Genomic DNA, 144,179 nt, shown 5'->3' with positions numbered 1-144,179 from the left:
GTCGGCAACCCGCGGCTCGTATGAATAACCACTGAAAGACAAGCTGCCATGTTGGAGGAAGTTTTTAAATGACTCGCATGTTGCAAAATCAAGTTTTATTTGTATATTAGCACAGTCTACGGTGTAAACCACATTTAAGATGCCATGTCACATGGGAAAGACATTTGCCCTTAACATTCCTGATTCACTCTTTGGCCTTTGGGCTTTAAAACAAGGCCAGTAATCCATGACACACACACACACTCACACACACACACACTGGCCCTGCTTTTCATTTGTCCACTACAGTGCCATCTAATGACGCCAAAGAAAAGAAATTAGCCGACCATTGCACGCTCCCTTTGACAGAGTCATTAAGGTGGCCAGTGCAGGGGCTGAAGCGGAGCCCTGTGAAGCTCACTGTGACACACAGGCTTGCATTCCTCTGTTTGTTATTTAGATCCTTATTTACACTTGTTGTCAGAGACAGGCTGGAAGCACAGCAGTGGCTTCCTCCATGGCCTGGGTAACAATGAGCTGTAGGGAGCAGCCCAGCGAGGCATTTAGCCCAGCCCTGCCCCGTCTCGAGAAGAAGTGTAAGTTTACTGCCTACGAATGGGAGACTTTCACTCCCCGCACACCAAGCCTTCCTCTCCTGTTGATCTCTGTCCGACAGCTTGGAGATCACACTTGTCAAGTGGAGAGAGACTGAAGTTAGATTTGGAGTCTGGTCCCTTCGAGTTTTTCCCCTTGAAATTATTCTCTAATCCAAAAATATGGTGACACAAAGCAAAGCTGCACGGTCAACTTTAAGAATAAATGACTCAAAGTAAGTCTTTCTCCTCCTCTGCTCTACTTTGCGGTTCACAGAAAAGAAAGATGGATGCAGCAATAGCAAGTGGTGCTCATTTTTTGGTTCTTAAAGTGCTGCCCTGGCTCTTTCACCGCGTTTCATCATTCTGTGCTTTTGCTAATGAATTTAATGACCCCAAAAAAAGTGGAAAACCAGAGGAACGCCACTTTTTCAATGCATCATCACAAAAACTGCCACACACACACACACACACACACACACACACTGGGGCTCTTCTTCACACAGTTTTGGGGAAACTCAACTCTATATAGAGATGATATCAACTATTTGGGAAACCAAGACCCTGCCAAGTTAAATCTGTGTTTGCAAAATGGCAAGATTCTGAGGCAGATTATGTTTTTTTTTTACTTTAATTTCCAGAAAAAACTAATCAACGAGAGATAAAAATAATTATAGCTAGAGGAACCACAGAACCTTGAAAGCTTTTTTAATGACAGCACATTACATCATTCATAAAAAACCCCATTTCCCAAGTGTATTGGTGACTCTTATCATCATTACAATTTGGATTAATGAAGTGTGCAAGTTATGATAGGAGTGCACAAAAAAAAAAGAAATCACAGTTTAAAAGTGGTGTTATCTGAGCCTTGTGTGGGTGTGTGCGCCCATTGTAACCTTTTTGTTTGGCGACTTCCTGAGAAGACAAGCAGTGTGTTCGGAGGTATCAGCAGCTGTGTGCTACGTGCCTCTGATCCAGGCAGCTATTGACTTCCTGAGATTTGAATTAATTACTTGCTTCACAAGAGAAACTGGATTGCAGTGGAACCCCCTAAGAAGTCCACTCATTCTTAGGAAACTGCCCCATGGACTTGCAGATGGTTTCACTGAGATGTGCTTTCCCATAGAGAACAATTACACAGGGGATTGTGGCGCTGGTATAAACCTGGAGCACATAGTCTCCATTCTGAACATTTCAAAACAGCCATAGGGGAGGTTTGTGACTTAACATAAATTAGACCACCAGGGAATGGGGAGATCTGAAGTGGCGGAAGGGCAATATTGCAGATAAATGCGCTTGTGCTGAGAGCTTCTGCGCCACAGAAGAAACAGAAAATGAAAACTGTGACACCTTGGAATCAGATAATAACCACATTAAAGCCTTTTTATGTCTGACAAACTTGATCACGGCGACCTTTTCTGTAAATGTATCCTGACGCTATGCTGGTTTTGCCAGTGCCCTGTGTGTTTTGTCAGTCCAAGAAAGGAAACAGTGTTGAGAGCAATTAATGACGTGAAGAAAAAACAATTACAGTTGATACTTTTGGGGGCCCGTGTGTTTGTCTGAAAGGGATTAAGTTGCTGCTGCGTTTGTATTCTGCTTACTTTCAATTGGCTCAAGGCCTTGTGTTTGGTCTTGTTAGTGCCAGCGGCCCCCGTTTCCCAGTGAAGAGTACACTTCAGCTGTGATGAAGTATCCAAGAACGCAGAGGTTACCAGTGGCTGCTAATTAACCTCACATTGTGTTCACTAACAAAGAAACAAAGGAACAAAGTGGAATTTCAATGCAGGAGATTATCACAATCACAATGAGCGTAGTGCTGGATCATGCACTTAATAGGGATTTTCACACTGGCCATGACAACATGAGATTACATCAAAGACAGATGAAGTTACATTAACAAAACAATGCAGCCTTGTTATGCAATAACAAGCAGCCATCTGGGCCTTCTCTGGGAATAGGAAAAGGCTCCAAGTGCACAGCTACGCCAGAATGATACGTGCTCCTCAGCAACTTCTGCAAGATTGTATTTGATTGTGGGAACTTTATTGCGTCTTTGTTGTGTCAGAGAGGAGGTAGCATCCTTCCTCAAACACATCAAGACAAAGAGGAAACGGGCTGTGTGTTTCTTCGCTGGTTATTGTTGCCTCTGTTTTCTGTCCCACCGGCTGAATGGCAATTACTGCTGACTTCCTATCCAGCACGGAGCCCGGGCCCGCTGAGGGTGCCCTGACCCTGCAGTATCCAGAGGGGAGAGACGGGAGCTGTCAAAACTCACACCTCTTCCCCTGCTCCCGTGGGGAGTGCTCCTCCAGCTGCTGCCCCACGGGGCTCACTGCACACTCCTGCTAATCAGCTCCATCTCGTCTCTGGGAGGAACTGGCCTCAAGTGGATGTAGGCCCTTTTTCTCACCTCTGCTACCTAGTGCACCTTTGAAGTCCTGTGTAAGTGTTAGTTTATGGCTGGAGAGGGTACGATAAGATCCCATGGAAAGGTGATAAATTAGCTTTTCGTCCCACATTTAAAAGGGGAAATAGCAGGCTGCTAAAATCCACAGAATCTGTTACAGTTCTAACACCTAACAGCTAAAGCACTTGAGAACCAAAAACATCGTAGCGTCAAATCTGTTAAGTACCTTCATTAAAGGAACGTGTTTGTATGGCTTCCCACACTGAGGACCTGTGTGAAAAAGCATTTGTTCAAACTGTGGAACTTCTTTTAATTAAAAATAAATGTAATTATCCAATACCCTGCAAGTGCAACAGATTCATTAGACTAGATAAGACAAGCTGGGACAGAGCAGACACTTTTTTGCTCTCATGCAGAACACACCCTTCACAGGCATGCCAAGTTAAACACTGGAGAATAAAAATAGATTATTTGTCTGGAATTTACACAATAGATAGACATCTTCATTATCTGTCCACACAAGTAAAAAAGTCAAAATCTTACTGATTTTAGCCATTTGCTGAACCAAATTTAAGAGTGAAAGAAGGAGCAGTCTTGGCAGAGTCAGATGTCAGGTGTAATGGCTGGAGGTTGAGGTTGACAGGGCTGGAGCCTGAAGTTTGAGGAATGGTTTTCTGTTGGTTGTAAGTCTCACCTTGCCTCAACCTGCCCAACACTCGCACACGCTCAGGAGTGAATAACAAGCTATCCATCTGTGTAGGGAGACGGTGTTGTGTTGCATCACATGTTGTGAACTGAAAATGGAAAATATGTCAGTGACTGTCACTGAACCGTAAAAAGAAAAAGATATTTCCTCCACTGTTTATGTATTAATAGTGTAAAGTCAAGTCAGTTTTATTTATATGGCTGGAAGCCACAAATTACAACTTTGCCTCAAAGGGTACATGTGGTACTCTCTGTTCAGACACTGTTCGGATTGGGACAAATTCCACAAAAACAGTTAATAGAAGAAGGGGGGGAAAGGAAGAACACTGGAGGGATTACTATTTGAAAAAAAATAAGATTTTTCTACTTAGAATTGCATTTAAAAAAATGTCAGTGCTTCCTGGACATGAAAATCTCAAGTATAAAAACCTTGTTTTGCTGCTGACAGTGTCAGTGTAGGAACTCTCTCATTTGCACCTCACACCCTGTCAGAGACAATATGCATCCTGATGTTGAATAACAATTATCACCCCATTTCCTAGAACCATTAGATCTTCTTTTACGACACCCACTTCCATTAGGGAGCTTAAAATTTCCCCTGTCTGCAGCTCAACAATACCTTGAAAACACAATTGTTAAAAAAATATATTTTCCCTAATTTATTTTGGAATATGAGCTGAGAAATTTATCATATTAAAAAAAAAAAAAACTTTCATCACAGTTTATAAAACAGAATCTATGGCCTGCTATAACTTTCACGTAGCCACTGTCTGCTGCAGCTCAGTGGAATTTTGCTGCCGCCACCCGCTGACATAATTTGTTTCACAGTCACCACCCAGCAGCATGAATCAGATGTTGACACTCTAATTTCATGCACACATGGGTGTTTGGCTGAGCCAGCCTTGAATGCTGCTGCATTCCCCTGCCTCTGCCTCCAGCTGCCCACTATACCTGCCCTTTGCCCCCCGACACATCCATGTAATGTATTTAGCCTGGGACTCACACATTATGACTGACGGTTTAACCACACAGACTTATAATGATGATGTGCACTGACAGGACGGGTATGTGAGTTTCACTTGTGGATTATCATTCACACATCTTATCATCTTTTATAAAACTAAAAGATGATCTTTGGTAAAATCTTAAGTGATTAAGATTCACGTAGAGCAAATTTTATAATATTTGTACACTTGAATTATTGATTAATAGTCTTAAATTGACAAATAATAATGACTGATAAATTCACAATTTTAAAAGAATGATTTTAACTCAGTCATAAGTGTCTGAAAATAGGGATTTTCAATCAGTAGCCCCTTCTCCACCCATCGAGCCCCACGCTGCTTTATTTACCACTAAAATAAATCTGTTTACCGTGGTCCACAGCTCCATCTCAAAATATTTGTTTTACTTTGTTGTTTTTATAAAAAACTACATGCACTTGCAAGAAATAATAAAATATAGCCACTAGCCATGTTTCAAAATGTCAAAGGCTTGTCAAGGATTGACACATTTGCAGAGCATAATTAATGCAAGTTTTGTCTATCACTGATTATTTTGCCTCCTCTAAAAGTCAGTGCTGACAGCCTGCTGCCCGAGAGAGGACGAGCTACCTTGCGTCCATGTCCTCATTCTGTCAGCTCAAAGAGCCAGCATAAACTATTTTCAACACTAGTGACCAGCAGGATAACTTCAAAAAAAGGAAAAAAAAAAAAACGACAAAGGGGCAATTCCCAATATCTTTTCCTCCCAACAAATCTGTCAGCTTCTCTTATGAGTGAGCATAAATCCACAAGATAAACACATAAACAAATAAGTTGTTTGTGTGCAGTGGAAGCCAGATAACGGCCAGGGTTTTATGAAACACTTGCTTCCTCTTGACAAATATCCAAACAATAAACACACAGTAAATAACAGCACCCTGTCCGTATCAGTTCCCTACTTGAGGTTAAGTTGAGTTTATTGCGGAGGCCACTGCCTGCATGCATTAAGCAAATCATAAATTATACATGCTAATTACCTTAGGCCTCCACTTTAATGAATTATTTTAATTAAACTACAACATTGGGGTTTTGCATGTGGTCTATATTTCATCCCCTGCCTGAGATGACCTTCTTCTTTGTCTCACTGGAACATAGTTGAGAGAACAAGGACAATGCAGACTTGGATTATACAACTGAGTTCATACAGATGCTACTGAACAGTGAAAAATGGTTTCTGAAATAGCAAAGAGCAGATTTCATTTGTATTACGGAAGAAAAGCGAGGGCTGAAGGATGGACAAGGAAGAAAAACTCTGGGACCATGTTTGCGGATGAAAACATTTGTAGTGTCAGAAACAGTTGTTGTTTTATTCAGAGAAAATTAAGTTTTCCAAGACACTTTATTTCAATTTCATGACTGTCAGGTGTCAGAGTTTTCTATGTAGCTTTCCAGCGCTGTCCTTTCCTCCCACCTGTAACATTATGTTTCAACGCAAGTGGCTTTTATTGGCTCTCTGAAGGGCTCTATTCATTTGCTGTATTTGTTTATTTATCTGTAATGGAACTTAATGTAAGCCAAACAAAGCCCTCTTTTTTTTTTTTTTTTTTTTTTAATTTTAAATGTTTTTTACTCCTGACTGACTTCAAACCACTGATGTGCAACATTTCACTAATTTGCTGTAATTTCCTCTGTCTTAAAACATAATTATAAGATGACTGGATGTTGCTTTTTAAATGATGCCGACTGAATATTGCACTAGCACATCATGCATCAAATGAAAACTTTTGGTTATTTTTTTTACATTTCACATTCTGAGATGATGAATTTACATAGAATGACTTCTTATTCACAAAAGTTCTTTTCATACATTTATCTGTATATAACACAAACCACTTACTTCTAACAGTGCAATACAGATCAAATAAGACAAAGTTAAGTACATTGAATTCCAAATAAACAGAAAAAAATGCACAAGTATAAATGTGTAGTTAATATATATTGTCAATATATGTTGTTACAGGTTTTTTTTGTGACACAGGTGTTAATAGATTTAATTGTGTTAATATGCTGAGTTACGTTTGTAAATGTGGTTTTAATATAATTGTCATGGCCAGCCAGAAAAAATAAAATCTACCTCAAAATTAAAGCTTGTAATCTGGCGTTGCTGTTTCAATACATTTAATCATCCAGAGTCAGAATTAATGTTACACACACAAATGCACCAAATAGGGAGGAGAAAAAGAAAAAAAAAAAAAACTAACACTGTTGTACAAACAGTCCATGGGGGAGGGGTGGATTTAAATTCCAAAAGGGTCTCGCAGCTCGTTTCCTAGTTCCCCAGTCAGCAATGTGTTTGTGAAAAATCAGTCTTTTTGTCTTGCTGAAAAAAAGGCTAAATCTACATTGGTGGCCCAGTCTAAGTTTGCCATTCTTTGCACTTTCAATTCAAGTGAATGAGGGAGAATGAAGTGGCCCGAGACCCTTTATTTGATCTACTCGATTGCATAAAGTGACGGAATTCTAATGTATTTGTTTAATACCCCGAGATAGGTTGTTGCTTTCTATAGTGGAGGCAGATACAGCGAGTTATTTTTATTTCAGCCTCTGAAAACCAATTTAAAAAAAAATAAATAAAAAACGCTTTAATGCATTTTGAACTTTACTGCAAATACTCCGTTTGTATTTATAAACCTGTTGCATTAAGTCCCCCCCAAATAGGAAAAAAAAAATCAATAGGTCGAAACAGCCAGTTGCTCTCATTACTGCACGCAAAAATAAAATCAACGTGGCACTTATTTAACTGCCATCTGTGACATTTGAAATATGTAACAATATTGATTCGGACACTCTGTGCAGCTTTTCTAAATGTTTATTGTTGGGCTTAATTGTGTTTAGCCTACAGCTTGATGAATGAGCCCAGTTGTCTGCGCTGTGGCCATGGCATCGCAACTCCATGCATCCTAATGGACTGCACGATTCATTTCTCTCCCCACAGCCTCTCTGCGACTCTCACACTCTGAAATCATACAGGTCTGGTTATTACTATTATTATTATTATTATTATTGTTAGTGCTATTATTATTATTGTTATTATTATTATTATTATTATTGTCACTGTTAAATTTAAATGAAATTGAAGAATGATATCCAATTTAAAAAAAAGTCTGATTTATACTGGCTAATAGGCTAATAGGATCACAATAGGATAATAATATTCATAATAATAATATTCATAATAATAATCATAATGATAATCAAAATAATAATCATAATAATAATGTGACATCGTATTAGATTAAATCTTCAGAAACATTTTTGATTGTTTACTTCACTTTTAATGAGAAAATATTTCGATGACCAGTTTTTTTTTCCAATTCATTGCAGACTGTTTGCACACTTTTCGAAAGCACGCATGCTTGCAAAAAATAAACAAACAAATAAACAAAACAACAACAATAACAACAACAGGAACAACACAAATTTGTAGAATGCATGCTTTACCTAAAAAAAAAAATAGTACAAATTTACAGCATCTGATACACATGGTCACCACAGCCTTTTAAATTAAATGCTTCACAGAACATTTTCTGGAAAATAGATATCTAAAACATAAAACTAAAAAGTGCATTTTACAACATTTCAGAATCAGTTATTTGCAATATTCACATCTTGCATTTTGAGGACGTCTCACAATACTACTTTTCAATTTTGAAAAGATTTCATAACTCAGTTTGCTTTCTTTCTTTCTTTTTTCTTTTTTCTTTTTTTTTTACAGGGATGGTAAGAACAAATCTAAATCCTACTCCTATTTGGTATACCCTTACCCATCATTCCAGTATTCAAAGCAAACATAAACACAGAGCCATTGCCTCGCAATTTCATTGACATTACAGTGGTCACACAGAAACGGTGCAAAAGTTTTGCTGTTCGATAAAAACTGAAGGAAAAAAAAGAAAATTGCCACGGGAATTACAAGCATTCAAAAATCAGAATCGATGGTGTCCGAAACAAAATTCCTCCTGAAACCCCCCTCAGCGGCCCCACTGTCAACACTCAACATTTCACAATAAACTGAAAAATAGAACTATCAAATAATTTATATTTTCAAGAGCAAGAGGCCCTGTACTTCGCTGTGCGATTCTGTGCTGGACTGCTATGACACAATTTAAAGCGACACATTCAACACATACACAAATAAATCGATATGCAACTGCAACTCGCCTTGATAGTTTTTCCGACGACAGAAAATAGAAACTTTGGGTTTGGTAACGGGGCCTGGGAGCCAGCCAGCCGGCAGTTCGTGCGCTGCAGGGGAAAAAGTTCAGCTGGTCAGTGCACAGCCACAGACTGCAGTGTGGAGGGGCTCGTCAGAGTCTCGCTCGGGGTTGCGGGGCTGCTTTGGCTCGTCGCTGTCTGTGGGGACGTCGGGCTCAGAGACTGTGGAGAGTTTGATAGAAACGCGGGGATGTGTGGAGGTAGCGCCGAGAAACCGGGCATGGAGGTCGGGGTGGGCTTGATTGGCACAGGAATAGCCGGTAAAGACTGTCCCCCGTGACACAGGGACTTGATGGGCACGCCATAGGCACTGTAGTCGCTGCTTGCCATGGAGATCGGGGCCGCCGTGTCAATCACGCTGGTGTTGTACATGTGGGGCCAGGCTGTCGTCAGCTGGTTGTGGAGCGGGTACCCGGCAGACATGGACTGCATGGTGGAGAACGCCAGACTTCCCGGGACCTTGTACTCTCTGGCGATGATGTTCTCGATGGCGAACGGATGTTTAAAAGTTGACGTCTGAGACACTCCGAGGTTGTAAGTTGACATTTGGGGAAGATGTGTGCCGGTGGCTGCCAGGGCGCTCAGTCTCAGTTTGGCTTGCTGCTGGAGGTAATGGGCAGCATCTGACTGTTTACTGGGGGCCAAGTGATCAGACGCTGGCATCACTTTGAATCTTTTGCGGCGTCTCAAGAAACTTCCATTCTCAAACATGTCCCCGCAGTTGGGGTGTAGTGCCCAGAAACTGCCCTTACCTGGCTGATCTGGGCGCCGGGGGATTTTGATAAAACAGTCGTTGAAGGATAGGTTGTGTCGCAGAGAGTTCTGCCACCGCTGAGTGTTTTCTCTGTAGTAAGGGAATCTATCCATGATGAACTTGTAAATTTCACTGAGAGGCAGCATTTTCTCTGGGCAGCTCTGGATCGCCATGGCAGTGAGGGAGATGTAGGAGTAAGGTGGCTTCTGGTCGCTGTACGTGTTTCTCCCCGGACGAGGCATCCTGGATATATATATATTTCTTTGAGAAAAGCAATCAAAAGTATGTCTCCTTTAATTCCTTGGCGAAAGCTTGCCGATCTTCATGAAAACAGCCACGGAGGAAAGTTTCAGCGCAGGCAAAGCTGGAGCTGCGTCGCGCGTGAAACAGCCAGGTCGGGCGCCTCTGCTGTGTGCAGGCGGGCGGACGGTGCACATTTATGGAGTGACGGCTGCTGTAAGTCTTTCTCGCAAAGTAAGTCAGCTTGTCCCGCTAGCAGAGTTGAATAGACTTCATTTGGCGTCCTTGATAAGACGAGCTAAGTGGATGCCTCCATGGCCTTCCTCTAACCATCTGATAGTTTTATGTAGTGACATGAGCAGAAAAGACCCCTGTAGGGGCGCTCCATTAATGTGCCACCTCTTTGCTATCACATGACAATTGCCATGGGAGGAGGGGGCTGGGAGGAAGGCATAATCTGGTTTCATTTACACCTATTTACATGGACACCTTGGGCCAATGGAAATCATTTCCATTTGAAGACAGAAAAAGGGGTGAAAAGGCTCGGCAACCGGAATTGAACTGCGATGGCACTCAGTGTGTGAAGGTATGCGCTAACTCTTCTTCAGCTGGACTTTACAGTTAAATCTATATATGGAATGAGGGTGAAGGTGGAAATGATTCGGCATATTGTAATTTATTGATATTCTTTTATTATAAGAAAAATACACTTTAAAGGGCCTGTGCTGCTGTTAGGTAGATGTTTATTGTATTTGATCGAAACATGGATTTATTAAAATACTCTTGTTTGTGCAGTGGTGTGTGTGATGAGTAGGAGTTTTCACCAAAAAAAATGTTTTATGGTGAATGTTTTTTTTTAATGATGTGGATTTGAATGAAAATGTCAGCTGATTCTTCGGATAGGCCAAAATTGCTGAGATTTTTTTTTTTCCTAGTTACACTCTAATAATGTTTACGAAATGCACACGCCTACAAAATAAATTGCCATGAGCGAGTTTGTTGATGAGCCGACTATTAGTTTTTCTCAGCTAATTTCGCCCAGAGCTGAGCAAAGGAAGTAGACGATATGAAAACATCAACACAATGCAAACAATGCTGTTCAAACTGAAACTTCATGAGGCAATCAGGTCCATTGTGTTTATGTAAAGAAGATTCAAAAGTACTTCAGAAATGCAAATAAACCCTTGAGGATGGTGTGGTGAAAACTGTATAAAATATCCATAAGTCAATTATATGAATGTGAAAACCAAATGGGAAGCCTATTTTGAGCTATTGCTATTCAAGCTTTTGGCCAGGGCCACCTTTCCGCTTGGAGGGTTTGCAATGCCAGGGACCACACACACGCACACGCAGATTTGCTCATAATTTATGCTAATTTCTCCCCATAAATCCACAATGCACCCCATCACCAGTCTGACGGATTACGAAAAGAATCGCATTGCGGGGGGACACTGAACTATTTTCACCCAGAAACCAGGAGGAGGATGAAGGAGAGCGTCCTCCCTGCTGTATAAGGACTGTTTAACAATCTAAAACCGAGTCAATACAAAAAAGAAAAAAAAAAGAAAAAGACTTTTCAATAAGAACTTTATAATTAACCTATAGGAAATGTGCAATATGCCAGAATTTAATACACTGCATATTATGGGAGGTTTATACATCATTCTAGAAAAAATAAAAAAATAGGGAAAAATGTCTCGTCTAAAACTTCCATTGCTGTTTTATTTTTTTTCCCTGCAGAGTGGCTTTTAACACCTGTCATTTCCCATTAATGTTCAGCTGAAAAGGTTTTGTCCAAAAGGAAGTGGCCCAGTCGACCCATCTCAAACACCGCGGATAATGACAACACACTGCCAAGTGCCAAACATCTTCTGACATCTAGCCCATTCATCCAGTCAATCATTAAAAAAAAAAAAAAAAAAAACTTTTTATATTTTTGGGTCCCACCCAGATTAATATGTCCGTGCACAAAGCAGTTAGACTTTTTTTTTATGTGCAAAAACGGTGATTGTGAAACGTAATTATTGAGGCATGCAGTGAGTCACACCGATTATTACGCACGATTCTTAATTTTACATTTCCCCCTCCTTGAAGTGACACTTTTTTTTTTAAATTCATGTTTGCACTGCAGACTTGCTGTCATGCCCGTTTGCAAGTTAACCTGCAACACTCGCGTTAACCAGTCGAGCCACCGAGGAGCAGCAAGTTTTTTTTTTTTTTCTTTTTCTTCTTCTTCTTCTCCTCTCACACACAGACGGTGTGGCTTTTTGAGCTTCAGGGTTATGGGATATTGGTAGGCCCCTTTGTCCCTGTCGAATGCACACACTGAAAATACCACCATGACTCTGAATCTGAATAGAGGTTTTTAGCTGCTCCCAAACTCCTGAGTTCAAGCAGCAGTAGATCAAGTCCGCACTATGTTTGGTCATTTGTAGAAACCCGAACAAAGGTTGGGATAAGCCAAATTGCATTGCACTTGTGAACCGTGCCTCAGTCTGAAGTATCCTTTATAGCAGGAGGGGACCAAGAACAATTTTGTGTGAGCTTTAAAAAAAAAAAAAAAAGAAAAAAAAAAAAAGAGGAGCGAAAACAAAGGGCACTTTCTGAAACATCTTAAAGTAGAGTAGTGAGGCGTGACATTCCCAGGGTGACGAGACACAAAAGCTGAGGTCATGGGGATGAAAAAGAGAATCAAACAGCCACTTTCACACGTCTGCCCTCCTCTGCTGCGGCCCCGGACACAATAGGAAACAAATGTTGTTAAAAGCGGATCGATGCCATTCATCCTAAAGCAGCGAATGATAGCCAAACAATATTGTCACACTGAATCGAGTTGAGATATGCTGCCACCCAGACCTACCGAGAGGGAGAGAGAGAGAGGGAGAGAGGGAGAGAGGGAGAGAGAGAGGAGGGGGGGGGGGTATTCAGGGAACGATTAAGAGAAATTTAAAGCTGAGGGAGATGCTTGTTACACATGGAAACATTTCTTCAAGGGCTGAACCCATGTTTGAAAAATGGAGATTAATTAATAAAAATAATAAATAGGCTCCGTGATCTCGATTAAAGCTTTCCACAGCTTCCCAGCTTTATTTTTGTGATGATTACAAATTGTCTTTCATTGTTGTTTTTTCTGAACTTTACCTCTCCACAGCGGCCCGGCTGCCGACATCACTACAATCAACCTACAAATAGACAGATCATTGCTAGAGGTGTGCAAATTCACATTTTTTAAGACAAATATTTCTAATCCCGGTGAATTATGAGTGTAAATTAAGCGCGGGTTTTCTCTTTGAGATGTTTCAGTTGTCTTCACGCTGATTATCATTAGTAGGCCTGTAGGTTTAAATGGATTTGTTATCTGCCTGGCCCCAGTGTTAAACACACGCTCACTGTTTGTGTGTGTGTATGTGTGTGTGTGTGTGTGTGTGTGTGTGTGTGTGTGTGTGTGTGTGTGTGTGTGTGTGTGTGTGTGTGAGAGAGAGAGAGGGAGAGAGAGAGAGAGAGAGAGAGAGAGAGAGAGAGAGAGAGAGAGAGAGAGAGATAGAGAGAGAGAGAGAGAGCAGGTTCAGTTTGTTGTCTGCTGCTGCTGCAAACTGTGACTCTCCAACCCAACCAATAGGCCTGTGCTTCTAATTAAGTCCGTGGTGATTTCAGCCCCTGGAGATGTTTTACGGTGCAATTAAGGACGCGCTGATGATAAGGTATGAATATTCAGCAGAATGACAATTAATTAGCAGACAGAGGGCTCTCACAAGAATCTCCTCAATGGCAAATTTAGCCTATACGGCGGGATATCCACACTACTTAAAGGCCATCTTCACACGCTGCCCCCCACCCTTTTAATACGATTTTTTTTTCCACCGGAAAAAGAAATGTGTACAGGCCTGTCTCTGGTGTTCTCCATTATTATGATTGGTGATATCATAATATATTTGTTGTTTATTCTGCTAAACAGCGGGACCAGAGTCCTCCTCGCAGCCCACTCCATTAGTTGTTTCTAGGGTGACATCAGAGGGAGTACCTGGAAGAAGACCTCAGGGCATTCACAACATATGCTCGGATTATGCTTAATGGTCTAATTACATAAATTAGGCATTCATTATACGGCACATCATCTGTAACAGATATCTCAATTGAACAGAGGCGGGAACGTCTAATTTAATTTGTCTGTGGACAATTTCATCCAATTAAACACTGAAAGACACGAAAAGGGAAAGAAATATTGACCACTATTGGCCAGATTTATAGATATGCTTTTTTCTATCTATCTATCTATCTATCTATCTATCTATCTATCTATCTATCTATCTATCTATCTATCTATCTATCTATCTATCTATCTATCTATCATTTTGATTTATATGAACATTTTTGATAATATGAAAAACATCAGAATATCTATCCATCCATCTATCTACTGTATTACTATGAAATTGTTTCTGCAGGCATATGAGAGTGAGTGCATGTGAAGTGAAGTGTGTGTGTGTGTGTGTGTGTGCGCGCGTGTGTGTAGGAGGGGTGTCCCAGTTCATTGCCTCCATATGGTGAGAAACAGCAGGACTGATGAGTGTACTACCTGAGGTCCGTGTTTGTGCTGTGGACTGTAACCAAAACAGAGGCCCCTGACCCCCCCGCCCTGCATAATTCATTACAGACAAGACAGTGCCGCTCACACTCTCATTTCATCATTTAGCTTTTGGTGACTGATGACTCCGTAACAACAAATCATCCCATTAAATGACATATGATACTTAGCCAGCTGACAGATATAAAAGGGAAGGAGCAAAAGAGCAAGAAGAAAAGTCGCTGCAAAGATAGTGAGACAGGAAAAAAAAATGTAAATGGGCGAAAGATGATAAGAGGAGAAAACAGAATAACAATATGACAGAATCCATTTCAATATTGAGAGAAAAATGCAGAAGCCCTCATTACTATACTGTGCATTACTGTATAATGAACTAGTTTCATATGAACAATAATCATGGAAATTCTCCGTTTCTGTATATATTGTTGAAAATGAGAGAATAATGCAATATTAAGCGATGTGAGATCATGATATATTAACAACAAACTTAACAGAAGAGTGAACTTTCACTGTGAAGAAGAAAGATTAAAGAGCTATTATGCAAAAAAAAGAAGTATAAATTAACATAGTTCAGTCACATACAAAGAGTTACCTTTCACAGAGGATAGATATGAGGTGGAAGGGCTTTGAGATGGATAACCACGAATCTGTGCAGCAAGATCATAGGATCGAGTCATGTTAATGGAGGTATGCCAAATTTAAGCAGCGGGGGGGGGGGGCTTACACTCCCTTGAAGTGTGTTGTGTCATATGTCATTAAACACTGATGTATAACACCCCCAGACGACAGGTGGCATATTAACTGGAGAGTACTAAATGGATCAATATATTGGGTCGCTTTAAGTGACATTAAAACCTCTTGAGGTCAAAGTTGTAAGTTTAACCTATAACCCTTAACCTTTCTGTTTGCTTGTAGAAAACAGTTACCATCCTTTAAGCTTTGACTGTTTGCTCCAAATTAATTAAGTTTGCAAGGTATGGAATAATGAAGGATGAAAAGCTTTGAACTGTGGGATCAATTCTGAGAACGCTGACATGTCCTCGGCAACACCACCAACAAGTCTCTTCTCCTTTGGGGGTTAGCGCGTGAGACGTCTAACTGAGGCAAATCCCTTTTTTATTGTGAGGCTGTGTGGTTGGAAGGCACAGTCCCTTTGTGTGGCATGTTCATGTTCATCCAGACCTTGGCAGTGATCAGAACACACTTAACCAACTGGGACCAAATGAGGGGCATTTTGCTCTGTCTTTCATCTTATTCATCAGGGAAACGCTTGGTCTCCAAGGATGGCTAAAAGAGCCAAAGACCAGAACAACACAATACACAATAACAATACAGGAGTGTTTACAACACAGATAAACAAAAACATAGGGCTGATGCTGGGGACACCCACGGGGAAGGTAACGGAATGAAAAAGATTTTCGCGGAAATCTTATTTATAAAGTTTGCGAACATATAATCCATCTGTGGACACCTGAGCAAAAGAGAGAGAAAATTAGAACAGCTAAACTTGGCGTTGCTCTCTCTGAGCTACATCTCCAAGGTGGCTCTTGTTTTAGAGACAAGGGGCCTCTCCTTTGTTTTAATGTCACTTGCTGTTTGTATTTTACAAGACAGGGCTGCAGCTACCAAGACGGTGTTCAGCCCTTTGCTTGTGGGTGACTAACACAATGACCAATCACTAAGTGCCACTTCTATTGATATATTTTAATTGGTGTGTGATATATGCTGCTGTAAGACTCACATTTGCATTGCTAAGCATAAACAAGCCTCACAGTAAATCACAGAGAGCTTTAAAGAGAAACGCAAACAAGCAATGTTGCATGGTGCGACGCTTTGCACTGCTCCTTTATGGGTGACCAGCTCAATGTGCCTCCTGCTGAAAGGTAATATGCATGACACATTTCCAGGCACTAATTCATTTGTTTAGTAATAGGGGAGCTAACCTGTGCTGAAAACATGGGTGCAGTGAGGAAAACATAAAGGTCCTGCTAATCCACGGCTAATCAAAAGGGCACAGGAAACAACCCCGCAGAAGGATTTTGTCATATTAATTAAGGTGAGGCTTGAATATTTGTGCGTCTATAAAAGCATGCTCATAAGGCAGGGCACAGTGCCGACTCGGCATCATTATTCCACCAGACTACTGTGACACTGACAGTGTGAGGATGCAACCCCAGGCTGGCAGCCAGGGACTTTGGAAAGCATAGCTAATATCTAGAGAAAAATATGTATTTATGTGTCTGAATTCCGGTTGATTAAGGGTTCTTGAAGCAGCATTGTAGCTGATATACGAGAAGATTTATTTTTGAAGGGTAGTAGTAATAGAGCTGATGAACTGTGATGTTGATTACTAGACCCTTAAGGGTTTACACTTGAAAATAATGTTGTTGACTCTGACCTGTTCAGGAGCAAAGTACTTCAGATGTGACAGAGCATTTGAATTATAGATGGGAAATACACACAGACAGCATGCACACAAAAGAATGCAATTACATTTCTATCAAACAAATTTAATCTAGAGTTGAGGCATTACAATGCACTGATGGAAGAGCACATGGAGGAATCCTATGAAATGTCAAGTACTGCTGCACATCAGGAACAATCTTTATCGGTCCCAGCCACTGTAGGCACAGACAGAGTATTAACAGCCTTATCAGCTGGGGAAATGCTCAGCTCCCCTGCCTAAACCAAAGCTATTACAATCCCAAATAATTAACTTTCAGCAGAATAGCCAGTTGTCGTGACAACTATGATCAGAAGATCTGCATGTGGAACAATTTTGATCAAAAATATCTGCTTTATAATAAAGAGAAAGCAACTCTGTTGCTTTGCTGAGTTCTTCCTCTCACTATCTGTGAAGTCTTTTCATAGACTTCAGGCAACAAACCAGTTTCCAGATGATATATCAGTGTTATTGTTTTTGATGCTAGCAAGTCCTCAATGGCAGATTCAGAGCTTTGATATTAAAATGTCCACCTTCTCTATGAAAGGTTATAAAGCTGACACACATTATCTCTCCGTCTTACCATTGTAAAAAAACTGATGAATATAATATAGTGCAGTCTTACTGTAACATTAAACTACAACCTCTGCATAGCTTAACTCTTTATCTTTTGATGATGATGATGAATTTGCATCCTGACTCCCCACCTGCCTCCTCTAAGAGGAAATACAAACTCTTCAGTTGATTGGAATGATATATATTTGGTCAGTTTAAAAAAAAAAAATCTGTATACTGAAGCTAAAAAATAAATGAATGTGCCAGTTAATGAGGAGATTAGTTTGTGTGATATGTTGAAATGTGATTGTAGCCAATCAACCATCCACAAAAATACTTTTCATCACCTGTTCCCTTGCTGGTTTTTGGAGCAGACCTCAGGCAGTAATGCTGCACGGCGGAGAAGAAGTACGCACATGTGCATTTATTCAAGGAAGTGTCCTGACGGGGAGGTGGGACAACAGGTGGGAGATAATGACTGTCAGTCAGAAAATACTTCCCCCAAAACTCACAAACCAAAACAAAATCTAACAGAAAACTCCAAAAAAGTTAAGTGGAAAGTTGACAGCCGGGATAAACTGTGTTTTTTAAAAGTATTTTCTTGGTTTAATCAAAGAGCTGAAAGTCAGCTCCAGTTCTGAACTGCCCGCAAATTAGCACTGTTATTTCATCATTACTCTGTTTATGTCCTCATCTCACTGACAGACTTCAACAGGCGTTAAACCAACTCAGGTAATATGGCCTAATAAATCGGGACCAATAAAAAGCATTTAATCGTGAGTGTCAACATGATTAATTGTGCACTAAAATCCATGTGAGACCTCCTAGTCATGGGGCAAGTGAAAAGGCATTTTGCATTTCAGCATAACTGGCACCAGGACAAGCAGTGAATCTATCCATGGGATGGTATGAATATCAAATTAATAATTAGCCATGTAATTTCTCCTCAGGAATTACTACGCCTCAAACTGGTTGGTGAATTTAATTATTAGCAGCCTTTTTGTTTCCATGTCCCTCTCATTACTGTCAGGATTGATGTAACGTAAACTTCATTAAAAATTAAAGCAAGAGTCTTAATTATGAGGCTACACTGACTGAAGTTAGAATTAGCCAACTCAGTGATGTGCAAATGAGAGCATTATTTAAGAAACATGCTGGAAGTAGTTATGCTAATTTCAAGAGTTCACAGTAGCAGACCTTTTCACTTGCAGTTGCATATTCATTAAACACACTATGCAAATTTAATGTAGCAGTCTTAGTAATGCCTTGTTAATTTATTCAGATTTATTGAGTACGACTTGTAAAAAGTACCAATTTAATTACCCTATCTCCTTGGAAGGTAAGGGATATGGCCAAGGTTTTAAACTGTGTAAATCAGGATTAGTGTGGTTTGATGGAGAAATAGGGAATGAAAGGACGCTGCTGTTAATAGCCATGCTTGAAAGGCATATTGATTTACTTAAGACATCATCCAAGTAAAATTCTCCAAAGTGCACTCAGCCAGCCAAAAAGAAAAAAAGTAAAGACGAGCAGCATACGTACTGTTATAGTTGAGGATGAGTTCACCATGCATATCTTCATGTCATATAATATAGCATCAGGTCCCTGTCTCCTGAGCGCGAGCTTGTTATCTTTGAATGGAATATAAAATGAAAGTTTGTACAATATACCTACAGTCCTGTACAACATCACAAAGTCTCGTGTTTAGTGCTGGTGAATGCATCATATTCTATCTGCTAATTGTATGTTTTGTCCTTAAAATCTGAATCTGAAGTAACTAAAGCAACGAAATAAACATAGTGAAGTGAAAGATTTCCCTCTAAAATGCAGTGGACTAATAAAAGTGGCATAAATCAAAATACTCAAGGAAAGTACAAGTACCTCAAAACTGAACTTAAGTGCAGTATTCGAGTAAATGCGCATAGTTACTTTTTAACACAGGACTGAGGACATGTGTATATAAAGGTCGTTTAGAGGCAGATGAGATCATTTACAATTTAAGTATCACAGGTGCACTATTTCCAGAGGCAAATAAAACTCTTGTTTTACCAAACAAGTTGTACAAGCCCTTATCTAGAGAGTAAGGAAAGGTAAAATAAAAGTATCTCACTCAACCAAAAGCATCATACTCGCAGCTTTTGAGCAAACATTTTTTTTGCACACTTGCATCACTGCCCTCAATACTTGCATCCACATTAATTAAGGAAACATTATGTTATTTCACAACCTGAGTCTCAGTGTCATAGTTATAGTGTATAGTATATGAGAATATACCCTCTGTGTAGGCTAGTATAACATAAACACTGTTGTAAAGGAAATAGCTACAGTACTACAGAGACCAATAAAATACAAACCTTGAAGCAGTTCTTTCAACAGCAACAACGACAAAAACCTCTGCGCTCTATTTGCACAGTACTTTTCAATATGTTTGAATCCTCAGATAACATAATGAAAACACAGATACACATCAGATAAACCTGCAGATTGAACTCGGAAGTATCTCCAATGCAAAACACATCCTTAATGTATCACGTATCAAGTAACATGTAACTTCATTTTCTTTATTAAGACCTTCTATGAATGCTTTTCCTACAGCTGAGTTAAGACTGAATGTATTTAAAAGCCATTTGTATGTTTTTGGTATTGTTGGAGCAGAGTGCTTGTTACTGCTATCTATACAATGACAGACGGTGAGTGCAGTGTTGTATTGTGGTCGAAACAATGACAATAAGATACAGGCTTGTGGAATAAAATGCATTTTCTTCACTGTGCCACAGGTTATAGGCAGCAGTTATCTAAACCTTTACTGGAAACTGGTCCACAACAGTTGCAATAGAAGTAAGAGCAGAAACAACTGTCACATCCATACTACATCAAGCTAGCCAACACTAGGGGGCAGACATAGACATAGACAAGACACAACTCAGTTTTACTCAACCTCTATATACTATATGACAGCATATCATTGATTTACTGATCAATTTTATTTATAGCAGAAAAAAAACTAGTGAACCGTGCTGCTGCTTCATCTTACTCCATGTTACTGAGGAGAACAGAAAATTGTGCCATCAAGACAGATGACTAAAACGTACCGTTTCAAACAGATATGTGGACAGCTTCCACTTTGGAGCTCATCAACAATACTCAAGTCCCAAGTGAGAAAACATTTCATGATAAATTCTCTACCAAAGCTGATATTAATCTAACATTTAGATAATAACACAGTAAGAGAAGAATATCAGATCAATGTAAATCGTGAATGTGAGTACAATGGTGTGGTCCTGCTGCAATAACAGCAACCACAAACATGAGCGACAAGTGCAGAGATTTCAATATCTATGTATTTAAGAGCAGAGTCAGGAAAAAACGAGGCGCTCCAGGTTAAAAGAGCTGTGTTTGACCTCTGTGACCTTTTCCCTGACTCTATTTTTGGGAGAAATACACATATCATTTTAAAAACCGTCATAGAGGTCTAACAATGAAAACAATGAGATTATTAATGACCACCTCTGATGAAAATCAACTTTTTAACCTTGTTAACATGTCCATATGGACAAACCTGAGACCCTGTCAGTACAGCGAGCGAGAGTTGGCATTAGCATAACCACTTACCACTGTGTCATCCAATACCAGTTACAAGCTAACAAACAACATAAACAAAAGATGATAACTGTGCTAACCGCTCTGCTAGTCGCCGATTTTGGTGCACAGCACAGTCCTCATCTGAGACTGGGTCTGACATGTAGCCGAGTCTCTCCGATGTTTCCTCAAAAGCCATGTCACTGATTTCTCTGCTAACCATGTTGATAGGCACTGATGTTTCACCTGTCAACTTAGCAGAAGCGGCAGTGGTGGGTGAGGCACAAGGCCTGGTCCACAATTTCTCAATGAGGAAGCAAGAGTAGATGTGCTTCCAGCCCCAGTTTTTCCATTTTTTTGTCACTTTTTATGTGGGAAAACCATGGTAAACAAAAATATCATAATATCATAGTGTAGTTTAAAACATGTCTGTATAGTTAATACTTACAAATAAGTTGTTTGGACAATATGGTAAAACTAGAGGTTTGTTTAGTGGTGAGTAATAATAAAAAATAACACAGATGCTTTATGAAAAGTTCAGTTTTCCTCTAAGTACCACCCTCTGTATTTAAAGCTAAAGTATTCCTAATTTGCAATCTTTAACTGTTGTGTCAGAGCATGTAAAATGCTGGTTCACTGAAAGGTGGCTATTACAAACAACATGGCAATAAACATTTGCATCAAAGAGCATGTTTACTGCGTTGGACCAAATCCAAATATAAAGAATTACTGCACAAAGAGAGGAGTGTTAATTAATATGCACTTTTAATTCAATATATAAGCCCTTAAAGAAGAAAATAAACATGTCTGCACTCGTCTGGGCATGGCATGTTTGATATAATAAACCTTGCAGCGAGCAATTCTTGCGGAGCGGATTCTGTATTCTAACAACAAACTAACAGAAAACAATGTCCTCTCAGGTGACTTCAAAAGCAAGAAAGACAGAAAAGGGAAGCGTGTACAATGTGCAACCAAATAATCTTGTTTAGTTTCAAGTGGTATGGTCAGTTGTCAGTGACTAGATGTTAGTCCTCAGGGACAGAGTTGAAAGACTGAACCGGAGAAAAACATCCTTGGGGCGCACTGGGAAGAAGCCCAATCATTGTGCTGGTAAAAACAACCTGCAGACGAGCACTGAGGGCCACACAGCTCTGACCGTGGCAGAGCAGAGCTCACTGACTACATAGACCACTCCAGGAGATAATTACAGTGGCTGGGTGTCTATTGCTAGTGTCTGTTCACTCCCTGTTGTCCCACTGGAGTCCCTTGGGGTGTGTGTGTGTGTGTGTGTGTGTGTGTGTGTGTGTGTGTGTGTGTGTGTGTGTGTGTGTGTGTGTGTGTGTGTGTGTGTGTGTGTGTGTGTGTGCGTGTGTGTGTGTGTACTGGGGGACCCTAGAAGCCGTCGGGCCAATCCTGAAATCACCTATTACTGCTTTGCTGAACAAAAATTAAACATCCATGTGTTTGACGCAGCCATCCAAACAAAAAATTAAATAAAGACATGAAACCAGTTAAAACAGACTCTGCACAATTAAGCCTCTCAGGGTTATATTTATTTTGAACTCAAGGAAAAGGCCTAACTTGTTTTTTTCCTTTACAATCCCCATAAATAAAAAAAAGGCACTCAGAAGATGCAAATATAAGTGCCTGAAAAGAGTGCACACAGTATAAACTACCGATGTGTGTAGGCGTTAGCGCTGCACCACAAACACCTCTGAGTTGATTACATAAATATTGCATTACTCAATTATTTATGTGTTATTAATTAAAAAACATTTTACTTGAAAAGGAAAATATTTGTAAGTAGAATCACAGGACTTTAGTGTAATATATTGAAGCATGCTTTAGCTGCATAAACATAGATATTATCATTCTGCATGCTTGGGGTGAAAAATGATACCAAATAAAAATTTTGAAATCCAATAAAACTAAATAAATTTTGTTGCTTTTTCAATAAAGTACTCAATTTTTATAAACTGTAAACTCAAGTAAAAGCGAAGTACTGGAATAAACACAAATATCTGTAATACACGCACGCACGCACGCACACACACACACACACACACACACACACACACACACACACACACACACACACACACACACACACACACACACACACACACACACACACACACACAGAGTATATTCAGGTTTAGTGTCACTTGTCGTTATCTTAGTTTTAGGAGACGGGGTTGTGAGTTTTCTGCTGCAATGGCTGTAAACATTGATTTTTTCACGTCTGCTGCGGCTGTTTTTCCACATTACTCTGACACTCACAGTGCTGCTGTCAAAATTAAAATGCTGATTGTATTCATCCCTATTGAACCTCCAACCAGAAGATGACTTAATATACATCCTTTATCATCTTGAGGGCAATCATTTCCATTTTTCTCACTAAGAGTGACAGATGTGAACCATCCCATTGACCATAATTAATCTGTGTTTAAAATGAACAGGCCGCATAGTAGTGGCGGCGTAGCCCAGGGTCTGAGGGCTCGTGTCACAGTGCTATCTGTCTGGCCCCATGCATCTCAGTGTAATTATCCCATTGCCATGAATAATGGGACAAGGGGGATCCGAGTGATGCTTTGATAGAGATGAGATTAGTTTAATCAAGTTCATTGCTTGGGCTAGGCCACCGAATCTCATCATCCTTCCTCTCAAATCACCAGACCCTCACCCCACCCGCCAAAACTCCCTTTACGCCTGCCACATTAGCAAGAAAAATTTATGACATCGTTAGTTTTAAGTGCTACCTCTGTTAGGACAATGCATACTTAAAGCAGAACCCTTTGTGACAAAAGGATTCATATTAAACGGGGCAAAAGCAGGAGTCCTGAATCTGTGGGAGGTACTGATATCATATGGTCTGAAGGCACATTTACAACACAGGGAAAAAAAAATGTCTACATATCACAGTAATTATATTATCCTGTATTATAGTTGTGCTGGGAGCCCACCTATAACAGTACAATTCCATGTTTGATGTCAAGTTAGATATATGCCATATCTGAGGTATGTCATACAATCAGCTATAACCTTGGTCAAATAAGTGAACAGTTTAGCATCACAGTTAGATTCATTACAAATAAAAACTGTTGGTTTTCAATAGTTTAGGCACCTCTCATTAGAAAGTCAAACACTGGATTCATCATTGTAATGTGTTGCACCCCTGAGGCAGATATTCATGTAAAACAGAAAGAACATCACAGGGCACTCTGTGTATTTACAGACAACAAATCATGTTTGTCAAAACTGACAAACCCAGCGTGAGACAAAGGCAGTGGACTCCTATAGTGATCCTAGCTGGGAGAAATCCATAAACACATGTTCCCTGCAGCGCACCATCAGTCTCCGCAACCGGCCTGACGTCAGAGGACAGGGCTTAAACTGTCCACAGAGGACAACAACTTTGCAAACAAAGCCCCAAGTCCAGCCTCTCGGAAGTCCCGACTTTGACTTTCCCCTAGCATCGTGTCAACACACAGCTCTGCAGCCCCCTCCACAAAAATTACCACTATTACAGCACAATTTGGGAGTCATTCATCAAATAAGACATAGGATTAATTAAGCCTGAGGACTGAATTAGCCTCCCCCTTCACTCATCAAGGTGTACCCTTGGCCTGGGGTTGGAGATGAGGGGGGTGGGGGCTCCATGCTAACGGTGTAGGTTGGACTGGGGGCAGGGATTTCATATCGCTAGCATGTGTTTAGTACACCGAACATTTATGCCTGGACAAAAAAAAAAAAAAAAAAGAAAGAAGAAAAAATATGAAAACCCCTTTATCCCCAATTTACATATGATGTATGACAATAAAAAAAAAGACTCCAGAGGGGAATGCTACCACAGAGCTGTTCATTACATATTAGCTTTATGGCAATATATTTATCAGGATGAAAGGCCTTGCAGGAAAAAAGTTGGCCTTGTAAAAGATTGACAAGCCAAAACTTCAAGTCCCGGCAGGTGCTCTTTCCACACTAAAACATAAACATCCATCACTTTCACGTGTATATTGGCTGCTGAGGGCATTCAGTATCCTCCTAATACATTACAATGACATTCAGCCTTTCAGTGTTGTTTTTGCCTGAATTATCTCCCATACAACACGAGGAGAATGGCAGTTCAATGTCTCTGTGATGAAATATGACGCAGGTATGTTTTATGTGTAATGATGTCCTGTAATAAGTAAAGACTCCCTCCCCTATGTACAGAGATATGACACACATACGTTCATACCGTGCACTGAGTTCATTAGTCCATAGCATCCAGTCCCTCACTGGAGAGGGTCATGCCTTTGATGAATGGACTGTGTAGCATGTAGCTTCAGGCTAAGATTCAGCACCTCAAGAGGCAGAGAGGAACCAACTCTGGTTAGAGCGAAGAAAGAAAGGAGGAAATGAGAGAGAGAGAGAGAGAGAGAGAGAGAGAGAGAAGAGAGAGAGAGAGAGAGAGAGAGAGAGAGAGACAGAGAGGCAGAGAGGCAGAGAAAGATGAATTTGGATTACCCAGGAGTTCTGTCTCCCCGGAGTCCAGCATCCGAGAGACATTAGGAATCTAATGTGCTATTATTCTCCATCACCCCCCTAAGCCTAAAACATCTGTCCTTGGGGTGTCTCCGGTAATAGACAAGGGCTTTCGGACCCTTCGCTAAGACAAGATAGCAGCTCCTACAAGGGCCCTTGACGTCCTGCCGACTTAATCTGCAAGTACTTCCACAAAATTGACATTGCCTAGAGAGTAAAGCAATCAGCGGTGTTACACAGCATTTATATTTCAGTGGTGCGCCCACAGACAGTGAAACCTGACCTTTAGGAGGCCTGACAAAGAATTACATGTCTTGTCATTGATTTTTCTTAACTTTTTTTTTTTCGCCATTTGAGATTCTCAAGGTTAGCAGTAGGTGGGTGAATGCTTGAGTATCACAGTATTGTGATGGCAGTATTTGTATCATAGCGCTTTTGGAAATATTCTTAGGATGCAAATCCAAATCATAACTCTCTTCTCTCACTGTTGTTATAATGGCTTTTTTATAAACACCAAAATTACTACATCCATCCATCCATTAACTATATCTGCTTATCCTGGAGGGTCGAGGGGGGCTGGAGTGTTTTGAGGAAAACCATTGCTGAATACTGCCATTTCTTCCCATCTCCCTTCCTCACACTTGACTTCATGTTTTGTGCCTCATTTCCTACCATCACTGTAAATCCAAGTCTTTACATAAACTCTAGATCTCTGTCTGAGATGGTGTGCTTAAAGGATAAATCTGGTGATGCTGCACATTTTTCTTATCATTAACAAATGCCACGAAAAGACCAAAACTAACTTAAATTCATTTATCCTACGAACAAGTATTGTTTGTATAACCTCATACGTTGGTTCTAAAAAAAACACATCCATGAAATGAATTGTTGCAATGGCTAAAATGCGTCTTTATTACGATGAGCATGGGGACTGTAGTTTATTCTGAGTCAATCCCACATACACATTCTGGTGCCGTAAATAAATCACTCGCTCAACAATTCTGCAGCTGAAAATAGACCACAACAAACACACTATTTACTTCTGTTTGATTAACATTTGCTACAGTGCCCAATTGTTTTAGTAAATTATTTGGCCCTTTAAATAAAAAAAATAAATAAATGAAAAAATGAAAGTAAATATTTGTGACCTGCTGTCAATATTGAACTCTACAGTAGAAATGAATGGAATTTGTATTATCAACAGGAATTTGTTGATATAACATATCAACAACATATCAATATTTTTGATAATATCCCTAACCTTATCCTTTAAACACACATACACAAAACAATTATGATGAGAGAGGAGACATAAAGCGTTTCCCAGCAAACATAAAGAGCCAAATTCTCTTTTCACTGCCACGTGATCCAGTGTTTAGTATCTGCCCTCTGATGATTTTGCTATATATTTAAATAGATTCTGTGAAGTTGCATATTTAAACAATGTCATGATGATGTGGACTTTACGATCTTCCTGATCTAAAACTCACCAATACCTGTGTAATCTTGGGAAATTACTCGTCCTTTTTTCCGCTTTTTTTTTTTTGTATCTTTAGAGCATCAGAAAGTAATTGTCTTCATATGGTCACAAATGCAATATTCATGATACTCATTTTTAACATGAAAGATCTGTTAATGGAGGCATAGTATTTGATGTTGTATTTCTACTAATTGAATTAAATCTAGTCAAAGAGCAGAAATATTTGTCTTAAAGGCTTTCAGAGCCCCAAGCCCTGATTATAAATGCGTCCCGTTAAATGAAAAGAATATATCTCGATTCATTCATTATTGATGAGAGGGAGGAAAAAAAAAATACTATGGGTACTCATTAATTTAAGAGAAATAATGTCTCATCGTTACGCAGGATGGCATTAGCAACTACTCTGCTATGAGAAATACCAAAGTCCCAATAGATCCATCACACAGGATGATGGAAACCACGCAACCTGTTTAAACAGGAAGTTTCTTTGCTAAAGAGATGGTGTGGGCTGAACAGATGGCCAAACCTGTGCCTTTCACTACTGTTTCTGTTGAGCAATTAAAAGTTTCTGGCTGTTTTTCTCCCTTCCCCCCAAAGTACAGATTGCAAACATGACAAGAGGTCAAATATCTGCAAGGGAAAAAGGAGTGGAACAACTGTTCCACCGAGCTGCTCTGGCCTCAGCTGGTGTGCAAGCGGACGTGTATTCACCTGAACGAGGACTGGTAATCACCCCACACCGAAGTGAATAATTAGTGTAATAATTACCAGGCTTAAAATGAATCTGCGAGCTACCCTCTCTCACAATGCCATCAAGAATAACAGGTGTTGAAAGTGCCTTGAAGGGACAGAGATTAAAGATTATTTCGTTATCCTGGGTCTCCTTCAGGCACAACTGTCTTGTGTTTTATCCTGTCATCCACAGTGAGGGTCATGTGGGGGCTCATTTTCCTCTGGCATGGCAGTTTTGGGAGCTAGGCATTTGACAGAGAGTGAATGTTGTTTAATCTGGGAGTCTGAGCCGTCCTTGAGCTTCCTAGACACTCCATGTCCACATAACCTCCAGCTACATGGAGTTAGGTTGTACTAATGGTTATTATTAGCTGCCGCACTGGCGATTCCATGAATAAAAAAAATAAATAAAAAAATCCTAGCAATAACATTTTTGGTGTTTATTCATATAATGTAAACTAAATTGAGAAAGAAATGGGAGGATTACAATCCCAGTGATAAATCTAAATAATTACACATCTATGCTTTTGTATATTGATGTCAATATTGCTAGATTTATATTGAGTTTACACCCTGTCCAACAGCACATTAGCCCGTATTTTCCTCTGCGATAATCAAAATTTTCTCATTAAAAGAGTGGGCACTACTTATCTGATTTCCTTGGCAGCATAGTGGCTGTATGTACTCTCTGTTTTGACTTAAGCAATGAAGCAAGTGAGCCTAGGGGTGTTTGTTCTTGTAAGAATTACTTAAAGACTTGTCAAGATGCCACAACTCGTGCTTCGGTTCCCAGGCTCTTTCAGTGTTTGTTATTCAGACTTCCTGTGTGTTTTTGAAATTGCTACAGCAGGTGTAACAGATCTTAGACACAGTGAATTAAATATTTGTTTCCAATGCTTAACAAAGTGTATTTTGTGTTTTAATTACAGTGGAACTGGAATAGTCCCAATAGTATTATAGGGCCATAAATGGTCATTACCATCACTATAATAATGTAGCCAGGAATCATAATGTCATGATATTCACGTGTCACACAAAAGAACCCAGCTACATAAATAGCTTTTTATGGGATTCCTCGGTATTTCCATCCAGCAGTGACTAGAATATGTGAATGTCTATGCAAAATCAAGACAAATGTGGGGTTGAAACAGACATTGGTTGATTACAGTATCAGTCTGACATTCTGCACTTTATCTTTTACCCTGCCCTGTTGTCTTCTAATGTTGTATCATTAGTTTCCCTGACAATGATTTAGCGTTCAGCCATCTACCCCACTGACCTGTGCTGTGTTTAAATGTAACCTTCTTTTAGCCCTAGCCATCATTTGTCACTTCTGAGCTGTCAGATACACACAAATTGGCCACAACCTGCCATGGCCAGTGACAGCGAGACACAGAGGGGCGGCAAAACAGAAGCAGGGCAATCAGCTGCATCCATTACATTTACATGGTCTGGGAAGGTTAGCAAGTTGTTCCTGAAAGATTACCACCTCTAATTTCTTTGGGGAGGATGGGACCTTGATTTTGCTGCCAAGCCTGCTTTTCAGGTCAGGGCCCCCTGAATGTTAACTAAGACCCAGGAGCAGGTCAGCAGGCAGGCCAAGGGACCAGAGGAGAGCCCGCGCCTTGCTCTTACACTGGCGGCCAGCAAGTCGTGCAGAAAGTTGCCATCCATCTTTGGCACAGTGCTAATGATCCATTCTGGGAGAGGTCGGTGGTTAGGAAAACTATCCAGGTAGTTCTCCACTGGTGACTCCCTGCTGCTAAGTGCAACACCAACTCTGAAATCTCTGCCAGCAAAAAGACAGCCTCACTTACCAAAGAATTCTCCAGTATTTCTTCAGTAAGAGACAGAACTGTTTGATGTCCTCACAAGTGCTCATCAACCCTCTGGTTGTCTTCTTTAAGCTACGCTGCAAGAACTTTTCATGGGGTGCCACAAAGGGTGCCTTCTGCTTTCAGTTCTTTAACTTTTACTTTGATCTGCATTATTAAACAGTTTCAAGTCCATCTCAAACTTGATGAGAAGAGGATTGCAGTGTTTCTGCAATTCTTGTAGCCATAGATCATGTTTTGAATGCTACTCAGTGTTACTACGGCATAGGCAGCTAGGCTGCATAAAATACACAGGTAGTGTATGACCAATATAGTTATCTCAAATATTACCAGACTGAAATCAAACTGTCACAGAAAAGCAAACAATACCAATAAGTGAAAACACTAATCGCAGTCTTGTCACCACTGTATGCAGACATTCACAGCTCCATCACACTCACACAATATATGTATCACTACAAACCTGAATAGATAAAAATAGACCTGCCATTAGAAAAGAAATTGCATAATACAAATCATAATAAACACCTACACACCAGAATAAGTCATCATGCCCACCTATAGCAAGCATGTCATAATAAATACTTACACTGTTGTGATGTATGCGATGTAATACAATAGAGTATATTTCAGATCATATCCTTTATGTTTGATGAGAAAAATATAATACTATATATCATGGCCATACGTCAAAGGTAGTGAAGACAATACACTTTCTAACGTGCCCCATGTCATTTTATCTAATTTGGTTTGCAATGAAATGGCCAATTAAAAATAACTGCATTACTTTGTTAATAAAGCAGAAGACAGACTCAAGGGAACATTTCATTGGCAGTTAATTATGCAGTCTGGTATTCTCAGACGTTCTCGGCAAATGTACAGTGAGACTATAAAGCTGTTATTGTGCTCTGGTTCCATTTCATATTTGCATAACAGAAAGAGCACCATGTGTTTTGTCGCTACCGCCACATGCAAAGCCTCAGCGTGTTTAGAAAAACGCTGTATGCATTAGCATGTACGTCATACCTCACTGGATTCAGTTCCTGTGACATAAGGTAGTAATCCCTGATGTTTGATTTTCAAAACGTGAGTATAATTATATATTTACGCTGTTGACGCGTTGCAATTCATAAGTACACATACACAAAACACTGAAGAATTAATGTCCAAGAGAGACTTCAACATCTAAATGGTCCATATATAACTAAATAAGTTAATAAGTAAAATAAATGAGTTCACCTAAATTGAAATTGTTACAGTCTATGAACTGAAATGAATTCTTTCAATTGTTTTTACCTGCCGTCATTGAGTTGTGTTGTAAAGCTCTCTGTTTTCATGCCTTTCTGTGGTAAATGATGCTTGAACAGCAGGGAGATCACTCACTGTTAACCATATGGTTTCGTGCAAAAGGTCACCAATGTTTCTAAGGGTTAATATCAAACGCCCAAACATAGACAAGAGGGACCCATGCATATTAATGACGGTCTATATTCCCTTGTGCAAAGAAGACCAGGTAGATGGCAAATCTGTACTTCTTTCTTAAGACAACAGTGTCCGGTGTTCACAGTAATGACAGACGATTAATGAATAAGTACTTTCAGTCTATTCTAATTACCTGACTAATAGATTTTTAGATTAATCTGCAGAAGTCATTCTCAACTAATGGCAATAATGGATTTTTGCTTTACTTCTCATGTTATTAATCAGACAACCATCATGTCACATTAGGCTGAGATACACTGAACTGACTCATAAAGTTTAAATATATTAACTTCACAAAGAGTTGCATTAATAAGTGATTTTTCTCCTAGGTATGAGTTTCCCACTTTCCTTTGTCGACATTTCTCTTTACATTGACAGTGAGTGGGATCAGTTTCCCCTCAGCCATAATAAGAAATATTGGCTTTTAAAAGTCACATTAAAGCATATGGATGCTCAGGGCATTACCAACATTGTGCAAAAGCCTAAAGGGATTTATACAGAGTGTAGTTCCCCCTCAAATCTGCAATTCACACCAAAACAACTATCACTTTATGTGAGAATTAGCAAACAGTTATCATTTCTATGACATAAAAAAGGTCCATGCCAACATGCACTGCAATAATAAAATATTGAAACGCCTATGAAACATAAATGTGAATTCTTGCTACATCTGTCTCTTGCTAATTGAGTTGCTACCAAGAATGTTAGTACTCTGGAGAATAATTTGTCAGTGCAAAACATCGAATGGACCAATTTATTGGTTGCTGCAGGCTGTAGAGTTCCAACAGTCTTTGATCAACCTTTTTAGGTCAGTATCTCTCGAAATACAGAGAGGAGAATTACACAGCAGAGAAAATATTTCATCTTTTCAAAAGACAAGGAAAAGTATTTTTGTAGTTACACTGTTTGGCTGTAATGGTGAATAAATTCTTTAGAAGGCTTGAAGCCAGAGTGGGAAAATAGCAGCTTTTGTGCACAATATTTATTGTTTTGTGTGGATGGTAACTTAAACATTTATCATAAAAAAGTGACAGAAAGAGTAATTATAAGTTTTGCTTTTACTCATCACTCATCACAGTGGATGTAAGATGCATGCGCTGACAGTTACCGGTAGGCTTCTCTTACACGCTAAATTAAAAGGGTGCTTCAAAGAGTTTCGTGTCGGCTGAGGGGTTGATCAATCTTTGATTTTGAAAGATTCTTCTCACTTTGACAATGGGTGTACTAAAGGTTGTTTGATAGCTCAGTCAGATGTCAAAACTATTTTGCTTAAATAACATGATAACACTTAACTGAGTTATAGGGAGTGTGCAAATCACTGAGTGTCCTCAGTGAACCTCATTTCATAGCAAAATCATTGTTATTGTATCAATAGTTCAGCACTTTGATGGATATGAAACTGTACTCATCCAACATATGCATTTCGCCAATAAACTAACTATAAAGAAATTTTGTCAGTACCTCCTTAAGTGACTCTAACCTAAACCTAATTAACATAACCTCACCTAATGATACTACGTATTCATACAGTAGTTATGTTGCAAAGCAGAATGTCTTCATTTTCGATATGACAATAAAAGTTGTGCTTATCATAAAATTTTACAAAAACTGCAATACTGAGAAATCACATAACAATATCCTCAGATGTGCAGTCCAGTGGTCTCATGGTACCAAGTAGGTTCTTAAATTACCTTCATTTTCTGGCAGCAGTAAAGTGCACTCTTCTTAAAACTACATATCTTTGTGGCCGGTTAAAATTAAAAAAATTTTAAATACTGTAAAAAGAAGTACATCCTCCAGTTTGTTTCTGTATTATCTGAAACTTAATAAAATGCTGATTTATTTGTCTTTTTTGGAAATGTATTCACACGCTGACCACCCAAGAACCTCAGCTGTTTGTCCCTAACAACGTTTGCTCTGGATGTGTATAAAGACTATGTTTACTATTTGTAAAGACTCTGCTTTACCACCAGGCACCCTGGGTCTAGTTACCATAGAATCAGACAACAAACCCTATAGTGACTTTTTTAAGCCTTTTTTTTCCTGTTTAGCTACATTGTGACATTTTACAGTAACAGGAGGCAGCTGGCTAAATGCTAACATACTTCTAATGCACATAATGGCAGGGTGCGATTTCTGAAAACATAACATCTTATAGATGATATGTGTCATATTGTATAGAAATAACTCACGAGTACAGCTGGCCTTTCTCTTATTAAGCAGATTTAGTTGCAAAAACGGCGCAAGCGTCTATGCTGATCACCACCTTATCCCATTCATTATACCTATGAATTGGTCCCTTGGTCACATGGCTGGAAACGGCAATTATGCTGGCAGTAGAAGGAAAAATTGAGTGGGATATTTAAAAATGCTGAATTGCATAAGTTAATTTGGAAATAGTAGACTTAGCTAGTAGAGGCCGAGTCTTCTGTGTCCCTCCAGAAATGCTGCCTCAACACCAGGCCACTGCTTTGTTGGCCCATGTGAATCTAAATGGTTTTTTTTTGTTTTTTTTGTTTTTTTGCTGGTATTCAGAAAAATGTAAAGAGGCAGTTGCAGTTAAAACATGTAACAGAGAGATTTGAGTGTCTTGGAACAACACTACCAATTATAATACAATAATAATACTATAATAATCGTAAAGAAAATCTCGCATTGATATTCTATTTCTAACACAGACACACCTGTATTAAAAAAAACTCTAATTCATGGGGTAATCAACTGAAAAATGTCAGAATTACCAGCCGAGAACAGACACACTAAACTAAAACATGTTTGCTTGGAATGTATCCACAGTCCATAATAGTGAGGTCATATAATTCATTTCTACTCAAAACATTTCAACAAGGGCCTCAAGATAAGATATCAGGTTGTACAGCACACTACATCATTAGCTCACACATGTGCAGCGTCTCAGAGGACCTTTAATTTGAGTAGGAATAGTCTCTTCCTTCACTGTGAGGTTAAAGAGTGGGTGACAAGTGAAGAAAATCACAGTGGAATGCATTAATTAGATAGACCTAAAAGCATATTTATCAAAGGCTAAGCCTTATGGGAATTATCTCAGAAATGATCTAATAAAGACAGGACAGGTTAATAGAATAAAAGGCCTTGAATAGAACGTGTGCTTATACATAAAATATAAACCTGATCTCACATGTAAACGAATCATTAGGATGTAACGATTAAATGTTATGGCAAGCAGATCCTTAACAACTGAAATGACCCTCATATGTGTCGACAGTGACAATTGCCTTCTTATGTTCACTCTGATTAAAATGTCAAAGCCTCTGACTTAATTCATCTCGGCATTTGTAAGATTCCACATGAAACGGCCCATTATTTGCTCAAAGAGGAAAGACAGATTACACAAACTTGACTAAGCTGATATCAAAAATAAATATTTCACGAACTCCCTTAATCAGAAAACAGTGCGCCGGTCCATAGAGGAAATAAACAGCCCACTGATTCTGTCTGATTCATCTAAATGGTGTCAATCACAAGTGAATATGGAGGGCCCCCGTCCCGGCTAGTGATGACTGATGGCCCTTCAGTGGCGGCTGAGACGCACGGAGCTGATTGAGAGAGCTTATCTTTATGGTGGAGCCATGGAATTGTTAACAGGATGTGATGGCTTGCATCCGCTGAGTTGAGCTGGGAAATAAAGCTGTTGGGCTCGGGCTGCCTTGCCATCATTCACAGAGGTAATGATCTCTGTCTGGCTCAGAAGTAAGTAACAGTCTGCCCACAGGTTAGTGAGGGCATGACACAGCGTCGCTGACAAAGTTGAACTTGGACAGATGAGCACAGGTCAGTACACTGCTATATTTTTTTGATACATTTAATAGGCAATTTAATAAAGATTAGAATATATTGTAAAACCTAGGGTTCATGAAGTTTTTAATTAAGAGGTGAGCAGCCATGGACATTTTTAGATTTTTCCTTATGATCCAGGAATAATGTGGAGTAGGTGCAGAGCAAGTTGACTGCAAAACTAATAAAGAAAAAGTCCTATATGTCATTACACCATGGCATTTTTTATGAACACACAGACAAGTGTTCACAATGAGCGCATATTGTAAATGATGGTGTAGATGATCAAAATGGAGGCAGCTGTTGAGAGGAAGCAGTCAAAGATCTAGCTCCACTCAATTCTCTTTAGCAGGATAATTAATCAATTCAGTATGCACATCCAAGTCTCAGAGGCGTCTTTGAGATAATTGTTCTCATTGACTTGAATAATTATTTGTTTGCTGATTTAATTATTTTCGCATTTGGAAAACAAATGAACGTGTGCTGGTACATACACCATTTTTTTTTTCTCTTTTGATTTTGGTAGGTGAAATTCATAAAATGTACTGTAGGTGTGAGCATCAGACTGAAACTATGATGTTACGATAAATCCTGATTCACAATGTCTCGTGATAAATTAACTGCAACCATATTCACAATTTATGAGTGTTTTTTCTTTTCTAGAACCCTAACCTCAACTTGAAGAAGGTCAATAAAACATGAATTGTTTCTGCCTCGTGGCATCAATACAAACTACACTGAATCAAAGGCTAATATTTCTCAGCTATGAGGTCAGCCCAGGGTTACAGACAAAGTGTCTTCACACAATGACTGGTGTGTTGAAAACAATCGTCGGAGTCCTCAGTTCACACCATTATGAGTATGAATGAGACCTTATGGCTACTGCAGCAAATAGCACAAATTATGAGGGCCATTTTAATGGCACTCACTTGTATTTATCATGCCGTTTTAAATGTTTTGCTCATTTGTTTCCATTAAATATTTCATCTTCCCTTAAATATTCATTTAACTTCCTCTTTAAATTTTTTACCAGTCTCTTTGCAGTTGCTATCTTCTTGCCTCCCTTTTAGGCTTTGCAATCATAAATAATTATTCATCTACACCCAGAAAGAGATTGCATAAAACATGCACATGAATCCTTTTTGTCTTTTCTCATTAGTGATATACTTCGAGTAGCCTAAATACTTCCCGCTACCCCACTTATGGAAATTGGTTGGAGAACCTTCCTAATGATTCTGCTTCACAAATAGGTTATGCCTCCATCTCTGATCCTAACGTTCATCCCTCCTTTCATCACGAAAGGAGGGGTCTGCGACAGCATCTGCGCTGAGATCTGGAGTTCCTGTATTACTTTTAAAAAGCAAGGAATCGGATGCATCCTGAATCAGACAATGCTACTTTAGATTTTAACTACTAGGCTACGGTGAAACTTATTCTGGTGCCAGTGTGCTAAAAATCTCCTTATTACCATATTTAATCATATTTTGCATTTTCAATTCATCACCAAAGATCTGGATGAATAACTTCAAACATAAAGATGAGATAAATTTCAAATCAAAAGTCTTGATCAAATTCCCATTTTTATGCTTAGCTTTTTTTCCCCCAAAATTTAGGATATCCAGCTGTTAACTTTCTAGAAATATTTAGGATAAATTCTTCTATCCCTGCTACATGTTATGCTACAGCCTGGCTCAACAGATTTTTCTTGGCTAAACAGGCAACATTTGTCTTAATTTGTTAGATAATTGCAACATGACTCATTAGCAAACAGCACCATGGTGGAAGGTAGAGGGGAAGCATAAACTCTCAATTTGACTGGATTATCCTTTTGTGATGAGGCCTAATGATCCAACAGAGTAAATAGCAATGTGTTAATTAGAAATCACACTGAATGATCTGCTGCACACTGAGGAGGTATTAACCAAGCAGCATCATTATATTAGATCTATGGGTGTATTTTCTTTTTTTACCATGAGGTCTGAGAATAAAATGGCAATTATAATTATCCCCAAAAGAGAAATTATAGTGCATTTGTTGCAGCTGACTCACTTCTGTCTGGAAGTGAGTGTTGCTGAAAGGTCTTAAAACTAAATAATCTAATATGCTCGCTTCTGTCTGGACGCATTCATCAATAAGGCCTGCAAGAATATCACTATTTAAAAAGAAAGTGTATTGAAAATGTATTTATTTCTCAATTACACAGAATTTGCTAAATTCAGATAAATAAGGTTTCCAACTGAAAATGTAGCCTAAGTTAAAACTGGTTCTCGTGATTATAATCGTTTTGCAAAAAAAAAATCTCCTAATTATGTCTCAGACAGTTTGCTTTTCACAAGGGTTTGAGCTATGGCAGATTTTTTTTTTTTAAATCAAGATAGATCCCCAGACTGCATCATTTAAGTAAGCATTTGCCTCCACCTAGTGGCAAAGATTACACACTGATAGTGTAGTGAATAGTGTAATCCTTTCAAAATCAGACTCAAATTATATTGGTAAAAACAAGCATAATTAACCACACATTACATTACGTGTAATCAAACAATTAAAAATCTGATATTTTTATGCTCTTAAATACAACCAATATATCTGTACATGTTTACCCACAGCCATCTCAGAGAAAAAAGCCCACACTCTTCAGAAACAGTTAATCACAGATTTATAACTCCAACCTATATGTGCACTGCCAAAATACACTGAGAGTACTACTAGCCCTGGTCTCACACATGCACTAGGCTACACTGTGGAGTTCTGCTCTCATTTTGATGCTTACACATTTGCAATCGTAATGGGCAATACTTATAGACCTCCATTGGCAGAAGTACTCAGATCTTTTACTTAATTACAAGTAGCAAATACTATAATGTAAAAACTCTGCTACAAGTAAAAGTCCTGCTTTTAAATTTTACTTCAGTAAAATTATAGAAGTATTAGCAACATTACTATTACTATTTGTTATGCAGAATGGACCCTATAATATATTTTATATAGTTGGATTATTATTACTGATTAGTCAAATGTAAGCAGCATGTTAATGTTGTTACTAGTCAAGGTAAGGTTAATTTTCACAACTTTATTTTGTTGGGTTGTTTAACTAATAACAGTTACAGTTAGCAAAGTAAAATGTGAAAGTATGAGTAAAATTCTGAAATGAAGTTAACAACAAGTACAAATTAGCACAAAATTATAATATTCAAATAAGTAGCCTTCATAAAAACTGAAAGCAATTTTTTGTGCTTTTTTGAGTATGGCTACATTACTTCAGGAAATGTACTTTCCACTGTGAACCCAACACAACATCCACCACAGGAACAGACCTATTACTACAACTCACAATAAGTATAATTAATACCATAGCTATCCCTGCTTATTATATGGAATCACAAAGCTGCAGTCACTATTTTGCAGATTAATAATGGAAATTTAACTTTTAGAGAGATGGAAAGCCAACCCAACACTTCAAAACATCAACAATTGAAATAAAGTAAAACGTGTTGTGAGTGTTTTGATAGTCTCAGTCTTTTAAAAATGATCACTTCCATTGTCAGCAGAGGGCAGTGAAACCTTGCTGAGGCAGTGATGCTTCCACAGTTCACGGTAGGACCAAGACTGGCAGGGGTGCCAGGTTTGCTCATAGAGCAGTCAGAACTATTAGCAGTGTTGAGGAAGCTACTTTGAAAGCATAACTTTGCAAGCTACCACTTACTTCACACTGGAATAAGTTGAAACACAGCAAACTACGCCAGGAAGAAATATAGTTTAGTTAACTAAAGCTACTTAGAAAAAGCACAATCATGGGTATCCTTCACAGTAGTCAAGACGAAAGAAAAATGAGGCAGGGATGGTCAAAGGGGATTCAATACAGTGGAGAAGCAATGGCAAAATAAAAAAAACAAATTATTCCTCTCTTTTCATGACCAAAAGCGCTTATAGTTTCAATAGTTAACATGCAAAAATGGCAACAAAAAAAAGTAATTAACTATTTGAATCACTATAGACATATGAACGTAGTTGAACTAACAACAAGCTACTGCAAAATGTTTAATTACATGTACTTCACTACTTCCCAACACTAAATATTAAACTCACATATTATCTGTTAATCTATAGCATAGCCTCTAAATGTAGTTATGTGACATATTTTGAAATACAGCTGGGGAAAATTTTACTTTATCAACTTTGTTTTGAACGTTTTAACTTGAGATACTGAAAATACGTGATATCTTTGGAATATTCTAACATTGTAAAATGATGCAGTGAAAAACGTTATTATTAAGAGTATTAGAGTAATTGTGTGTGCTTTCGTGGGCTTTGTGATTGAGAGTTTGCAGTAGAAAGTTCAGATACGAACCTGAGGGAGACACAACTGGCAACTCCATAGAAGGCTGGCTACCTCTAGCTGGAAACGTAATTACAGAATGCTTCAGTTAGCTAGCGTCGTTAGCAAACAACAGAGTTCTGTCTTTACATTGCGAAGATTGTTGCTGGAAGACCCTGGCTATTTCAATCAGCGGATACTCAATTAGTACTGTACATGGATCCATTGAACGGTTGTCCTAACCTTCTGTCGTAGGTGACAACTGCCTTGTCTTGATTTTATGGATAACAGCCGGCGTCAAGTGGACAACATTAGCCTCTTTTTCTGTGGCTAAATTAGCTAACTGTAGCCCATTAGCTACCGTGACCAGCGTGTGTTAACGTTCGCAGGAGACCAGTCTGACTTGGAGGAAGGAAGGAAGGAAACCGATAAGTCGGATCACCGCTGCTTATGCAAAGCTAGCGCAGTTTTGGGGCTCCCGAGTTCACACCGTGACGCATTTAGAAAAGGTGACTATCTGTGCACCCTGTGTGACATTTAACAGTATTTGGTTAATAAGGTATGCTGTTAGTTGGCGTAGCTAACTGTCAACAACAGTCCTCCCGGCTAGCTGTACAGCGGGAAAGAGCTAACACGCTAGCCACAAACTCTTAAAGGAGTTGAATAAGTTAGATTTAGCCATCTGACTAATTTAGATAACTTGCAAACGGCCTTTTCAGACGTTTCACAGAGCGGACTCTTCACTCTGATCCGCTTTGGCGACAAGACAAACATATGGCATCGGATGTGATTGAGAGTGAAGCGGTGTTGAAGGGTGTAAGTGATATGAATTTGAACAATAGCAGCCCAGATTTTGTCACACCCAGGAAGACTCATGAGGAGCTGGGGAACGGACAGACTTCCAGTCCCTCATCTTCTGGGGTGTCTGGAGAAGGTGACGAGGAAGAATTGGAGGAATTACAAAATAGCACAGCTCCTATGGTTGGAAATGGCGAAGAGGCACTTCGAGAAAGTCTAACCAAAACAAGAGGTACGCCACAGGAAAGGACAACTCCAGACAATGAGCAGAAACAGCCGGGAGCAAGGAGCTCTACCCCAGTGAACCTTCCCCAGCCACGCTCACCATCTGGACCCACTGGAAGGTCTGTATGTGTACATTTGAATGTTTAGCCTACGTGCTGGCGAGAATTTTAGCTAGCTTCTGGTTTCATCTCTTCATTACAAGAATGCTGTTCTCGCAAACTCCAGCACCTGATCCAAATGACTGGCTATACTACTGTACTTCATTTGAAAGTTCTTAGGCAGGCCAGCGATCCTCTAGCGTTATTGCTAATCCCAGTGCTAATTGTTAATATTTGCTTTATTTGACTAAAATTCGAGGACATGTCGTTTTGCAAACCCTGTGGCATTCCCCCATTTGTAGACTGGTTAGAAAAGCAAGTAAAGCAGCAAGCTAGACCTAGGCTGGTATGACATTTATTTCCTGAACATTATAGACAGGGTCGATACACTAATAGGAATAGGCTGAGTCTCATGTTATTTTGTCCATCTGTGGACACAAGCTAATAAGATTATGTTACATTATAATGCAATCTAATACAACAGAACTGTAGGTTTGTACATCAAAAATGACCACTGAGTAAAGTCAGACTTCTCTGGTACAATCTAAACAAATAAAAGGAAATTAAGCTTCAGAAATGTATTATGTTGTAGGTCTAGTTAATGGACTGCATGATATTGTACAAGTGTGACTGTCAATATCTCAAGTGTCTGTAGGTTATAGTAAGTAACATCTGTGCACAGCTCTGCAACCTCACATACACAGAGCAGCACCTGGTGGACCTTTGACAAACTTATAAAGAAGATGACTATGTGCCAAAAAGAGTGGATCCTATACATACAAGTATGTGCACATCCTTACAGGTGCAAAGTTAGAATTGAAGTAAGTATATGAGAAGGGTAACACCTGGACAGCAGTACAGACTGATCTTGTGATCTTGAGCTGTAATCAAAATCTATACACAGATTTGCAGTTGTCTTGACATCTCTTTAAAGAAGTTAGCATAAAATATTGTCACATGCGAACTGTGTTGATGGAAGCTTTAACCAAGAAGTGTCAACATAATCACAATCAATGTTTCCAAACCATCCACCATTGATGTGCTTCTTCATTCAGTTCATCATTAAGTGCATTGTCATTATAGTTTTAAAACTGTCATTTATTTTTTTCTATTCCATTGAACTCCCTAATGTGGCTGATTCCACTTACATGCAGCCTCGTCCCAAGTGCACTTTGACTGCAAGAATTCCTTTTCAGGAAACCACATTCCTGTGGCACTCATACCTCTCTCAGTTGGATTTGAAATGTAATGTGGGGATTAGTGCTATACATAAGCAAACAGCTAAACTGATACATTATGAAATGTTGAGTACCAAATGCCCAGAATGTTTGTGTGTCTGGGAGCACAAATACAGTCGTGCATGTGATTAATGCAGCAAAGGGAGCTCTGTACAGCAAAGATATAGATACCATGATCAGCATTAGTAAGTAGCCTTTTGGTTTATAAACTAAGCCCTTAACACAAGCTTGTAAGCTTTTCAAGAAGCCAGTGATCTGATTATGTGGCCAGCTGCAAGCCTAAAGTCTCGAGGACACACTCATGCAGCATGAAACATGCATCAGCTATGTATTGTTTGTGATTAGCACTGCAACACAAATCATCTGTCCAGTAGCTGGTGCAATGAAGGTTTCATGGTTGTTTTCTTCTCATGTTAAAGTATGTGGCTTGTTTAGAAAAGGTAATAAGCCCATATCACCTGTGAGGACTACTGTGATGGTAAAGAACAACATACTACTTAGTATATAGACAAACAAGGGTTTTCCCTCGCTTAATGAGGTGGTAAGTAAGAGTAGGACTGACCACAGCAAAATGAAAAGTGGTTACTTCCCTTTATTTTACAGAAAGTATTGGAAGTTTATAATATAACCAAAGACACTTTCTCCCAAATATTGGGTTTGTGTTCAGAATTACACTTCAGACAGAATTCAGATAGAATTATACTTCAGACAATATTTCTAGCTGTGAGACCAAAAAACTATTTTTCAAACATTTTTAAACCAAAGATTGTGCTTAAATGTTGCAAAATGTGCTTGACAGGGGACATGGTCATCTGTCATGTCGTGCTCATTGTGACCAAAATCTTATGTAAAGTGATGCAAATTGATTTTGGGTGTTACTGACAAAGTTGTCACTGAGCCAGTTTATATGAACAATTATAAATTTGTTTGCCTACCAGAGGAAAGGTATTATGAACCATAGACATCAGCAGAGCATATAATGATACATTGAGACACTGATAAACTGAGTTGTTTTGGAAAACTCACTAAAACCAAATTAACCCCTTCTTTAGAAAATCTCCTATGTATCTTTCTTCAGTATTGTTTAGCATTTTCTTAACAGAATCTACCATATTTACAACACAAAGACCCTTATTTGCAGAGTTTACTATCATGCTTTTATTGCTGCTTGATTCAATCGAGTAAAAATGTGTCTGTTATGTTTTAATATTCCATCACTGTTCATGTCCATATCCAAGAACTACATAAAGGTTTTAGTATCTGAGGTATTAACCTAAGAACAAAGATTGCCCTTGACTCTTGGTAGATCAATACAATTTGAACGTTTTCCCCATAATCCTTTGAGGATTGTACAAGTCACAAGCAAGTGTTGACAGATAACCAATTGTATGTGTTTGGATTTTGTTTGTCACGGATAATCTTTGCTCGCCCTGCTCTGGTTCCTTAATACATTTGTAGTACAAGAGAGTCTTTTAGCAATTACAGATCATTAAACATAAAAGATGGCATAACCTTTTTTGTGTTTTCTTTCCCAGCCTGGAGCGCCAAGAGTCAGTCGCCACAACAGAAGCCCGCCTAAGAATGGAAGGAGTTGAACTTAAGGAAGAGTGGCAGGATGAGGACTTTCCACGGTATTGTGTTTATACATGTAATGTTGTAAATTATCTATGGATCATGGTTAAAAGCATTCTATCACATGCTTGTGTTTTGAAAGTCACATAAACTATACACCTACTGAAGACTTGATCACCTCATGTTTGATCATTAGGCCCCTACCAGAGGAGGAGGAGCTTGAAGATGAGCTTTTTGCTGGGACCTCTGAAGACAGAGACCCCGGTAATGAAAACAGAATAGTATATGGTGCATTACTGCTGTGACACAGGGCAATATTAAAGGACATTTTTTCGAGTCTATCTACAAACTCACATGCCCCACATGTCCGTTGGGAGAGCAACTGGTTGCTGTAATCATTCCTGTCGATTCTTGTTTGATCTTGCTTGTGCAAAAAATGCATTTGAAAGTTCAGCCAAAACTAATCTTAGGCTTCAGCAGTCTGACCAGTTAGCCAGTTCAAAAGAGTATGTTCCAACACAGTATTTTAATACAAAATCTGCTTGGACAGTGTTTTCTTTGCTTAGCTCGAGTGCGGGGAGAGTAACACAAAAAGGGAATTACGAGGTAAAGACTAGCACTGGAAGATAGCACTTGGTTTGTGTAACCCAGACTATTGAAGCCTCGCAAGCACTCTGGATTTTGTCACCAGTCTCTTAAATTAGAGATGCAATGGGAAAAGATTTCTTCATTTGCATGTGTGTATTTTTTTATAATAGATTGAAAGAAACTGAACCTCTATAACAAACAGTATGACTACTAATGTCTTGGTATCTACCCTAGGCTATATAATGGACCATGGCAAGAAGGCAAAGAAAAAGCTTGCAGCTCCGGACATCAGTCTGACACTTGACCGCAGTGAAGGTTCTCTTCTCTCTGATGAGCTGGATGACAGTACAGAGCTGGACCTCGATGACATTGATACACCCTCAGACAACAGCAATGAGTTTGAATGGGAAGGTAAGGACCTTATATCATCCGGTGATGATGATAACAGTTTACATCCTAGAATATATTTAAACCCTATTTGTTCCAGATTTTTTTGTTGATACTGAAGTCCAAACAGTAAAGTTGACTTGATGAGGTGGGAGAAGGAAAGATACTTTCAAATACCAGTTTATGGTGATGTAATTTATTTCTGAAAAGATTTATCCTTCTTGAGTTTATTCATTGGCTTGCGACACAAAAGCAAGTGTGTTATCAAACCAGTCTTTTATGTCCTGGTTCCATTGGCATTTTCTATCCTTGATTTTACAAGTTAAGGCTGACTGCCTAAAGTGTAGTTAAAATATGCTTTGTTGTTTTTGTGTTTCCACACTGCTGCCTTCCTCTTTTTCACTTGGAAGAATTGTTTCCATTCTCTGCCTGGAAACAGGCTGCAGGCCAGCAACAGGTTTCTCTCTTCCCTGTGGTAAGGTTTCCTGGACAGCCCATGTTTTTTTTTTTTCTGCCAGCCATGAGTCAATCAACCTATTTTGTCCAGATTATTTCGTTCAGACAAATCATGGGATGTTTTATGTTTCATACCTTTTCATTTTCAGTCAACATTTTTGTGCATGATATTTTTCCTTTCCCTGACATTTTCCTGCATTTGAGAAAAAAATCAATATGAACTTGGTTAAGAAGTGGTTTAATAAGTACTCTAATGGTGCAGTTATCAAATAGGAGCCATTTTAACATTAGCTACATGTGTGCTGTTTTATGATTAGTCATTCATTGTGTAACATTTTACAGGATGTCACACATCACAAGAAATTGCACCATTGATAAATACATCATAGTGTGATAAAAATATATCCCTTATTAATTTAGCCCATAATTGCACATATTGCATTTATAATTTTAAATGATTCATTTGGTGCACAATTTCATAAACAATAAACATCTTGGTTATTTTCAACCTCAATGTCCAACAGTCTGAGACCACTTTCCCATTCACTTGAATGGGTTGCTTTAGATACATGACACATGAGTGTATGCTTTACATACATGATTCACTCGAATGGGAAAGTGGTCTCAGACTTTGGGACCCCACTGTATGTGGATCACACAGTGCTCCAAACAAGAAACGCAGATCAATGTGTTTGATTCAGTATATGTAGGAAATTGGCCACTCAGAGAACGATCCTCGTTGTTGTGATTTTGTTCCATAATTCCCTTTTCAGTTCTGCCTGCTGCATGCTTTACGTACATGATCATTTGAACACTGTGCTTCATGTCTTTATGATGAGCAGACCTTGTGCGCATCATGCAGCTGTACATCAAAAAACAACAGATGCTCAGAATTCCTCATTGTCTCACCAGTGGTGCATCACTGTGAATTGAAAGATTTATTTTTTATTATACCCTGACATGACAGGCTTATGCAGCACAGTATAATTGCAGGGTGTCTCCCATTAAATTTTAGATTTTTCCCAGGAAAATGCTGACCTAAGAGAACGGGACACATGGAAGTCGAGGTGTGATTGTTGGTGTTGATTGGAGAGAAGCATGCCATCCAAATACAGGAGATAAATGCACAAAATAAATAAATGTAATGTTACTGCCCACTGATTAAAATGCATGTGATTGAAAAGGTAAATAATGAATTATTGACTGATCTGAAAATTACAACAAGTATTTGATCAAAATGGAGCTAATTTGATACAACTAGGCAACCCTCAGAATCAATAGCTACAATATCCAAGCTGTGGGTTTAAAATGCCTCTTCTCCTTTAGACGACCTCCCTAAGCCGAAAACCACAGAACTACTACAGAAAGGTGTGGAGTCAGTTCAGGAGTACTCAGCCTTGGAGGAGAGGGAGGAGGGTCGACGCTGGAGGGTGTTTCGTATCGGAGACCAGGAACACAGAGTGGACATGAAGGCCATTGAACCTTACAAGAGGGTTATCAGCCATGGAGGTCGGTGGCATTACATGTATTATGGCACAGTCACATAAATCCAGTCATTTTAAGTAGTATTTATGTAGTATATTTAAGTGTATTACATTTGTGTTTTTGATAAGTGTGTGTATTCAAAATAAGAAGTAAAAAAGTGTTATGAACAGTTTTGAAACTGGAACATCAATTTTTGATGACTGATTTTTCACTGCAGGTTACTATGGAGATGGCTTGAATGCCATAATTGTGTTTGCTGTGTGCTTTATGCCTGAGAGCAATCAACCAAATTACAGATACATCATGGACAATTTATTCAAGTGAGTGTTTCTTTGAATTCTTTCGGCCTTGTGAGTGAACATTTTAGAGCCATCACTAATGGGGTTTTCCTTTCACAGGTATGTCATCGGCACACTGGAGCTTTTGGTTGCTGAGAACTATATGATAGTGTATTTGAATGGGGCAACGTCTAGGAAAAAAATGCCGACTGTCGGCTGGCTCAGAAAGTGCTATCAGCAGATCGATAGGAGGTGAGTTTCATGGTCACAACACTCAAAACAAGTAGAAACGGCATCATTATATTCATGGTTTGATTTAAATTTTTAACGGCTCATCTCACTCTTTTTTTTATAGGTTAAGGAAGAACTTGAAGTCTTTGATAATTGTTCATCCCTCTTGGTTTATTCGCACCCTGCTGGCACTCACAAAACCTTTCATAAGGTAACATAATGTTTCAGGTCACTATAATGATAAAATAAGGATTGTCTAGGGTAACCTTGAGAGTCTGACATTTTATTCTTTTCACAGCTCCAAATTTAGCCAGAAAATCAAGTATGTGTACAGCTTGGCAGACCTTGCAGAGCTCGTTCCAATGGAGTATGTGTCCATACCAGATTGTATCAAACAGTAAGTGTATTTAACTCAACCACATCTTCAGCACTTTTCAAGCTCAGTTTCACAAGACTTGATACATATGGCAGTTAAAATGTATTTATACTGTATGCCAGTTAAAATTATATGGGTGATAGACATATTGTTTTGAAAAATCGTGGTGGTTCCCAGATGAGGGGTCTCTGTCCCTGGTAGAACTGTAGCATGAGTTGTTTTTTTTTCTATATTTTACAACTATAAACCATCGGGCAGAGAAAGTATACATGGCTGCTTAAGTAAATTAGTAAATAAAGGAACCGTGACCACATAAGTATAGGCTGCCTTCTAACTTCCTCTTCAGCAGATTTCATCCTGTCCTCACAGGACTTGGTTCAATACATAGCTGAAACCAAAATTCGTTAGACCTGCCTTGCAGTTTTACCTTTAAGTGGGTCCCAGATTCTAGTAGGCGCGGCTGCCTATGTGGCCTTACACTATCAACTCTGACTGATCTTGCAAAATTGAATTGCCTTTTGCCAATAGGTGGTGCTACAGCAACACTCTGCTTTTCCTGTGTGGCCAGTCTGTCTTATGAGTCTGGCTCATTTGAGATTTTGCACAATTCGTCTTCGTTTGAATTAAGTATTTTCCAAAATCATGGATGCTGTCTGCCCAATGCCTATAAGCGTTATTGTCATACTCACACCATGATGATAGAGAAGAGATCCAGGTGCCAACTACAAATATCTAAACATTTCCTTTTGTAAAATAATACATTTGGAGCACAGTTTAGCCTTGGTGGGCGGTATGCACTTTCCAGGTTCTCTTTAAGTGTCACTATTACTGCATCGAGATGTATTTGTCCTCTAAACTGCTGTTAAAGAATACATTATTTTCAAGTGTTAACCTTTCCTGATGTGCATTAGTATTGAGCTCATGCTGAGAAATTACTCATGCTGTATTCTTCCTTGATGTGGCTTAACCCGAGGCGGATCTTGTATTCTTGTGGCAGTTGAAAAGACCTCGGCACAATACTCATCTTATAAAATGTTTTTGCTTCTTTGGTTGTTTGGTTGCTGTTGGCTGTGTATGTCTCCTTTCCTTAACTCAATTTCCCTACCCTCCTCTTAAGGTTTGACGACGAAAAAAATAGGAAAAACCGTAAAAGGTATATGCACTTTCACCTAGGATCAATCTCAGCATTTTTTTTTTCATTTGCATTTCACAAAACTAACAACAAAATTATCCGTTGGCTTTTAGAAATGCACCAATACACCTCATTCTGCTTGGTGTTTTTGTATTGGATGATACCTTCTGGCCAAAATCCACTTTCCTCCTCAATGCCCCACATTTTCCTCTTAGTAGATTTAGGACATTCCTAATAAGCAGACTGAGTAGCTGTTTGATTGATTTCCAAAAATAGGTGGCTTGGTCATTGTTTAACTAAATAAATCCCATTTCCAAGCCAGTTCTGTGAAGTTCAGCTCAAAGCCAACTCATTCAATTTCAGCTATCTGTATGTGGCTTAAAATACACCATGTACATTTATAAGGCTTAGTTTTTTTGGGTTTTTTTTGCAAGATGCTGTTTATTCACTGTCATGCCGACTCATAAAGATTTATGAATTCATGTGAAGATGTCAGTTTATTGCATTACTGCTTTCTGATGTAAAAGTAGGGGCATCAAGTAACACTTACTCGCATGTGTCTTTTTAAAAACCAGGTTTAGAATTTGATGTTTTTGATGGTGGGTAAGTTTGTTCATGTTTGTACAACTGAATGGGGTGGAATTACAAGGAAGTAGCTCGTCTTAGTCACTGTGGTGTGTGGTTGCACTGTAACCATGTCCTCAACGACATGGTTCCCCCTCAGTAACTTGCCCTCACTGAAAACTCAGCTTGTTCACTCTCACAGCTTTTTGCATGACTCACTGCATACCCACTCCCTGCTGATGTTTGGTAATTGCCACAAACCTTTGTCAGCCTTGCTCACGGACACAAGAATGTTTTGCTCATTACTGATAAGTAGTGAATGTTCAGTTGATGAGGTTGTTAATTTGCATATATGTCGTGGGATGTAAGAACATTAGAAAAGTGTAAACCATGCCATCTTAGAGGGCCCATGGTTTTGTAGAAGAGATGTGGTATTGTGTGTTTTTCTCAGTGTATAAAAAACGTCCAATTAATTAGTTGTTCTTAGTTTCTAGGTTGATTGACAAACTTGCAAGACAAATGCACTAAAAACTTACTCATTGCCATGGAGTTCAAGCAATGTCTGTCAGTATTAACAAAAACACAGAAAAGTTTAATGACAGAGAGCTTAAATCTATTACAGGCTAACAATTGCATTAGATTGTTAACAGGTTTGCTTACTTTACAGTATATTATCCCATTATTATTAGTATGAAATCTACCACTTTTGCAGTGTGTTGCAGATAATGAAAGCAGTCTGTACACTGACATGAAGTTTGGTTTTCTACAGTACATATTTAAGTTCACATTAGTGCATTTGTCTTACAAGGTTTCAAGGGAAGTAAGAACCTCATAATAATACAACTGATATTGATGGTTTATATTGCCTAGATCAGTGGTTCCCAACCTATGGGCCGCAAAGCTATTGCAAGTTGGCCGAAAAATCATTTTGCAAAACAATACAATTTTGGTTTAAAAAAAAAAAAAAAAAAAAAAGTATTATAAAAATTAAAAATAAGTAATGTTTATGAATGTTTTAAAATTAAATTAGCTTTAAAAATGTTTAAAAACCCCTTCATTGTTTTTTTAAGGCCTATCACTGTGATAAGACAATGACAGGAACTTCTATGTTGTCACCGTTCGACCAAATTTTATACTTTTGCTATTGTTACTTTGCGTTGTAAGATTACATCCATGGCGAATCAAAATTTATAGCTGGTTAGCAACAGGAACAGTTAAAAGCAAAGAGAGTCAAGAGACGGGTGGTGAACTGACAAATGATTTATCTTTTTGTTTATCTATTAAACAAAAAAGAAAGTCCTGAATGTTCAATGGCTATCACTAAAATAAGAAGTGCTCGGAGAACGTAGTATTTTTCCTCTGTATTGTCATGGGGTCGGATGTGGGCTACCAACATTTTTGAGATTTTCAAATGGAAAAGGTTGGAAACCACTGGCCTAGATATTGTATGTTCAATAAAAAAGAGCATGCATAATAAATTGGGGAAGTTGTTAGGGGTGGAAAATACAAATAGACTTATTTATTTAATTTGTATCAGGAAAATAATTCTGGTAAATCAAAAAAAATCATGCATTTTATTTATAGAAATATTCTCTCACAAAGAATTTCCTTTGTCATGGTGTAAAGCTCATAATCACATTTCAGGATGCGAATATATGAGAAGTGTGTTTATGGGCAGTGTAGTGGCCTGTTATTACATATCCCAGCCTTGTTAGATATGATGCCATCACATTGACGCAGACATCTGATGACTATTGAATCTGTCTGCAGGATCGACCAGGACATGCATGGCAAAGTGGAGATCGCAGCTGCCGCTGTTCCAGAGTGACCCTGCTCACACTTTAAGATGTGGAGGGGGAGAACGATGAAGAATGTTCAGAACTGCAGCCACTCTTATGTTTATGTTCTGGGTGACGCGACTGGAGACTTTAGATCTTTGCATCAGGAAAGTGCCTTTTTGAAACTATGCTGCCTGTTACATTGTGGAACTTTTTGCTGTATTTCTGTGTCAAGCAGCTTGATCTTCAGCATTTTTTCCACATGCTGTCTGAAATGTTTTTAATCCTTTTTATTTACTGCCAATATATCATGTCAAACTTAGTTTATTGATGTTCCCTAGTTACTGTTGTATCTATACTTTATTTAAGGCACTCTGTTACAAATGGTTGATGCATGCTCTGCTTTATTACATTTAAATATATATTTATATTCAAAAGGTGACAAAGGAGAGAAATTAATATATTTTTATGGTTGCTCTGATTTTAAACTACATTTTAGGTCTCTGACCCACCCGCTGAGTGGCATTTCATAGGACAAGATTTGACAGCACCTTTTTCACTGTTCACTGCTGACGTTCTCTGTTAAAATCCTGCCTGGGGAAAATAAAGTTTTATTTTTGCCCCTCACTTGAATGTGCCCTCTAACTTGTAGAGGGAGAACATTTGTGAGAGCAACAGTCTCAAGCAAAGATGTAGGTCATAACATAACACTATTTCCTCCAAATCATGTCACGGGCCCTGTTCTTCAAATGTGGCTTAACTAATTCAGGCTAACTGGCTGAAATAATCCTGTTTATTCTCATCCAGCTAATTTGGTTCTTTGAACACAATTTAAGAATTGATTTATTTATCCTGGATGAAGTTATCTTAAATCACAGTGCACTCTTATTTTGAAATAAAAGCAAAATGAGCACAGAAGTGAGACCATGATCTGCATTCGTATGATTGGCTGATCATGTGATTGCAGTTACATGAGGTAGGTGTGGGAGCGGGGACCCTCCCAGCATGCACTGGGGTCTTATTTTCTTGTTTGTTCCTCTGTTTTTATAGGTGTCATTTTGTTTCTACATTGTTCTCCACAATGTTTTCATCACTTCCACTCTTAAACATTACTGGTGAACATGGTTAGACCATGAGCAATGTTGGTAGCTGATTGCTGGCAGTTCACAGTGGACATGCAAGAGATAATCATAAGCCTTCTATTAAAATAAAACCTTCCTGAAATCTCAGTTTTCAGCAAAGTGAGAACTGCAGCTAGTAATAAGTTTTGTGCTTTTACCAGTGGGAATCTTTCAATTGAGTTTACTTCTGTTTGCTCACAGTATATCAAACTATGTTTTGTATATTTTATCATGTATACATATGTGTACCTATAATGTAGGTAAATATTATGAAAATTTAGTTGTAATTGCAGCAACAAATCATAAAGATTTCTCAATAGCCTGTGTGTTCTCTAAAATCACATTTGTATAAATATAAGAAAGCAAGACATGCATATCTGAAAATGAGTTTATGTTTTGGGTTCACCTGAAAACCTGGTCACGATCCAGCTCACTCTCAGTAACCTTCGCTCATGCAGATTTGGACTTGAGGACTGCAGATTTACTTTAAACCAGCTTGGAAGAACCAAAAAGATTCCAGATTCATGCCAAATCGTCGACATTCTTCTCTGGATAACTCAGTTAGCCTCGTATCAAGAACAGGCCCATTGATCCATATCTCTGTTTTTATTAAATTTAGTGCCTGTTTTGCAAGCAAGATGGAGATTATTATACAGCAGCACTAAAACTGAATAGCAACCAAAAGGCAAGTATGTTGACAGGATTCAAATAGTAATACAATTATTATAGGTAATTTTTTTTTTTTTTCTTATTGTTTTGAGCTCTTCCTCTTAGAATCCAGTAGATGGCATCACCAGTACAGACTTCATGGAAATCAAATAAATAATGGCATAGAATATAAGAAATATACATAACAAGATTTATATCTATACAGTAACAATACCATTAAAACACTGAGCATTATAAAAATTACATAATATTCTGACAATATTGATGGACACAGAACATAATATTTTGTCAATATGTCAAAACGGTTCAGTAGAAGGTTCTGTATGGATTGCCTTAACATATTTTACATTTCAAATGATTATAAGCATTACAAAGTGGTAGAAAAGTGATCTGTCATCAGTTGGCTGTGGCCTAAAGCTTTGAAACGCAGTGCTACCTCCACACATCTAATGGCAACATCATCGATCTCCGGATCAAACTTATTTGCAAAGAGTTGTTGTTGTCTCAGGAGCCACTGGATGTCACCAGCTCCGTACACACAAACAGCTCGTCTGTAAGTGCCAGTGCAAGGATCGTACGGGGCTCCTTTTTTAACATCTCCTGCTAAATAGCTCCACTTCACAACACGAGCGAGGGCTTGCATGTCTGACATATCATACTTGATGTTGGCAGGAACTGATCCGGGAACTGAGGGCATCCTCTGTAGAGTGGCCCACAGGTGCTCGTCTGGACTGTATGTGTCCTTCTCCCACTCCAGAAGTTTCTGGACCTCTCTGTCCCGCATCACGTGTTTCACAAAGGCTCTTGTGACCACAAAGTAGGCATTCCCTGAGAACATGGGGCTGTCAATGGGTGGAGGGCTTTTCCTCTCATTTGTCCGGTAAACAGTGTTGGTGACATTGTGATGATACTGCCAGCGGCCTTTCTTGTACTCACTGGTGGCCTCAGTCTCCATGCTGTTTCTTCCATTCAGGGCCTTCAGGGCTTTAACCATCTCTCTATTGGTTTTAATGGGGAAGTCTGTCCCACAGGTGTTGAGCAGGTACCTCCACTGGATGTCCGAGTTCAGCAGGTCTTTCATGCAGTTCAGATCTGCCTGCACTCGGGACCATGAGGCATATACCACGCTTTCTAATTTACTTGCTACAAACACATTGGGAAGACATGAAATGATAGCCTTCACAGCCTGCTGAAATTCTTTCGAGGATTTTTGGTCCACATGCACGCAGTAAATGTTCTGAGGAGCATAAATAGCTCGTAGAAGTCGCTCAAACGTCTCAATCTTCTCATGGATCACCATGGAGTAAGCAATGGGAAAATCCTTCTCCTCTTTACTGAGAGGCACTGTAATGAAACCTCTCTCTTCAGTGTAAGCTGGACAGTCCTTTGTCACATTCAGGTAGAAATCCTCAGATAAAAGCTTCCGCTTTTTCCTAGATGCCAGAAGTATTTCTAATTCACTTTTCTTGCCATGTATTTCTCCACTGATGATAGCTGAGCAGCCGGGAAGGTCAGTAGAGAACTGCTGTGGTATTTTGAGATCAGGCATTGACTGCCTGCTTAAGCTAGCTCCCCAAAGGACAAAAGAAAAGGACATACCCATGAGGATGGCACAGAGGGTCCTCCGCAACATCAGGCCCTTCAACAACCCTGCCATCCTTACAAAAGTCCTGTTTAGTGGTGCCGACAAAACAGGTAGCCTTTTCCTCAATGCAGGTTATAGATTGACCAAGTGGGCAAAGGCTGCAGTGCTTCATGTAATAAAGGACTGCAAACTGTATCAGCCCTAAATGGAGGTGTGTCAAACAAAGGTGTGGAAGGGATTTCTTGAGCATACCTGCCAATAGTTCCTGAATAGGATCTGATCTCTTGCATGTCCTGGTGGATATATCAACACTTCAAGGATCTTTTTGCTTTGAGTTGTGCCAGTGGACAACACCTTCATGATACACACATCACATTGGTACACTTGGATTGTTTTCTATGTAATTTTATGATACTCTACTGTGACATGACACCATCAGTCACTCTCAGGATAGCCATTGTACAGTAATGTAGCCAGTTTTCAAGATGTACTGGGGACATTAGGTAGAATTTATTTCATTTATTTTTCTATTTACAACAAATCATGCAGATTGCAGTTATTACACATGATACTGTTTCACAAATCTTACACAATTCTTTAATATCAAGTAAAAAAAAAAAGAAAAGGTCATATACATACATATACACAACTATATGTATTTATATCTTTTTTTTTTTCCAGTCACAAATGCCTCATCTAAGAATGTGAATTATAAAGATACAGGCACTTCGTAGAATAAAATAAACACCCAGACTCCAAAAGAAACTTACCACTACATTCTCTTCTAAACATTAACTGAACTAATTTGAATTCACCTGTCAGTCATGATATTGTGAGCATCCACAATATATTCCTCAGTTACAGTAAGCTCTGCTTTGGATGTATCTAAGATTGATTGAGACAAGTGCTCTCATCCACATCCTGGTCTGCGTCAGTGTCCTGCTCATGGATGAAGCTGTAACGTCGATAGACTGATCCACCTCTGCTGGTGTACACAACATCCACCTCGTCTCCGCTGTCTGGCTCGGGCACACCGTGCGGCATGTTGATACTGGCACTGCCACTCAGTCTTTCGTAGCTTTGACTCCAGCAAAGCCTTTTCCTGGCGTGAGCTTTGACCAAGGCAAATACAGCCAGAGCCAACCCCAGTGCTAGCAACAGGGTAATAGGCAAGGCGGCTGAGGTGTGATTCAGAGCTCTGGAGGACATGTTCAGGTCAGTCACCTGGTCGTCACCTGACTTGCGTTGGGGGGCTTCCACACACAGAGCTAGAACACAAAAAAAAATGACTTCAGAAGATTGTTGCGTCCAAAGAAACCTGTGTTTCTTACGATAGGCGAATCTCTACCTGAGCGGCTGTCGCAAACACAGCAACCAGTGTCATTCCCTCCAGCCTGACAGCAGCGGGCACAACGGTTCTCCACGGCGTGAAGAGCAGAATCACGGTGACAAGTCAGACACTGGTCAGCTCTGGGGCCGGTACAATGCCTACACGAGCTGTCACATGGCTCACAGGTTTCCTGCCATGGTACAATTGCACAAATTATTGTAAAACGCAAATAAAAGAAAAACATTGTCAGCAATGTGGACTGTTTGGACAGAGTGAAACAGGTGTGCCTTTCATTGACATCTTGTTGTAGACAGATGCTTTATTAGTAGTATGTCTTTATGGCATTAAATATTCATTATGAACTCAGTAACAACCAGAGGCAGCATTTGGAAAGAAAAAATCCTTACTTATTATTTTATTACGCATTTAACACTCATGTTATTCTAACAAAGTAATTTGCTTCATTAGAACTGTGAGTTGTGGTTTGATTAGATTTGACTTACAGGAGTCGGGCAACACACAACTTTCATCAATTATTGCTACATTCTGATTGGTGCATAAAGTATGTGATATCACATTTTTCCAGCTGAATCAGTATAAAGGTACAAAAATACAAATATGGAAACATCTGGAATAACCAAATATTTTCTAACCTTTGCAAACTTTTTCACACAGTAAGAAGCTGGATGAGGAAATACTGCATGTTGTCGAGGCCTTTAATCATTAACTTAAATATGACTTTGGAATGAGGAAGACATGAGATTAGGATCTCGTTTATAAATACATCAGCAATTCTCCACCCACTTTTATGATGTATAGTCACTGATTTAAGGAATAAATAGTGTGACCGGTTAGAAGTTAAGAAGGAAACACTTATCCTTTCCCTTTACGTAATAAGAGTTATAATAAGAAAAGCAATAGGGTTCATGAATTTGTAGCTCAGACCACACCTCTTCTGAGAAGTACCGCCCCTCCTCACAACGTGGATAGCAAACTTTTTCCTTCAGAGTGCTCCCCCAGTCGCATGTCAGGCAGCTCTGAGGTGAGGCATCTGCAAACACACGTACATACGCATATTCTCACATCTTGTGTAAAGTGAAAAACAAATGAACAGTGTTGACACATTACCAAGATATAGACAATAGGTGGCAGACGTTAAGCTAATCACTGATATCGGAATCAAACCACAATGACTGCTGTAGTGCAGAACTGTTGTTGCTTTATCTGTACCTGTGCAGGTCTGACAGCTGGTGTGGCACTGTTTGCAAACGTCACCGAGCCGATAGAAGCGGTGAGGGCAGCGCTCAACACACAGCTTGGTGCCTTGCAGCTCCAGAAGAGGAGGTGGACAGGCCCTGCAGGACTCGGGCCCTGGTCCCGTACACAGCTCACAGGACCTGTCACATTTCTCACAGCGGGAGCCGTCTTTGTAATACCTGAACAAATGTGTGAAATTAATCAATATCAACCAGTCAGAAAGGTACATAGGCTGTTGATTCTTACAGACATCATTTAAGATTTAATAAGATTCATAAGCATGTTTCCATCTATGGCAAGCTCAAAATCAAATATGATAATTATCAGTCAACATAAAAAAATTTAAAAAAATTCAATATCAGCAACAAAATCTTATTAAGGGACACATTAGGAATGGAGAACAAAATGGCAGGCAGATAAGCTGCTCATATTCAAACAGAAGTGCTCTGTGGTTTTACATCATCCGTTAGAGGGTGGGGAGAAAGTCAACAGACGATTAACAGGGTTGTGGTTCACCACAAAGTAAACATTTCTCATCCCATGATGTAGTACCCTGTGGGACAATGGGTCACACAAAGTTGAAGGAGGTGCAGGTATGCTGGGGAACAGGTGAGGCAATCTCTAGGCGATGCCCCAGTGCAGGTGGAACAGACGTGGTCACAAGGCAAACAGAATCCCAGCTCCTTTCCATCAGCTTCCTGCCTTGTGTCATATGTACCAGCCGGACACTCGCTCACACATGTGCCATCTGGAAAACAGCACACAGACAAATTAATGCTCACTTATGCACTCTTTTATATTTCTTTATTCTTCTTTCCTGTTCATCTAGACACTTTTTTTTGGCACCTAACTAGTTCCACGCATACTGTGTATAGCAAATGTTCTCATAATGTCATTCGTTGAAACTGAAGGCTGAGGACACTAATAGCACTAATAATAGTGATCACACAGGTAGTAAATATTCAACTCCTTTTAGTTCCTCCGCTTTGACTGGCACTTCAGCTCTTTTCAGCACTTACACTTCAATATCAGTGGCTATTTCTATAAAATACATTGCAAAGACTCCACAATTTGGAATTTTAAGTGGTACTATTTTTTTCAAAGCAGTTTTCCACATAAAGAAGCGTATTTAAATTTAGCCACACATGTCCATTATCATCAGCAATGTATCCAGCTGCTGTTATCTGTTGATCAGTTACCAGCAGCTGTTGAAGTGACACTGAAGCTGTTATATATTATCATGAAAGCCTTCATCATGTAGCCAGGTTACAAGCTGAACTGGGTCCATCAGCTGCAAACACTGATAGAGAAAATCTGTGACTCAGGCAAGAATTTCATGAGTCATCATTTTAAAGACAAAACTGTTATGAAGAGCTGATAGTTTGATGATATGTGGTCTTGATTGGTTTTGTTATGCGGCTGGTTTTTGTATATTTCACTTCTGTGCATGCAGCTGAACATTAGTAGAAATTGCTCACTGTGAAGGTATTTGGGGATGGCACATGTCTGGCATTCATCGTTGCCCGGCCCCTCGCAAGAGTAACAGTGCCGGTGGCAACCCATGCAGGTGAACTGGTCTTCGTGTAGGTAGGTCCCCGGTGGGCAGTCCGTGTCACCTGTCACGCCACACAACAGTGTGTTTGGATCCAACACGAGTCCCTTCTCACACTGAATGCACTGGTTTGCGCCTGAGCCGGAACAGCTCATGCAAGTCTGGTGGCACTCTGCACATAATCAAAGAAAGTCAGACTGCATCACTGAAATGTGATATCACTGCATTTACAAAAGAGGGTGTGATCACCACTGTTATTTTAGAGGTACCTGATTATCATTTTAAATAAAGACTTTATTATCACTAAGCTGGAATAGCTCTGACAGGTCAAACATGGTAGTGACGGTTGTTGCGGCTAATGTTGTGTTTAAAGGTTTCCAGTAAGTCCAGCTTGTTGTGGCAGATATCCAATTCACTCATCACTTCTTAAGATATTCAAGTTCCACAATTTATTGTGCTGAACACTCAGTAATAAAGGTATTACCAGGTATTGAGTGAGTCAAGTCACTTGGGCCTTTATTCTCATGGGATATACACCTCATAGAAATGGCTGTTAAATACTTAGCAAACAGTTTATATGTACACTGTCTGTTAGCACATGTAAAGCACTTGAAATAATAATCTAATATATGGAAAGTGCTGTACAAATAAAATGTGATTTGATTTGCTTTGACTCTATATTCTTTACGTTCTCATATTTTGCTTTCTGCTATTCTCTCATTTTATTAGAGTGTCTGTTCAACCATATGCACATTTACAACACATCCAGGGTCTTTATCAGGACCACAGTCTCCCATCCTGAGGGCTGTTTTTCAACTCCTAGCTATAACTAAAGCCAGTAAATCCTTCCCTCCTGAAGTTTACAATGTTCAGTTTTTGTTGAAGCTGTTTTAGAGAGGTACTGATTCGACTGTCTCATCATTTTGGAGGCTGCGTCACCACAAACTGCTTCCTCCAAAATGATCATAAAGTTGAAAGTTGATACCTCCCTGAAACAGCTTCAACAAAAACTGAAGAGTCATTGCTCCATTACTTTAGCTAGATGTATTTTAGTAGTAGTGTAGTTCTCTTCCTGTGTTGTGAACCATGCATATTCAACAGCGCTTCAGTATCTAACCAAGTCAAATCTATGAATTCAGTGGCTCACCTTGACATTCCATAGCTTCGGTTTCATAGTAAGTACCAGCGAGGCAGTCCTTGGAGCATGTACCCTTATAGAGTTTGGGGCTAATCGTCGAGCAGGTCTCACAGTCATCTGCCAAGGGCCCTGAACAGCTGGCGCAGGTAGGGTGGCACTGACCACAGCGGCCTTCCTCCATATCCTCATAATAGCCCATGGGACAGCTAGCTTTGCATGCACCATTCAGCATCAAGTAGAGGAAACTGCATTCTGAAATGATATGGAGGACGGGTAGTAAAGTTGTACAAAGAGATTTCAGGACGTGATGCAATGTTTTACAATTCATTTCAAAATGTCATCAGTTTGGAATCTCTTATAGCTAAGCTGCCCACAAAGCTAAAGATAACTCACTGAAACAGGTCCTGTCATCTGAGCAAACATCACAGTGGGGAGGACAGCGTCTGCAGGTACCATCATCTGCAGGGAATGTCCGCAGTGAGCAGTTGAGTCTACACATGCCACTCCCTAAGTAGTAGCCATCAGCACAGGACAGACACTGGGACTTGAACCCGTCACATGTCAGACAGGAGCTGTCACAGGCCTCACATGATCCCTCAGCTGTCTCAAAGAACCCTCTGAAAGTAAAGTCAGGAGACAGATGATGAGAGGGAAATACAGTAAACACGAATACACCATCATTCTAAAACTGCTTAGATCAGCCAGCTGCTTACTCTGGGCAATTCGACCAGCACTTCCCCTGGTGGAGAAAAAGTTTATAGCTGCCTTTGGAACAGCTGATGCAGTTATCACTGGTGCCCATGCAGGCCTCACAGTTTGGCGAGCAATCCTCACACAGCTGTGTGGCAGAGTTTGCGTACGAGCCAGATGGACACCGCAATACGCAAGAACTGTCCTGGTCCAGGAAATACCCTGTGGCGCGCGCATGCACACACACACACAGACACACACACACACACACACACACACACTGCACAATAACAACTGGGGTAATGATTACATTTACTGTCACCAGCGAAGACAATTAATATTTGTACCTGTGAAACAAGAAGAACAGTCCAGTGCTTGAGGGCCAAAGCAGGTCTTACAGGATGCGTCGCATGGATGACACTCACTGTATTTCCCTGAAATAAAAACAATAAAGATAGTATAGTAAAATGTCACATTTGATAGAACACAGAGAGAGGTATTAAAAACTTCACCACTAGAGGGAAGCACAATAATCTGTAGGCATACTGTTTCTCAGGCACAAATGAGGGCAAGTGATGAATGATAAGGTGCCTGCTGTCACCGATTGCTCAACACAGACACAATGCAGCACATGCCACAATGTGTTTTTTAGTGCACTGATGTGTATGAAACCTTCAACATATTATCGGCCATTATAGAAACGTGTACAGTGTCACACATCTCTTGGACCACTGTTATAACAACTTGAAAGTGGATGTTATTTTGTGAGTGTGTGTGTGAGAAAAAATGTACATCTTTTGATGGAGGTTTGCACAAAAATGATGATTGACTTGAAGTATAGTAGAGCACTAGAGTTATCAGCTACCCGCTAGTGGCATAAAAGGCACACTGCACTGAAAATGCAAAACGTTGGTGTTTTCACTCACAGTTTTCAGCTGTAGGTAGTTTAGAAAATTACCTAGCTAAATGACAATGTCAGACTAACTGATCCATATATGGATATAAACAATCACATTAGCGAGGCAGAAATGTAAAGGATTAGCCTGGAAACCCTGTATGGTTGATGACAATGGAATACTGTGCTCTGGTGCTGTTGACACAGACACCAAAGGGGAAGCAGATAAAGAGCCCTGTGCTTGAGTCAGAGGAGCCTTTTGAAATCGCTCAAATAAAACGGCTCTCGAATGACGCAGTAGATGTGTGGCAAGGGTGACACAATGGGCAGGAGATCGTCCTTCAACCTAGAGGTCCTTCAGCAGAGTTCAAGCCCCTGTCTCAGCGGCAAGCATCCGCCATGCTAAAATGTCCTTGAGCAAGACACTGAATCCCTTCAAATTCCCGGGACACTGTACTGACCTCTGGCCTGACCTCCCATAGGACAAAAACAATTATTTCCATCAGTGAATCAACCAGTTAAGTGTCTCGTTACTCAGTGTAATCGCTAAATCCACTGTCACCACGTTTGCCTTTCTGTACTTTGCTCATATTCTTTGACTCTATTTTACTCACAAGCCTATAAATTTACATCTCTAAATGGTTCCTCATACCATCAAAATACTGTCCCAGTGGGCAGTTAACCAGAGGGCACTGTCCATGCAGGGAGGGGCTCCCACCAAGACAAAGATCACAGTCTGTTGAACGAGGTCCGTGGCATGTCTCGCATGAGCTGTGGCAAGGCTGGCAGCGCCACCCACTGGAGTCACTGAAGGTTTGCTGTGGACACTGTTTAATACATTCACCTCCTGACAGGGCAGAGCAGCACACAGAGTAAAATTACATTATTTTCCAGGATAACATGTCATCTGTTTCACGAAATAGCTGTCTTGGATAACCTAGCAGACACAATATGGTAGATCACATCTATTTTTTTACTCTATTGTCTTTTTAAGTGGCTCTGATGTGGTCTTAGAAGAGATCTGCTCATCTCTCCATTTAGTTTAACTGTTTAAAATCATTCTCCTCTGTCTACCTATCCAGGATCTTTCCCTCCCCAAATTCCTTTCGACCGCCCGGGCTCAAAACAATCACCCAGATCTTGTTGGTAGAGCACGTATGTAGAGATGGACCCTGTCTGACACAATGTACAATCGCATGCCAATGAAAATTCCTGAACTTAATGAAATCATTTTTTTCACTTTCACTTTCTTTTCTTTTTTTTTTGTAAATAGCTACAGGCTTTATTTGCAGTCTCAGAGCTTTTACTCCGACGCCCATAGAGAACACAACCTAACAACATCATACTAATTCCTTGCTTGCATAAACCACACATTTACATATCTCATGTTACAGATTTGCTGACACGGACATGATTTGCAATCCAAATGAAGACTCAGAGTGCCATCATTTGTCTTTAACAAGAATGATTGATTACTCCCACATACACAGTGATTTATTAAAAACGCACTGTACTAACACTATATAGAACAAAATGGCCATCTATATCCTGCATTATGTTAGTAGCAAGTAAAATGTATTAAAAAAATGGTTATTCTTTGCCACTGGTACCGTTGAGGAAGTAACCAGGCTGACAGGCGAGGCAGCGTGTGTCACTCCTGCAGTCTGTGCATGGTGCTGGGCAGGACAGACACACACCCCTGCCCCAGTCCTCATAGGTGCTCTGGGGGCAATGCCTACGGCACTGGTGTCTGAAACTGTAGAGAGAAAGGTTAATTCAAAACTAAAATCAAATACCGTTCAAAATATCTATTGATAATCCATAACAATTTGCAAACCATCTGTTTGGTCTATGTGTGTGAAATCGGTCAATAACGTGTTGACTTAACCTGGCTGTCGCAGCTATTAAACACAATGAAGCTCTTTTTTGTTTTGTAAAGCAAACATGGAGAACAAAAGCTACTGAAATTTCAAAGAGCTGATGAAAACTATTGTGATTTAATAGCACTTTCAAAGCTTTACAGTGGAAGACAGATGATGTTGCTGCAGGCAGTTTCTGCCCGAATAGATGACTCTGAGGCTAGACAAACTGAAACCAGAGGAAAGACAAAACACGCCGCATGCAAGAGGCAATACTAACATGCACTGTCTCAGTCCACAGCACACCTGCAGCTGTATTGTTGACTTCAATGCACTCTTCGGCCAAAAGGTGCACTCAATCAAACATCAGTGAGGACAGCACACGGAGATGAAAAAAAATGATGTAGGCTGCTTTTCTTCAAGCTTATCATGCTTCTATTCTCTTCTTAAGGCAGAAAGTTAATTGGTGTTTTATTTGTAGCCCAGAGGCATGGGGAGATTTCTGTCATTAACCTGTCCTATCAGTCCTCCAGGGCTTAACTGAGCTATTAAACATGAGACGGCTGTCCTAAAAAAAAAAAAAAAAAAAAAAAAAAAAAAATCGAGCTGAAAGCAGCTGAGATATTGAGTTGCAGAGATGTCACACATAAACCATTGAAGCAAGAACGACTCCTACTTTGAACACTTCACTTTAAATGAAAAAGGCTAAAAAGCAATAAACCTCTAGCTTACGTAGTTCAACATTGTCTGTTGCCTCGTCTGCCATATTTCTACATGAGAGAATCTGACCACTGACAGCCCAAGCTGCACTTCCTACTGCGTTGCCGAGGATTTGGTGCTAAGATGTGGTGGTTGTTTGAGGAGGAACAGCTGGAGGCGCCACACTGCATCCATCAACTCACTCACAATAGCAGCTGGCCTGGAAACAGTGCACTACTTAAGAATGTGCGGGATGTTTAAGAATCCCTCTGTGCAAATATTAGACTATCCATTCCAGGCGAGCACATCAGCATTTCCAAAGCAACTTTTGTTTAGGACATATACTCCTTGAATTAGATTGTAAAAGTTATAAATATGCTCCAGGTAGTGGCTAAAGTTAAGAAACACTATATAAATGAATGGTATGAACCATATTGAGAATAAATCACAGCATTTTTTTTTTTTGGTTTAGCTGAACTTGGCTCCTCGGAGAGGGAGGTAAATGTCAATAAATACCAAGCATCCATCATGCAGGGACTCTTTTCAATAGGGGGTGTTTTATGTGAGAGAAACACTGACCCCACCGATTCACAGTTATGCCAAGGCTGTCTTACTTCAACATTTTTCATTATTACAAGTAAACCTTCAAATAATGGAATTTCTGTAAATGTTGGAAATCACAGTGCGACTCTTCCTGCAGTTCATTATCGCCCATGCTCTACTGGATTTCTTTTATTGGTGCTTGCCTCTCGAGGTAGATGTAATAAGTACGGCAGCCGCAGAAATTATTGAGATGACCTGTCGTTCTAAATCTCTAAAATCATAGCTATTAAAGTAAAAGTTACAAAAGTATATTCTCAATAAAAAGCAGTACCTCAGTGCACCTATGTAACAGCAGTAAAAGGAGGTGGGTGCAGTGAAGCGGCGGATTTTCCTTCAACCCTCTTCTGCTGTGATTCATACGAGCAGTCAGAGAAGTCAAGATGGTGCACCCTATATAATCACACCTTCTACTGGTTGCGCTTTTCACTTATACCTGCTCTGTTTCTCCCTTCTCCTCTCGTCCTCACGCATAACATAAAAACACACTCCGTTAAGTATCTCTGTGAGGCAGACCACTGTTCTGTGCTCACACCAAGGCTCAGGTAACAGCGTATGACTCAAAATGGAAGGTAACCTGACTCACACAATACCAGTGGGCCTAAACTCAAGGGAGAGGTACACAATTGGAGGTCTGTTCTCGCTCTGTAACCTGTGTTACGCTCTGGGTCCGAGTGATAAGCGGGTGTAAACAGAAATACAGGTGAACTGTAGTTTCTTGTTGCGTGAAGAACAACTAACCAAATTCTTCTAAACAATTAATGGAAAGGCACCGTATATTACCCAACTGTTTATCCAGCAAGACAAAAGCAGCGCAAATAAAAACAATAACAAGATCATTTTGAGGTTAATTATTTCTTGGCAGCATATTTAATGTCCATAATTTAAAACTGCTATAGCACCACACCTACTTCACATCAAAAAGACAATAATGAGATTTACTGCATTAAATAGAGCTGAAACAATTAGTCAATAAACAAACAATGAATCTACAACAATTTTCATCATTTTCTTAAAGCAAAATTGCCAAAAATGATCTGATTCCAGCCTCCCAGCGATGAATGTTTGCTTCTATGATTGTAAACTGAATGCCTTTGGGTTTGCAGTATTGGTCGGACAAAAGAAGTATTTTGTATATGTCAACTTGGGCTCTGGGAAACTGCAATGGGCATTTTGGGGAACATTTCATAAACCAACCAATTTGCCAGTTGAGAGGATATAACAGACTAATCAGAAAAACTGACACTGCTAGTTGCAGCCCTGGTATTAAATGTTAGGCATCTAAAATGAGAATGCATTTGATAATATACCAGACATGGGATATGGGAAGGTATGGGAAGACAGAATAATAAAGCAAGAAAAAGAAAACTCACAGAAAGTAACCTTCAACACAACTGTTGCAGATCTCGGGATCTTCTGCGTACAAATGAAAAAAGGTGATTCATTAGAATTGATGGCGAGAACCAAACTTGTGCACCATTATCACCAGGGTTTTAATATACGTTGTTGATCCTGTGTTAGTCTGAGACAGGAAGCGTGTGTAACTTACCTGTGGAACATGCTTTGCAGCCCATCTCACAGTCAATGCACTCTCCTGTATCAGGGTCCTGCACCTGCCCTGGAAACAGAGACACCCAGCATTATAAACCCGAGTGTCCTCCTCTTCAGCTACAGCCTACTCAGAAACTCTGCTTTACATTTACCTATGTCACAGGACGCTGTTTGGCAGACCCCATTCTGGAGTTTGTAGTGTTCCCGACATTTGGCACATATGTTGCCATCTGTGCAGAGTTCACAATTGGCTATGCAGGGCAGGCAGTCATAGTGACCCCTGTCAGGATAGAGTCCCCGGGGGCAGTGTGTCCGACAGCGACCTTGGTGGAGGAAGCGCTCCTGTCCATCTTCATCTGAGGAGAAGGAGGTGGTGGGCACGGAGGACTTGTTAACATACAACCTGCTCTATTTTCTCCTCTGATGAAGATGCCACTATCCATATGGAACTCCTGCCAGGATAGGCCTTTTCCAAAAAAAAAAAAAAAAATCTAGACCCTTCTGGAAGTGAAAATCAATGAGCTTCTCATAATAAATTCAGAGGTGGAGCCAAATGGGCCCGACAATTACATGGGATGAAGAAAAGATGAAAGGACTCGCTGCCAACTGTGTGAAAGTTCAGGGCTCAAAACAAATTACAGCACAGACACATATTGCAGAGATCAAATTTGTTTGTTTCAAAAGAGAGAGGTGTCACGTGGCTCAGCCAGTGCATCGGCGGCAGTTAATCAGGAAATGGAGGATTCATACAACATGTCATTGCTCATGCATCCTTGACAAAAAAAAGACAGAAAATGCATGTCCAAGTCCTGAACAACATCCTAAACTGATGGCTGCCGCCCAGCGTGCTGGCTGTAGGCCTGCAAATAACAGATCCCCATGTGAGATCACTGACTGATGATGCTCCAACTATTGTAAACAAGGGCAATCAGAGGCAGATGAGAGATCAGAGCTGAGTGCAGAGACAGAGTCTTGTGTTGGCCCTAATGATTAATATTCTGCCACCTGCCGCACTAGCCTAGCTGTGGCACCTGAGGCATCTCTGGAAGCCGATGAGTTACAGCATTGTCTCATCTGCTCAGCGCTGCACAGAAGATGTGTGAGACAGGGAGGAGAGGGGCCACAAGCTGCTGCTGCCTTTCTAAAACCTTCCACTTCCCAGAGACGTAACCACGGCACGCACAGAGAAATGTGGCTTCTACATGACTACAAACCACAGAGCACGAGGAATGGGGTTGAGACTTTCATTCCACAAAGAACATCACACAGATATACACGCCAGGATCCAGTGTATACTGATGTATACTGAAGTCTACACAACAAAAACATCTACAGCAGTGTGCACTGAGATTCGTCCAGCAGAAGAAGAAATGCGTGACTGTGGCACTGTCAGAAAGCATATAAGGGATGTGTGTGTGAGGGAAAGAGAGAGAGAGACTTGCAGGTTTAGCAGCTTAAGCCCAGTGAACTGCAACAGTAATACTTCTAGCCTGAGGGGATATTTTTTCCCTTTCCCTCTGATTAACAAAGGCCCCATTCTGACATGATCAGATTACACTGTGAAAACTGGGGAGAAAAACGATCACACCTTCATTTCTTACCTATTTCAAAGGTGCCCCTGCGAGAAAAAAAAAGTTCTACAGCCACTGTCTTGATTGTTTAAGAGTAAATGGTAAACCAGAACTGAATGCTCCTCCTCTAATGCAAAACCCTTTAAACAACTTTGCTCTCAGCACTCATTACACAGTGTTGCTTTTGAAAAAAAAGAGAAAAGAAAAAAAAGAAAAACTCCACCTAGCTTTCAGATGGGTTAATGAGTCTGTGACATGGCTTTGTTTTAATCTGGCATCTGTGGGGCCAAAATAAATAAATACACGAATGAATAAAAACAATAATAATTATCATATTTGCCAGTGGAAAGCAATTTAGAGGCAATAAATTAAAAAAACATAATTTTTTTTTTTTTTTAACTTAGATGAAACCTTAGTTTAGCTGGCGAATATTCATTTGCTGCCCATTCTAGAAACTATCCAAAAACATTACTTTTTAAACCTCCACCTGGGTCACATCGAGAGCATCGAATTATATAGTAGCCTATTATTATAACTGACATACACTTTGTCTTTTCCCGTACGAGATGCAGCCATTATTTCACGCTGTGTTATCTTACTCACCAACTCCACAGGTAGTGCATTCGAACAGCTCATGCCCGTCGCACTCAGAGCAGGTGGGATGACAGAGGACACACTGGCTCTTCAGCATGAACTGTCCACTCGGACAGGGCGACGAGGGTTTACACGCGATAAATCCGACACAGCAGAGAAAGATCAGGAAGGCGGCGACGGACCCCATGGCTGCGCCCGAGGACTTTCACTGGAAGACAGCAAGGCAGCGAACAGTCAGGGCTGTCTCCAAAGACGCAGTGTCCGTGCAGCAGGTACGCTGGCTGATCGATATGGGGCTCTGAGACACCAGCCCAGAAATAACTTGCTGGACCAGTTCGTCCAAGTGAAGCACTGGACAATGAGCGTGGACTGCGGTCAGCATATTACATGAAAATAAAGACTCGATAGATAGATAGATAGATAGATAGATAGATAGATAGATAGATAGATAGATAGATAGATAGATAGATAGATAGATAGATAGATATTTTACAGTACAACCTTAATAAACCAGAACACCTCACATAATTTCCCCCAAAACATTTTATAGGAATTGAGTGTCTGGCATCAAAAGCTTTTGATGCCAGTGTTTCGCCTAAAAAGAGGGAGGTTCCGGATCTGATAACACTTGACACACCAAAAAACCTGATAAACACTCACCTGTGGCTGCAGGTAAAATGTCGATGGTTATAACAAGCACCTTGAAATACTGCTGAGGAAGTCCACAACCCTGGATTAATGTTGAAAACTGAATATTTAAGTGGTTTGTATGATTAGAAAATAAATAGGTGTCTATACTACCCCCAATTTAAATTCACACGTCACCAGTTTCGTCAGTAACTCAACAGTAATGAGAGATTTAGATAGTTTAGTTAGTGCACCTAAAAGGAAGACTTCTAGTGTTTTTTTTAAGGTACCACTCACTGGTAAGACACTTGGGCTATGTATTATGTAGATTTTAAATGATTTATTAATGCTTAATAAATCTGATAAAATCGAATCGGATCGCCAGGTTGTGGAAAATCCTACTCCAGCATGACACTTTTGTCTTTTTAGTCAGCTGTTTTAATTCATTGGTGAGATCGCTCCAATTTTTGACCACTGAACTTCTGGAAAAGGCAGGTAGAGCATCTGGACCAAAATTTAGGCCTATATATACATTTATAACTACAGCCATGATCATTTATTGTAGAACCCTTTATTCTTATTAACAAAGGGGGGTGATTAACAGAGACACCCATTACTCTTTATCAATGGCTTACTAACATTTAGAACTGCAAACTTGATGGCTTAGAGGCGTCCTCCTAAATGAATTTAAGTGCTGCAAAATGTCAGGCTGGATGAGGATTTTTCACATCCTGGCAACCCAAATGTCGTTGTTAATGGCTTATGAGTGATCTGCAAAGCATTAGTCAGCAATTTATTGACCATTAATAAAGCCATTAATTTAAGCTCATAAAGCCTTTATAAATTCAAGATTCAAAGACTTTATTGTCATATGAACAAAGCAACAGTTACACTATAATGAAATTCATTTTTTTCTCTGCATTAACATCATATAAAAAGGGGAATGAAAAAAGAATAGTAGCCTGTATTAAAAAGGAGGGATAAAATAATAGTAGGCCTATGGAAAGGCATAAAATGTGAAAGAAAATAGTGAACCATGGTAAAAATTTTATGTTCATAGCAGAATAACAGGGTTGTATAGCGCTGTGTAGGCCTATAGAGGTATTGAGTACAAGTATCTTAACAAAACAAACAAACAATTCACAGCCTACTTTTGCTTGATTTATAGGCTACGTTTGAAGAAGTGCATTGTTTGGAAAGATATCGTGATTTATAGTTGCTACTACCTTCTCATGTTAGCTATAGCAATCTTACCGTTCATTGTTGTTGGAAACTCACTCACATCCCTCCAGTTTTGGCAAAAATCAAGTGATTTGAAGTGATTTGTTTTTGTTCAGACACAGCGGCCTCTCGCGGTTCCGGGTTGGACGTGTATCCGAGGGCGTGTGCCAACGCTGCTCACCGGCTGACGTCACGCGGCAGCGGCGGTCGGAGGAGGCGTGGCTTTGTTCTGCTGCAGCGGAGAAATATGACATGGGGATGAGCGAGAGAGGGGGAGAGAGTGAGACAGCCTGATAGGAATTAACGGTTCGTCAGAGGTCTGGACTGAAAACGTTACGATGGGGAGTAATGACTGAAAACAGAACGGTAAGAGACAGACCTGCTTTTATTTTTATCCTCCCACAAACAGCGCGACAGGCCGATTCATGGCTCATTTGATAGTGAACACAATAGGCTGCCACTGCAGACAGGTGCACCTGCCTTTATGCGAGTACGTGCCTCGACGCATTCAACTTCAGGTTCCGTGCGAATACCTTTATTTTTAGGTCGAAGGCAAACACATCGAGGCCACACATCTCATCGACGGTTTTAGGATGAGACGTTAGCCGGAGTCTGACAGTTAAATGCTGTAAACATGGATGTGGTCTTGAATCTGTATGCTTAGTCACAGACCTTTGTGATGTAGGAACCAACAGTAGCAATGTATATATGTATCTTGAGGCAGATGAGTATAATTTGTGATGATAGCTTATCCTAAAACAAATAGCACATTAGCTTATTGAGGCTATGAAGCCTTGAAGGCTATAGTTCATTTTACAGACATGGAATATTAATCATTACAGTGTATTTTGGCCCAGATGGCTTCACATGTAGATCATAAAGAAATGCATAACATCTATATGTTTCATAGAGTAAATCTCATATGGTCATCTTGAAATATAGGAAGCCTTACATTAATTGCAAACACCACTGTCTGGTTTAATTCTGGTGCCCATATACGTTTTTTTATTGTTGGCCTGGTTTCACAATATCTCTAACTATGCCTGTATGAAAAGATGGTGAGGGTACTAATTCATTGCTTTGGTACTTTTAAAACGATATTTATCCCCCACTGACAAAGACCTACATAATAAAACCTTTAATCTATCATTAATATCAGCTTATATTTGAGCTGGGTACAACTCTAGTGGAATAAAGTCTGCCACAGTTTCCTCTGGGTCATTTGTAAGCTGATGATTTACATCAAATCAGCTTGTTTGCTGTCTTACCATTACAACTGGACCAGCCACCTTTTACCCCATCTAAATTCTTGACTCAGGTTGTTGAGTCGGGCAGCTGACAGTAGTCAAGTCTGATTTGGAGACAGCTCGAATGGACGGGGCAAAGCTACAAAGCAGGGCCCGTGGCTGCCTGGCCAAGCCAGGCCATGCCAACTCCATAGAGGGCTTCAGTGCAGCAGGGCACTGGGGAGAGGGCGCTTGGCACCTGATCAGTTACCACAGTGAATTCTGTTCCTGTCACTGGCATTTAGCTACAGAAAAGCAGAGCAGAGATGACGGTTGTTGTTGAACTCAGTTGGGCTTTCATGTCACTGTAGCAGTGCCGCTTTATCAAACTGCTTTTCCACTGATACAAAATGACATTTCTTTGCAAACATCTGTGCCGATTGCACACAACCTACTTCAAAAACCTTAGCAGAGAAATTACCTTCATAAGCTTTCATTGTTAAAAAGAAAAAAAGATTGCTCAATCAAAACATACTTGCAGTTTATATTTCTTCACATTTTGCACCAGGGCACTCAGTAGTAATGTTGTGCTTTTCCACCGGTGTCATTGGACAGTTATCTAAAAGAGCGATCAAAATAAATCATCTGGACCCTGAACAGCACCTGCAAACTGGGGCTTAAATCTCTTGTTTCCTTTCAAAAGAATTCCATGTCTCCATGCCTGATTCCCCCAAAGTTTAGTCCTTCAGAGGAGATGAAATGAGTCAAGTGCCCCTGGTAATCACGGCCCAATCACTGCAGGGCTTTGAAGTGGGCCCTGTTCCTCAGACATCTCTACAGGTGGGGAAGCAATGTTAAGTGTTCTGTCTGCAGGCGGAGGGAGGTCAGCTAGAGGCCATGGAGGCAGGCAGAGGGGCTTCTCGCATGCATCAAATTAGGGGAGGGTGGAGGGGCTACTGGTCACCATCACCAGAGTCACTGTACTGTGGTCACATGTGCGTCTGTGCACAGGCCTCGATGTTGGAATTTTGTCTCCCGGTGAGCAAACCCGTTCTCAGACTTGTGTGTGAATGGAAGCACAAACTGTACGTCCAAAATCACAGACAAATGAAGTAGTAAGCCTTGTTCCATGAAGCTGTAATCATGCTATGGTGGAGGCTTCAACCACAGACGTATTATAATATGTTGACTGCAGAAACCATTTAACCATGATTTATGCTCTTTTTTTTAAATAGTGAAGCTTGATTAGACAGTGTGAATCTGCAAGTCAGATTGTGTTGTCTGAATTGCTGGAGGGGTACATAAGGGATCCCCCCCGTGGCGTGTAACTATAGTCTTTAGGGGAACCATAAAGGTGGAGATATTTGGAAGATTGGACATTAGCTAAGTCATCTTTGGGAGATACTGAAGCTAGAAAATCCTAATTTGAGCCACAGTGAAGAAATGAGCACCTCCTCGACAAGGATGAGGTGGGATGGGGAAGTGGCAACCACTGTGGCTGACTCTGACCGGCTATCAGTCAAGCAAACACCCCCAACAAACATGGTCCTCTTTCACACGTATTGTTGTTCTAATGGACATTGTTTTTTTTAATCAGCGACATTAAGGCGCAATCCTCCTTTGAATGAAATGAATTTCAAGAGAGAATCAGGGAGGCTTTCTCTTTAATATTGAATACAGACAGGATTCCTTAAGGTGGCATCTAACAGTCATTAGATGAAGTCTGTTGTAAGGTTACAGCATACAGTCACAATGGCTGCTGTCTGATTTCTAAAGAGCCCAGTCTAGTCCTTTTCATCTAACACTTGAAGATGAAGTTATTGAATCCAGATGCTGAAACTAAAACCTGCTGGTTTAACACACAACTGAAAGCCATTGGATTACATGATGTTTGATGGTTACTAACATTTACCCTTAACCTTAAGCTTAATGCGTTGCCACATTTGAGCTACATATACTTTAATAGCAAAGGTGTGGATTTATATATATCCATATTATATATATTTTTTTATATATTGTTTATTATATATATTTTTTTTTACTTCAATATAATTTCAAGGTTTTGGGGTTGAATTAATTCAGAAAGGATTATTTTTATAAAATGTATTATGAAGTTCTCCCCTGGGAGACCCTGAAATTTGACATCGTTGCACCACAGAGCACGTGTGATTATGGCTATTATAGTGTAACAATGGCAGTTGAATTTCCAGTTAACCCTTATGTTTTGCAATAGAAAATGTTTCTGTGGAACATGTTAGCTTGGTATTTTAAGTCGGTGCTTGTTAAAATATGACATATAGGTTTTATAGATTCACCCATGAGCTGGTGTTAGGATTGAGGCTGAGAGTGTGACACTGTCAGAAAGAAAGAGAGACCACAGGTTGTGTGTTTGTGTGTGACAGACAACGATTTTTTTGACACAACAAGCAGCAACAGGAGTTGGATGTTATATTTTGCCAAGACGATATCCTGTGTGACGGCCATATAGCCTGGATGTGTGTGTGTGTGTGTGTGTGTGTGTGTGTGTGTGTGTGTGTGTGTGTGTGTGTGTGTGTGTGTGTGTGTGTGTGTGTGTGTGAGTGTGAGTACACGTGTGTGTCTGCGCCTCCTGCACCTAATTGCATTTGCGTTGCTTCGCTTGTCTGGTGTTCAGTCTGGGATCAGGCTGGCTGCTAGAGACATCAGCCATTGTAACATTCTCCCCACTAGGCCCGATGGGCACAGCCATCCCCTGTCCTGCCTCGAATCAGCAAGGGAGCAGTTTCTAAATCAAACTGAACACTGTTGCACAGGATACCCTTGGTGACTCAATTTAGATTCACGCAGGCCCACAGTGTAGGTCATTTTCATTCATTCAGAAAAAGAGGTCAGGCCTCCTTTTCTCTGCAAGACACAGCTCTATGTATTGTCACTGAAGAAGACATTAAAAAGGAAATGCAGGTTAGACACTACCCGGAGAGAAGAAAAGCGGTAGCGCTGTTCCGCTTGCTTTCTACGTCATTCATTTTCTTAAGTAGAGAAAACAAATGCTCTGCCGTCTGTCACTGTCACTGCCCTTACTTTCATCTTTACTCCATAAGATGCAGCTGTAGCGTTAACACAGCACTTTCTCATAAAATGTCCAACAAAACGCATTCAGGGAGTAAATTTGCCCTTTCTTTCATCTATAGTAATAATTCTCCAATCTTCATTGTTTCCTTTCTGGGGAGATCTGAGTGACACAAGAGGTCCATGAAGTAGAATTGTTTTTGTGAACTATAATTATCTTATGAAGTTTTGCAGGAAAATAAATTAAAAGCTGTGTAAATTTCTAAAGAATATGTGGTGGAAGTCTGTTCAGATTCACCCAGCTGCTTCTTCCTCCCACTGCTTTTTTTATGCCCCTCCCACACACACTCTCTTTGACCTATCTGCCCACCCCCAACCTTCATACTTTCTCAACTGTAGGGTCTGAACCCCATATGTGGTTACTTGATATGCAGATGGGGTCGCTGGAGACTGATTGTAGGATATTTGTTTAAAAAAATAAATAAGGGGTTTGTTTTGAAATAAATTATCATTCATATTCACACAATTTATTTGCACCCCTCCGTACTTTTTGCAATAGAACGCACTGGTATGTCATGCTCAGCTTGACAACTCTGTTATTGCTGTGGTTAACATTTTAGCACCTTAAGGTTTCATTCCTTGTTGCTTTACTGATGCGTATAGTTAACAATTGTAACAGTAAGTAACAGTTTGCAAAATTCTGGGGGCAGCAAACACTCCTTCATTCATTCGAGTCATTACAGAATATAAATAGCTACACTGAAAATGTCAACCAGGAATAGTGTAAATAATGAGCTTTGATTTAATTAAAACTTTAAAATGAATCAAATGAAAGTTAAGAAGCTCTGCACGGATATAAGAAGCTGAAATTGAACCTGCACTCTTAACAGCTGCTTTGGGGTTTATTCTACAAGATTGGCTAATGCCACATCAGTGATTTAATGTTATTCCAAAAATATGCTTCACAAATCCACAAAGAGGTGGATGGAGTTTGAGGAGTGTATGTGTACTACTCCTGCTGTCACATCAGAAATGATGTTACATCTTTTTGACTATTTCATAAAAAAAAAAAAAGCATAAGAAACTTTTATCAGGAACTTAATTGGCCTAAACTAGCCAATTAATTTAATGGATAATAAAAACCCTCTTTGAACTTGATCAGACCATAGGCTGTACAGTGCCAGATCAGTGAATCACTTAAATTAACCATCTCTGTTGGATCTAAAACACTTGTTTTTGTGAAAGACCTTTGAACTATAAAGGGGAAACATTTTTGCATGCATGTGTCATAAGTCACTACAACATAATTACTTAAATGTCAGTTACTGATACTGGTCTGAGTATGACACATCTTTCCTCCACAATGTACCCACGCCCACTGAATGCCCTCTTTGCGGGTGCACTTGAGGCCAGTGTACACACATCAGTTAGTAAGTTACTTAGCCCAAGGTTTATTTTTTCATCCAAAAGGCCAGTGTAAAAGTTGATATCAAAGATCTTTGTCGAGCTCAGATCAAGTAACCATTGTTTGTTTCTGGTAAGGGCTTGAACTCCACCCTGGCCTTGTGTAATAGGAGTAAATAACACATGCATCAGATTTAAAGTATCTGCACCTTATTTTTTTTCTGCCTCCATTAACTGGTGACTTGTGCTCCGGGCCAAGTATCCTCGACAGCCACAGTTCGGGTGTTGGCTGCAGGAAGCACTTGTGGACCTGCGGTTCAGTTTACAATCATTTGTAGCTTCCTTCAATAGTTTTATAAATGTCAGACAACAAGAGTGAGCAGTGGATTCTGTCCTTTTTTATGCCTCCATACCGGCGACATTATGTTTTCGAGTTCTCCGTCCTCATTCTCGTGAATGTGATATCTCAGGAACACCTTGAGAGGAATTTCTTCAAATTTGGCACAAACCTACAAAGGTTAAAGGTCAATGTCACTGTGACCTCACAAAATACATTTTTGGCCATAACTCAAGAATTGATATGCTAATTATGACACAATTTCACAGAAATGGATAAATACCCAAAAGGTCAAAGGTCAACCTCAATGTGACATCATAATGACATGCAAAAACACCTCTGGCCATTACTCAACACCATAACTCAGGAACATATTTGGTCAGATACTGAATTGGTGGCACTAATCTTGGGTGCCCACCTTGAACCTGTGGTGACTGTACAGATCTTCTGTGCTGCTGTGTTGTGTGAATGTGTGTGAAGCATCCACAGTTTAGAATTTGTAGCTTCTTTGCAGCAACATCCATATTTGAAGCATCGTCGGTTGTCATGACTACAACGTTATTGACCAAGCATGTGAACACACACAAGGAATTTGACATAGTCAATTCAAATCAATTTTATTTATATATCCCTTCATCACAAATCACTTAATACCTCTAAAGTCTTCACTACGTGTATTATATGAGTCTAGACAGACATGGATGTAAACTTGACTGGTCAGCAGAGGCTTACGACCACGGGGCTGTAATTCTAGTTATTTACTGGCTTGTGTTTTTACTGTTATTAGCATCTGGAGAGTCGAGGGGCATTTATCTCTTACCTCTGATAAGAATACATTGGCCATGGTTATATTAGTATTATGTCTTGTAGGTCAGTTTCTTTTTCTTGTGTTTGCAAACTATTTTGCCATCAGAGGGAGATGAGTTCATTTCAAATCCAGACGTTGTTGCTGCCATCAAATGTTGCAACTCAAGCTTATTTTACACATATAATCTAGTTGGAAAGGTGACTAACTCTCTGTCTAAATGCATAACTATGAAGCTGTGCATGTCAAATAAACTTAGAGGCGAATGGTTTCCATGAACCAATTCAGTGAATTTTGAAAGTGTATCCTTAGGCAGTCCTTGTGAGAGAAAATGCAAATGGATTTTTTTCCCCTTTAGCCAGTAAACATGCGTGTCTCCTAAACCATGTGGATATAAAAGCAGTGCCTTTGTGCATGTACGTCTTTGAGTGTGCGTGTGTGTGGGTGGGGGTTTGGGTGTGGTTTGATTTGATTAATGCATATAACAGTCGAAAACAAAGGCAGTAATACCTGAATTGGAGCTTATGTTGCTTAGCTGATTTTTTTGGAAGGGGGTTGGCTGGTCAGTTGCTGACTGAGGGAAGAGCTGTACCCTCTCAATATTTGAAGTAATCAGTAACTAGTAAAGTGGTGAAAGATCACCACTGCATTCTTATGTTATAGCCAGAAAACTGTTTAAAACCCAAAAACCTACAGCTTTATGGGTTTTAATGTCTTTTTCCTCAGATACTAAGTTAAGAATGAGGTTATGTGATATTGCCCTTTCCACCTACTTGAATGTACATGCACAACCATGCAAGCACCCACGCACAGAATCAATCCAATACTGGTGCTAAACTGTGCAATACAGGTATTGTGAGATGTAGAGTGTGAGATATAACAGGTGTCAAAACAATCTCTTCTAGTATTTCCTTTTTTATTGGAGTTTCTGTGGAGATAATGAAATTCACATTTTCAGGAGTCATTGTAGGACATTTTGGCTGTTGTGTGATTTTTCAGCTAAAGACAGTTATTTTCTTGACATTTCTGTACATTTGTGATGCTTGTTTAGAAGGTACAACTGTAAGTGATCTAGCCAACATGGCATGATGCACTGCTTTGTAGTAAATGTTGTTTTCCTGTGTTTTAAAAAAAATAATTATAGCCTACTAAAATGAAATAATCAAGTTGACGAGGGAACATAAAGTACTGCATAGCTGCTTAGCTTACCGATATATGGCTGTGTGTGTGTGTGTGTGTGTGTGTGTGTGTGTGTGTGTGTGTGTGTTTGTGTGTGTGTTTCATTTCTGTGAATTCAGAGTACATCATCATCAGCCTACTTTATACATCCTCTGCAGGGCGTAGATGTAAAAATATAGTACACCCCCAATTATCACTGATCTGTAGGTGATGACAATAATCTTCACAGATGAAGCCAATCGTAGATCACATTTACTGTACAGCATAAATCTGTACATGTACGTGGTAAACCACATGTAGGTCTTTGAGCTGGCACACAAACTCAAAAAGGAAACACCAGCTGGCCGTCGCTACTGGGTCTGTGTATCTAATGTGGGATCAGACGATTCAGATTAAGATAACAAACAGTTCTTTATATCTCTTCTGTATATTACTTACATATTAGCCTTGTTGCTTGAAACAAACACTTGTCATCAATACACCTGACACAGGCTACTAAGTGTCTATTTATATCCACAGCATACTGTTGATGCCTTTTCCCTTTCTCTGGCATCTTCTTCAAATCAACAGAAAGTCATGAACCCTCTGCTTTGGTAAGGCCTCGGTCTGTAGTCACAGCTGTCTGCTTGTGGGCAAAAGAGGTATTGGCCGCTGTGGTAGTGGGGCTGGAGGGATTGACATTTTAAGGGGTTATGATCTTGTTCGGTGCCCCTCAGCAACCAGTTCTTTGTTTGGGTGCATGCTGCACACACAGCTGAGCTGTGACTGCAGCTCTGTTGGAACTGGAGGTCTACTCTAAGGTCAGACAGAAGAATTATCAGTTGCTTTGTTACATCAATTTGTTGCTTGTAATGTAAATACTGAATGTGTTTGTTTTGGGGAATATATGATGTGTAGCATGTCGTTTTGTTTTTGTGTCCATAAATAACGGAAACCACGGTTAAAGCGGTCAAATTTACAGCTGTGATGGTTAATTCAGATTCAGATGAACAAAAATCGAAAGTTTTGTAGAAACACTGGTGTCCCTCAGGTATAGACACAGCGCAGTGCTCATGCTGTCCACTGCAGCATTAATCAAAATGTACCTCAAATATTAATGTGATGATGCATTGAGTGTAAATTAACAACTCTCCCCTCCATACATATGCTGTGCTTGCAGTGTGCAGCGCAGCAATGAGATGTAAAGTGACATTATTGCTTCTGGCAGCATCTTTCTCACAGCATGTGAAATGCTGCTGCACAGAAGCTCTGCTTTTTTTAAGTTTAGAGAAGGATTAAGCGAGTGAAAGAGAAAGTATTTATACAAGTGTTTGTGCGTGGCTTCATTACTGACTGTGTCAAGGGGTCAAGACTTCAGAGTATTACACTTGCTGTCTGCTGTGCATTAAATGGGAGTGGTTAGTGTTTGACTGACATGCAACAGAGTCAGTCCCTCCACCTTCTTGGCTTTCTCACCATTGGTCTCTCCATCGTCTTGTCTCTGGAAGTGGGGCTCAGCAGTCGATTTCTCAGGGTGCGAGGGTGCTCTGAGGTCACAGCAAATAAACGCCTTTCTGCGGGACCTGAAGGCAGGGAAAATCCCACTAGTGAATAGAGTATAATGGAGGGGTGAGGAGGGACTCGGCACACTCCCAGGTGGTGACTGGAGAGAGAGAGAGAGAGACAGAAAGAGATGGAGATGGCGAGAGATGGCGCTCTCAAAAATCAAAATGGCTAAACTTGATGAGCCTGAAGAGCCCTCGCTTGAACATGTCCTCCCAGGCGCTGATTGAAACAACGTCATATGTTGCAAAGGCCGCCCATGATATTGTCTTGCATGTACACTCACATGCACACTTTTGCTTTCCCTATACATTTCTTACTGGTGATGCACATACACAATCACCACAAATACAAGCTTGCCATTGTGGCTGCAGGAGGAGAAGTAGGAGGAGGAGGAGGAGGAGGAGAAGTAGGAGGAGGAAGAAGAGGGACAGAGATTGAGGCTGACTGACTGATATGAAGGCTGAATAGCAAGTGGTGCTTCTACTCTGCATTGAAATTCACTGATTGAATCTTGTGCTCTCAAGCAAGGACTTTGAAGTTTGTAGTTTGGTGAGACATTATAATATCCCATTACATGAATTTCCCGTGCCACTTAAGTGTGCCGTGTTCTGAAGCAAGCTAATGGATTGTGTTGATTATTCACTACTGATGCAAGGTGGAAATGATCTGTTTGACTGGAATTGTGCTCATTTGTTTTTCCAACGCACAATTACCCCGAGTCTAACACAACACTAATTTCCATTGCTGTGTCTTTCCTTTTTCTGTTTTTATTCACTGAATCACATCAATAAGAGCTGTTTTGAAACTGACGTCTCGTTTTAGTGTTTCCATCTTGTTGTGTGTTAAAATAGAAAAGCCGCATCCATTGTTGTAGCAAAAGCAGTCTTTTTTTCTTTTTTTTTTCCCCCTCTGACCATAACTGAGAGGGTGGCTTGACATTTTGCTGTGCACAGGCATGTGAAGACGTACCGGGTAAGAATGAATGCCATCTTTTATTAGCTGTCTTCTGTGTTTTGGCAGCCATTCGTGGAAGCACTTGCTCTGTTAGCTTTGAGATGGGTAAACACACTGCGGGCACACTGGGTAGCGAACATGCATTGGTTAGTGTTTTTGCATACACACATATACACACATGCATGTTTTTGCCTTCTCACACACCCGTGCACTACAACACCAGGGATCATAGGATGTTTAGCACAGCGGTTTCAGCCTGGTGGTGCTTGGCCCAGCTAACTGCAGCTCAGCTCACACACCGCCGATGAAGCAACATTTGGCCCGCCAGAGCTGTTTGTCCAAGCCAGAGTCCAAGATTTTATTCTCTGCTTGGCCTGAAGAATCCAAAATATTCTGTCAAGTAGAGGAGGGATCAGACCCTTTGAGGTTTCAGTAACTTCATTTGCGTTTGACCAACAAGCCCACATCCTCTGCCCTGCCCTCGCAGTACAAGTCTTTTGCCACTATTTTGTAAACCATGCTCAGGTTTCAGGTTTCAGAGGTTCTGTTGGACACGTTGGACCACTGCCGTCTACTATACCGGGGAGCTGTGAAATAAGCGAGTCGTTTAAACGCAGCGTGCATGCTGAGATTAACTGTCTGATTCATAGATGTTGTCTAATATTGTATTTAGTTCCTTTTTAATTACAACAACAAGCTGACAAATCCACAGTTTGAACGTGAAACCTTTATGAGGACACACTGTATGTGGCACCGGTGAGCTATCTTTTTTCAGAGGGCACATCTTACAGCAGAGAAATTATAACACATGAAGATAAAAAAATGGATGTGTTGAAGAAAAAGAAATGGTCTAAATTAGATCATATAGACCGATCAAACCAAGATGTATAGCAACTATTTTCAATATAGATTGTTTTTTGATTATTCTTTTGGACTGTAAATGTCAAGAAATATTGGGGGGGTATTTTATTATAAGTTCCAGGTGATCATCCTCATCATTTGTTTTATCTATATAATAAAAACAAGAAAACCCTCCTCAGCTGCTAGGCATCCTCTCCTCTCCTCTCCTCTCCTCTCCCGGCTGGAGGTGGGTTGGAAACTGACACCAGATGTTCTGCCACTGGCAGGTTCAGCAGCAGCCTGTCACAGTGTCACATCCAGTCTTTCTAAAAAGGTACAATTCATCCACCACCATCAGACTAATCAATTTTACACTTTGTCAAGTCAAGATGGTCGTTTGCAGCAGGGGGAAGGGCATGATGAGACACAACACTTCCTCATGATAGGATTTTACTTTGCGTTCAGTTTGAGATCCTTTCCCAACTTTGACAGCCTTCTCACCTTTTACAGTGAGGGCTGAAAGATAGAACGACCTGACACTTAAACACTAATCAGCTAATATTGATGAAATATTTTGCCTTACTGGGCCTTTCTTTCTTCAGTGTAACTGGTCCACATAATGTGACGTTATTCATAGATACAATTTTGAGTAGGAATTTATTTTAAGTTTACTTAAAGCATCACTGGTAAGCTTCTCATCAGGAATTTCATTGTAAAAACAAAATATGGTGGCAGAAGTCTCAATCAACCAGAATAGTGTAGTAAATTGCATAATATTGTTTGGTGTTTGTGTTATTTTGCCCCTCCTCAGCACAGTACTGTGTGCTCTCCTTCTGAAGCAAAGGTTTTTCATGTTGTTGAAAGGGTTCTGTGAAATGGAGGAAGTCAGAGGTAGAAGTAGACAACGCAGCTTTATGGCAAATAGGGACAAAAAAAATTAATTATAAGACTCTTGTAATGTTATGAATATAAATTAAAGATACCTAACAGTGTATAAAGGATGGGCTTTCCCTAACAGCATCGGTATTTTATGCTGTAGCACACAGTCCACTCGGTGCACTCAAGAGTACTCTGACATCTACATAACCTCACATTTGCAAAATATAAAAATCTAAGTCAAAATAGAAGCAGGAGCTTTTAAAAGCTTATTTAAGAGCATAACTGCAAAACTGTTAACCTTGGTGTGCATGTATAGGATTTACTGCCTGACCATTTTTATAGTTCTGGAGGAGATGCCGTGTAAAGAGTAGAGTGTAAGTGTTTGTACGGTATGTTCACCTCCCACCTGCTGTGTATCTGCTGTGGATGTGGGCGATCACCACTCACTATGGAGACAATTATCTCAGCTATAACTCATCTTATTATGGTAAAATTGTTGTGTATATATAGATGTACATCATGGAAAAATAGCCTGTAGCACATTTGCTTGTTATGGTGGAAAAGAGAATCTGTATTAAATGACAAATAAGCTCCTGTCAAAGGGGAACCAGTTGTGCATCGGTCTTCCTGTGATTGTCTGTATTGCTCGAGTGAAGTATTCACCGACTAAATCCTGCCTTCATTGTTCAGTGTCATAGATCAACTCACAGTAAGTCATTTCACACCTTCTCATCAGCCAACTTGTTTACTGGCAGTTTAAAGAAGTGAAGCTTCAAATAGTGTTGAACATAAAAAAAGAAAAAAAAGGATGTAGTGGTTGAGGTGCTGCTGTACAGTATTAGCATGCATAGTTGCTTTGAGGTCGAGTTAAAACCAGCTGTGTTTCTTAGCTTTTCTTTTTTATTTATGCTGTATTTATCCTCTGAGAAAAGGTTAATTAGATTTAAACACCTATAAAGCCCCTCATCTTAAAACATCAGGTATGTTTATTGTCTTGTGGTGTAACATTTACTTATAAAACCTAATTGTCAGCTGATCATGATTGATTTTGTATGGTGGTGGTTATTGTTAAATATACACATGATTTAGCTATTTAAATGTCACTTTATAAAAAAGGGGGACTTTAATTATAAACATCAGCATTGTACCAATCACAGTGGGTTAGATCCAAGCTGTGGATCAATGGTAATGTGTTTTTGCTTACGTATATTAGGTAGGTGTTACATTTATATCAGATCTGATGCTACAGGCCACATCTGGTGGAAGTTGGGATTAGATTAACTAACAAGGTGAGACTCTTGGATTTCAAACTGTATAGCTGCAGTGTCTGTGAGGCGGTGCTGTTGTGTTTTGTGATGATGATGATGAAGATGATGATGACGACGATGAAGAATAATTAAGAGGACGGTCGTCCAGTTTTTTGTGCAGGCAGATGATTAAGAAACAAGTTCTATGTTCTATGTCTTTTCACTGTCAACAAATGGCGCCTTGTAAATACGGAGGGACTGGGGGCAGAGTGCTCACGGGTCAGTGGACCATGCAAAATATCTAAACAATGCAGTGTGTGTTTGCGTATGAGGAGAATACACAACTTGACTCTGTTCTGTTACTAATATGTTTGCTGTGCATAAATGTAATAGCAAGATTGTAAGAGATAAGACATCAGAGTGAAAATAGCTGGTTGCAAGGCCGCACATTTCCCCCGGTGGTCTCAGACTTTGAATTGACACCACAACATCAAACATACAACCTGTACTGAACATTGCCCGTTCATCTCTGCCCCAAATACAGTTCTAGCAAACACACATTCATTTCTGGGTGTATAGGTATGCAGTACGTACTCTCAATATTGTATTAACGGTTAAAGTCTTGTAGATCTTTGTAATATTAAGTATTTGCCGACAAATACTTTGAAATGAAAGAATTCTGTGAAGGAAGGAGTATTCTTACATAATGTTAGCACATAAATATGTGGTTACATTCCAGGTCTTGCATTAAGAACTTTATGTAAAGTAAAATTAATTTACAGACATATTGGCAACAAAATGTACTTAGAGTAGCAAAAATAGAAGTACTCATTTTTCTGCAATAGCCCCCGTCAGTGATATGTCATTAAATTATCCGATTATTATTAGTTTAATCTACATATTTTGAAAGCAGATCATACAATATTTTTGTAGAATTTGAATCTGAAAAAGTAAATAGAGCTGTGAAGAGAATGTAGTGGAGTAAAAAGTACAGTACAGTAAAGTTTTCCTTCTGAAATGTTGCTAATAAAAGTACAAAGTAGTATATAATGGAAACACTCCTTGAGTAAATGTACCTTGTTACTTTCCACTAATTAAAAGAATTAGAGCAAAGCCTACAGTATAGTTACTGTGAAACGATGTGAAGGATTTGACTTAATACATGGGGTGGCTGTAGCTCAGGTGACAGAGCATTATCTGTAAGGTTGTCGCTCCTTGTGCTCATGTGTCGAAGCGTCCTTGAGCAATAATGTGAAGCGTCTGCCAAATGTAATTGTATTTTTAAACTTGAATCACTCACAACAAAAACTTTTGGTCACCACTTTAGAGATGACTAAATTGGAGAAGTCAGTAGGGCGTACTTGTTTTGAAATGTTAGTCATGATCCAGCAGGTGCCTTTTTGTAATCAGTGTTAGCCGGATAAATGTTCTATTTGCAAACTTCTGCTTAATTATTTTTAACACACATAATCTCAGCATTAGTCACGTCACCTCCGCCTCTGGAGTTGAATATCCTTGTCCAGACCTGCTGATTATTAGTGGTTCTTCTGAAAATACATGTTTCTTACAAATGGCTGAAGTAGTGATAGTTGTTCCACGGTTGATTGTCATTGTTCAGGCCAAACTATATCAACAAACATACAACTAATGGGTAAGTCCACTGATTTCAAACTTAGACTTAGTATTTCTGATATTTTAAAGACGACATCTGGCTGATTTTAAAGGTGCTGTGGACAAAGTTGCTGTAAGAGATTGTACAAATAAACATAGGAAACTTACAGTATGTGAACCTTTTTACTGTTCATGTGAATTATGTATGACACCCAAAGGATATTTCAGTCCCACTTAGGATGGCTTTGACACTAACTCCTCAGCACTTGCCAGTATTCTGCTGAAAGGGTGGTGTGATCCACCGGGGAGGATGGCAGAATATCCACTGAGTTTCCACTGTGGCTGCTCTCACACTCTTCTCTCAATGTTTCCATGTGTGTTTTTCTACACACACACACACACACACACACACACACACACACACACACTACATAATCACATCTCTGCCCGCTGTGTCATGCAGGATCATCCTGGAACACAACAACCCACCAGTGACCTTCTCTGCCTTTACCGGCATCAGCGTGTTCGCATTTCATTACGTAAAAGCAGCGATCGTGAAGCTAGCACTGCACTTTCTTTACCACGTCGGTGGTGGTGTCACATAAACACCTGCATGTTAGTGTGAGAAGCTGAAAACGTGATTACGCCAATGTAAAAGAAGGTGGGGGCTGGGGAAAAAGGTGCTGCTATTAGCTAAAACTCCAGTTGTTTTTAGCTGTTGAAAGGAATGTTTGTGAGTATCCAAGAAGAAGTGACGCTGCTTCACTATGACTGGTGTCATTACAAACAACACCACCAAACCCTTTTGGTTTCTAAAAATAGAGCATAACACCAAGTGATGCAATTTCATAAAACACATTTTTATTAAAAAACATTTTTCAGTCAATAATGTAATAATAATGAAATGTTAACTATTCAACTGTAATCCTCAGTCAGTTGGATGAAAAGTCAGTAGACAGTAGTGGTTTCTAAATGACACATGATGAAAGTAAAGGCTTGAGGGTTAATTTTGGATTAGCGTATCAACACCGATGCAGTCATACACATATGTGTCAGTTGGGTGTTTTTACAGCAGCTTCAAACTCAACCCAGCCAATCAGAACTAAGAGGCATAACTTTCTGATTCAGGATGATAACGCTGAATATTTCTGTTTTTTCAGGGTTCTGTGCATCCCCAGCGTCTTCCTCTGCACTGCTGCCTCTGAAGCCATGGACTAGAGCTGCATCTGGTCCTGACAGTCCCGTGGTCATCAGATGGCGTCTCAACAACCCTCAGCGAAAATACAGAAAGTAAGTTTGATTTTAAAAATCAAAAAGTTGAATTGCTATTATCTACTGCACATTGTCACTGACAGTCACTAAATAACAATAAAGGAGGTATTCTGGAGGTATTCTCTATTTCTCTAATGTCAACAAATCCCATAGAAAGACAAAAACGAATGACAATCACAATTCTTTTTTTCTTTTTTTATTCCCTTTATTGATAAGATAACGGAACAAAAACAAGTGTGACATGAATTTATGGATACAAAATGGGCAGACATGTAGATATAATAATAATATTACAAGAATATGATGTGTATGGTATGAGTCTGTAGTGTGTGTGTGTGTGTGTGTGTGTGTGTGTGTGTTTGGATGGGGAGAGTGAAGAAGACAGTATAATGATGATAATCAATGTATAGTGATAATAAATGATGTCACCATTTATAGCATTTATATGATATCCTCATTGTCAATATAATGGTAATATATATTACAACAATGACAATTAATGCTGTTATCAAACATTACTTGTGACACCAAAGCCTGATTTTTAACCCTATTCCAGAGACCTCCATTGTTGAACAAAAAACTCTTAAAAACCCTGGGAACTTTCTTCATTCTGGTGTACACAGGCACTGTGTTATACAGATTTTATACTTGTGTCGAAGTGGCAATAAAACAGTGCAAAATTACATTCAGAACCTTATATACATGGAAGAGCAGCAGAGGTATTATTAGCAAAATGTACTCAGAGCAACAAAGGTAAACATATTTGTTAAGCAGGCAACATCATTTTATTATTGATACTGATGCTGTTTGGGGCTGAGACGTCGTAGGTGTAATAGATGGACTGACTCGTTGTTGCTTCTGTTCTTTTTCATGGAATAAGCTGAAAATAAGAAAAACACAGACAAATGTCAGCCCCGTCCTTATAAGTAGATACTCCTCTAGTTCACTGCACTGCCTGTCACTGTGTGTCATCAAGCCTTCATCTTCTGTGGAAGCCTGATACATCATGTGTGACAAATATGCTAATTGAGACTGTGAGTAACAGGAAGCTGGACCTTCCCCGCATCCACATGGTTTTATGTCAGATAGAAAAACATGCATTAGGGCGTTTCTGAGTCATAATTACCTCCCACAGGGACTGCGATCTGATCAGGGCTCTAAGGGAAAAGATTAGGTCATGACTTACAATATTCAGCTATTTCTGTGACTTGCTCCACACCACTAGACTCGAGGCTTTTTGCCCCGCAAGGCAATATTTTGATTTTCACTTGCAGCCTATTATTCTGTATTAGCGATATGGAGTTAAGTGTCCATCCCTAGAGAGTGTGATTGTGCACAAGTTTGTCTCTTCGGTCCGCAGAGAAGGCTAATAATTCACAGACTGGCTTTCAGGCCTTTTTAAATTTTAAAAAAGGTGTCCAATGCTTTTACATGTTAAAAGCAAACATGCAGAGGTCCAAATAAAGAAAGTAAACCTCTTCAGAGATACATTCGGGTCACCTTTAATCTAATCATTTATAATGTATTAACCATAATCTCGTGATCGGTAACAAATGTTAGTTGTAACTGCTGCAGTCGACCACCCTGTGTTTCCTGTAGTTTACATGTACTTAAATTCTCTCAGTACAATAACGCACATGCAACACAATACAAATGGCTGACAGTAAGTAGGTCAGCTAAACTACAGCTTAAGTGCGGCTTTGACTCATTAATAATGCATATGATAAAGACTAAAGTTGCCAGGTCTTGAACAAAGATATTTTTTTCTCTGATGCTAACAATCAAGCAGCTTTTTTTTTTTTTTTTTTTTTTTTTTTTTATGGTCATGAGCCTTTAATTTTAATGTGACGATAAATTCAAATCTGAGATTTTTCTGTCACGGTCAGTAAAAAAAGAAATATGCCATGATGTCCTGTTCATCCTGCTTTCAGTGTAATCCACTAATATTGCTCAGCCTCAGAAGCAGGAAACAACAGCATTTGTTGTGCGTCAGAGTGTCTGAAAGTTCATAACACTGAGCCACAACCTAATGGACAGTCATGTCATGTGGCACACACTGAGAGGTGGCGCCGCTCGCCTGCTTGCTGCTCAGAGACGTGGGCAGAGTGTCTCGATGTCTCCGGCATGCTCTCCCTCCTCTATAGGTCAAATCCACAAGCCTGAGCAGCCTGAGCATCCCTCAAACCTCCGGTCCGTACACAGAGGCCTGGTGTCAGAGCTGCGAAACCTGTGGGTGTTTGTTTCTTCACTGACAATGCTGTGAGCTCCGTTTCTGGAATGAAAGCTATGCATGGACTCATTCATTCCACCGGCAGAGGGACTGAACGCATGTGTATCATCGAAATGCTGTTTACGACCTAGCAAGGCGACGCTTGTTGATTAATTAGGGCTCTAGTGTTACATAGCCATGATGTAAACATGCTCTCCAGCTAGCGTCATACAAAATAACATCACACTGAATCCCCCAGCTCCGGAGACAGTCGCCAGCCATCCTTCCTTGCTGTCCGACGCATAGTGATAATGTGGTTTAAGATACTGGATCATACCCAAAAACCTCTGGTTGACACTCAGGCAGGAAGAGGGTTAGCTTTGTTATGGTCATGGGCGGTGGGCCAGAAGCTTTGGAGATAGGCAGGTGTGTCCTGGATTCGACCTCTGGCTGTGTTGTTGACGTTACATCTGTGCTGCTGGATGTTATGTTATGACTGTTAGCAAGAGCTGGGAGGAGCACTGGGAGTGGGGAGCTATTCACAGTACTATGAAGTATCAGCTCTATGAAGCATTACACATCAGTACAAGCAGGCTGGGGATACTGGCTGGGATTAAAATAAGAGAGAGGGGCAGTCCAGTGAGTTTTGTAGTGATTGATGGTTTTTTTTTGTTGTTTTTGTGTGGATTTACTGTAAAACTGTGCGTTGTTGCTGCCTTTTCCAGATGAGAACGTGAAGGCTGGCGTCCACCAAGGCCACCGCTGCACCTTGGGCAGCGCACACACATGATCACATGACTCTGGACATGGACGCGGTCCTGTCAGACTTTGTTCGGTCCACAGGGGCAGAACCGGGTCTGGCACGAGACCTGCTGGAAGGTAAGAGATCACTGTGACACTGAGAGACACCGTCCCGCATCTTCAAGACCAGAGACTGACAGCTAAACTATTATATAAAAGACTGGCTATTTGGGAATTTGTTTTTTGATCAGCTGCTTTCCCCCGTTGTGCTGTGGTTGCACCCGGGTGAGCAGAGGAGAGCAAAGAACAGAGGAGGAGAGGAAATGAGATGAAAGGGAAGTAAAGGAAACAAAGGAGAGGAGGAGAGGAGTGGGGCCTGCAACAGTGAGCCAGCTTGCTGATTTAGAGGCCAGTGTGACGGTTTTACGAGTGCACTCCCCAGGGAGAGCTTTGTGCCCATTCATTGGAACTCATTGAGGAGCAGAGTGCTACTGGCACTTGTATAGCTTACATACAGTGCCACTTGGAAAAAACACACAGGAGAGCAAAAGTGCACACAGCAACAGAAAGCTGAAGTGTTGGATTGGTTTCGATATCTAGAGACTATAAAAGTGATGTGTTTTTTGTTTTTTGTTGTTTTTTTTTTTTTTGGGTGGTTTTCCAGCCAGTTTCACTTTGACCATGTGCATCCCAGCATCTGTTCAAACTGCAGGAAAGGAGAAGTGCAGAAATCACTGCAGATACAGTTTCTGTCTGCTTCATGGGAATAAAAGCATGCACCACACTAATCAGACTTCCATTAGGGGATGAAATCCTTGTGGAGTGTTTGCAGTACCTATGTGTCCTGGAAATATTTTTGTCTCTGTGTGTACATAATGCAGCCGGTGTCTAGTCTGATAAAAGGATTAAAATGTTGGGTGTCTCTCTCTCTCTCCCTCCCACTCAGTCATTTTTTTGTTTTGTTTTTTCCTCCTGATTCTGCCTTGGCACCAAGCCACAGGGGAATACGTGTGACACTGACAGACACCAAACAAGACACTGCACTCAAGACAAGACAGACGTGAGCCCGGGTGCCCTATTTCAGTATTATGCCTGCTGCTTTGTTCTGATGTTAGCCTAGCTTTCCAGACCTGCATCAATCAGCTGCTCTGTTAACCTCTGCTCTGAGTCAGGCTGGTATGAGGGGACAGACAAGGGGCGTGACAGAGAAATATGACAGCACCAAAATGTGGTGCTTCCCTCTAGAGGCCGGTTTATGTACTGAATCCACACCATTGCATGTGCTCTGAGAGGAAGAGGAGATGAATTTGTCTTCATATTTATTAAGAACTAGGACATTTTCTGAGTAATAGGGTGGGGGTTTTTAATTTTCACAAGAAAGAAAAAAAAAAAGGTTAAGAATCTAATTTTGGTGATTTTGTTTAATTAAAGAAAGTAGATTTTAGAGTAAAGCTTGCTCATAAAGATCTACTTCTACTGTTCCTTTATGGAAAATCCTCTGATGAAAATGGTTTAATTCTGAATCTTGTAATGAGAAAACAGAAGTGCAATGAGGCTACAGTGTTTCTAATGGACAGGGATAATGTATGTTCATTGCGGATGAATTTATCAGTGTTCCTTTTGCTGACGACAGCCATTACAAATGAAGCGGTGGAGACAATGTTTTCCATGCCACAGTAATAGTGGGCTAATGTAGAGGCATTTAAAGAGCACGCATTAGGTGCTGAGTGGCTATGTAACCGGACCTTGGGTTGTGTTCCTGCTTAGATCCATACAGTGCAATCAGTTTTGCATTGATTGGCATGAGAGATGGTGATTAGTGGCGCCACTTTTCATGTTTAGACTGCCAAGAATCATCATGTCTGGAGGTCAGGGAGAGAGAGGACAACTTCTTTCAAGTCTGTTACAACAGGAGTCCATTAATGGACTCCTGTCTCACGCACTTGCTCAGGTTACATGCAGACAGACACCGGGCCCTCTGAATGTTCGCCGTCGAAGGCGTTTATGTGAGTTTTATAAAGACTGTTTTGCAGATAGCTCCTGTGGCATCGTGAGAAGACACGCTAAGATATAATAAGACTGAGGCGTGACTTGTGTCTCTTCAACCTGGAAGGGATTACCGTTAGAGAGAGACAGCACCCAGAGGAGACAACTGTGTCTTCTCTGTTTGTGTTTTCATGGCGTGCATGTGTTACCAATATATATGTGTGGGTATGTGTGTGTCTGTGTGGGTCCCTCCTGCCCATCAGGATATTGCTGTCACTCTAGCACAGGATCTGTCTCCCCTCACTATCTTCATTTTTTGTGGCACCACCCAACCTCAACCTCTAGTTATTCACCTTATGATGCAGCATGTTTTACTCACTGTACGGCCTTCTTCCATAGGGGCTATATAGTATACCATTATGGTGGCAATCAGTATTTTAATCTGTTTAGAGATCTGGGAATTTATCAGTATTTAATTAAAATATTAAAAAAGACAGTAATCTTAAAATCTTGATGAAAATGAGATTATCACAATACCAAGTGCATTGATTCTTGAATCTGTCTCATCTGCAGGATTTTACCCCTCTTTTCCTCTACACTTTCTGCTTCTCAGTTGCATTTTCTCAGTGATTCTCCATGAGATAATCCTGTTTACTGTAAACTGCAGAGAACAGTGTCCTGTTGCACCAGGAAAACAACAACAGTTTTTTGTTTGGTTTTTTTTTTGCATGGGAATGTGACACTGGGTGAAATTTGAATTTAAATCACGCTGTCGATGATAAACTTATGAGAGGGAACATTTATCCTGGATATTTGTTATCGTTATCATTATCATTTCTAGTGTCTGTAACCTTTGTTTGTGTCCCGCAGGTAAAAACTGGGACCTCAGTGCTGCTCTGAATGATTATGAGGAGCTCAGGCAGGTCCACACTGCCAACCTGCCGCAGGTCTTCAATGAGGGCCGCTACTACAAGCAGCCAGAGACACGTGACACACCCACCCATGTCAGCAAGATCGACAGGCCGTGTGCACAGAAGCAGGAGGACAATGCACAAGGTAGCGTGGCCACCTCAACACAATATTACCATCGCCAGTGACCTCGGCAGTTTCCTGTGTCTTCCCTTGCTTTCAATTGATCCACTCAACTTCCTCTCGGCCTCTTCTCCCCTTTTAGAGAAGCGTCTGTCCCGCGGCATCTCCCACGCCAGCTCTGCTATTGTCTCCCTGGCGCGGCTGCAGGTGGCCAGCGAGTGCACCAGCGAGCAGTTCCCTCTTGAGATGCCCATCTACACATTCCAGCTACCAGACCTCAGTGTGTACAGCGAGGATTTCAGGAGCTTCATAGAGAGAGACCTGATAGAGCAGTCCACCATGATGGCTCTGGAGCAGGCTGGTGAGTACTGCAGGATATAATATAATGCAATACACTCACTTATCGTACCCTCCAAAACCTGATATGAAATATGTAAGACTCTTATGCACTTCACTATTTCCTTAATTTAGATTACACTGAAATGCAGAAGCAGCGGCAATGAGAAATGCTAATGAAAGTCAGCAACATAGACAGAGAAGAAGAGGGTGAGACTGAGAGTGAGACTGAGCAGATCAGACTAGCAAGACGACAACAACTAATTCAAAGCACCCTGGATCCCAAAGGGATCCATCTCCCAGCTGAAGCTTTGAAATAATGAAGAGAAACTAGTTAGTGAAGTTTCAAATCTTCCAGCAGACTTTCCCACACAGAGAGAGCACAGATCGTAAAGCCTCTCTCACCTAATTGTGTTCAAGATCAGAGTACAGTCAACCAAGAGGAATATTGGATCAATTAACCATTCAAATATAAATAAGAGACCGACTGTTTTAATAGTCTTATAGATACATTTTTGACAGTGATTCTGTCCAGTGATTCCCAACCCAGCGTACGTGTACACCGGGAAGCAAATAGTAAGGTTGAAGCTGCTGCAAGAACTGAATAAACAGATGAAATAATGAGGTAAAGGTAATGGATAAAAGCTTATAGTTATCTATAAGTAATCGATAACTGGTCAAAACAGAATATAGATAAAAACCATTTCAAATGAACACATTTATGATGGGTGGTACCAGTGGAGATGTACTGAAATTGTGGTTGTGTTGTGGGTGACAGTGTACATCCGATATAGAAAGTTGGGAGCCACTGTCCAGCCAACCAGAAGATAGCATCTGATCTCAATTTACAATTGTAAAAATCTTCACACTGTCATAAATTTCATCAAAATGATTTGCATCACTAACTGTGGGTAAGACAAACGCATAGACTCTGCACATAAGAAAAGGTAAATTCAGGTTCAGCAGCCAGTTGTGTATTAGCCTCATTTTATGGGTGGTTGAATCTTAGGCATGATCGTCCCTGTGCTCTGCAGATGGACGTTTCTGGGATGTAGCATCATTAAACACACTGGGATGTGATGGCAGTTCATCCTTCCAGAAAATAAACTTAAATATATAAGTTGAAAAACTAAAATCACCAACTGCAATCTGATGGGGAAATTCAAAAACATCAGCATTTTGAGCCTGTCTACACTGTGGGGTAAATCATTCAGAGCCTCTTCTGTGTTTACTGTTGTTGAATAAATGATGCATTCAGATCAGCCCAGGCTCAGAGCAGCGAGGCTGCCTGCAGTAAAGCAGTGTGCAGCGCCCTGGGCTGTGAAGCCGTCGTTTTCTCCCTCAGGGACACAGGCAGGGCGGTGATGGAGCAGAGACTGGAGATACTGTAAAAGTCAGACTGAGGAGGAAGATATTCAGAGGTTTTTTTTTTTTTTTTTTGAGGAGGGAGGGGGAACCGCTGGGTGTTTGAGGGTGCATAGCATATGGCCTGTGCTAATCATTGCCTTCAAAGTTCAGCTATCAAGGCTAATTATTCTTGTTAGCTAATTGTACTCAATGGGCCGTTACTGGTACCTGCTCCGGTACTCGACCGAGAGACATTCTGTGAAGCAGAAGTGACACACTTTTTTAAAAAATGAATGTGATTGATCATTTAACGGACTGGAAAGTAGCAATGACCTACTCTCTCCACAAGGTGGTCAAGATTTACGCAGATGTCTCCAAAAAAATTTGGGCTTAATCTGAACTCAAAATGACACCAATTACTTCAGTTTAACACTATTAGTCTACTGCTGGACTGCTATTAAAATATGAACAGGTTTCTGTTTTATTTATTTTGATTGCCTTTTTCCCAACCTACGGCTTCTGTTTTCAGGCTGGGCTCATGGAATAAATTCCCTTTCTCTTCTCAAAGTTATTTTTTTTAATTTTTCAAAGTTTCCACCGAGGCTTCTTTCTTGTAGATGATGTACTTCTCTTCAGGGAGATGTTCAGCTGGGTTAGGAATCAATGGTGAGACATCGGACTGGACTATCCAAATACATCTGAGTCTGGAATCTCATCAATGTGTTTCAATTTACGTAGATTAAGAAAACGTTGAAATTGAAAATGGGATGAGTGTTTTTTTGCGCTGTTGTGTGTCCCAGTTTTGTACAGAATTTATGCACTTATTATTATATTGCACCTGTGTGCAGGTCGTCTCAACTGGTGGTCCACCATGTGCACGAGCTGTAAGAAGCTGCTTCCTCTGGCCACCACAGGGGACGGAAACTGCCTCCTGCATGCTGCCTCTTTAGGTGAGCTACTCGTGTACACTTCAGTATATTTAATACACACTACAACCATAATATCCATCATCATCTCTTGAAAACAGCGTTAAACATTAAGCTCGGTTCGGAACAACTGTGCAAGTCAGGGTTACAGCTGCTGAACCCAGAGAGGGGAGTGAGAGGATGAGGAGGAGTTAGGGAGATGAAGGAAGCAGGGAAAAGAAGGGAGAGGGGAGATAACTCACCTATACGTTGCAGGAAACTGCAAGCTGCAGAGATTGCGGGGTTCAGGGAATGGCAGCGTATTCAGGTCTGTGCTGAAGGAGATGGTTGACTCCCCAGTGTGAGGACTGCTGGAGCAGCAGAGGGTTAGAGGCACCGGAGCTAATGTAATCTGCACTGACAGTCAGATAACTAAAGCCCTTTGATGAGTGATGAAAGACATTTTTAGTTAAAGAGCTGAGGTCACATCCGAATGTATGACCTGGTGCAGTTAAGAATTGCAACCACTGGTGTTTTGCGCGACCTTTCTACATATTTCATTATTGTAAAATCTGTAAATAAAGTATTTAAAAGAACGGCAACCTTTTGTTTTAGTCAACTATATGCGATGGTGGTGTTTGTCGTTGTTTTATGTCCGCAATCTTAACCTGCAGTGACAGTGTTGTTTCTCTGTGTCAATCAGGGATGTGGGGCTTCCATGACAGAGACCTGATGCTGAGGAAATCCCTGTACACCATGATGAAGAGCGGAGCGGAGAGAGATGCTCTGAAGAGGAGGTGGAGGTGGCAGCAAACCCAACAGAACAAGGAGGTTGGGACAGTGTCCATCATAGCAAACCGCACCTCCTAAACGCATCGCATCCTCTTTCACTAATGACACATTAATACATCCAGGGATGAGCCTCTGTTAATAAGCGCTGATTTTAGCTTCCTTGTCTGGCTGCGCATTTGGATTTCTGCTGCAAGGAAAAGAGTCTTTCTATGATACCAAGTATGCATTAGTAGCAGTGCTACTAATACTGTCAAATCCTCTGCACTTCCTCTCCCTTCTGTTGATGTTCATGGATTAAAGTATTTGCCAATCTATTAGAAAAATTGTGTCACCCAAGATAGCACAGGCAAAGAAGTAGTACAGATGCTCATGTTTTAAAAATGCCCGGGGCGTCTTGGTGGCCCAGTGATCTGAGACATAACCCATGTAAACGCAGCGTCCCAGTTTCAGTCCGGGCATGGACCTTTGTCACATGTCGTCAACCTTTCTCTAATTACCCATATTTCCTCTCTGCCTCTTCTGTCAAACTGTCTATTAACAACAGTAGTATGCAAAAGTTACAAAAGAAAATGGCCACATGTGCAGATGCATGAAGCTTCAGGGGATAACCTTGCAGATGCAGATGGAAATAGTGAAAATGAATTATAATAGGGATTGTGTGGGTGAGCACCGGCACGTGTTTTATCAGAATTTCCATTTCTGTGTGTGTGTGTGTGTGCGTGCGTTTGTGCAGTCGGGACTGGTGTACACTGAGGAGGAGTGGGAGAGAGAGTGGAACGAGCTGCTGAAGTTGGCCTCCAGTGAGCCTCGCACTCACCTCAGCAAAAACGGCAACACCAGTGGAGGGTAAGCTGTTTGACTCTCATATTATACACCTTTACCCCCACCCCCCCACACACACCCACCCCCAAAAGCATGCAGGCATACACAATCTGCACCCGTAAGACACAACACATATTACATTCCTTTAACCAGAATCCAGCAGTGTTTGCTCTGTAATCATTGTGTAAGAACAGGAACACAGTGAAACAGAGCAGCACTATAAATTGTGCAGCTTTCATCCCACATCACACACTGCAGCTCTCCTGCTGCGTTTTAATGCCTCCTGCATTGAATCAGTGCAGGATGCCCACAGTGAAAACAAAAGTGACCTTCTCGCTATAAGATGGATTTGTCAGGGAAACTGTTCCCACTCGGACTGTTGCTCTTTCAAATTGCTTCTTTGATTTAAGGGCATTGTTGAAGCTCACGTGTGAGACTGTGCCATCTACTGGCTGCCCTCTGTATTAATCATTTCCTCCACAACAGCCTCCCATGAGCTGTGGGTTATTTTAGCTGCTGCAGGTGATGTGATTCAACCCCCCTCCCTCCCTCCCTCCCAGTTTATAAACAAGTGTAAGAGTGGGTTTATCTCAGGCTTCAGAGGCAGATTGGAAACTAACTCTGGTTTCCTCCTCCTACGCACAGAAACCTTGTGGTTTTCTGTTTCCATTTTCACTGTAATAAGAAAATGAAATTTCTCATGTACGCGGTAGGTATAGCAGCTGATGTGGTGGTGAAAGAAAAAAAAAAACACAGCTATGATGAACAGAGGATCTCCTTAACGCAACTGAAAACAGCAGCGTCTGTACATTGTCTTTTCACATTCGCTCGCTGTGTTTTTCTCAGTGTCCAGCACAAAGCTCTCTGTCACTGAAAATATCCCTTTAAAGAGCATAATTTGCTCATTTAGTCTGGTGGTTTTAACCTCTCATTGAGTTTGACTGTAATACAGTAATCAGGTTAGGGATGTTTGATGGTCCTAGTGTGAGATGAGCCCCTAAATGGGATGAGTGGGATTCACATATTAAGAGGCTCTTTATTAGAGTAAATGTGGCAGCGTGGCTGTTTGTGTGGCTGACAACTTAATTGTTGTACATCCGCTGGTTCCCTGGTGGTTGCATGCCTGAGAGCTCTTCCTCTGCTTTTCCTCTCCATCTCTCCCTCCCTCTCTCCCCCTCTCCCTCATTCAAATGCATGTATGAATAGATAGATCTTTGTACATCGTGGTCTGTTGACGGTAGGCAGTAGGCAAAACGGATCTAAAGTGGATGAGATTAGATTACGCAGGCAAATGGTTATGATATACATGTACTATTTTGACTGCAGATGTTTTCAGTGAATACCAATTCAAGGAAATTGTATCCCATGATCCCACAGTGTTACATGTGTTTTTGTTTTTTTGTTTTTTCTTCTTCAGTGTGGATAATTCTGAGGATCCGGTCTATGAGAGTCTAGAGGAGTTCCATGTGTTTGTGCTGGCCCATGTGCTGCGCAGGCCAATTGTAGTGGTGGCTGACACGATGCTCAGAGACTCGGGAGGAGAAGGTACAGTGACTGCATCTTGTAACGCTCTACAACATAGTTGGTCAAGCGATGGACTGACACTAAATGTATTGTTCTGACTGAATTCCAGCGTTCGCTCCCATCCCGTTTGGAGGGCTCTATCTGCCCCTGGAGGTGCCTCCAAGTCGCTGTCACTGCTCGCCTCTGGTCCTGGCCTACGATCAAGCTCACTTTTCCGCACTGGTGTCCATGGAGCAGAGAGATCAGCAACGAGAGCAAGGTAAGCAACTGTACATCATCGCGACCTGACTCGCATACTAGCTAGCTACGAGCTACTAATATCGACAGCAGGTTGAAATCTAGGATATAAACCTTTGCTTGACCTCCTGCTTTTAAAAATCCAAAGTTTCGCCCTCTAATGTGCAATGGTTAAGCCGTCTTTGCTTTTACCTTAGTGCGTAGATTGCGAGAGTGAGGGCGAGTGGTCTTCCTGTCCTGCTGGAGGTGAATAATGTATGAGACAGCAGTCTAATTACCTGTGATCCATTATTAAAACGGGCCAGTTGGCAGCAGGGACCGGGGAGTGGCCGACATGGAGGGAAAGTGGACAGCAGGCTCGTTCTTGCTGAGCAGTGACCAAATAATTCAAGCCTGTGTGTTATTCTATGTCTCTGTTCTCTGAGGTCACTGTCAGTTGAATTTAGTTTAGTCAGAGTAGGTGTGTCTGTTTATGCCTTTGCCTCTTTCACAGGAATCTGTTATGCGGCGCTGTGCGCAGCATACTGACTGTGTTAAGTTGTGGCGAGAGAGTGTTGATTTTCCGTTGTGTTGAGTGACTCTTGTTTTTGTCTTGCTTTGCCCGTTTTGGTTTCCTGTGTTCCCAACTGCGGATGCATTGCTTATATTTCGAGGTCAGAGTAATCCTCACACGGAGGTTCTTTAATTGACAAATAGAGAGGATCTCCTTGACAACCAGTCTTAGTAGTCACGGCACTCTTCTGTATCTGACTCAGTGGGTGGAACTCGCTTGTCATTTGCGTGGGCAGCCAGCCAACTCCGTCTCTGTCTCTTTTTTCTCACCCGCAAATACAGATGCACTTACGCAAACTGTTTCTTTCTTAATCTCTCTGTCTTCTTCCTCCTTCTCTCTCTCTCTCTCTCTCTCTCTCTCTCTCTCTCCTTGTGCTTTTCTGAGTACAGAAGATCCTATTCCCGGCCTATATACACCAACCTAGTTATTAAGTCAGGGTATGACCACTGCAGACTAGCAGACAGACATGATTACTAACCTGCCATTCCTTCCATGAAATCGTTCCCTTTAGTACCAGCAGCACATCAAAGCCAGCCCATAACTATTCAGCACTCCTACTTTTCTTTGGGTGTTTTAGTCGTGGCAGAGGGGTGTTCTCTTTTTGTCCACTAGGTGGTGCCTATGTCCAAGGATCTCGCTGTAGCGCGATCACAACACCACTGCATGACTGTACTTTTTCATTCTGGTACACTGTGTCCTGAGATAGGGTCAGAGTGCGTTTTGTCTGCAGTCTGTCTCCATGTTGTTATGAAAACACTTGTATGCTTAGCCTGGTGCATTTGCTTGTCATGTGATGAATTATGATACACAGTAATGGTACAAATCTGTGCTGCTTTTGTTATGTTTTTGTTTATGTTCATGTATTTTAGAGGTATAATTGTGAGTTACTGTATGATATTTTTAGAAGTAGGTGATGTTCTTTCAATTTCAAGGCAAGTACAATGTTGCCTTTGCTGGTTCATTTCTCTGAACAGATGCCAGGGACGAGAAGAGGGTCAGACAGACAGTGAGACAGACAGACAGACAGACCTAATCTTCCACTGCCAATTAGGGCAGAGTAGCCCCGGCCGGCCCCTAAGGCCTCACCACAACACCACATATGGGCAGGGTCCCGGGCTGCTGGGGCCCCAACAAACCAACCCTCTCCCCTGACAGTCAGGCCACTGTGTGGACGTCTCAGGTGGAGGGCTGCTCTCAGTTTCCCCCAGCACAGCGAAGAGCATCCGAGGGGCCTTTGGCCCTGTGTGTGTTCAGGTGCCAGAGCCTGGGTTAGAATACTGGCTCTTTCTTCAGCCCTCTGTATGGAAGATTATGGCGGAGTCCCTCCCAGTAACCTGATTCTAAATCACACTGACACATCACGCTACTGCCCCTTTTATGGCCTGCTTGCATGGCTTCTGGGGCTGTATTGATGGTGAAAAAACAACAAGGGAGGGGAGACTGAAGTCAGAGGTTATTGCTAAGGATCAAAACTTTCTTTTATTTGTTTTTTTTTTCTTTTTTTATTAGTAATGTGGTTTTCCTGGGTAAGGCAGTCAGGTGAAGCCAGAGTCCTGTGCACATGGGTATGTTTTCTATCAGCCCACTTACTGCTCACCTGCTGCGTGATAATTACTGGCTGCTCAGTAGATGCTGCTGACCATGTCTTTTATCAGCTTGTTTGTGCTCCTGTGGTTAAACAACGTATGAGTGGAACTGGCCCTTCGGAAAACTCTGGAGCTATTTCAAGCCCTGGTCCCAAGACCAAAACACTTCCAGGTTTTCTTTGGCATCCCATCATCAACGCTCTGACACCCATGTGAATGAAGTAAATGGACGTCTTTTACACAAAGACCACCTACATATCAGCGCAGTGTAACCATGTAGCTTTGGCAAGGTTTCACCTCTCTATCTATTAAAGGCACCCAGTGCATTACTCACCATGCAGTCTGCATAATTAGATCAACATGGCAATCAGAATAAAAATTTTATTTGTTGTGGTTTTATGTGTTACTTCAAATGTGATACTCTTGTTATTATCACCATGGTTCCGCTGTTAAAATCTGTGGCAAAAAAAAAGCTCAGGCTTGTTTATATGCATGACTGCTGTTTACTCTGGTGAATTGGGCCCTTTAAATCTGCAGCTGTGCAGAGTGACCAAAGTCAGGAATTCAAATTTGTGCATTTTCCAGACAGTACAAATTGTTCTTGAATCGCAAAACAGAGGAAACATTGGCTCAGTGTTCCTGCTGTGAATTAAAGCTTGTAATGGGTGACTTTGTTCTCAGAAGGGAGTAAAAGAGGCGGGAGAGTTCACTCTCATTCTGCTCTCATGATCCATGGCATCATATACTTGAGGTGCCCATTTTGCACAAACTAAATAAAAAAGGAAAAGTGAGGATATTTATGTCCAGTCACATCATGTGAATAAATGCTTAGAGAGGTTATGTACCTCATTTCCAACAGCTGTTTCCTCACAGGTTACACCCAAGTTTTTCCTCCCCCTTCTCTCTGAGCGTATCCCCCCTCGAATCAAAGATGTAAACTGAGCAAGGCGAGGCAGGCTGTGTTGCTGAGTACACAGCTCACATACCACAGAGGGCTATGATGTCATCCATGCATAAGCTATGGGAATCGGTCATTCAAGGACAACAAAACAAGGCTGCCAACAGGGATAGTAAATACATTACAGCACCCTTTAGTCCCCCAGAGCTCAATTGGCAGTGTTGAATCTCTGAATCTGGACCGTGCCCAAGTGGGAACAACAGCACACACAGCACTTTGGAATGGGGAGAAAGGAGGACAGCTGCATCGTGGGAGCCAGGACGGCACCTCACAGACCTCCGCTGCCTGCTGCATGACCCGAGTGGGAACTGAGTGGGAGCTGGTTCACTGTCTTCTGTCTGTCTGTGCTTGTGTGCGTGTGTGTGTGTTTGTGTTTATGACTGATTTTTTCTGGGCTGGAGTGTTCTATGAATGACCCTGATTTAAGAAAACCTCTTTTTTTCCCTCCCAGTGTTCAGTGCTTCCATGCCAATGCTCTTATTACTGTTTGACTCTGTGACTGCAGATATTAGTCATTCCTTTTTTCTTTTTTTTTTAGGTAGATTGTATAAAATGCATTGCAATGTGCAGGTATGACGCAAAGGCAAGCTTGCCATTTTGGGACAGATTTCTGGACAGGCCTAGTTTGTCAGCACTGCTGTTAGTAATGCAGTATGTTTACACCACTGATGGAAATTGTTTGCTTTGCTGCTGATGGTGTCAGATACAAATAAGTAATTATGTTAACAGCGTTAAGTGTGCTAGCGTGGGTGTGGCTGCACTCATTCTGTTTCAGGAACTAAAAACAACATCACTATGCACCAGCAGCACCGGTATTTTGACACTCGGCCTGCTTCATCATGTACTTAAGTGAGCGGGGCCACTCAAAAAGAGGGACAGAGTCAGGATTTGACCCGCAGTTTCATCAGGGACACAGGCAGTTGCTGCTGGTGTCACTGTCTCTATGAAGCCTGCAGAGCCGAGCAGCCTATTGGCAGTGGAAGAATTGATGAGGCAGGGAGGACACTTGTATCTTCCATCTGGGACTGACAGTGAAGGCTGGAATGTCCTCGGCCTGAACAGCCTGCCTCTCTCTGCTGTCATGTGGACAACAGCCCCCACACTAGGTAGCCTGAGGAGAGCTGTCATGTGGGCCAGTGGGGTCTAGCTAGTCCTCCTTTGCACTCGTTTTGAAAGGCAGCCATGCACTCACACACACACACAAACACGTACGCTGTTAACACACCGTTAGCATGCCTCCCACGAGAGGAAACCCGGGTGGGTGTCTGTTTTATGTTCAGTGTCCAGTGATTAGTGTTGAAAATCTCTTCCTGCTTGTAAGTAGCTGATCATATCAGCGGAGGATGAATGAAATTATTTCAGCAGTCCTGCTCTTATCCTGTACTGCTGCGTGATTGCACTCTATTACTAAACCAAATCGTCATATACAGCCCTGATCAGCTGTAGAACCACTCGGTTCAATATAAATCTAAGTAGAGGCCTCATCATGCCAAGTTTAGACTAACATTTCCTCTATTGATAGCTAAGCAACAGTTCCAGCTCAGTGCAGCCTGGGTCTGGGAACCCGGTGACATCGTCATACGGGCCAAGAAACCATTTTTAAACACATCCCCAGGATAGCCAAACTTATTTGGAAGAGGAAGATCAACATTAGAATTATGACCCAAGCAGTCATTACCAGGAAGACTGACTTCCTGGTTAAACGTTGACGCAACATAATTGCAATAGTTGTGCATTCACAGATTCCCTGTGCATCAAGGGATCATCATTGACATTTTAAGTGTGCTCAGTTTGGATTCACCTCCAAGTAAAGTGGTTTAGATCTTTGGTATGTATGTATACCTCAATCAAAGAGTCAGATGAGACGTCTTCCCATCACCTTCATATAGCTCTTAGACTGAGTTTGTTAACAAACTGACGTATCGTCTAAATGCTTGTGTTTGTTGTAGCAACGTTGCTGTGTTCCAGGTCTCTGTAATTACTCTGATAACTGCAGTGTTGTTGTTGCTGATAGAAAAGGTGGCCAAGAAAATAATAATTTTCATCTGCATAGCGTGCCCAGTCGTCAAGCAATAGTAAATGTTCAAATTTCCCCCCTTTTTTTTTTTCTGAGCACTTTAAGGACACCTCATGCATGTTGGTTCAAAAGTTGGGACTGAAAGCTCATTCTTGACCTTGGGAACAGTGAACTTCACAAACAGCTTTTGCTTCAGAACAGCTACGACCCAAGTTGTAACACTAGACCAGACAGGCCAGGACAGTAGCTCAGAGAGCCAGGGATCAGTCTGTGTTATAGAAGGCGCAACCGCTGAACCCTCTCTGTCTGGATGAGTCAGTATGAGTGACACTCACTGGTCACAGTCACTTCTCTGCCTTAAAAATGGATGGCAGATAGAATCCACCCTCTAGTATACTTTACTCCACGCTGACAGGCATCTGGGATAATTAACGTGGCATTATCCTAGTATGCCATTACGGCGTCGCTTTAACTCTGACACCACGGCGGTCTTGAGGGAGAATGGGTGGCGTGCAACGTAGTCTCCGGTGGTGAAACCAGACCAAACTAACCTTTTGATAATCTCATCTCTTCCAGCTGTTATCCCTCTGACTGACTCGGAGCACAAGCTGCTGGCGCTCCATTTTGCCGTGGACCCTGGCAGGGACTGGGAGTGGGGGAGGGACGACAATGATAATACCAAGCTTGCCAAGTAAGTCCTGTATAGTGTATCACAGAGTGTTGATGCTTATCAACAAAGCAGACACAGGCACTGACTACGAAAGCAGCCCCGGGAAAGGGTGAAAGAGTGAAAACTGCAGTCCAAGGCAGGTTCTGTTATTCTACACACAAGGCTATATGTGGGGGATTTAGCTTTGATTATGGATTGCAGGTTCAGGTTACTTCAAAGAGAGAGCAGAGAGAGAACAAATTGTGAGCCACGTCAGTCATCCATAGGGTTTCCCAGGAATGGCCTCACTAAAGCAGCAACAGCCTCTCTGAGTTTAGCAAAGAGTTTATGTAAGGGTTTCTGTTTCACATTCCTGCCAGTCAGGGGGTTAGCTTATCCTCCAACAAGCTGCAGTGTGAACAATGCAGATATACAGAGAAAAGATGCTCAAACCACTTCCTAATACCACCTCTTCATATAACCCTTAATGCATTGCAGGCACAGTTTATGTAGGGGTTCTACTTCATGCAAAGGGTGAATAGCAGCGGGTTTCATTCTTTTTCGTCTCCCCAAGTTTTTGAATTCAGAAACTTCAGAAACTGTTTATGCCATGAAGTTCTGGTAAAATCGTTTGTCAAATGTGAGCTGTGTTGTACCAACTGCTTGTTTTTAATCATGCATACCTGCTCTGCCACAGTCTCATCTTGTCTCTGGAGGCCAAACTCAACCTGCTGCACAACTACATGAATGTAACATGGATCCGAATTCCATCTGAAACAAGGGTAACTTTTTCTTGCATGTGTGTCTTGTTCTTCATGGTTAATTCACCTCTGGAGAGACTCCTACATTCCAGATGTTCTTGAAACCACAGAGTCCAATCAATCAGTTTTATTTGCTGTCAGAATGCAATATTCTCAAGAATTTATGTGTGTGTCCTGAATATGAATATTCAAAATACAGTATCGTGTGTGTGTGGATTTGCCTGGGATACACCAGAAATTAATTTAGAATAATCCCTTAAATCAAAATTCTCCCCTGAGACATCACTGCTTCCACTCTGGTCTGTGTTTTCTTCATCGCCGTGTGTGTTTGTGTGTTTCTGTGCAGGCTCCCCTGGCTCAGCCAGAGTCTCCCACAGCCTCTGCAGGTGAGGACGTCCAGTCTCTAGCTGAGTCCATGGACTCTGACCGCGAGTCTGTCGGCAGCAACTCTAACGTCAACACGGGCAAGCCCAGCAAGGAGAAGGACAAAGACAAGCAGCGCAAGGACAAAGACAAGAGCCGGGCTGATTCTGTAGCCAACAAACTGGGTAGCTTCAGCAAAACCTTGGGAATCAAGCTGAAGAAGAACATGGGAGGTCTGGGTGGCCTTGTGCACGGCAAAATGAACAAATCTAACTCTGGCTCAGGTCGTAATGGGGAGAACGGAGGGGAAAAGGCAAAGAAGAAGGAGTCAAAGACAACCAAGGGAAGCAAGGAGGAGTCGGGTCAGTCAGCCAGCTCCACCTCCTCAGAGAAGGCCACTAGTCCCTCTCCGACAGACAGAGACAGACCCTCCAGCTCCTCCCCCACCGAGAGACAGGACAGTACAGGGAGAGGCACGGGGGACAAGACCATGGAAAACTGGAAATACAGCACCGATGTCAAGCTCAGCCTCAACATCCTGCGGGCGGCCATGCAGGGGGAGCGCAAGTTCATTTTTGCGGGCCTCTTGCTCACCAGCCATCGACACCAGTTCCACGAGGAGATGATCAGCTACTATCTGACCAACGCCCAGGAGCGATTCAGCCAGGAGCAGGAGCAGAAGAGGAAGGAGACCGAGAAGAAGCCCCCTGCCACTAATGAGGTGGCCGTGAAGAAGCCTGAGCATGAGAGTGTCTTCCAGAGGGAGAGATCAGACAGCTCGCCTCCGGAGAGCTGCTCTCCCGTCCTGCCCCACCACACCCACACCTACAACCACAACCACAACTCACAGCCCCCGCTGGGTCTTAAGATGCAGGGCAGGAACAGTCCCACTCCTGCAGCCCCCCTTGTCTCTGTCCCAGTGCCCCCCCTCACACCGCCAACAGTCCCCCACCATGTCTCCCACCCAGCCCCAGCGCCTGCGCCTTACTCCTCCCCCAGTATTGGTACTAAGAGACCTGGGCCTGTTCCTGTGTCTGCCCACTACAGCCATACACCGCCCATCCAGAGGCACAGCGTGATTCACATACAAGATGTCAACATGCAATCCTCCATCTTCCAAGATGACCCCTATAAGCCTGTGGTGGGCACCCTAAAGACATGTGCCACCTACCCTCAGCAGAACCGCACACTCTCATCCCAGAGTTACAGCCCTGCTCGCCTGTCGGGGGTCCGCACCGTTAACACCATAGAGACGCTGTCCTACAATATGCCTGGTGAACACAAATCCCACACCTACACCAATGGATTTGATGCGGGAGACATTCAGGACTGCCTGGAGTTTGCTGATGAGGACAACTCGTCTCACACCTGGCTCAACCAAGACAAAACCAAAGGGCGGAGCTCTGGAAGCCCTTTGTACTGCTTTCAGCAGCGCCGCTGCAAGAGGGAGAACTGCTCTTTCTACGGTAGGCCAGAGACAGACAACTACTGCTCCTACTGCTACAGAGAGGAGCTGAAACGCAGGGAGAGGGAGAGCAAAGTGCAGAGGCCTGCATAGCCATCACCGCCACTTCAGCCACTTGTCAGCAAGGCCGCGGGAGACTTGAGGGAACGACACCATCTGCACTCTGCATTTAGAATAACATGATGGCAAACATTTTCCTATTTTGTTGAAGAATGCTCTTGTATTCCTGTCACCCTCCCCTTGTTAGTAAAGATGATTACTTTATGATGGGGGAAGCAGAACTTGAAACAGTGAGCAGCTTTGGCCAGATATTGTGCTACTTTGTTTTTATTTCTGTCTCATTGAATTTAGTCTTTTACTTGTTTTAGAGTAAAAGTCATCTCTGTGATGTAACTTCCTTTGTGTGAGGGAAAGGTCTTTATTTTTCAAAAGTTCAAAAGATTTGCATCTTACATGGAGGGAACATTTTAGCTCTTTTAATCAGTTTGAATGCAATACCTCTGCTTGGTTCTTCAAAATCTCTGTGGAAAATTTGTAGTTGTTTTGCAATCAAAAGAAATTCAACGGGAGATCAATATTAGACTTTAAAGCAATAAATTGGTGATTTTCGCTACACCCTCTCCCAATTTTGTCTATGCACCAATAATATAGTTACTGTAGGTTAACTGTGTCTTGTAAATTGTAAAGGATTGTCACGGTGTGCTTTTGTAAACAATTTGAACTACAGGAATTAAAATGTGTAAGCATTATAGATTGTAATGTCTGACTAGGATGAAATGTAAAACTATCTCATTTGTTAAGTGTACCTTTGTTCTTACCACGATACAAGGGTTTGCTTTGTCAGAATTGGACTCGAAATATTGTGTAAGATATCATTTCACATTTTTGCCCATAGTCAACCTCCTGAAGACCACAAGCACTGCCAAACTGGCTTCTTTAAAAAAAAAAAAAAAAACTAGAAAAAAAGAATTTGATTCAAATTTTCAAAATGTTTTTCGTGCCAAACACTGAACAATGTGCATAGGACAAAATAGCATCTCAAATATGCAGTGTTTATGGTGTGTTTCTCTGAGTCGCCTGTTAACTACTCTATTCGGTAAATATGTTAGGAGAGAAGAATTGGGGGGTAATGAGAGCAGGCCGATGCGTATTTGTCCAAAGTGTGATTTACGTGTCTTTCCCCCCCCTACACACACATACACACACACACACACACACACACACTACACGATGTGCAATCATGCTACTAGCACTATGTGGTGACCTGCAGTATAGATGTGTCACCGATCCAGTGTGAGATTGTCTGTTCTTCTTCCATATCTAGAGGCCGTTAAAAGAAGCACCTGCTGCTAAGAGCACCTCAAGCCTTTGTGATCATCAGTGCTTTAATCAATCAGTGGGTTTGTCAAAAACCCCAGGCCTCCAAGTGCTTTCTGCTCATTCGACATGACTACTGTAAAGACGCAGTGTTTGTGTTGCTGTTTGTTCTGGTGATGCTTGGATAATGTACCATGCTGTCCTTAACTAAGTGTGTCCTGGCCAAGGATGTCCACTGCTCCCTCAGTTCGCTTCTGTCTGTCTCTCTCTCTCTCTCTCCTGTACACACTGCAGTGTTGCTCCTCTTTGTTTCTATGTGACCAGTTCATGGACTCTCACCATGTTAGAACTGTAAGATATGATTTTGTATTCCTTTAAGAGTTTTACACTACTTTAAATTATTAATTTGCACATTAGGTACAGATGTAAATATGAAAAAAAATAGTTTATTGTTACAAACATGGTGTGTCTGCGTCTTTTTTGTTTTGTTTATCTTTAGGCTGAGGAATGTTTTTAATAAGTACTGTGTTCTGGGAGTTTTCAGGTATTTCATAAGAATCCAGGGAGCTCTTCAAGCACTACAATACACTTGTTTTGCCATCTATTTGCTTTAATCTTCTTTCCTTTTTTTAGCAGGGCCTAAAAGCAGATGATAATGGGTGACATTACTGTATTAGTGTACCAGAACTAATCAAGACTGAATATGATTGTGAGATTTTACACAACACACAATGAAGTCATCTGAACTGTTTTTCTGGCAGTTGAAATCAGTGCTTGGAGTTACCCAACATCCTTGAACATGTTCTCCAGTACATTAGTATTGCATTTCAATAATGCTGGGGGACTTAGATTAAAGAGGCACTCCAATGATTTTACACATAAAGGTCACTTTACCCATAATAGAGAGCACTACTCAGCCTGTGAAAATAGTCATATAATGTCTTATGTATCTCTAGAGGAGCAGTCTGTGAAAGTAACCCCTAGTGATCATCAGTGTTGTCTTGAACTAGACTTGAGACTTCAAGTATTTGACAGAAAATCTGTTTTGAAACAAATCAATGTTAGAAAGATGAGTTATTTAACAAGCAGGGAAGGTCTAATAAAAAAGATGCTGTTAGGTTGAATTATAGGAACTAAAAGTCAGGATGTCTCAGATAGCAATGATTTTTTAATGTCTTTAGCAACCTTTAGATACTCAATCACCAGAGTACGTCATTTTAAAATATTGATCAAAATTGCTGCTGCAGAGGCAAAAATTCCCTTTAATATTTTTAGTCACTTAATATGGGTCAAGCTCCCAAAAGGTTGGGTCCTACAATTCCCATAATGCAGCTCTAAAGCATCTTTCATTACACACCTGCTTCCATAAAAAATTTAAATTTCTGAAAGCTGCAAACAAGATAACATCACTATGACATCACCAGGATTATCAGACTAGACAAAGCTCCTACAGAGCCTCAAAAGACGTATGACACTCCCCTTGATGGATAAACTGATGTTCATGTGTAGAATAAGTGCAGTGCTCCTTTAAGAGGCTATCTGAGTTTTTAGAATAGGACACACACTGATTTATAACATTCAGCATTAATGGAAAAAGGTAATTAATCTTGGGTCGGCTTATTGAATGAGACGGAACTGAATGAGGGGAAAATTCCCACCAAAATTGGTCTGAGGTTACAGAGTTGAGATTCTTAGGAGTGAACTGCCAAGTAGGGCAGCATTCCAGACGGAGAGCTGTAACTCTGCCTTATTCCTCCAGAGGTGGTCGCTCACTGGCAAGAGGATCGACGCCAAGCAGCGAAACAGGCCTTTGGAAAGCAGCAGAAAATGCAAGTGCATTCATGTGAAGTGTCCTCTGCATCCCTATGACAGTTAGTTAGTTTTCTAGTGAGGGCTTGTCACACTATAGAGACAAAAGGTATCAAAGTTTGCATAAACATGATTCAGAGCATATTCAAGGAGAGGTTTAGTCGTGTATTGGTCACCATACAGAAGATATATGTAAGGATTAATTTACTTAAAGCTTAATTTAATCTTCTAATGCAGAGAAAAGAGAACAGCTCAGTAAGAAGGGTTTCATCCTAGTGCATTAAAAGCTGTTTCCAAAGGCTTCCAATCAGGTTATCATCAGGTCTTTAGGTCACCTTTGTCAGCCGGAAAGATTTCAAAAACAATTAGATGGATTACCATGACATTTTTTTTACAGATATTCATGGTCCCCAGAGGATGGATCCTAATGACGCTATGATCTTTTGACTTTTCATCAGGTCAAAGTTATATCAAATACTTATATCAACTTATGTCAAACTTATATCAAATAACGGTTTATGTACAAATACCTGCAAGCAAAACTATGACATTCCCTTCAGCCATGTGTTAGCATGCTAAGATAGTGAACAGGTTAAAAGTTTTTAGCTGCTCCACGTAACCATGTTAGCATGCTAGTGTTATCACTGAGCTCAAAGTCACACTGTACCAAAGTCCAGCCTCACAGAGCTGCTAGCCTGGCTGATTAAACCATAAAGAAACCACAGTTTTTAAAAAGTGAGGAGAGACACAAAGGCCTGTAACAGGAAACAGAAGTGTAAACACACTAATATATCAGCTTGTGAGAACTCTCAAATACACTCGTGCTACAAAAAGATACGTATGTTTCCGTTTTGTTTTGTTTTGGGTTTTTTTTGTCTTTTTCAATAAACAACCTACGAGTATGAGCTGAGGTAAAACTAGTCTCTGCTTTTTCAAGTGTACAGAATAGCAGCAGGCTGAGTCGGTGGAGTGAGAGTGAGGGGAGGGTCTGCTCTGTGGGCAGAAGCCTGTTATGTGTGGGATGGGTTGCATACTTCTGACTGAGTGTATATAGTCCCGTGACTGGGCTGCTAGAGACGACAATGAGGGTTAGACTCACTTCTCCAACTGTTGCCCCGTGCTCCAGGTCACGGTTGTGGACTGCGGCTGCTAATAATATGGAGTGACTTGTTAAGTTTTGAGGATGAATTACATCTCCACGTGATGTCTAATGTTAGTCACAGAGGGCCCCTTTCTTCACAGCACTGTATCCCCAGCTCTTGTTTCCTGCGTCTTCCATAACAAGTAGTGAATGAGACAGAGTGCATTGTCTACTTTCTTGGATCCTCTTTTCTCAGAATATCCTTTGAATTTGCATGAGGGACCTCCCTTTGCTTTTTGAGGCAACAAAGAGCTCTATCAGGCATACAGCAGTCGTTTGGCAGCCCTCTCATCCTCTCCAACAGTACAGCACAGCCTCCATGTTGTCAAATTCACTCAACTCATTTCTAACACGCACACGCACACTGAAATCACCAGGATGCAGTGATTGTTAACTGCCGTTTTATTTCCCTTTCAGATGCATGTGTCCCCTTCCTCCTGTAATTAGAGCCCATTACAGGCCTTAACATAACACAATAGTTCATAAATATAGATTTTTATGGTAAGCAGTTGCCTCGTTAAGAAGATAGTATTAATATGTGGGACTATTATGCATATCCATGGGTGTATATATATATATATATATATATATATATATGAAGTGAGTATTTAGATCCTCTTTGCACTATTCTCATCAGCTAAACTGTAAGCAACTCTACCTGATAGTATTTACGGTGCTGTTGTGTTTTAAGCAGGATTGCTGCCTTTGATGTCTCTGCTGCAGTGAGTGGTAATGCCAACCCCCTCCCCACCTCCCATAGCTAAGCCTTGTTCTCAGCCAGTGCCAGCCTCCAATATCTGAGCTCATCCCACCCGCTCCGCAGGATCTAGCGCCAGCCCTGCCATGCACTGCACTCGAGAGTGGGTGGCATCACATGGCCCTTCAGCTCTGCCTTCTGGGGCTTGGCATGGACGAAGAGGGGCGTACACACACACACACACACACACACACACACACACACCCACACACACACACACACACATGGGCCTCTGTGCGATTAGGACCACTACTGCTGCTGACCACATCTCTCCTTCTTTTTCTGTGGATTAATTCCACTGAATCTCAAAGTCAGCGATGCCCACACACCTCAGTGGAGCATAGACCCTTTTCCAGCCCGCAGAGCCTCCCACGCTCTAGACTTTGAGTGTGACTAGCTTGGGTGCACCAATCAGCGCCTGGTAACACCACCCACCCACCCCCTCGTCCTCATCTTCCATCTCTCGCACACTGTACTGTACTTTTCCCTGAGACAATGCATTCAAAATAACTCATGGTTGAGGTTCTCGCCACTCTGTGTAAAACCTTTGTTTATTCTGTGTAGAGAATTTCACCTGGAGTCTGGGTGCTCAGCAGCTGATAATCCAAAGAAAAGGTGTGACTGAAGAGATAAATCAGTCAAACTGAAACCACCTCCTCCGCCCCCACATCCTGTCTGCAGGGTGATACCAGCAGAGATGTGTGCTTGCTGCTCATATAATTGTCTGTACTTTGCTCTGCATCTGCAGCAATATAACTCACTATGGAGGAGAAAATGTGTCATCTTGAAAATAAACACGTGATTGAAAGACATGCAACCCAGACAGAATATGTGGCTCACCCACACAACCAGTAAAGCCCGAGATCTTTCTTGTAATACGGTAAGATATGTGTGAATTAGCTCAGTCAGTGGTCTGCACAGGGACTCTAGTGAGGCTCTGCTGTTGCATGACCAGAAGCTCCACAGGATTTGTATATTTAGGAGCTCAATTTTCCTTGACAACAGCTCCCTGCCTAAGACAATCACAAAAAAATGGGTTAAATATACACACATTAAAACTAACTATGCAGAAGTCCCCCATGTTGCCGCACAAATATAAAAACAAGCTCTGGGAACATGCCGGCTGTGATGGCACATCAAGTTGTGTGGTGGTGCCAGGGGTGGCAGCTTGTCTGTTTGTGTAGCGTGGTGTGCTGCTAGCTCCAACCTGCCTGGAGACAGGAGGTGTACAGATTGAGCAGGGAGAACACCAGGCTCCTCATCAAGAATTTTAATGCCTTGGTTCTTTCTCTTCCGTCCTGTCTCACTTCACATCGCATGATTCATTGTGAGCAGGAAAGGCCACGCCCGTGATCTTTCACAGCAGCAAATGCAGATGGAGTGCGAAACTTTGCTTGGGATTAAAAGAGCACTTTTCACGGGGGGGGGGGGGGGGCAGCTTGTAGTGAATCATCCATTCTTCTGTACCTGGGCATATGCACGAAACTTCACACAGTTTATAAATCTATTTGGCCTGAAATACAACATGGCCGGAAGGAGAACCCAGCATTCGGAGCCCCACCTATTGTTGGTACCCCAGCAGTTACTGTAAATATTTGCATGGGGGAACAAGGTGTACTTCCTGTTGCAACAATAATACTGAAGCGCATGTCAGGCATGTGAGAAAAGGCTGTCTGACTGAGGAACGCAGCCCTTTTCTGTATTTCTCTGATGTGACTGTAGGAGTCTGCTTTAAGGTTTGAAATGTTTTATAAATGTAAATGAGGATCTTCAAAGGGAACTGACCCAATTCTGATACTAAAGCAAGATTATGTAACGTTTTAAAGATTAAAAAAAACACACCCTTCCAAATGTTAAGTTAAATTCTCAAGCAATAATTTAGTACAATCAAGACTTGTGTGTAAGTGGCTAATGTGACCTATGTAAACGACATTATACAATCAGTTCCCTGAATTAAAGGAATAGTTTGACATTTTGGGATTCACTTTCTTGCTGTTAGTTAGATGAGAATATTGACAATACTCATATTTTTGTCCAGCAAATATGAGGCTACAGCCAGCTTCCAGTTAGCTTCCAGTTAGCTTAGCGTAGCAAGAATGGAGATTGGGGGAAATAGCTCGGCTGGCTCTGTCTGAAAGATAACAAAAACCCTCCAGCACTTCTGAAGTTAACAAGCTCGTACTAACCCATACAACAATCAAAATGCATTAACCACAAATTTGCCAGACCAGATCCACAAATTTTCATTTTTAAAACTTTTATACAGTTTCTGTAAAACTGAGCTAATCTAACCTACAGCAGTTTCGTCTTTACTACACAGACATGAGAGCGGTATCAATCTTCTCAATTTCCTCGCAACAAGAAAGTGAATAAGCATTCTTCTCAAAATGTCTAACTATTATACTATGCTGTTGCATTCGTTATTATCCTGTCATGTGCTAGTTCCTGTTCATTGTTGCCACGGTGGCCGGTGTTCAGCAAGAATCACAGTGTCACCTCAACAGGGAAAGAGCACAAAACAAATTTTAGCTGCTTATTTTATGAATTTATTTCCAAATGTAAACTTCACTATTTCATGCATACAAGTTATGACAACATACATTATTCAACAATCTGTTATTTTTCATATTTGCATAGGACATGGTCACAATATATTGTCTAACATGTAAAAAATAATGCCATAAAAAGGTACAGCAGAGCAGCTAAGACCAGCACATTAAAAGTGTGTAGAATCCAAGGAACTGTACAACTGTAATACTTGAATGTAGTGATTTTGGTTTGCTGAGAGAAAAAACAAAATGACACCTGAAGGTTAGAGTGAGGTCATTGAAGAATGTACTGGCCATAGCTGAGTCGAGAGTTATTTACAGATTAGATTTTATTGGTGCCGAGAGGGAGAGCAGCACCATGGAGTCACTACAACAGGCAACTGATGGTGATGGGCAGAGGAGAAACACACAGAGGTATCCAGAGAGCAACATTACACTGAGGAGGTACATCGAGGACAAACAGGTACAGGAAACAGAATCAAACGGCCCTTTGTAATCAAAGGGAGGTCACTGACAGCACTTTGTGCAGCATAATTTGGAGCAGACAAATTCTTTACGGACAAAAAATTTCCAACACTTGAGTAAAAGACTTGCTTCTTCAGCATGCTCTTGTTCAGTAAAGAGCAAACTGCACACAGTGTCAGTTCTGGCAGGTTGAGCACGAGCACACGGTCAGTGAAGGGTGCTGACAGATATGGTCTGCTAATCCGCCATGCTGCATGTTCCCGCTGTATTTTACTCATTCAGAATTTGTTTGCTCGTATGATTTCATGGGTTTTGTTCATTCAAGTTATTTAAAAAAAATGAAAAAAAAACAAAACAAAACAAAAAACTAGTTGCTTAATTGAGATATAGAAAAAGGTCCATAATCAAGCACAACATCCATTGATCAACCCTTACAGCATATAAAGTTGAACCCAGGGTCCAGACTGGGGTCGGGTTCAAAATTACTGCAACATTCATCTTTCCCTTCAAAGCCTTTGGTAACAACTTGTAACTGTGGAGCCGCTGATGAGATGCACAAACTCAAAAGCTCCATCTCACTGCTCAAGAACCACTCTATCCTTTCATGGCTGTCTCTTAAACATTATTCCCGCCTGTAAAAATTGTCATGAGGGAAGACATGCTCTGTATGTCCTTAACTTTTAAATATTGCATGTACGGTGTTCAGTGGAATTGGCTTTGCCGACACAAAGACCCCCCGCAGAGAATAAAGGAGAGATTAAACCTGGGAAATGTTGACAATGAGAAACGTACCTTGTGCACAACTCACAACGTGTAAAACCTCACAGTCAAGACAGACTTCTATTCATTACCTACAAAAATGCATCGGGTCGATGTAAGCAGCACATTTATAGCAAATGCAATTTTCAATCCTTTGGAATGGTTGGGCGTTCATTATCATTAAGATTGTTTATGTCAAAAATACCTGTAATAAGCCATTATACATTGCTTGAGTATTGTACAGCAAAAAAAAAGGAAGAGGAAGAAAAAAATTAAATAACAAAAACTAAATGAAAAACAAAGCTACACAATCAAAATGTTTACATTAAGCAGAAAAGAAATATTTAACTTAGAACACTTGCATATCAGATATGCAGAGTTGCTTCATTAAATCCTGTACATAACATAAAAACATGTCACACTTTATAAAACTGTACAAGTTTGTTAAATGTCTGATAAGAGCTAGTTTTTTTTAAATCTTTTTATCCTCAACCTCTGTGTCGTCTTTATGAAGTTACCATTATGGTTTTGGCACACAATTGCATCAATCATGCTTTTACAATGAGATCAGTCACAAAGATTTCAGCTGAGATGGTCTCATCAGTGATATATTCATGTCATTAATAATGAACTTTTTAAATAAGATTAATGTTAGTTCTTTACATACTAGGCAACAATCAATTCTCATTAATGTATTGTACAATTAGAAGAAGAAAATATCGACTGGTACGCTGTTAGCATCTTGTAGAAACCTTGTATATCCATTTTGTCATTGTTTAAAGTCCTTGTCGAAATCTGTAATCTGACTGGGATTACAATCGTGAAGTTGGATTAAAAAATGCTGAAATGCCAAAAGAGTTTCAGACCAATTTACAGTTGACAACATCCCTAACATGAGAAATATTTAAACCAAGACAAATATGTGGAGCTCAATAGGGAAGGGATGGTTTAAACATTTTTGTAACATAAAATAATAAAAATATGCTCTCATATTTTCCCCGGAAAGATTACCTTTTCCATCTACAAGGATGTGCAGGACCCTGACAACATGGGATGATTATATAAAATGTAGCCCAGTGTTTTTGTTTTGTTTTTGTTTTTTTTGTTTTTTTACAGAAAAAAGTCTCTCTTTCTTTCCTTCTTCATTCAAGTAGGGACAAACAAAACCACCAGTTATTTGTGCTACTCATCAAGCAAACGTAAGCTACATGATGGATGCTTTGAAAAGATATGAAGGTACAACAAAAGTCAAATATTTCGAGAGGTATGATTTTTGAAAAATATACAAGCTTTAACATTTTATATGAGACAAAAAAAAGCAATAATAAAAATCATGACTACATTGCTAACTCACAATGCTGTGGTCTCTATTCTTATGGAAAACTTTCAAAAGAATCTAAATAACAAAGAAAAGAAGTCACTCCATCAGAAATCGACGTACATAGAGGTCAGGAAGGTTCCTTTTTTCTTATCACGACCCCAAACAATCCTTTCACTTTCTGACCTGGAGGAATTTTGGATAACAGGCTGACTGGAATAACCTGCATCCTGACATCAACAGAGTATTAAGTTTTTCTGATTAAAGGGGTGAACCCCAATGAACAGGGTTAAAAGGATGTTATTTTAAGCAATAATGGTGCCTTTAAACAGCCCGGCGAAAACAGTCAACCTTAATGCTGTGATAAATTCAAAAGAACTGCTGAAATGACCTGAAGACAATGGAAAATCTAGAAGAAGAAAAAAAAAAACCACAAAACAAAAGAACAGATTATACACCTTTCTCCAGAGAGGTTAATAATTATTTGACAACAAAAGCAAGTACAGTAAAAATGGACATGTACAAAACTGTGTTCAATGGCCTTTTGTATTGAATTATTCAAGTAGATTTGGTACAGTGAGAATAAAAGTTATGAGACTCTGCCTGTGGAGGCCTATATGTCACTGGAGCAGTCTGGATGGATGGATAGACTGGGATGTTTACACTGTCGCAGTCAGTTTGTTTTCAGATGGTTGGAGCTTCCTGTCGCCTACTGTACAGTAAGTCCACCGACACTAATGGTCAAGGGTCTTTAAAGGGGCAGTTCACTTCACTGAAAACAGCGTCCAGAGTGCCCAGTGCTTACTAAGGCGTATAGCAGGACTGTTGAATGTTATGAGGACATACTAGGCAGGAGCTGGGCCCGTACAGAGGCGTTCCTGTGTTTCCAGTGTGGTCGGACACTGACCAGCAGTGAGCACTAAGCACCCAGGAACACCGTGGGAGGCTGGCAGACATTTGTGTGCAGCAAACTGATGTTAAAACAAAATCCACAAACTGTCCCATATCTGCTTTGCGGATGTCGACCCTGAGGTAAATGTGCAGATTATGGGTTAAGAAGTGATTCATGAAACCTGCTTGAGGGTGAGCCACTCAGATTTTTTTTTTTTTTTTTCTGCAAGAGAAAGTTACACTACAAACCAAGTCAAAAATTGACTATAATAATTTAAAAAAAAGCCATGGATAGAATAGATACCACAAAAAGCTGCTCAACAGCAATTTGAAGAACTTGTTTCTTGAAAATCAAAGTTTTATTTTTTTCAGAAATGGTAAAACCCTCTCAGTGCTTCTTCCACTGAGAGCTGCTTATCAGTGGCATTCAAAGTGTCATCTTGCAGCCGGGAAACTTACTTTACATCTCACAGAGGGTTGTTTTTTTTTTTGTTTTTTTTTAACATGTGGTGTTTTTGAGGAAACTACTGCATTCGATCTAAATAAGCGATGTTTTCTTTCTGGAGGATGTGACAGAGCTGATTATTCACAACTTTAAAGAGAGATGGCTGCTGCAGAGACCGGGGGGTGGGGGGCTGGGAGTGGGGGTGTGTGAGGGGGGACAAGGCCTGCCATTCATGAACTTACACCTGCCAGACCGCCTCGAAAACCCCTCTACGCTCTCGGGCCCAAGTTGTTAACATGCACATAGTGTGAAGCACGGGACTGCAGGGTGAGAGAGTCCGACGACTTGTTGGTAAGATGAAGCTAGCACATGCAATTCATGATGACAACGGTCCGGAGGGATCTGACAGGACCGCACTACACGGTTGAAACTATTTCCAACCATAGCGCTGGAGCATTAAAAGAAAATGTAGGCATAACACAGACTGGCGGGGCTGCAGCAGTTTTGATAGTGGTGCCCGTTTCCATGGAAGGTTTACTGTGCCTTTTGCCTGACTTATTGAGGCATGTCTGTCTAGAAAACACAAGTCAGCTTTCTCACGGGACATCTGAGCTTCACAGGCAGGACAACGTGAGGCTGGTGAGCACTGCACTTTGCTGATATGTTCGTTTTGGTTCAGATGTTTTTACAACAGTTTAAAAGCCCCCCTTGTTGTGAGAGAGAAGTTTGAAAGCAGCTGTTTTGAGCGCTTGGGTTCATTTGGTGAGAATTTGGAGCGACGTTTTCCTTGGCATTGTGAAATCTGACTCTCCGGCATGGAGTAGTGGATTTCTCCCTGTGCTTAGGATGGAGTTGGGTACATCCCACCCACACTGCCAGCATTGTCTAGGTAGTACTGTTGTTCATACACTTCTCTTTCTACTCTTATCCTACAGGTTGGATCAAACCACTAATTACAGCCATTTTTCCGCTCACAGTTCCTACAGTTGGAGGGAGGAAGGGAGTTGGGGGAAGGAGGAGAAGGAGGAGGAGGAGATGAGGGGTGGGGGGGGGGGGTGTCTGCGGCTGGGTGTCTCCTCCTCTGTGCTGCTCAGCTCATGATAAACCTCTCCTCTTTTATCAGGACCTGCCCCCTCTTGCCTGTCTTTTGCAGATAGCTGCTTTGTTCACTCTGTGCTCCACCATGTTGCAGCCCAGCCCAAACGCTCTGCCCCACACTCTGGCCTACGTTTGACTCCCAAAGTTAGGTGACCTTATGCAATTTGGCAGGTTTCGGATCATCACCGCTCTCTGACGGGACAGGTAGAGCCAGAAGAGCGAGGGAGGACTCCCCGGGAATGGCATGTTCGCACTCCTCCTCCTGCGGGCTGTGAATAGCTTCTTGTGGGATGCAGCTGTTTCCTCCAGGGAGGCCACAAAAGGCAGAGGCAGGAGGAGGGAAGTGAGCGGGCTGTCTGGCTCTACCTGTGATACTGCCAACCACCAGCCCCAGGCCTCAATGAAGGGCGGCTTACAAGACTGAGTAGAAAGCTTTCTTTCACTCTTGTCTTTGGTACTTTTTCCTATGTGCTTGCGAGATGGATAAACATTGTTTCAACTAAAGTCCCTTTGTGTCCACTTTGTGTGAAATACTGGCTGATGATACAGCACTTTTTATTTTTAAAAAAGAAGCATGAACAGCTGCTTTGAAACTTAACTGTCTCTATTTAAAGGTTCTAAAGTTTCTTCAACTGAGTATATTTATAAAAACTGTTCACCCAATATAATCCCGATCCTCCCACAGTGCAGATTTACACAGTATATACTGCACACTGCTGTTTAATGAAGTACATATTTAACCCAGTGTAATGGCAACTGAATATTAACATTGCAGTGGAGGAACAGATGTATTTTGTTTACTGAGGCGAGGGTTTGGGGACCGATTTCATAACACACAGCATTTACATTACATATGAATCCCCAGAACACAAGGGAGAACAGAACCGGAGTTTTGTGTACGATTGACCGTGTGACCGTAGGGCTAGTTTCCTCGAGTGTGAAAACCAACAAAAAACAAAGAGTGCAAATTGTGTTGAGTGTAAGGCTGCTATATATGTACTGTATGTTTCTCTTCACCGTGTTCATTCTTTCAAGCTAACAAGGCCATCCCTGAGCAGGGCGTAAAATTCAACCCCTGTTGAATTTCAGAGTAAAGTGATGAGTATATTGTGCAGTCAATGTGAGTACTGTTAAGTACTGTGGTATTACAGAAATAGCAACTGTCTTCAATCCTGAGGTGTGTGTGTACCCCTTCTCCTCACCTGTTCAGAAAAATAAAGAAAAACAAACAAACAAAAAAAAAAAAGAATTTTTTGATAAGACTTGTCAGGGTGTCTTTTCTTTTTCTTCCAAACCTTGTTTAGCTGACTGCGAACGTACATTGGACAACTAGCCATCATCAGAAGCTAAAAAAATACAGACATATGGTACAGAATGTAAATATTGCCATCTGGGAAAGGCATTACCTTCTTTTAGGATCACACAAGTAATTGCACTACAATAAGCAGTTATGTACAGTATGGTACACCACAGCAAGCGCAGGAATAGCAAAGGGGGGTTGCTGACAACTGTGCAACACAAGTGTTATGACAAAAACACAGGCCTCACAGGTCGGAGGCGGAAAGTGCGACTGGGTTTCAGTTTAAGGCGAGTTGGCTGGGCTGAGGGTGGGGCTGAGGGTGGGGCTGGAGGCATCTGAGCGGCTGTAGTCGCTGAGGGAGCTGGGACGTGTTGTGTTGCCGCTGCTGCCGCTGCTGCCGTGAGGCCTCTTCAGCATGCCGGGCTGGAAATCTGAGTGGCGCCGGGCGTGCTTCATCAGGTGGTCGCTGCGCATGAAGCGCTTGTCACAAAGCGGGCACCCAAACTTCTTCTCCCCCGTGTGGGTGCGGTAATGGCGGGCCAGCTCATCGGAGCGAGCGAACTTCTTACTGCAGTCTGGCCAGGTACATGGGAAAGGCCGTTCTCCTGCAAAACAGAAGAGGAAGGAGAGATGCCGGTGTATTATCACACAATAAAACACAAGACAATAGCAGCATGGCTTGAAGGCCTGTTTATCAGCACTACAGATCATGTGTACTTAACATTCTTCTTTTTTTTTAATCCCTGAATGTGTTTTCCAGGCCTTCCAAGTATCCATTGTTTTCCACTGATTTTAGTCTGATATAAAAATAAACTTACAAATACTGTACTATGATGGATTTCCTATTTCAAGGTCTTCACATGCAAGTTTTAACACTGTACCAGAATAAATGGGAGTCAGTGGCTGCCTGAAAGGTTTAAACAAGACAATCAAACTGCAATTCAACTCAACTGTTCTTGAGAGAACGGCGAGCAGGAATGTAGAGTACATGTGATTTGTATTAAATGGGCCAAAACATGCTCAATCCACCTTAAATGCTTTAGTTTTCACCACAGTGTACAATGGGAATCACATAGCGTTTTCAGAAATACTGATAGTGTCAGTGAGTGTAACATGAAACAAATGAAACTCATTGATGCGTTCTTAGTTTCGCACTCTAATCGCAAAACTGCCACCATAGTTAGAGCAGTGACTCATTATGAGATGTTTAGAGGTTAACAAGTCATGTGCACTGCCAGGCACGGTAAGCAGACATATTCCAAAGACAGGTCCTGCTGAACAAGACTGTGCTGTTTTGTGTATATAGTTGACTCTGAGTCACCAAGGAATAACAATTACAAGGTTACAGCTGGGCCTGATGGGTCAGTGAGGTGAGGGGAAGGATATCAAAAACCACCCAAGACATTTGCGAAATATTTAAAAAAAAATGTGAGACAAGGCGGCTGTCAGGAGCCGTGGGACTTGGGGTAAATCACCTAAATATTGGCGCTGTGCCGAAGGAGCAGACACGGTTTAATTATCTGAGCTCCAGATGCTAATCACATTCACAATGGTTGCCCAGCCCATTTTCCAACATGCAACTATCTGTGACTCGGCACATGGGAAATTACACCCTCCCCCCTTCCATCAGGCAATAAAAGTGGGCTTTGACACAAATATACCCAAAGCCAGATGGTACTATATATCTTGTGGTTTCCTTCCATTCTGATGTGGAAACAGCGCGCATGGAGCCTACATGTAGCGTTCTGCATCCACTGGCCAATGTGTCTAACACTGTATTCATTTAGTTCCATTTCACTGAGTTTCTGCCTGACAATAGCTACATCCAGAATTCTAATTTTACCAGCGTGACCTTGCAGCACTATAGCGAAGGGCAGGACGTATTCTTTTAATGTTATGATTCTTCCCTGACAATAAGAATGATCCATCTTCTCTTAAGCCTATATGCCGAGGATTCTAGGTATGAAAAGGAATAGGCGGTGAGATGCGTTAATGTTTACTGGTGGCATGACAAATGAGCACGTAAGAGCAGGCCTGCCAAATACTTTCTTTGTTCTGTGGCTTCCCTCAGGGCCACAATGGAAACAGTGCTGTTCAGCATCAAACAGTCATATGCTACCTGATGCCAGGGAGTCTCAAAAACAAGAACTCAGTGCACAACTAGTCTCGGCAACCCCACCACCCCCACCCCCTATACTGCATGGTTACAAAACATGCAGACAGACAGAGCAAGTCTAGACAGCCCGGTCTGTGTTCCTGCCTCTGACGCCTCACCTCAGCTCCAGACAAACTCAGTCAGCCCTGCCCACTACAGTTCCTCAGGGTTCATACAGAGCTCAGTGTGTGTAAACTCTGTAACTGACATATAGACATTTGCATATTGCCCACAGCCTTGTCTCCTTTTTTTTTTGTCAAATCTCTACACTGTTCTCTCTCTCCTGCTAAAGTTCACACAAAATAAACACATCTATCTTGTCCTGCATGACATTAAGAGTTACAATATTTGTTTGACCCTGTTTTATATATCCTGGATTACATCCTCCTTGAAGCATAGCTCCAGCAGAAAAGGGAGGCAGTGTAACTTTTAGGGCAATTATCTCTTTGAAGAGACTCACGATAGTCTGATTTCATACCTTATTAGCAAGAGAAGCAGCCTCTGTTGCCACCTGGCACTGCAAAATGAGTTACTGGCTAAAAAAGAAGAGCTAAGCTCTGCAGGCTGCTTAAGGCTAAATAACCAGTGTAACGGATCCAACAACATTAATATTTAACCAGACACCAGAGAGCTAGGCTGAGATATCCAGTCTAACGGCCCTTATACAGAAATGCAGTCATAGTGGAAGCATCAGGTATCCAACATCAACTCACCTATCCAATTATACAGAGCTCCATGACTTCTTAGAAAATGCAGTATTAAGCTGATACACTGCCTATTTTCACCTCATGCTAAACTGCTTTTGGCATTTAGGTCAACAATATAAATATGCATTAAAATCCTGCTGCTTTAATGTAAGCCTTAGAAGATTCACTTGCATAAAGAAAAAAAAAAACATGCAATGCCCCAATTGATTGTTGCGCTTGTTTCATAACATGAGGATTGGGAGGTTTAAGGAACAAAGACTTTGATCCTGAGTGGAAACAATGATAGGGGCTATTACCCCGTTGTGGTAGGAAGATGTCACTCTCCAAGATATTTTCAATAGACTGCAGCTATTACTCAGCATCTCTGATGAAAAAAAAAAAGAATACAGCAAGCTACTCCCCTTACCCTACTGCTCTTCCCATCTAGTCCCAGTGTTGTCACGGCAGGGCCGACGCCAGGCCCCACCGATTGGTTATCCCATCTCTGGCGGAGCGCCACATCCAGGGTGTGGTTTGTCTTTCTCAGAAAGTGTCAGTTGCAAAAGGCGAGGTGAAGTGTGGGTGGGTGGGGTGGGGGCGTAATGAGGGAAGCTTTTCCCTAACGAACACAGTGACCCAGTTACCCGTAAAGTGAGTTACATCATGCACGCAAACTGTACCTCTGCTAAGCACTAGTGTCCCCCCTCCAAGGCGATGAGATTATGTCACAGGTACTCTTGTTATATAATTGTTCTCTCTGAGGCCACTGGGTCAGTAAATAAACAGCTCATCTCTGCTCCTCTCCCCCCATCCTCCTCTCATTCATATCTAAGAAGTTTGTACTCCTTAGTTTCTGCAGAAATGGCTACGAGAAATGGAATCTGCCTCCCCAGTGTAAAGAGATGCTGTCTGTGAAGCCGAGATCAAATCTCTTTTTGACGTGAGCAGCAACTCAGAAACTCAACTCGGTCACCTGCTCCAACAACAGCAACCAGCATTTCAAACGAGAGTAGATAACATTCCTGGTGTGTCCTCAGGCATGGGCCAAACTCACACAGTGTACAGCTAAAACCTCTATCTGATTCTGTCATAAGAGAGCTTGAGTAAATAGCTCTGCAGGGTGAGAAAGGCGAAAAAAAACACAGCTCCTGTGGATACATCGGAGATCACCTTGAAGTTAACTTTCTTCTGCCTGCACAGTGAGAACCAGAACAGGAAATATCTTTTACAGAACTCAGAACAACAACAAGGTGCACGCAGAAACCTGTATGGACTTTTACGAGTAAACAGCCAGACAAAGGGAAAGTAGGGCTGCAGTCAGAGTGTAGATCACAGCTCATTAGAGTTGGAGCTACCTCACTTCAGTGCTGGCTTTGTGGCACAGCCAGCTTGGCAACATGAAATGAGAGGGACACCACTAACTCCAGTGGTAGGGCTCAGCACAATCCTGTAATTTGGTTGCATGTTTACAACAGTCTATGACCTGTAACCAACCAGGAGCCGGCTACGCTGCCAGGAGACATCCATTCATGGGATTTTGGGTAATACTAAAATGACTGCTGAGTCCCTGATCAGTATAAACCACTGGAGCAGACAGGGTTAACCCAACTGTGGCCAGCCTCTCCCTCCACACGCACCATTACATACCAAGATGAAATAAACACAAGCATGTGTGTGCAGAACAATAAATATACATTAAGGCTCTTGCAGCTTTTGCCTCTTTTCATTGTACACACAGCAGTATACATGCAGGCTTCGCTGGTGCAAAAATAACAACAAAGGCTCTCAAAGTTCTGCGGTCTGTAGAAAAGGAAAAAAAAAAACATGCTGCTTGATTTGAAACACATCTGAGATCAGAACAACTGTTTACGTGGCTGTTTGTCTATGAAAAATTGACTCAGTGGGAGAGGAGTCAAATTACAGAGAAAATCAGTCAGTCAAAACATGTTTTCTCCAAAGCTCCATTCAGAATCTGTCGCAAACAAGAATATGTCATCTCTGCAGGAGCGACAAAAGACCCTTGGGTGGGTCAGGTACTCGTGATGAGGATCGGCTCAAACTTGTCAGGAGAAAGCTCTGAAAACAGAGAGCATTTGATCTATTATCGTCTTTTGTCTTTATTGTGAGGGACCTTGCTTGACGTTGAATAGTCGGGCTCCCCTTGTGGGCCTATAGCTGTCAGGTTGTGAACAATAGCAGCAGCCTCGCTCCCAGCGGGAGAGGCACTCCTGTAATGCATTTCAATCAGACAGGCTGTGCGTACTAACCGTAACTCACTCCCCTTGGTCTGCACTGCACAGGGCTATTGACATTCACCCAGAGACATGCAGCGGGGGTCGAGTGTGACTGTCTGATTCCTGCACACACTTAGCCATACATTACTTCATCCCCTTAACTCTTTAAGGGAAAAGCCGGGATAGCTCGCCTGCATTGACCAGCTCATCACATTTGCCTCAATTAGTTAGAGTGGGCACTCTCTTTCAGCCTTGAGTGCATGCTGAAACAACCTGCAGCCTTGATGTGTTGCAGGCAGTCTCCTTATCTTTTAAACCCTGGTTAAGTAAGGAAATGCAAACAGCTGCAGCCATTAATGGCTGTTTACAGTTGGTCCGTATGAACGGGTGGGAGCAGGGATGCCCCATCATCCCTGACTCTCACTCACACAGTACAATGTCAGCTCATTCCACTGATGGAGTCTGACACTATAGCTCACATGAGATAGAAATACTTACTACCCAGTGCCAAACAAAGAGCCATAGTCCTGCTAGATCCTGAGAGGCCTCACCACACTGCGATAAGAGCAGATACAGGCTGGAGATATTGCCAGCTGTCCCAGTTATACCTGATACTCTGATGCGGAGGGAAATATTTTCATGTCTCCCATGGAAAATGATTATGCCCCCCCCCCAAAAAAAAGACTGAACAAAATACTTCTCATTTGTGCTGGTGACCACACCCCAGTGTGTCGTGGTCTGCCACAGTCTGATTTATCGCACAGAGAAAGAGGACACACCTTACATACTGTAGGGAACATAAACAGCCCTGCTAGAGACAAAACACCCCCCCCCGACATAAGCTCCACAGTGATTTTCAGCCATTCCTCTCTTATTCAAGCTGTGCTGAACACAACACAGTGGTCACAGTCAGAGTTTAACTCTCAGATGGGACCCTGTGAGTGCCGGGCTGACAGGGGTGTTCTCTGCTGCAGAGGTCACAGCCCTTCAAACGTTAATCAGATTAGCTGCAGATGCAGCTGAATAAATGACCTACATCAATGGAGGGCATTGACAGTGAATATCCTAGTATCTAACCCCACCCCCACCCTGCCTCACTGTATATTCTCCGTCTTTGTACTGCAGAACCCTCCCTTGCAAGTGAGATGCGGTTGGCGGTGGCTGAACAGTAGAGGCAAAAAATGCACAAATGTTCCACAGGTCTGTATCCCTCTCTTCCTGCCGCCGGTAATCAACACCACGCCACAAGCCGTGGCCGGAGCTTGGCCTCGCAACACAACACGCTTCAGCACCTATTTTGCTTTGCAGGCTGAAGAAGGGTGGGAGGGGCTGGTGGGGGGAATAGACAGAGTAGCTTTTATAGTAGTACTCCAGAGCTAACTAAAGAATACATGAGCCCTGTGGGCCATTGAAAGCAGCACAGCCAGGGAACTGCCTGACAGGGGCCTTTCAGTATTATGAGTGTCCACCACGCATGCCTAGCTGCTTAATCTGTTAAATCAGGTTTATATTCCAATATTAGTGAGGAACTATGCTACAGTCTGCTTTACATGTCCACATGTAGAATAGCATATGGACAGTGCGTGTACCAGAACACGCCTCAGTGATGTCTTTCATGGAGCAGCAACACTACACCAGAGGATTAGAACAGGCAAGATGGTGGCTCCACTTTGGTTTTATTTACAACCCGAGGATCAAGTAGATTTAACTAATACCTTGTTTCCACTGCGCATACTATACTGTACTGCTACATATGGGTCGACCAGATTTCATTCACAATGTCTTATCTCACAGCATGAGCAAGAGCTATAGGCTCTGTGAGGCTTTACTTAGAGCACAGTGATGATTTGGGCTAAACTGACAGCAGCTAACATGCTGACATTGACAATGCTAATGTACACAAGGTGCAGCAGACAAATGCCATTCATTTTTGCAGGTATGTAAATGAGGGATTGAACTTAAAACTACAAATGTCGACCTGCTGGTTGCACCAGAGGAAAGGTCACGCGACCGTTAAAGTCATTAGGATTCAAAAACCTCATGGCAATGCATCCCACTATTGTTAAGATATTTCAGTCTGGACCAGCGTGGCGGACTGCCCGACACCACTAGCATAGCCAAAAACGTATAACTTGTAGGATCACCAGAGCGGAGACAAATGGAAACTGTTGAACATCTCCTGGCTGAGGATTCACCGTTTTATTACATGTCAGGAGAAATATGGCTCAACTGGGAGGGATGGTGGAAATCCTGCCGTGTGGCATGTAGACAGACTAACCTCTTGTGCCCCAGCAGAATTTTTGCATATTGCTGTGCCAAGGTCAGGCTCAAGTAAGAGCAGGAAAACCCCATCTCCACCCTGCTACCTCATCACTGCCACCAGCCACACAGGAACACTGTGCACTCTGTGTAGCAGTGCAGCCAAATATAAAACCACTGGCAGAGATGCAGTATATATAATCAGAGACTCCTGTGTCTTTTTTCCATGTGGAATTTGGGATAATTTCACGTTTAAAAAAAGTGTCATTAACCACAGTTATTTGACCAAAAATAGAAAGCATGCATGAATAACTGGATCTACATGGCAGTGGAACTGTGCTGCCAGGTGGTGCCACTTATTTTTTTAGGACACACAGTAAAGGGCTTTACAGCCATCTCCCAGTACTAGAGGTACCCCCAGCATAACACAAAAGAGGTCCAGACAAAACGTCAAACCAACTGTAAAATATGTCATTAGGCCCTTTGTCTTTGAGAAATATTGACCCTGTTCCTCCCGGTGATTCAAATAGTTTTCGAATAGGTCTTGTACACTGACAAGATGGCCTTTTGTGAGGCCCAGCTGTGGGGTGGGGGCTGTGGGGGGTGGACACACAGAAGGCCTGGGCTGTTCTTTCTGAAGAAGACATGACTTGTAATGAGCTTGTCAGGGGCCATCTCTCCTTTGGATATGGCAGCCTGCATGACATGACCAAAGCAGAGTAATGAGGCTTCACAGAGAACACCGTGTACTCAATGACCACAAGACACCTCTTGGGAAAGTTGGTCTTCATCGTTAAGAGTCCGTTAAACTCTTAACAGAGGGAATGAGAGGGAGAAACCAATTGGTGCTGAGAATTTCCCTCAGGAAGAATCAGAGGCAGCAGTCGGCTTTATGGTCTACATTTGTTCCATTTGACTATAAAAGTTTATCTGTACATCAGCATTACATGACTGCATTTTCCATACTGCAGGATAAGTATGTGTTGGAGAAAAGCCCCACCTCCCACACCAGGAGATCAGACAAATGCTGTCTGGTAACCTTAGACCCCTAAACTGCTGTGGATTCTTCGCCATCAAACTCAGTGCAGCATAATGAGCCATTTAAATTCAGCGTGTTCTCCCATGTCCGCTACATCCTGGTGTCCCTCTACTGTGTTAGAAGAGACGAACTGTGTTTGAAAAGACACCTAAAATGAAACCACTTAGTCTCCGCTGAAGAGACCCTTAACCGGGAACTTTTTAATACCTTTAAAGAGATAAATTTCCCAGTTGCTCTGGATAATCCCCAGGTCTTGCTGTGGACAGCTTTTCTGCCATGAAAGCCACTCACAGCGAGGTTTGTAAATGATCCTGAGTACATTGTTTCCTGAAAAACACAGTTTTTAAATGCTTTAAGCGCTGTAAATGAACTTTTATTCACCTCCATTGCACTGGAGTGGCATCAAAAGTCTCATTAGAAGAATTTTCAAAACCTAGGTAAAAAAAACCAAACCTGAAACTATTTTTACAGCGGAGGTAATCATTACTGCAGGGTGAAGTTCGCTTTGTGCTTGTAATGGGACTGATTTTTTTATGTGCTGTAGACATTGCACAAGAAATACACTGTAGCTCAGGTTTCAGCTCCTCTTACACTCTGACAAATCACACGCACAAGGGTTGCAAAAGCTGGGATGATGAGGCTTTGGGCGTTAGAGAAGTCAAGTGAGGACGCCTTGTCCTTAGCTCTTTGTTTAGTGTCTATAACAGTGTTTCCCCCCTCAATTAGATAGCGGTGTTTGGCTGGGACTGACTGGGCTCCCATCCATTCTCTCTTGACTCTGCTAGTAAGGGCTGAGGGGAAGCACACTGCCAGAGTCTGGCTCTATGAAAGCACTGCAAGCAGCCTGGCTGAACTCAGATGACCCACATTCTGGGACTATCCAATCAAATAAGCAGAGAGAGTCATTATTATCAGAATTTATGGGACACAAAAAAATCGTGAAGCCAGACGCCGGAGCATATCCAAACAGAAAGGCAGGCGAAAGGAAACGCTTAATAGGCAAAGAGACAAGGGCTGGGCTAATATGGAGCAATAAAGCTGCACTAAAAACACATGGTTGGGGCTGCAGGGAAGTGCACTGTGTGCTGGAGGCTGGCACACTGAGAGCGCTGCTGCAAGTTTGGCTGAGACGAGGCAGTTGAACTGAGATGACTCACGTTTTGTGACCGTCCTCATTATCAAAAATTATAGGATACAAACCAATCACAAAGCGAGACACAGGAGTGTATCCCAAAAGAAAGGATAAGAGAAGAGAAGAGACAAGAACAAGGCTAATAGACTGTAATAAAGCTGCACTAAAACACAACTATGCAGAGGACGCACAGGCAGTTATTATCAGCATTATGGACCCCTGCTATATGTACATACATATGTCAAATCATTCTCTTAGCTTGTTCTTTGTGACAAACACTGGTTATTCACCACAGCTGTCAGCACCAAGCTGCAGCTGATGGGTAAAAATGGACAAAAATACAAAATGCAGACACAGGATTAACCTCCATCTACAAGAAAAAGTGCCATATATCAGGCCTATGGCATCTTACAGGGTTACTTTCACTTTTAAAGTTAGGCTTTGTTATTTCAAAGACATATGGTATCCATATGAAATTCTTGTATAGGATAATAAAGCTGGTGATATAAGGATACCGATCAGTCAAAAAGCCAGAAAAGGGAGTGTAAGGAGGGAATAAAAGAAAGGTTTTATAGGCAATGAGACAAGAATTTAGCCGTGTAAAAGAGGGTCACAGATGTTTAATATTTGAGACAACTAAGGGGTGAATTGTGCAAGAAGGTGTCTCATATATACATACACACATATTTGTAGGGAATCTATGAGGCTCAAATATGTGTCAAGTTCATACAAGGCGCTTCTTACGTGATCCGGAGAGGTCTGTTTTGTTTCTGGTCTGTCAGGCATGATGTGTGTGTGCGTGTGTGAAGAATGGAGGATAGCGGTGAGAAGAGGGAGTGTGAGCTGCAGTCTACAGAGCAGAAGCTCCTCAGTCGAGGCTCAGCTAGCTGAGTCTGTTGCTGGCCAGATCAGCTGGCAGTCTGTCTAGTGGGGGTGTGGCACATCACAACAAAGGGCTCTGGGCAGACGGACGACTGCACAGCTCTTATCAAACCTCCAATTTGAGTCCATCTACATCTTTTGCCCCTCTCTCTGTAGCCTATCCTGCGGAATGCAAAGCGCAAATATGGAGGTATGGTCCTTCAGGAAGGTCAAACGTAACAGACTGCTGATCTGGAGCGCATTTGATAGCCTGTCTCTCTGCAGTGTGACGGTACACTCAAGTCTACTGGATTGAGTGGATTGAGCTTGAAAACTTTTTGTGTTTGTTTGTTTTTTTTTGCATGCCCACATTAGTGCACACTTGGTGGTATTCTGTGATGTGCACATCACATGTCGTCGAAGGGGTTTAAAAAAAAAAATAAAAAAATTTCTCATGTTGCCATGAGACAAACCAAACTTTACTGGAATCAATGTGTGCAAGAAAGAAATGCTCGAAATCTGATGTGTGTGATTTGGTCCTGCATTTGCACTGCAGTTTCGGTTTGTACACACTGTCCAATGCAGGGGGGTGGGTGGGGGGTGCAAGAGGAAAGCCGTGACAAAGCTCGGAGACTTGAGTGGGAGTGGCACTATTTTCGACCCCCCCCCCCCCGAAATTAAAAGGACATTTTGCAAAGTTCATGCAACTTAATGGAACAATGCAATTATTACGCTATGAACCAAATCTGGCTTCGCTGCGCTGTCTGTGCTGGCTATTTCCATTTAGGGTGGATCCGTGAATATTTACACACATGACTCGATGAAACACAGCAGTCAGTCACCTTCCTCTGTACTAATATCGGTTTGAATGTAAGAGAAACCACACTTCTTTTTTTATCAGTGTTCTCGGTTTTAATAATCCCATCCGTTCTCATATAGGCAAAGGTAGCACAATAAGTCATGGTCACAGCAACAAACAATTTGCATCCAATGAAACTGACCTGTATGTGTCCTTAGATGCGCTTTGAGGTGGGATGATTTGCCATAAACTTTTTCACAACCTGAATAGTGGCATTTGTGCTTTTTCTGAGGTGATTCTTGCTCAGTTCGACCTCTCGATCTTTTGCCTCTTTGTTTGAGCGAAGGATCGGAGATGGTGGTAGGTGTGGCAGAGTTTCCATCATCTGTGAGGTTCGGCATGCTCTCATCCTTTATTTTTGCCTGCTCGGCAACATTGTTGGGAGTCTGCTGGTTAAAATCCGCCAGAATCCGCGCCACCACAAAAAGAGAGGAGTTGTCTTTCACCAGAGGCTCTTTGATTTCCTCTCCGTTCTTGGAGGAGGACGGGATTTCTGGTTTAATCTCCCTATTCCCTTTAGGAGCGTGAACAATTGCACGACTGGACATTGAAACAAGGCACTCTGCTGCAAAGTGATCCATTTTGTCTTTGAAACAGCCCCCTCTGCTTCTTAATGACATTCAAAAATAAAAATAAAATAAAATGATGGCGTGTGGGGAAAAAAAAGTACTTGTTCCGTGGTTCCCTTTGTGTGGTGGTCGTGGTGGTGAGGAAGAGGAGGAGGAGGAGGTCGTTCTCATCAGAGAGAAGTGACTTTAGGATCTTACCCGGCTTTCCAATATCATCAACATCCTGTGAGAGAAACGCCTCGGACAAAAAAAAAAATGCAGACAAGCCCCCTCAGATAGAGAGAGGGACAGAGAGAGAGAGAGGGAGGGAGAGAGAGAGAGAGAGAGAGAGAGAGAGAGAAGAAAAACAAGAAACCCAAAGTCTTTGTTTAGTGCAACGACGCTGGTAACAGGAACTCTAGAAACTTGGATGTGTTAACTCCCATCGCGGCTTCAAACACTCTCCAGCATAGTGAGTGTGTCTCCTGAGCGCCTGTTCCTGCTGGTTGTATCCTTGCTGGGGGCGTGTCGACCGGCAGCGCTCGGCAGCATCGTCAGAGTAGCCGCTCATTCATTGGGCACTGCGTGTCCCCAAATGCACCGAACAATACGAGTTTACTTGAAAGTTTCACCACAGGTTGCACACTGGTTATGCGTTGCAGAAACCCTCAGGAAGAAAACGTTCAATAGAATAGTAATATGTTTTTTTTGTTTGTTTTTTGTTTTTTTTACGGTGGGTGGGTAGGTGGGATTATTCTGCAGCATCCTGTCCAAGCCTGCATGCATGTACACTGACAAGTACCATTTGAATTAAATAAATCAATCAATCAATCAATCAAAATAAAATGAATTAAAATGAAATAAAGTAGAATAAAACAAAATTGAATTGAATTAAAAATAAGATTGGATATGATTGATTAGGGCTCCATTGATTATTTTCACATTGTTCTGCTTATTATTAATTAATTGGAAGAGTGAGATTGTCTAATCTAATTTACCAAATTTTACCAACAGCCCAAACCATTTGATTTACAATGATATAAAACTGAGAAAAACAGCAAATCCTCACATTGAAAAAGAAGAAACCAGGATGCGTATTCATTCCCTGTGATGCACTACCAGTAATTGATTAATCGAAAATATAGCCCACGTTTGATCTCTAAGCATGTTAGTCTATGGGAAATCAGTGTGTAAATATTAAGCAGGATCAATTTCCTCTTTATGGACTGAACATGCAATATCTACCATGAAATAACCTGATGAGGTGATTCTCTGAAGCCATCATGCCACTGACTTCCCCATATACAAATGACCAATCACAAATGAGGAAACAATAACGAAAAAGAGCACAGAGGAGCATTTATGGAAGGGAGTTGTCTAGTCTGCAAAATGGGGAGTGTAGTTCATCATCACAAAGACGTCCCTGATTCTTCGAATGTTATTGTGTCACCTTCTTGGAGCAATCAGCACACTGTGGGGCCTCTGGCCAGCGAGGCGCTGCACCAGCAGTGAGCTCAACTGCTTCCAACTGCCAAATTATTGGCTTAGCCTGCTGAGATTCCACACAGGGAAAATAATTCTTCCTCACAGCCGCTCAAAGGCTTTTAATTACATTCTAGTCAAGGAAGGGATAGTGGTGTAAACATGACTGGCAATAATTGTAACAGTTGTTCAAATTCCTGTCTAACCTGTTCATTAAAGCTTCTTTTTAGTGGATTGCAGTCTTACCAGAGTGCACTGTGAGCTTTGTGAAGCATGATTATATTTGAACGTAAAAGTGCACATTTAAAGACAGAAATGGAAAAGTTGCATCATATTTGTACTGTGTGCCTGGCCAACTCAAAAATGGCATTCAGGAGCTGATATGTGTGAATGACAATGATCCATTTTCAAGTGTAATTTTCTGCTAAATGTGACATCAACAGCTTGTACGTTTTTCTTTTTTTTTTTGGGGGGGGGGGGGGGGGGGCACACTTATTTTCAGCAAACTAGCAATTTACCTCAAAACCCTCCTCCGAGCAGCTCTGTGGCCTCTGCCAACTGAAATCCAGCCAGCCGCCACAGGCAACGTCTTCTTCAATTTATCCTCAGGCCAGAGACAAGTGACACCATTGTGGGGAGGAAAGAGTCAAGATACAAAGCTGTGCGATATGAAGGTTTTGTCATTATTAGACAGCTACTTATCTCATTGTGTGAGTTTTACAGATAAGTCGGTCTGATCATATTTCCAGAAACCTGGATTTCAATTTTTAAAAAGTCAATTTCTCATAGTTTTTAAAGTTTGGTTTTCAAAAACAGACATGCTCTAAAATAGCATGTCATCAGTTACAAAGTCCTGGCAGAAAACAAACCAGCTGATGCTATTGATTAGCAGTAAGGACACACTTAATGTCCCTGCTAACCTCATGCACCCAAATAAACCCCACTGTTTATATGTAAGATGTTTTCAGGGTGCATTTGTCTCAGATTAGGTACATAATAAAATGCTGCTTTGTATATAATGTTCTCAATGATTCGCATCTGCTACAATGCAACTTTTTCATCCCTTATTTATCCAGCTTGAAGCCCAGTTAACAAAAAAAAGTTGATTTAAACACATTTATTGAGAAAAAGAATAAACCCACACTCCAGTGATACAGGATTAGACCTGCTTCCCTGCAGCAGCTGATGCTCTCCTGTGAGAATGAATGCACACTTTCAGCACTGTGCACAAAAGCCCACACTAGAAAGTTCCCAGTGTTCAGTGTGAGCAAGGCGATGTGGCATTCAGAAGGCCATCTGGCTGTATTATTTTACATATTCTTTCACCACAAAAACATGGTGTTCTTGTGTTTCATGTGGTGCTTTGGCGATCTATTCTAACAAGAGCACGTCAAGAGGGTTTAGTTCCTCTTTCACAGGGTTATTTCCCAGAGCTGTGTAGAAACTGCAAGTGTTTATCAATTCCCACTGGGTGTCAAGCGCAAGAAGGCCAAAAGAGACAGTGAGGAAATCAGCTGCAGCTTATACAACTGAACCTCCACAAAGGTAACATGCAGCAGTAGTTATTATTTAAAAAAAAAATAAAATCTCACTCAGGGGGAAACATTGAACCGTCTCTCTCTGTAGCTGCAACAATCTGATGAATCAAGAGACCTTTTGTACATTCCCAAATCCCAGCACCACTCCCCCAGTGTGCAGAGTCCAAACAGCACAGTGTCTGGCACTGACATAAAGTTCTCAGGCGGGAACAGTGATTTGATTGGCCTCTTCACTTCTGTTTGTAATGGGAGAGATCCTCTTTAAGCACAGGACAGCCTGACCACTTTAACAATCTGGCTGGCCTGTCGTGTCAAGGTCGGGCTCTCAAGGCCGAGAAAAAAAACAAAGACCTACAAAAGCATGAAACCCCACAAGTGGATTTAGATCGATGAGTTTTCTCGTCTCTGCAGCAGGCGGTGATGTTCAGTGGTGGACGCAGACCTCTGGCATACGACCTGAGTTTGATCTCAATGTTTGGGTAAAACATTGCGTCAGACAGCAGGCTGTCATTAACTCTAGACAGAGCACTGTATTGTTGTTTTTTTCTACATCTTACCCAATGAATACACATACTCACAGGACGAGACGTCCTTTCATATTCATAACAAAATCCAAAGTTAAAAAAAGCATTTAGTCTATATTATAACAAGACTACAGCCATGGTAGCGGCTCTGTGAGGCTCAAGGATGTGACTATGGTGAGGCTTTGAGCACAGTGCTTTGAGCGACATGCTAACATGCTCATGCTGATGCAATGTTTACCAAGTACACCATCTTTTTGTGTTAGCATGTTAACATTTGCTAATTAGGGCTAAACACAAAGCTTAGCCTGATATAGTTTTGCAGGTATTTGATTTCATTTAAACCAAAGTATTGGAGAAAATAATATTTTGGCCTGATAATAACTCTTGATGAAAAGTTAAGGGATCATCACAAACATGACTTAAAAAAAGGCCCACTTTTATTGTTTTTCATTACAATAGAACTTTTCATGTAAACCTGATCATTTATTAACTCTGAAGTTTCCACTAGGTTTTTTTCTTTTTCTTTAATTCAGTGCTAAAGTTACCTGGGCACTCCAACTTGACAGCCTTCCCTGAAATGAAAATGATTCTGTTCTTATCAGAACAAGAAAAAGTAATAAAGCACTTAAGGGTGTTTTAGTGCGGAGCCAGTCTTTCTGGAAATGTCATGTGTCTTATCTGTAATTGACTCATGAGAATAATGCAGATTGAACTTGTGGTTTCAAGTGAATCAGAGACACACATTCACTCATAATTAGCTCTAAGTTATTGGATTGGAAACAATACAGAACAAACAGTGCTGAAGTGTGGGTAGGCCTACTATGCCGTCTGTAGTTTTTGTTGTTGTTGTTCTACAAAGCTTACTCATCCATAGTTACACACCAGCAGTTGGGCCTCATGACTAATGATGACAAAACAGGCCGTGATTTCACCTGTATAGAAGAAAAGAGGATTAGTCAGACAGAAGATGTTGTATCGGTGTTAAAGAGTAAACATGTTCAACAGCAGGTACTAAGTCTAATACCCACCCTCTGAGTCTCCCTGCAACAATGAACCACATGTCCTGGTGGTTAAATAAGCCACAGGTAAAATATTGTTCCTTGTTCCATTGACTGAGGAGGGAGAAGAACAGCAGATTACGTGAATGCAGTAATCATGTAAGGCCAAATGAGTCAGTCAGGTGGAACTGAGACGAGTAAACAAGTCCAAACTACGTGTTATTGTAACAAAGTGCAGCCTCCCTGCTGTCTAGCAGGATATACTGGTTACAGTGTTATTGGGTCCTTATCATCAAAACTCTACTGTCATGACATTACCATTAGACACACAGAGTGCAAACAGGAGACTGAACAAAGACTGCTGACTGTTCAGGACAAGAGTGAAAGCCAAATAATTACTTGGCACTTGTACAAATAAGATCACATGGGTTTTATTCAGACAGGAATCAGGATCAGATAACTCACAGGAAAAATACACCCTCTACGATGGCCTGGACATTCCCATTCTAGCTTGATTCCTACCAACAAAAAAAAAAAAAACTGTGCTTTTTGTCCATCAACTTATTCTCAAGTTTTTAAAGTCTTTCAGAAGTGTGTCAAGAGGAGCTTAATTTTTAAAGGAAAAGTTTGACATTTTGGAAATTGGATTTACTGCCTTTCTTTCTGAGTTCAGTGAGAAGATCATTACAATTCTTAATATAATGCTACAGTCAGCAGTCAGTTAGCCTAGTTTAGCACAAGGGTTGGAAATAGGGGGAAACAGCAAGCCTGTCTCAGTCCAAGATTACAAAATCCACACTCAGTAAACCACGCTCAGTAATTAACACATTATATATCTTGTTTATTCAACCTGTACAATAACTAAAAGAAAGAAAGAAATAAAAAGGAAAACTTGTGAATTCACATGGAGTTATGTGTGGGACTATTTTTTAGCCAGGCATGTGATTTCTAGGAGTGATGACAAGGCACCCTGATAAACCACAGATTGAACAAACAAACAATATAATGTTTTAATTAGCGAGCTTTAGAGGTGCTGGTGGGTGGATCTTGTTCACACAAAGCAGTTTCCCACTGCTTCAAGTCTTTGTGCTAAGCTAGGCTAACTGTCTCATGGCCTTGTGAAGATTTAACAAACAAATATGAAAATGGCATTGTACTTCTCATCTAACTCTAAGTGAGAAAGTGAAATAGCATGTTGAACTAGCATGGCTAACTCTAGTAACTATGAGTAATGTTCATATCACTGTAACAAGGTCAAACAATCATATGCACAGGTCACAGATGTTTTATAAAAGCTGTGTGTAATACTGCCTGCATATTCAGGCATGTGCATGCTTGTAAAACTGTTAACGTTGAGGAAACATATATAAGGAAACTATTATGTGCAATGGGGTAGCAAGGACCTGCATAGGTATGTGCAGTAAAGATAGCATGCCAGGAAGTAGTTTGACACGTAACTCTGTGTAAAACCACAAACTGTCATATGTGCATGGATTAAACAAACAGTATAATGTTTTAATCATAAACTTTACAGGTGCTGTTAGGTGGGTTTTATTACCTTCAGGCGAAGCTATGTTACCTGTTTCCCTCTGCTTCAAGTGAGGTCGCAGTGATCTGCATATGTATGTGCAGTTAAGATAGCATGCAGATGAACCCACAGAAGCAGTCCAGGGCAGTTTGTATAGATGCTGTCATGCAGATGTTGTTCTTCAAAAACAACTAGTGAGTCGAGACTGGAAGGAAGATGAGGGAGTGCTGTAAAGTCTGACAGCACAAAGGAACACTCAAAGGTGCTCTGCAAGGCACCTTGCAGGACGGGGGTGGAGGCTGAAAGGGGGTCTCTGCATCAGTTCACAGAAGGGTGGGAGGTGTTGTTGAAGACAGAGTTCAATTTGGTCGTCATCCTCCCTCTGCCTATGCCTTCAGGCTGTCCATGTTCAGCCACACAACAGAGGCAGCCTTTCTCACCAGTATGTTAATCCTGCCTGCCTCCCCCGCCTTGGTGCTGCCTCCCCGGCACACCACTACAAAGAACAGAGTGCTGCCCAACACTCATTGATAGAACATGGTGAATTGTCTGTTGCATAATACGAGAGAAGAAGAGCCTCCTCAAGACAAGCACTCGTATCATATGACGTGAAAGTGACGACCGTCATGCGTGCACAGTGGAGTTCATAATCACAAGCTAAAATCCACGTCACTCACTTGACCCTAGGCTGACGCTGAACCATGACTATGTACCGCCATCATTGTCCCTTCACATCACAGCATGGTGGCTTTGTCCACTCCACACAATACAGCTCAAAAGAGCAAAATGAAGCGGACACAGTTTTGTTTTTGCACCCATTTGCTGGTCAGTAGTGGCCCTATTCAGAGTGCATTGATCAGTGCAGTAGCTGGATAGGGATGTGCCTCACAGGCAGTGGTGAGGGGAACTGCCTCTGAAATACACCATTCAGCTTGGCGGGGAGTCCGCAGGCGCTGCATTAACTCGCTGAGCTGATGGCCTACAGATTCTAAGGCCATTCAACAGAAGCACTTCCATAGCATGTCATCCACGAAGAATGAACCTGGCCCATGCTCGAGTCCATGCAAGACTGCACAGAACACTGCAACACAACACTGAAGACACGGACTGACTTGATGTTAAAGATTAAAGGGCTGCAACTGATGATTATTTTCATCACTGATTAATCTGTGGGTTACTTTTGCGATTAATCAGTTAGTCAGTGATTCAAAAGAAAAAGAAAAAGAAAGTAATAATTTCCCAGAGCAAAGCTACTGTCTTCAAATAGCCTGTTTAATCAGATCAAAAGTCATATTCAATACATTCAATACGAAACAAACAAAAGCAGCAAATCCACATTTCCTTTTTGCTTGAAAAGTGACAGAAATTATATGAATCAACTGAAATTATTTTGTGTTGATCGGCTCATTTGATTCAACTTCTGTCATTTCTATAAACATGTATTTGACACTGAGTGTGATACAACAGTGGTTTATGATAATAGATAGATTAGATATAGACTCTAATTAAACACTGGGTGACATAAATAAACAAATGCGTACATGATTTTTTGTGAATTTCGGTCATTATCCCCTTTGCAAGTTCATTTTCTGGCTTGTGCAAATGTCTTGACATTTCTCCATCTTTCCTTTAATTTTGGTCGGTTTCGATTGTTATTGCATTATCTAACTTAACTTCTTTATGTATGGTTAAAGGTCTGTAATGTTGATAAAGTTGAGAATATATATATATATATATATATATGCTGCAGATTAAAACTCTGTGTGGTGCAGAGAGAGTTCAAAGGGGGAAAAAAAAGCGAGGCTGAATTTCAAAACACACGATTACCAAAGAGGTAGTCTTACACCACATGGCTGTTTTCATCGCTTCGACCGGAGTGTGCTCTAAAGTCACCGGGTTCACAAGTGGGCGAGGCTCCACACAGACTGTAGCGGTGCACAACCTCGGCTCGGTGCATGAACCAGGCTGACCGCGGGGATGCGCCCGGTGTGAGGGGGGGAGAGGGGAGTAAGGAGTAAAAGAAATGAAATGGGAGAAGTTGCTGCGTCTCCCTCCAAACTCCCACGGCGTGCTATTTCGTCGCACTCGCCATAAACGACACTGTCTACAGGGGACGCACGTTGTTTATCCTCGAATGACCCCAATGCTGAAGCGAGAACATCCCGTTCCTGGGATATTAATAGCTCTCCTTGCGTCACCAAACTGTGGCGGACCATTTTGCTAGACACGCAACGGAGCCACAAACTGTGCCAGCAACACATTCTCCTCCAAAGCAAACATGGCTATAAAACAGGTAGTCATCATTCTCCACCAGCTGTCTGCGGGTCCTTGCAGCCAATGTGATTACCACTTGTATGTGTTACACACGTTGTTACTAAGGTGGTGAGGGCTCACAGTAACTCAGCTAGTGCACATTGATCTGGCAGTTTAGTGTCAAACTGCAGGGCGAGGTATTTGTGTTTATGTAAATGAGTCAGTCTCTCCGAGAAAAAATACAGTATAAAAATGTATACAAATTTCTACAGAGCAATTTTCCAGCCCAACAATCCAGCACAGTGTTGTGCTAGGAGGAGAGCCAATGTTGTTGATGAGCTGAAAGCCATAGCCTACAATGTACAATAAGCCATATGTTAACTCAATCCCTCCCTCCCCCCCAATCCTGGAGCCAAGTGAGGCTGGAGCTACAGAGCCTGGCCTGCATAGCTCCAACTGGAGGGAGGGAGGGGAGAGAGGTGGGAGGAGAGTTTCTGTTGCTATGTTCTCTGGGAGTCTCCTATCTGGAGGATCTATGGGCAGGCTGATTTTGAGGGCTGACATGGCGATGTTGTATGTAGGTCAGCAACAGTGAAAACAATTTAGGCAGAGACATGCCCAAAAACACACTGGAAGAGAAGTGTTTGTGTGCACTGCCACAGCCTACTGTAAATCTTATACACACATATATATATATATATATAGGATTTACACACACACACACACACACACACACACACACACACACACACATATATATATATGTATATATATATATATATATAGGCTGACAGCCTGGGACTGTGCCTCACCCAGTCTGTGCAAGCAGTCATATGGGTGTCTCTTGTGTTAAGCCTGACGTTTTCCAGTTTCATCCCTTCCATAATGTGACGGCATAGCACCCACCACACCTGCATCCACAAACACAAGAGTTGAGGCGTTCACCTCTGGACGATTTATGTTTTCAGATGCCAAATAAAACATCCTGTGGAATTACTAAAAGTATGCTGATGTGTGTGTTGCATAAGCTGTGTGTGTAGAAAAATTAATACAGCTGAAATACTGTATCACACTCCAGTGGGATGAGTTTCTTCAACTGCCATAAAAACATTTAAACTTTGCAAGATTTGCGTGAGAACATTTAGGTCTCCTCAGCCATGTTGACTTAGAATTTGAGCTTTGCGGGTTCATTCTTGACCTTGGAAACAAAAACAAACACAATCTGTGGATGAAGACCATGTGATACAGTCGAAAGTAAATCACCCTTGAGTCAAATTTGTTTTGTCTCCTGCTCTTTCCGAGCTCGAGAATGAACTGAGCTTACGCGAGTAAAGAACTGTCCTGAGCTGAGTTTCAGCTTAAAAACATGGAACCGCTGATTTTGAGGGAACAATCATAAATAAATAAATCTCTCTCATTAAGTTTTAGGTGCTTCACGTGTCTGTTCACGAGTTTCTGTGTCACGTCTGCTTTGTCTCAGTCAAACCCTTCCTTCCTGTGTGGGTGTGAGAAAACAGTTTGTTTTTAAGGGAAATGATTTGATTTGCACAGACTTTAAGAAAGACATAGACTTCATGTACATGGTGCTCAACGTGAGAGCAGAATGATGCTTGTATTAAAAGCACATGGATCCACAACATGTGCATGAATGATGGTGGATGGAGTGTGGCAAGGTTAATGAACACCAAGAGGACATGGCTTCGGGTGATTCAATAGTCAGCTGCATTATTTGATTAACTGCATTTCACATCCTTGAATTTCATTTCACATTTATAGCTATTACATAGCTGAAGAGGTTTTCCTTGACAATACGTCTCTAGAATGAAGACCCCACAGTATAGACTGACTAGATTCAATCAATTCAGTGTTTAGCCAGGTCTTTAAAGATTTGTCTGCTCCCTCAGCCCCAACCGATTACCTTACTGCTGTTTGCTTAGTCTCCCACCACCATCTGTGTTTCAGATCATCCACGGCAGTTCTAATTACAGTCACAGGCAAGAGCCCATAGATAATGACAATGCTGCTATGATCAGCAGGATTAGACAGGTGCTTGTCGACTTGCTTTGACTTGGGCTTTTATGGTCTGTAACAGACCCTGGACAATCAATGGGGAGATGAGAATCTCACTTACTCTTTGTCTCCTGCTGACACACACTAACAGTGCAATTTCCTTTAACAGAGGTGTGTTTCTTTTCCACATCACACTATAGCTGCATCTTGTCACAGAAACATACACTACTGGTTAAAAGTTTTAAAACATTCACATTTTTCCAGTTTTCATTGAAATGTAAGCAGTAGAAAACTGCCTTTTTTCAGAGATTAAGTTAAGAAGTTGGTTAACGTAGTGTTCCTGCAGCAATGGAAGTAAATGAGGCCTTGAAAGTTAATGCAAACAATTCCTACAGGTGATGCGACTTGTTGACTTGCAACCTCTGTCTGTATAGAGGCTGTGTTGGAACAAACTGTCACTAAACACACTGTCATGCATCATTAGGACAATACTGTGCAGCAGGAAGTAGTATTATATATTGATATCAGAAGGGTGAGAAAAAGGGCAGTAACATAGGAAGACTGGGGGTGAGAGGTTCACCCTACAGCAAAATAATCACTGAGGAAAAGAACAGGAAGGTGGCTTCAAATAATGGAAGGCCAGCTGAGTCTCCAGAATCAGCTGCTGAATGAGTCAAACATTTAGATCAAATTTAGGATTTTAGATTCCATGATAACATTTATTATTTATTTGTTTTAAGTTTTAATTTCAGAAACAGTGAAACATTATACAGTTTAAATCTCAGTAACAGCTGGAAAAATTGAGGTGTTCTACAACTATTATTATCATGTTTACACCGGGTGTGTGATAATTATTGTTCCAATTTAATTATATTTAATGATAGCAGTTTTGAAATTGCCTATAATGTATTCACACACTTTATGTTGGTCTTCCAAGTGGATCAAAATGGAGTCTGTTAATGTCACCCAAAAGAGTATTTGTCAGTCGATGTTATTATTATATGAGACCAATTTTAACTGTTGAAAACACTTTTACACTGATTCAGCACACTGACCCACACCCATGTGCGTTGGTGCCTCCATATATTTAGCATATACACGTCTGCACTGACTTTATGTTTTAGTCACTTGAGACTGGAACAGTCTAGAATAGTCCGAGCTCATGAGTTTCTCATGCCACATAATACTGACTTTTATGTATGACCCAGTCATAGAAACATCTCCGGGGATTATCCAGTGCTAGCATAGCATTAACATCAGCCTGTGGCTGAGATGAAGCACTGAAAATATTGACTGTTATTGGCTCGTAATACTCAGTAATCCCGCTGACAGCAGTGAGTAATCAAACGAGCACAGCAATGACTATTGATTTTGCTTGTTTACATCCGATTCTGACATTCATTTACATCTAGCTATTAAACTGCGGTTGTCGTCTGACGTAAAAGTCAACTGTATCGTGTCTTCAGTTCCTGATGCGAAAGTGTCGATCAGCAAGTTCTGTGCCTTTTTTTGTCTGTCTAGCTGTCTGTTTCCCTGTCGCATCTCCAGAGTGTTAATACAGGGCAGTTCAAATATTTCTTTGATCATATGTCAGTCCATTAAAAAAAAAAGGTCAGGAAAATCGTGGGGAAATGAAGGCTTCTGAGTGTGACTCCCACATCTGGTTGTTTGGATGTTGGACGATAAGTTGATTCTGGAAGTTTACGCAGCTGAGCACAGGACACAACAACCCCTCCTCCAGTGAGAAAGATCTGCTGGGGAAGGGCTTATGTGCCCCCCCCACACCCCCACACCCCCCGTCCCCTGACAGCATAGACACTGCAGTCACAATTTATGAAACTTCTCTGATCAAAGGAAGGAGCCACTGTTCAGTTCAGTATGACATATTGTGAAACAGAGTTAGTGGTTGGAGTAACTTCCTGCAGGTCAAGAGAGCTGCTGTTTTACAGCCCCACTGCAGCATATGGATTCCCTGTTAACCTTTGTGTGGGCCCCAGGTCAATCTTGGAAATGCCTGACACCAGCATGTGCTCACTGAGGAGCAGAATAGAGATATATAAATGGGCCTGCCGATTAGCTGCTCCAAGCAGGACATTCATGGAATGCGTTTCTCCCTGGGGACGGGTTTCCAGGAACAGTTTTGC

General features: G+C 41.2%; 6 protein-coding genes and 1 long non-coding RNA gene across 13 annotated transcripts; 2 read left to right on the top strand and 5 right to left on the bottom strand.

Annotated features, from left to right (window-relative positions):
- Window positions 1-5,977: 5,977 nt before the first annotated feature.
- On the bottom strand, window positions 5,978-10,438 carry foxb1a (forkhead box B1a). Its single transcript, XM_056386283.1, has one exon. The coding sequence runs from the start codon at window positions 9,939-9,941 to the stop codon at window positions 9,000-9,002; it is 942 nt and encodes a 313-aa protein (XP_056242258.1). The 5' UTR covers window positions 9,942-10,438; the 3' UTR covers window positions 5,978-8,999.
- Window positions 10,439-39,353: 28,915 nt separating this feature from the next.
- bnip2 (BCL2 interacting protein 2) lies at window positions 39,354-51,934 on the top strand. 3 transcript variants are annotated; one of them, XM_056388262.1, is made up of 11 exons: window positions 39,354-40,427; window positions 43,180-43,275; window positions 43,413-43,480; window positions 44,039-44,215; window positions 45,974-46,156; window positions 46,350-46,452; window positions 46,531-46,662; window positions 46,766-46,852; window positions 46,940-47,038; window positions 48,135-48,170; window positions 48,725-49,657. In XM_056388262.1, exons 1-11 carry the CDS (start codon window positions 40,060-40,062, stop codon window positions 48,735-48,737), a joined length of 1,362 nt encoding a protein of 453 aa, XP_056244237.1. In that variant the 5' UTR covers window positions 39,354-40,059; the 3' UTR covers window positions 48,738-49,657. The 3 variants fall into 3 exon arrangements, with proteins under 3 accessions (XP_056244237.1, XP_056244235.1, XP_056244236.1); XM_056388260.1 differs by lacking the exon at window positions 48,725-49,657 and adding an exon at window positions 50,484-51,934 and having other exon boundaries at window positions 39,355-40,427; XM_056388261.1 differs by lacking the exons at window positions 48,135-48,170; window positions 48,725-49,657 and adding an exon at window positions 50,484-51,934 and having other exon boundaries at window positions 39,357-40,427.
- A 52-nt stretch (window positions 51,935-51,986) lies between these two features.
- gcnt3 (glucosaminyl (N-acetyl) transferase 3, mucin type) lies at window positions 51,987-54,266 on the bottom strand. Its single transcript, XM_056388263.1, has one exon. The coding sequence runs from the start codon at window positions 53,936-53,938 to the stop codon at window positions 52,649-52,651; it is 1,290 nt and encodes a 429-aa protein (XP_056244238.1). The 5' UTR covers window positions 53,939-54,266; the 3' UTR covers window positions 51,987-52,648.
- Window positions 54,267-54,370: 104 nt separating this feature from the next.
- Window positions 54,371-69,619, bottom strand: LOC130176865 (proprotein convertase subtilisin/kexin type 5). Of its 5 annotated transcripts, none has more exons than XM_056388253.1 (17): window positions 69,484-69,619; window positions 67,612-67,810; window positions 65,590-65,793; window positions 65,436-65,504; window positions 65,260-65,302; window positions 62,339-62,484; window positions 61,381-61,575; window positions 60,181-60,267; window positions 59,857-60,055; window positions 59,537-59,760; window positions 59,153-59,395; window positions 57,932-58,177; window positions 57,006-57,201; window positions 56,427-56,632; window positions 56,147-56,247; window positions 55,215-55,386; window positions 54,371-55,134 (listed from the first exon to the last, which is right to left on the bottom strand). In XM_056388253.1, the coding sequence occupies exons 2-17, from the start codon at window positions 67,787-67,789 to the stop codon at window positions 54,752-54,754; spliced, it is 2,892 nt and encodes a 963-aa protein (XP_056244228.1). In that variant the 5' UTR covers window positions 67,790-67,810; window positions 69,484-69,619; the 3' UTR covers window positions 54,371-54,751. The 5 variants fall into 5 exon arrangements, with proteins under 5 accessions (XP_056244228.1, XP_056244229.1, XP_056244230.1 ...); XM_056388254.1 differs by lacking the exon at window positions 69,484-69,619 and adding an exon at window positions 68,263-68,397; XM_056388255.1 differs by lacking the exon at window positions 69,484-69,619 and having other exon boundaries at window positions 65,260-65,299; window positions 67,612-68,183.
- Window positions 69,620-69,668: 49 nt separating this feature from the next.
- On the top strand, window positions 69,669-107,999 carry otud7a (OTU deubiquitinase 7A). The gene is made up of 13 exons (XM_056388259.1): window positions 69,669-69,816; window positions 85,686-85,815; window positions 88,732-88,885; window positions 91,604-91,789; window positions 91,908-92,126; window positions 94,297-94,398; window positions 95,057-95,184; window positions 95,879-95,991; window positions 97,385-97,512; window positions 97,601-97,750; window positions 103,419-103,533; window positions 104,189-104,273; window positions 104,599-107,999. The coding sequence occupies exons 3-13, from the start codon at window positions 88,801-88,803 to the stop codon at window positions 106,171-106,173; spliced, it is 2,886 nt and encodes a 961-aa protein (XP_056244234.1). The 5' UTR covers window positions 69,669-69,816; window positions 85,686-85,815; window positions 88,732-88,800; the 3' UTR covers window positions 106,174-107,999.
- A 5,628-nt stretch (window positions 108,000-113,627) lies between these two features.
- On the bottom strand, window positions 113,628-132,299 carry klf13 (Kruppel like factor 13). Its single transcript, XM_056386737.1, has 2 exons — window positions 131,297-132,299; window positions 113,628-120,534 (listed from the first exon to the last, which is right to left on the bottom strand). The coding sequence occupies exons 1-2, from the start codon at window positions 131,772-131,774 to the stop codon at window positions 120,212-120,214; spliced, it is 801 nt and encodes a 266-aa protein (XP_056242712.1). The 5' UTR covers window positions 131,775-132,299; the 3' UTR covers window positions 113,628-120,211.
- A 3,373-nt stretch (window positions 132,300-135,672) lies between these two features.
- LOC130176618 (uncharacterized) lies at window positions 135,673-138,560 on the bottom strand. The gene is made up of 3 exons (XR_008828899.1): window positions 137,803-138,560; window positions 136,275-136,358; window positions 135,673-136,178 (listed from the first exon to the last, which is right to left on the bottom strand). It is a non-coding gene; the product is annotated as an uncharacterized LOC130176618 (long non-coding RNA).
- Window positions 138,561-144,179: the final 5,619 nt, after the last annotated feature.

The sequence above is a fragment of the Seriola aureovittata genome, chromosome 10 (genome assembly GCF_021018895.1).
Source record: "Seriola aureovittata isolate HTS-2021-v1 ecotype China chromosome 10, ASM2101889v1, whole genome shotgun sequence".
NCBI lineage: Eukaryota > Metazoa > Chordata > Actinopteri > Carangiformes > Carangidae > Seriola > Seriola aureovittata.
The sequence above is the reverse complement of the archived record's forward strand: the minus strand, read 5'-3'. Positions and strand labels throughout refer to the sequence as shown.

Coding starts and splice junctions, on each gene's coding strand:
- bnip2 (XM_056388260.1), top strand. CDS start 40,060: ATGGCATCGGATGTGATTGAGAGTGAAGCGGTGTTGAAGGGTGTAAGT. Junction 43,276..43,412: donor CAGGATGAGGACTTTCCACG/GTATTGTGTTTA, acceptor TTTGATCATTAG/GCCCCTACCAGAGGAGGAGG. Junction 43,481..44,038: donor CTCTGAAGACAGAGACCCCG/GTAATGAAAACA, acceptor TATCTACCCTAG/GCTATATAATGGACCATGGC.
- LOC130176865 (XM_056388253.1), bottom strand. CDS start 67,789: ATGGGGTCCGTCGCCGCCTTCCTGATCTTTCTCTGCTGTGTCGGATTT. Junction 65,794..67,611: donor ATGCACTACCTGTGGAGTTG/GTGAGTAAGATA, acceptor CCTTCTCCTCAG/ATGAAGATGGACAGGAGCGC. Junction 56,633..57,005: donor GTGACCCATTGTCCCACAGG/GTACTACATCAT, acceptor ACATTTGTTCAG/GTATTACAAAGACGGCTCCC.
- gcnt3 (XM_056388263.1), bottom strand. CDS start 53,938: ATGGCAGGGTTGTTGAAGGGCCTGATGTTGCGGAGGACCCTCTGTGCC.
- foxb1a (XM_056386283.1), bottom strand. CDS start 9,941: ATGCCTCGTCCGGGGAGAAACACGTACAGCGACCAGAAGCCACCTTAC.
- otud7a (XM_056388259.1), top strand. CDS start 88,801: ATGACTCTGGACATGGACGCGGTCCTGTCAGACTTTGTTCGGTCCACA. Junction 91,790..91,907: donor GCAGGAGGACAATGCACAAG/GTAGCGTGGCCA, acceptor CTCCCCTTTTAG/AGAAGCGTCTGTCCCGCGGC. Junction 103,534..104,188: donor GATAATACCAAGCTTGCCAA/GTAAGTCCTGTA, acceptor GCTCTGCCACAG/TCTCATCTTGTCTCTGGAGG.
- klf13 (XM_056386737.1), bottom strand. CDS start 131,774: ATGTCATTAAGAAGCAGAGGGGGCTGTTTCAAAGACAAAATGGATCAC. Junction 120,535..131,296: donor GCATCTAAGGACACATACAG/GTCAGTTTCATT, acceptor TCTGTTTTGCAG/GAGAACGGCCTTTCCCATGT.